Source organism: Engystomops pustulosus, chromosome 7 (genome assembly GCF_040894005.1).
Source record: "Engystomops pustulosus chromosome 7, aEngPut4.maternal, whole genome shotgun sequence".
Classification (NCBI taxonomy): Eukaryota; Metazoa; Chordata; class Amphibia; order Anura; family Leptodactylidae; genus Engystomops; species Engystomops pustulosus.
Window position 1 is genome coordinate 122,415,988 of NC_092417.1, and position 144,179 is coordinate 122,560,166.

General features: G+C 42.0%; 1 protein-coding gene across 1 annotated transcript; it reads right to left on the reverse strand.

The window, feature by feature from the left end:
* Positions 1–11,861: 11,861 nt before the first annotated feature.
* On the reverse strand, positions 11,862–117,209 carry ATP6V0D1 (ATPase H+ transporting V0 subunit d1). The gene is made up of 8 exons (XM_072117720.1): positions 116,932–117,209; positions 73,280–73,451; positions 41,681–41,859; positions 39,345–39,424; positions 38,466–38,543; positions 37,695–37,871; positions 37,004–37,081; positions 11,862–14,940 (listed from the first exon to the last, which is right to left on the reverse strand). The coding sequence occupies exons 1-8, from the start codon at positions 117,059–117,061 to the stop codon at positions 14,779–14,781; spliced, it is 1,056 nt and encodes a 351-aa protein (XP_071973821.1). The 5' UTR covers positions 117,062–117,209; the 3' UTR covers positions 11,862–14,778.
* Between the last annotated feature and the right edge of the window lie 26,970 nt (positions 117,210–144,179).

Genomic DNA, 144,179 nt, shown 5'->3' on the forward strand with positions numbered 1-144,179 from the left:
AACCTGTATATAATTGATCTACCTCGAAGTGCCGGGATCATTTCTTCTACTGGATACCTTTACCCTTATCCACGAGCACGAGGAAAGAATCTCCGGGTGCCGACCGAACCAGACAACAATTTGACCACACCATATAGCTGTAGAGGCCATTGACCATCATATAAAGAAACACAGTGCTTTCAGTCAAAATTTGCAAAACTTCATGAGAGAAGCACTGTGGTATCTTATGACGCACAATTTTTTTCTCTTTGACAACACATTTTACCTTCAACTCACAGGAGTCCCGATGGGAGCCAAATATTCTCCCTCCTTGGCGAACTTAGTTATGGCATACTGGGAGGAATGTCATTTGTATGACGACAGTAATCCATTTCTTGACTCGGTTTTCTGGTATGGCAGATACATCGACGACCTGCTGTTTATATGGTCGGGCGATGTGTCTGCCATACCAGAATTCGTGGGTTACATGAATAATAATCAATTCAACATACAGTTCACCCACTCTTATCATAACTCATATATGGTGTTCCTAGACCTAAATATATATATCACTAACAATCAAATACAAACTAAGACGTACCGCAAACCGATCTCAGGAAACACCATCCTACACGCCAACAGCTCACATCCAAATCATACAAAAAAAGCGATACCAGTAGGAGAATTCACCCGTGCAAAAAGGAACTGTAGTTCACAAGATGAATACAATAGGGAAATCAATGACATCAAAAATAGGTTACACAAAAGAGGCTATACCACATGGCAATTGAAAAGGGCAGAACTAATCACAAGGAACAAAGATAGAAATGTATTGCTACACAATACCAAACTTAAAAAAGCTAACCCCAAGAGGGACAACAAGTCCACAATTTGATCAAATCAAAAAAATTGTTAATAACTGTCTCCCAATTTTGTTCCAAGATAGTAAGGTGGCAGAAATTCTGAAAAGTGGATGTAACATAGTATCTCGAAAGGCCACGTCCATAGGTAACCTCATAGCCCCCAGTTTCCCCAAAAGCGATAACAAGAAGAATTGGCTACATCATAAGGGCTTTTTCAAATGTGGCACCAATCCATGTAAGACATGCAATTACGCGCTACCCACAAAAACATTCTATAATCAAGACAATACACAACAGCACAACATAATGTCATACATGAATTGTAACAGTGAGGGTCTAATTTACATCATTGAATGTACACAATGCAATAAGAAATATGTTGGAGCCACAACAAGGAAACTAAAAGTGAGATTCCTGGAACACCTAAGAGATATGGGAAATACTACGCAACAAAAACAAATAATATCAGGGGCATCAAAACACTTTAATCAATTCCATGATGGACAAACACAAAATTGTAGGGTATATGGAATAGAAAAGATAACATTAGGAAAAAGAGGAGGCGACATACAAAGGCGCCTATTTAACAGAGAGGCGTTTTGGATGTTCCATTTACAAACCAGATACCCTCAGGGTTTAAATTACAGAAACGAATTGATGTTCCACTATTAGGAACATAATGGGGACAACACAATAGAATAAATAACAATTCCCCTTAAAATTGCGATTTACTCCCCTCCTTTAAGTTTCTTTGTGCACCATAAATGTTTACAAGAATGTTTACAATGATGTTTACACGGATGTTTACACGGATGTTTACACGGATGTTTACACGGATGTTTACAAAACGTTTACAGTATAATACCTTAGACCCCAATATTATATAAACGCCCTCCTTGCCCTCCCATAATCATAGCATGTAACCCCACATTAAGATATTCTCATCTTGGGTCGTTCAAATGATAGTTAAAGCTAATATAACAGATTAGAACTGATTAATAATAGAGATGAGCGAACATGCTCGTCCGAGCTTGATGCTCGTTCGAGCATTAGCGTACTCGAAACTGCTCGTTGCTCGGACGAATACTTCGCCCGCTCGAGAAAATGGCAGCTCCCGCCGTTTTGCTTTTTGGCGGCCAGAAACAGAGCCAATCACAAGCCAGGAGACTGCACTCCACCCAGCATGACGTGGTACCCTTACACGTCGATAGCAGTGGTTGGCTGGCCAGATCAGGTGACCCTGGGATAGACTAGCCGCTGCCCGCGCTGCTCGGATCATTCTGTGTCTGGATGCCGCTAGGGAGAGAGCTGCTGCTGGTCAGGGAAAGCGTTAGGGTGTTCTATTAGCTTACTGTTAGGCAGGAGTGATTCTCCAAGAACCCAACAGCCCTTCTTAGGGCTACAATAACGTTCTACTTTTTTTTTTTTTTATTTGCATCTAGTACCATTTTGTGAGGAATTAGCAGGGGGACTTGCTACCGTTGTGTTTAGCTCTTAGTGGCACACATATCCACCTCAAACACCAAAGTGGGAAAATTTAGTAGGGGTTGGATTTCAATTAGGCACAGTCTGCCATTTTTCCTTTTTTATTTTACGTTTATTTTGTTTAATAACTCAGTGTCATCTCATCTGGCATAGTAGTGTGCTTTCATACTTGGCTAGAAAATAGCCATAGGAGAATCCAAACGGCTTACGCCTACAGTAGCGTTATATATTTGATTTCTGGTTGATCTGCTGGTGGCTGTACTTGCTGCAGTGCATCTACTAGCCAATTGTGAGCAATTTGTAGTGAGACTTGCGACCGCTGTGTTTTGCGCTTAGTGACGCACATATCCATTGCAAAGACCGAAGTGGGAAAATTTAGTAGGGGTTGGATTTCAATTAGGCACAGTCTGCCATTTGTCCTTTTTTATTTTACGTTTATTTTGTTTAATAACTCAGCGTCATCTCATCTGGCATAGTAGTGTGCTTTCATACTTGGCTAGAAAATAGCCATAGGAGAAACCAAACGGCTTACGCCTACAGTAGCGTTATATATTTGATTTCTGGTTGATCTGCTGGTGGCTGTACTTGCTGCAGTGCATCTACTAGCCAATTGTGAGCAATTTGTAGTGAGACTTGCGACCGCTGTGTTTTGCGCTTAGTGACGCACATATCCATTGCAAAGACCGAAGTGGGAAAATTTAGTAGGGGTTGGATTTCAATTAGGCACAGTCTGCCATTTGTCCTTTTTTATTTTACGTTTATTTTGTTTAATAACTCAGCGTCATCTCATCTGGCATAGTAGTGTGCTTTCATACTTGGCTAGAAAATAGCCATAGGAGAATCCAAACGGCTTACGCCTACAGTAGCGTTATATATTTGATTTCTGGTTGATCTGCTGGTGGCTGTACTTGCTGCAGTGCATCTACTAGCCAATTGTCAGCAATTTGTAGTGAGACTTGCGACCGCTGTGTTTTGCGCTTAGTGACGCACATATCCATTGCAAAGACCGAAGTGGGAAAATTTAGTAGGGGTTGGATTTCAATTAGGCACAGTCTGCCATTTGTCCTTTTTTATTTTACGTTTATTTTGTTTAATAACTCGGTGTCATCTCATCTGGCATAGTAGTGTGCTTTCATACTTGGCTAGAAAATAGCCATAGCAATAGGATAGCATTGTTTGGTTTTAAAAACTCAAAAAAAAAAAAAAAACACAAAAAAAAGTAAAAAAAAAATTAAAGCTATAACTCTCATTTTAAAAATGTTTAACCCGAGGGCTAGGGGTAGAGGACGAGGGCGGGGACGTGGGCGTCCAACTACTGCAGGGGTCAGAGGCCGTGGTCCTGGCCGGGGTGAGACACCACCTGCTTATGAGGGAGCAGGGGAACGCCGCAGAGCTACACTCCCTAGGTTCATGTCTGAAGTTACTGGGACTCGTGGTAGAGCACTGTTGAGGCCAGAACAGTGCGAACAGGTGATGTCGTGGATTGCTGACAATGCTTCGAGCAATTTGTCCACCAGTCAGTCTTCCACGCAGTCCACCCATGTCACCGAAATCGCCACTCCTCCAGCTCCTGCACCTCAGCCTCCTCCCCCCCAGTCTGCCCCCTCCCAGGAAAATTTGGCATTTGAACCGGCATACTCTGAGGAACTGTTTTCTGGACCCTTCCCACAGTCACAAACCACTTGTCCGGTTGCTGCTGAGCAATTTTCCGATGCCCAGGTTTTCCACCAGTCACAGTCTGTGGGTGATGATGACCTTCTTGACGTAGTGGAAGTGTGTAAAGAGGTGTCCGACGATGAGGAGACACGGTTGTCAGACAGTGGGGAAGTTGTTGTCAGGGCAGGAAGTCCGAGGGGGGAGCAGACTGAGGGATCGGAGGATGATGAGGTGACAGACCCAAGCTGGGTTGAGAGGCCGGGTGAACACAGTGCTTCTGAGACGGAGAAGAGTCCTCGACCAGAACAGGTTGGAAGAGGCAGTGGTGGGGCCAGACGGAGAGGCAGGGCCAGAGCTGGTGCATCAGCGCCAAATGTGTCAACTAGTGAAGCTCCCGTGGCGAGGGCTCTTGCGGCGAGGGCTAGATCTTCAGAAGTCTGGAGGTTCTTTAAGGAAACACCGGATGACCGACGGACTGTGGTGTGCAACATTTGCCAAACCAGGCTCAGCAGGGGTTCCACCACTACTAGCTTAACTACCACCAGTATGCGCAGGCATATGAATGCTAAACACCCCACTCAGTGGCAACAAGCCCGTTCACCTCCGGCCGTGCACACCACTGCTCCTTCCCCTGTGTCAGCTGATAGTCAGCCCCCTGCCCAGGACCCTGCCACAAAAACCCCATCGTCGCCTCCACGATCCTCCACAGCATCCACCAGCGTTCAGCTCTCCATACCCCAGACGCTGGAGCGGAAACGCAAATATAGTGCAACCCACCCGCACGCCCAAGCCCTTAATGTGCACATCTCCAGATTGCTTAGCCTGGAGATGCTGCCCTATAGGCTAGTAGAGACCGAGGCCTTTCGCAACCTCATGGCGGCGGCCGCCCCTCGGTATTCGGTCCCCAGCCGCCACTACTTTTCCCAATGTGCCGTCCCAGCCCTGCACCAGCACGTGTCAGACAACATCACCCGTGCCCTGACCAACGCCGTTTCTGACAAGGTCCACCTGACCACGGACATGTGGACGAGTGCTGCCGGGCAGGGCCACTATATATCGCTGACGGCACATTGGGTTAACTTGGTGGAGGCTGGGACCAAGTCTGACCCTGGGGCTGGTCATATACTGCCGACGCCGAGGATTGCGGGGCCTACCTCGGTCCAGGTGTTTCAGGCCTACTATGCCTCCTCCTCCTCCCACCCCTCCTCCACCTCCTCCTCCGAACTACCATCCGTGGGCACGGCGCCATCAGTCGGTAGCTCTAGGCACAGCAGCAGTGCCGTTGCTAAGCGACAGCAGGCGGTGCTCAAACTGCTGAGCCTAGGCGATAAAAGGCACACCGCCCAAGAGCTATTACAGGGCATCACGGCGCAGACTGATCTGTGGCTGGCACCGCTGAACCTGAAGCCAGGCATGGTTGTGTGTGACAACGGCCGTAACCTGGTGGCGGCTCTGCAACTCGGCAGACTGACACATGTGCCATGCCTGGCCCATGTGTTAAATCTGATAGTTCAGCGTTTCCTCAAGACATACCCCAATCTGTCAGATTTGCTCACGAAGGTGCGCCGCATCTGTGCGCATTTCAGGAAGTCCAGCACAGATGCTGCCACTCTCAGGGCAGCGCAGCGCCGCCTCCAACTGCCCGCTCACCGACTGTTGTGCGACATGCCCACGAGGTGGAATTCAACATTAACCATGTTATCCAGAGTTTACCAGCAGCGCCGAGCCATTGTAGACTGCCAGATGTCAACTTCCACCAGAACTGGTAGTCAGGTCAGTCAGCTTCCTCAAGTCTACAATGAGGAGTGGACGTGGATGTCTGATATCTGTCAGGTGCTGAGTAACTTTGAGGAGTCAACACAGATGGTCAGTGGCGATGCCGCCATCAGCCTCACCATCCCGCTGCTTGGCCTGTTGAAAAACTCTCTGATCAGCATGAAGTCGGAAGCTTTGCGCTCGTCACAAGAGACGGGGGAAGAAGATTCCCTTGTTGATAGCCAAAGCACCCTTAGGTCTGTTTCTCAGCGCATATCGGAGGAGGTGGAGGTGGAGGAGGATGAGGAGGAAGAGGAGGAGAATGTTGGCGAGACACAAGAGGGGACCATTGTTGAGTCCTTTACTGTTCAGCGTGTATGGGCAGAAGAAGAGGAGTTGGAGGAGTTGGAGGAGGAGGAAATGGACAGTCAGGCCAGTGAGGGGAGTGAATTCTTACGCGTTGGTACTCTGGCGCATATGGCAGATTTCATGCTAGGCTGCCTATCCCGTGACCCTCGCGTTCAAAGAATTTATTCCAGCACCGATTACTGGGTGTTCACTCTCCTGGACCCACGGTACAAGCAAAATCTTTCCACTCTCATCCCTGCAGAGGAAAGGAGTGTGAGAATGCATGAATACCAGCAGGCCCTGGTGCACAAGCTGAAACAGTATTTCCCTTCTGACAGCGCTAGCGGCAGAGTGCGTAGTTCTGCGGGACAAGTAGCGAGGGAGAGTAGGCGAGCAGGCAGCTTGTCCAGCACTGGCAAGGGTACGCTTTACAAGGCTTTTGCCAGCTTTATGTCACCCCAGCAAGACACTGTCACCTGTCCCCAGTCTCGGCAGAGTAGGGCTGATCTTTACAGAAAGATGGTGAGGGAGTACGTAGCTGACCATACCATCGTCCTAAATGATCACACAGCTCCCTACAACTACTGGGTTTCAAAGCTGGACATGTGGCACGAACTGGCGCTGTACGCCTTGGAGGTTCTTGCCTGCCCTGCCGCTAGCGTCTTGTCCGAGCGGGTTTTCAGTGCAGCTGGTGGCATCATCACCGATAAGCGTACACGCCTGTCGACTGACAGCGCTGACAGGCTGACGCTTATTAAGATGAATAAAGCCTGGATTTCTCATAATTTCCAATCTCCACCAGGTGAAGGAAGCTCAACCTGAATAATTGATCCACTCCTCCTCCTCCTCATTTTCCTCCTTCTCCTCCTCTTTGTACAGTAAAGCAGAGGAAACTGGCTATTTTTTGACAGGGCCCACTGGCTCTTGCTATAGTACTTTATGCATTTAATTGTTCTGGAGGGCCACCGACCCGGTCCTCTGTTTTAAACAATTTTTGGGAGTGCCACATACAGGCACTCAATCTATTCAATTTTTCTGGAGGGCCACCGACCCGTTCCTCTGTTTTAAACAATTTTTGGGAGTGCCACATACAGGCACTCAATCTATTCTATTTTTCTGGAGGGCCACCTACCTGCTCCTCTGGTTTGAAAACTTTTTGGGACTGCCACAATCAGGCACTCAATCTATTCTATTTTTCTGGAGGGCCACCTACCTGCTCCTCTGGTTTGAAAAATTTTTGGGACTGCCACATACAGGCACTATCCAAATTAAATTGTCTCCATAGCAGCCTCCACACGTTGTCTCCATTGCTACCTCCAAAAGTCGTCCATATAGCTGCCTCCATACATTGTCCCTTTATCAAACGAGGTGTGTCAGGCAGAAATTTGGGTTGTTTTCATGGATTCCACATCAAAGTTGTTAACTTTGTCGCCACCCAGCTGTGTTATCCACAAAATATACTAATAAACTTTTATCATTTACCAATATTATTTCAGCGCTTCTTGCGCATCTGTTTACATTCCCCTCACCCGCCATATCCTAAACTTATAAGAACGCTACTACACTTGATCTTATACAAAAGGTTCTTAGAAGTGCTGTTTGGGGAGTAGCCTAGAGACAGGGGCTTGGATTGGCGAAAGCTCGCCTGGCAGCGGAGCGCCAACTCCATGCCAAGATCCAACTAACATAGTTTTAACTGCAGAACCTTTAATCTACTACTAGTTCACTGCCTCCATACATGGTCCCCTTATCAAACGAGCTGTGTCAGGCAGAATTTTGGGTTGTTTTCATGGCTTCCATGTTAACTTTGTCGCCACCCTGCTGTGTAATCCACAAAATATACTGGCAAACTTTTATCATGTACCGATATTATTTGAGCGCTTCTTGCTCACCTCCTTTGGTTCCTCTCTGCCACCCATTGGTTTGAAGCCTGAGTCCATTTAGGGTATGTCGCCATGCCACTCTCTAGCCTGCTGCCGCTGCCTCTGCATGCCGTCCCCTATAGTGTCAGGGTCAATTATTGCATGTTTTAGATGCTATCTAGCTTCATTCTGTCACTCTGTCATGGCCATGCTGTTGCCCATAATTTTGGCATAATGGTGCGATTAAGCAGCCTCAGAGGCATCCATGCATGCTGCCCCTGCTGTTTCCTGTCCATTTCCGTGGTGTTTCCATCCTTTTCTGAGGTTCCCAGGTGTTTGGCCAAGCTTCCCTGTGCAGAGCCTTGGTCCCCTTGAAAAATGCTCGAGTCTCCCATTGACTTCAATGGGGTTCGTTATTCGAGACGAGCACTCGAGCATCGGGAAAAGTTCGTCTCGAATAACGAGTACCCGAGCATTTTAGTGCTCGCTCATCTCTAATTAATAACCATCACCACATTGTGCTGAACCATAGAATAAACTTACCCAAACGGAGTTGATAATAAGTAGAACACAAGTTATAGAGGTAATGTCTCCCTGTTTAAAAACGAATAGCACCGAAGCGGTGCCGTTTTGAAAACATAGTAACCTGCACTTGTTTTTAATTGTCTGTTTCCTGCACGCACCCGCCAAAGAATAGTTTATATATGGCATCACACTTAATTATAGGTGCTTTCATTTTTAGAACCATACAAATCGGACAATATTTAGCACCACGCATGCCAAGGAATCCATGTCGGATTTTCTCTTTCTTTGCAAGGAATCCATGCCAGATTCTCTTTCTCTCTCTGTTGTTTCAGAGAGAGGTTTCTGGTTCACTTGCATTAATTGCCTCCTTGGCGTCCGTGACACTAGCCATGAATAAGAGTGTCTGCGGACACTAGAAACGCGTAGGCGAAGCCAGGTTACCACCATCTGTCATAGCTCGCTGATGACTCAAGATACAGGCGGTTCGTGCATTTTAAGCTGTATTACCACAAGCATTTTTTCAATAAAAGAAGAAGTTTTACTACTTACCTGGGTCAAGCGCTGGATTCATTTCCTGTTTTACAAGTGAGATTACCCAAGCACCTGGTCCGTGCGGAATCCGAGGACGCCGAGACTTCCAGGACAACGTGGGGTGAGCTACAACTAAGAAACTTGATGTAATTTGGGGCACACAGTGAAAGGCGTTATATCCAAGCCCACAAGAAAACGGCGCAAATGTGTTTTTTCACCATTTTTTTGGATTTTTTTTCCCGCTTTCCAGTACATGGCATAGAATATTCAATACCATCACTATGAAGTAAAATTTGTTACACAGAAAACAAGCCGTCACACAGCTCTTTACCAGTAAAAATAAAAAAAAGTTATAGATTTTTGAAGGTGGGGAGTGAAAAATGGAAATGAAAAAACAGGAAAGGGCCTTAACCGGTTAAGGATGCAGGTTTTTTTTGCTCATTTCTCGCTCTCCACCTTCAAAAATCCATAACTTTTTCATTTCCGTGTGAGGGCTTATTTGTGCGTAACAAATTTTACTTTTCCGTGATGTTATTTATTATAACATGCCATGTACTGGGAAGCAGGAAAAAAATTCCAAATGTGGAAAAATTGAAAAAAAAAAACGCATGTGTGCCGACACCCCAGTGTAACACCCAAGGTCGGAGTGGGCTCTGATCACAGGTGTTTAACTCGTTAAATGCTGCGGTCAACACGACCGCAGCATTTAACTTGCCTTTGGCCCACGATCTCCCCCCTGCGCCATCTTCGGGGGCCACTGATCGATGCCATGGCAGCCCTAGGGTCTGATTAAGACCCAGAACTGCCTTTAGGCACTGCCTAAAAGATGGTGTCAATGACATCATCTTAAAGGCACAGTTTCAGCCTATGCATGTAGAATAAAATTATATCATTATTGAACCCACACGATGAACGATGTAAAAAAAAAAAAACTTTAAAAATCTGCCAAAAATTCTGATTTTTACCTATTGAATCCCACGAAAAAGGCAATAAAAAAACATATCTACTCCAGAATGATACTGTTGCAAAGTACATGTCCCGCAAAAAACAAGCCATCAACCACCTCCGTAGCCAAAAAAGTAAAAATGTTATGCCACTTGAAAGATGGCAATGCACAAGATGATAGATTTTTCTCCACAATAGGGCTTTATTTGGCAAATTTAGTAAAACAAAAGAAAAAATATTAAAATCTGGTATCCCCGTAATCGTATCGACCCATAGAATAAAGATTACAAGATGATTAAGGTGAACACGAAAAAAAAAAAAAGTAAAAAAATCCAATACAGAATTGATGCTTTTCAAATTTTTCCTAAATTTTCAACAATAGGGGATAAGAACCCCAAAATGGTAACACTGGAAAAAGCATCTCATTCCGCAAAAAATTAAATGCCGTCACATGGCCCCAATAACGAAAAAGCTAAAATTTTACAGCCTACAAAAGAGGCCAATGCGGAAACTAAAATCCTGGCAGCTGCAGGTGGGTTTCCTCTTTTTATATTTTGGAAATGTGCAAATTTTAGGGCTAAATGAACGTATAACCGACAAAATTGTACCATTCTAAATTTTACCTCCATTTTGATGTAATTACTATGAACAATCTTCCTAAAAGTTGTTTGATTGTTTGAGGGGTGCAGATTTGAAAATAGGTCGATTATAAAGGTTTTTTTTTGGATGTTCAAAACAGTATTTATCCCCAAAATAGTGAATTCTGAAAATACAGAAAACCTATGTTTGATTTGTAAGCTGTGTGACATCAAAATAAATTATCCAGACATTTCAAAAATTATGAAAATGTAAAGAAAACACATGGGAAATGTTATTCAACAACTTATTTAAGTGGTAAATCTATCTGCCTGAAAATGCAATGATTTTGAATTTCAAAAATGGCAAATTGTTCAAAAATTATCAGCCACAATTTACCACTAAAATGAAGTACAACATGTGAAGAGAAAACACTCTCAGAATCGCTTTGATAAGTAACAGTGTTCAAAAGTTAGAACCATATAAAGCGACACAAGTCAGAATCCAAAAAACGTGGCTGAGCCTTAAGCTAAAAAATGGCTGTGTCCTTGAGGGGTTAAAGACAATATGCAACGTTAGCAAATGTGTCCATTGTCAAGTTTTGCAGTTTGTGGGGATGTAACTTGATATGTCACAAGTTGCCTGCTGTGGTCATGTACCAGTGGAGGGAACATAATGCCAATTTGATTTTCTTGATTTTAGTTCCTGGTATTGATATAAAAATAGGTAGACACAACCTGCTTTAATATCCTAGCTGTTATTTCAAGTTATTTGCACAATTCTTCTCCCTCTGCTCTGCTGCAGTGATCTCATGCAAGTGCTGAGGGAGTTGTGAATTAGCCAGTTTAGCTGGAGCACAGAATGGCTCTGGCAACACCCGCAAAGCACTTCTGTTTATATTTTATAAACCAAGGAGCTCAGAGAATATCTAGTTGAAGATATGGCTACAATGTTGGTAGAGCGCCAAGAGTGAAAATACAGGATAGATTTCCTTTAAAGTAACATTCTATCCACTGCTAGACAGGTGGGATCCACACACTGCCACTCATTTATAATCTATAGGCTTGCTAAACAAAGTTGAAAACAAAGCTATAACCCTGGAAGCAAACATGTAAAAGGAAATAAATGTTAATTTTACTTTTATTACTATAAATTGCATCAATTGAAGACTGGTTCCCAAGAGTAATCTGCCTAACAATTACAAAAGATGTTATCGGATGATTATTTTGAGAGAATCCGTCCTAACGAGATTAAAGAGGGAATGAAATATAGAAGATAAGTGGTCAGGATTAGCAGAAGCGTATAAAAAGTAGGAAGAAGACAAAAATAACACTAATTAGACATCAAGGTAAACCCTTTATTACCATATACATATAGATATATAATTATTTATATATTGATGTAATCTTAGAGATCATCCATTCACTAATATAAAGGGAACTGTAAAAGAAGTTCATTGCACAGCAGGAAGGAATCATACAATTCTTGGAAAGATCTACTCCTTAACACTGTAATATTGGGAGTTTAAAAATGTCACCAGGTCTCCAGCATGGAAATAGGAGTTGATAAAAGGCCAAATGAGATCATGACTACATGCTGCAAGAAAATTCAAGAATAGTACTTAATAAAAAAAGAACACCAGATGGGCAATGAAACAAAAAGAAACTGGATGGAGCCAGTGCTTAATAAAACAAGCATTATTGGCTATGGTAAGAGTCATGTAATAAACGGGTTTAATATTTTATGATTATACCCGTATATAAAACAACATTTTCTTCTTGAATTCTTTTGCAACACTATTTATTAAGCAAGCCACATTGACATAAACACATGGATTTGCCAAATACAGATAAATAATAATTTTAATATAATGCTCAGTGTAAGGTGTATTACAGTTAGTTCATCATGATCACATTACAAAAATTAATCTTTGAAAAATTTGTTGGAAGCATCCTTTAAATAGGATTAAAAAGCAGTATTCTAGGGCACAGGGGGCAGATCAGCTTTGCTTATAGTCAGTCACAAGCTTCTGATTCTTCACCGTGATTGCCACCCCATTAGCCATGATTGACATTTTTAGCCTATGCCTACTTCACAGCTCTCTCCTACCATCTAGTTTACATATTTCTAACGAACTTTGGATTAGATTTGTGGCCACAAATAAATATTTAACCTCCATTTTCAGCAGGTGTCATTTTAAAAAGACTAGAAGTTCAGCAAAGCCTAAACATCAAGTTGGCCACCCCACCCTTTTAAAATCTAAAAAAATTAGTGTCAAACGTTTGTGCAGCAGAAATTTTCATTTGTGCCGCTATCGTTTTTAGGATATTAATAAAAGTTTCCAGAGGTCATTAGAGGTCAACCAGCCACCCCCACATTACACAAATCAAACAAAACTGGTGCCAATCAATTCTGCTATGTTTGTGCTGCTCAATTTTTTGTTTGTGCTCCTCTTGTTTTGAAGATATTGACTAAATTGTAAAGTTCAAAAGGTTAGCCAGCCCTACCCACATTAACCGAATCAAACAAAAGTGGTGTCAAGCTTTTAATGTATGATTAGGGGTTTACATAAGTTAAGGAGTTTAGGATAAACTGCTAGTGACACATCTCTGGTTTGATCGTCAGAGGGAGCTAGCAAACACATTGTACTTTGGAATGAATGAACTGTGATGACCTCTGGAAAAAATGATCAACACATTAAAAACAATAGCAGCACAAAAAATGTTTTTGCTGCACAACTGTTTGACACCACTTTAGTTAATATCTTCACAACATAAGCAGTACAAACAAAAATGTGAGAAGTACAAACCAGTACAAACCAGCACAAACGTAGCAGAATTTATTGGCACCAGTTTTGTTTTATTTGGGTAATGTGGGGGGGATGGTTGACCTCTGGAAACTTTTATTGATATTTTAAAAACGATAGTTGCACAAACGAAAATTTCTGCTGCACAAACCAGCACAATTGTTGACACCAATTTTGTTAGATTTGAACAAGATGGGAGGCCAACTTCACTCAGGTCATCAAGTACATTGTGGTTCAGATTTCAGGGTCAATTACCAGGTGGAGATGGCACAGACTACAGAACCATCCATTAAGCCACTAGTAATACAAATCAAATGGGTTTCATCATGAATTCATGTAGAAAGAGCTTAGGGTCAAGGAGAGCAAAAATAGGTTTTTAAAGAAGAAAAACTCACACTCCTTGGCCATTATGCTGCCTCGACAAGGTATCAATCCTCCCGCTATTTCTTATGGACATCTCTATTAATTTATCCAGTACAGGCTCTATTCCTATGCACAGTGGTAGAAACATACCGAGGAACCTTCTGACAGCCAAAAATGATACTGCACACGTTCCATACAGCTGTACAATGACTGAGTACAGGTTCAGTAAAACGAGCAAGCATGTACAACATTTGGTCCCCCATATTTTTGTGATACACATGCTTACTTTGGAACGATTATACGGTTTTTGGTTTACCGAAAAGTAAAAAGTAAAGCAAAGAAAAATAAAGTAAAAATAATCTGTTATAGATGTCATAGTTTATATAGCTGGTTGAGTGACATTTTTATTATTGTAAACACCTATTCTAATACAGTGATAGTGGTACAACATAATACAATACTACACATATAGTCCTATTCTACAAGGACTACAATAATAACATGCTGCATCACACTGAAGACCAGCTCTGTCACCACTCACAACTTGCAAGTCTTTACAATGCTAATATGCCATACCTTGACAAGCTTGAGATTCACTGTGTACATCTAGATCAGCTCTCATCACTTCACTGCTTATCAGTAAGTGTTGTATGAGCCAAAAAAGAAGGAGCAGATACAAAAACTTCTTGAGAGTCACAACAAACCAAGGTTGGAGGGAAATGACAATGTAAATTTTGATAATAGAAGTTAACCAAGACATTGATACAGCACCCATAGCATCTTGGAACACACACTCACATCTACAACTTTTCATAAGGGGGGTTTCGAAATGTTTCACTGATCTTTAATTCTGTCACAGCCCGAGGGAAGGCAGGCCTTGATGGCTGTTTAGGAATTAAATAAAACCCTCAGTAGTTACAGTATCTGCCATAAATATAGCAAAACCAGCTGCTGATCAGTAAAATAAACTTTGCTGAATCTTAAAATGTTATGTCACACCCTCTCCATGGACTGGTTCAGACAGTAAGGCAGAGAAAGAGTCTGCAGAAGGACCAGTAGGAGAAGAGGTGTGCAGGAAATGTCTTTAGAAGATAGGAATGTAGTTATCAATCTTGGCCCGGTGTCTCTGGGCGATGCACTCTGCAATCCACACAATGTTCCGGCATTCCTGCTCCTTTAGCTTCACAAAGGCATAAAACACACCAAAGTGGAACTGGTTCAAAAAGGCCAATTTATTCAACTTCACCTGAAATTGGAAAGAAAAATTAAAAAGTTATTTAAGGGTAACCAAACCTTTGAAGCAATTTTTTTATTGCAAAAATGAATAGAACAGGTTATAAGTATACTTCAATGTTTACAATAGAGTAAAACTGCTCCTCTGTGACTTGACAAGCTAAATATCATTGGTCTGTATCAGTGGACTGACACATTTCTACATCAATGGTAAATATCAAAGGGTCATCAGAGGTTTTGAATAGTAGGTGTAGCTGATCACATAGTAGCACACAAGCAGCACTATGTAATGTTCAAACTGGGTCTCTGTGCTCACCCTCATTTGGCCGTTGGCACAAGCTACATTTGTGTTATTGATCAATAAAACACAAGGCTAGCTCTTAACAAATGTCGTTGGCTATTTAGCCCTGCCTTTACCTTAAATTAAGGGCAGAATGTGAAAAGTCCAGTGTCATGGACTAACAATGCTGCTGGGCATGGAACTTCTTGCATCATATATTCAAATGATGCACAGAGTTCTAACTTCAACAGACATGCAGCAGAGCTGACACTCTAAAATGACACCACACCAGCCTGATGAGCAATTCCAGGTAACGTCCTCCCTACACACTGTAGGGAGACGGAAGCAGAAAGGCTCTGTATTTTATGTAGTGGCTATGCCAAGGTATTGAAGCGCAACTCCTGTTTAAGCTAACATATGACTAGACAGCAATCAAGTAAAAGAATGTCTAAACCCATACCATAGGTTTACCACCACTGCCTTAGCTACAATGGGGGAATATAAGTATTTGATACAGAATCTAAAAAAAAATAAAAAAAAATAAAAATAATGAATTTGCATTTTATTGCATGAAATAAAAATCCCCTACCACGCAGCAAGAACTTTGGCGCCATCAGACCTCTCTAATAAGCTCCTCCTACTCTGAACCATTATCCTTATTAACTGCACCTGTTTGAACTTTCTGACATCTATCCAAAACAATCACGCTCCTTTATGATGGCCAAGACCAAAGACCTGTCTAAGGACAACAGGGACAAAAATTTTAGACCTGATAAGCAAGCAGCTGGGTGAAAAGGTAACAACTGTTGGTGCAACACAAGAGGACTGTCAACCTTCCTCAATCAGAAGCTCCATGTCCAGTGAGGGAAGGTAAGCATTTAGCAAAGAACTACATGGGAGTACCTGGTCAATGACATGAAGCTTTCTGGACCATAGTCTCAAAGATTACCATTAGTAACACACACAAAATATAACTTTTTACAATTAACTCCAATCCAACAGTGAAGCATAGGGTGGACTGGGCCATGTATTGCAATATTTTGTCCAACAATGCTCTTCCTTCAGTAAGAGCAGATGACAACGAAGGAGTGGTTATGTAAGAAGCATTTCAATGTCTCGGAGTGGCCTTGCCAGACTCCAGACCTGAACCCGCTCAAAAATCTTTGGAGGAAATTGAAACTCATTGATGCTCAGTGGCAGTCCTGAAACCTGAAAAGATCTATGTAGTGGAATAGGCCAAAAACCTTGCTGCAGGGTCTGCAAACTTCTGACCTCTGGAATTGCAAACAAAGGTTTCAGTGCCATAGGTCAGTTCAGTTTTTTTGTATCAAATACTTATTTAACGCAATAAAATCTAAAATAATTATTTAAGAAACGTGCATGTTATTTGTTTTTTTAGAATCTGTTTCTTACTGTTGGAGTGAACCAGCGAGGCAGTGTATAGAATACTTATTTTCCCCACTGCTCTCTTAACTACGGCATTGCTGTGTTATCTTTAAATCGCATTACCCAAGGCATCTATGTAAAGTTGATACAAAACATGCATGACAGTCTTGTTTTTCAGCTCATAAAGCTGAATAGTTTAATTATACTGAAATCTGGCATGGACTCCCAAGACCTTATCAACCTGTAAATGTTTTATACACAGAGATTGAACTCTTTCTTTTAATTAAATGGAAAGACACAATATCAACATACTAGCAAAAACCGGTCAAAGCCACTAAAAACTTGGCAAGTAAACTTGCCCTTTGGCTTAAAATAGTGTTATTCTATTGTGCATAAGGAAATTGGCACTGGATCAAATTCATAAAGTAGCTCTCTGGTATGTAACTGAAATGCTTCATTCATTGCTTGATGTAAAGATTCCTTAATACGACTCATAATGTAGATGGGGTAGGAAGTTCTTTTTCTTTTCACTCGCTTCACATTTAATTTGTAATTTCATATCACCAGATGATAAAATTTATCAAACCACATTATTAGGGGCTAACCCGGTTCTAAGAAGATATTGTGTGTTGTATCTGAATGAACTGACAGTGAGGCATGAAAAACTCCTCCCGCAATTGATCAAATTACTTTATAGTGGCCTCTTCCAAAATATGAGCCAAAGCAGTAATACCCCTAGATGTCCACTGAACAAATTTAGGCACTTTAACTCGGGATATAGAATATTGAGCCAGATGGTAATTATGCTAAGCCTGAAACTAGGGGATGTTACCAGAGCCTATCCGTGCAGCAGTTTAACAGTTTCATGAGTAAGTTTTCCTGGTTTATCCTACTTGATTTTGATGGTATATTTCCTTCAAATAGTAAAAACAATATAATACACATCTATATGACACAGACAAGACACACAGAAAGAAAATACATGTGGGATGGGAATTTGTGAAAGTAATGATGTGGGCATAATATATTTATAACAATTGGGACTCTTCCCAGAACCTGCAAAAAACAGTAACTACTTGTATTTAATGTATAATACTTGATTCAGAAACAATGTTATCAACATCTAAAGGATTTTTTTTGTAAGTGGTATACCATGCCACTAGAATAATGTTACAAATGACCAAAAGGAAAAATCAACATAAAACCTTTAATTTGCAAAACAAACATAAAACATAATTAGAGAATAGCAATGAGTGTAGCACGGATAAAGATAAGAATTACATATTCTGAAGGTTACAACAGTCACCTATCAGTATGAAGTCTACAGGACTTTGCTTTGAATGACTTCAACACTTCTGTGACCACAGCATATCAGTAGTCTCTCACACTGCTCTGGTGAGATTTTGGTCCATTCTTCTACCAGTCTCTTCCAGAGTGTTTTTTTTTTTTAACATAACTTTGTCTTCTAGGATTTTCCAGAGGTTTTATATGGGGTTTAGATCAAAATTCTGGGCTGGCCATTTCTTGTTTCAATGTTTTTGGTTTCAAGAATCTGCTTTACCCGTTTTGCTGTGTGACAGGCAATGCCCCTGCCAACGCGTCCTGCATGAAATTGCTGAGTGATGAAGGCAAGGAAGGAATCCCAAGTTCTTGAAGAAGGTTCTGTTAAACACTCTGCCATATAGTTGTACAATCAAACACTCAACAAACATAATGGCCTAGATATATTATAGTGCTTGCCACAGTTTTCTGTCAGGCCATATTTACCTGCACATGAGTGAGTGATATTTTACTGCACAAAGGCAATTTGCACCACTTTTGATATATTTGGGCCAATGTTTCCCATTCGATCCAAATAAAATAGCGAGAATTAGACTCACCTGAAACAGGTTTGAATCTTTTTTTCAACTATCTGTTGATTATAGTACTATAATGTAGTACTACCCTCCTCACATCTAGGGTATTGCAGTTGGTTTCCCTTGGAGTCTTTGGATTCTAGCAAAAGGAGGTGAGCATAATTTCCTGACTACAATGAAAGTCTGTAGTCTAAGGGCAGCATGGTGGCTGAGTGGGTAGCACTTCTGCCTTGCAGCGCTGGTGTCCTAGGTACGAGTCCCACCCATGCCAACAACTGTAAAGAGTTTGTATGTTCTCTCCGTGTTTGCGTGGGTTTCCTCCCACACACCAAAACATACTGGTAGGTTGTTTAGATTGTGAGCCCCATGGGGACAGGGAACAATTTGACATGCATTGTGCAGTGCTGCGTAATTTGTAGGAGCTATATAAATAAAGAATTATTATTATTATTGTTGGGACCAAAACTTGTATTAACAAGCATTAGAGAGATCCTGTCATCAGAAATTTTGAGACAATGTTCATTTATACAAAGTGCTTGAATTTCACCTAATCTCCTAGCTGTTGTTACAGCAACAAGGAAGGCAATTTTTAATGTAATATTCCTAACACTTGAGTTCGAAGGGGTTTTGCACAAGACCATTCAAGACCATCGATAATTCCCATGAGGGTGTTTTGATGGGAACGTTTTGTTCAGCCAAAGAGATGTCACTGAAGGCTGAGACATGAACTTTTAATGTGCTGGTCTTTAGGCCTTTGTATAGACCTGCTTGCAGAAATTCCAGGATCTGCTGTATGTTAGAAGATAGATTAGGAATTTCAGGATGGCAAAAGGAAGAAAATCTTTTCCAAATTTTTAAGTAGATAGCAGAGGTCACGGGCTTCTTACTTGCCTGTAACGTGGTAATAACTTTGTCTGAGAGACCTTTAGCTCTTAGCATCTGTTTCAGTATCCATGCTGGTAGCTGGAATGTTTCTTGGCTGGGATGATATACCACCCCTTGATACAGGAGATCTCTCTTCCAAGGAAGAAGAATTGGACCATCCAATGCCATGCTTTTCAGTGCTGGAAACCAGCTCTTTCTTGGCCAGAGGGGCACTATTAGAATGATCTTGAGATTTTCTTGTCTGATCTTTTGTACTGTGCTTGAGATTAATGGAAATGTAGGGAAGGCATAAGCCAGCTTTACTTGCCAACTGTGACTGAAGGCATCTAGAAGATAGTCCAGACTGTTCTTCTGTAGAGAAAAATAGTGGTCCACTTTCCTGTTCTCCCTGGTGGCGAATAAGTCTAATAGAGGGGTTTCCCATTTTGAATCTTTTTTGAAAGATTGAGAAGGGTTGGAGAGCATGTACCCCCTTGACATCTGAGATAGACCACCATGGTCGTATTATCTTGAGGTTTTGGTCCTGTAGTTGGTTTGAGAACATCTTTAAGGTTTCCCAGACTGCCTTTAACTCCTTGTAGTTTGAGGATCTGTCTTTTTCTGCTTGGGACTATTGGCCTTGAACCAGCTTCTCTGGTATTTTTGCTCCCCAACCCGTCTTGCTCGCATCTGTCAAGATGGTTGTTATTGGCCAATTGTTCCATTTAAGCCTTTGGCTAAATTCTCCACTGCATTCCACCAGTTCAGAGATTTCTTCACATAAAGGGGAATCTTTATTTTCTTTTCCAGCAGTTTTAGATCTCTGTTCTAAGATAGAAGGATCCAGTTCTGTAGATCCCTTGTGTGGTTCTGGGACCAAGGAACACAGGCTATACAGGCTGTGAGAAGTCCTAGAAGTTTCATGGCTTCTCTGACTGAAAAGTATTTGCGTTGAAAATTTGTTACCTGGGTCATGAGGTTTAGAACTTTTTCTTCTGGGTGCAGTGAGCATTGATGCACTGATTCCAGTAGAATACCCAGGAATTTTAATATGGTGCTGGGTTGAATGTTTGATTTTTTGTAATTTATTATCCAACCCAGTTGTTCTATGACTTCTATAGTTGTATCTCTCTGAGATATCAGCTTTTTTCTGAGCTAGCTACTAGTAGAAGGACATCCAATTAAGGAAATAATAGAATATCCTTCAGTCTTGGAATAGCTACTACCTCTGCCATTACCTTTTTAAATAGCCTGAGCGCTGAGGAGATCTGGAGGTAAGACTGCGAATCTCTGTATTTTTGAGAGTTGGGGTGGATTGGGACGTGGTAATACGTATCTTTGAAGTGTATGGTGCAAAGGACTGCGCTCTGCAGAATAAAAGGTGTTGTAGAGACTTTATCTTGAACTTTTTGTATTTGAAGTGTCTGTTCAGGTTTTTTTAGGTTTATAATCATCCTGTAGGATCAGTTCGGTTTCTGGAGTAAAAAGAGGAGGGAGTAGAACCCTTTCCTCACTTGATGGGATGGTACAGGAGATATAACCATCCTTGGTCAGTAGAGATTGTACTTCTTCCCACATGAGATGATGAAGTTGTGGAGAAGAGACTCTTGTTGCTACAAATGTTTGAGGAGGCAGTGAGTTTAGCTCAACCTTGTAACCTTCCTCCACTACACCTAGAATCCATGCATTCTTTATGTTTTGGTTCCACTGGAAGTAGAAAAGAACTAGTTTTACCCCCACCCTGGCGTAATTGTTTCTTGATAGGGTCGGGCTGTTTACTCTTTGGGGTAACTCCACCGTTCTAGTTTGCCTTCACCTCGGCAAGATGGAAATTTTTCCCAGGAATTATGAAAGGAGGGTTTTCTTTCTTTCTGGTTCTGGGAAACCCTTCTTTTTGTCTGCTGCTTTCTCCAAGATAGTGTCTAGCTCCAGACCAAATAGGAATTCACAGATGAAGGGTATGCCACATAGGTTTGACCTCGATCTGAAATCCCCTGACCATTGTTTGAGCCAAAGGGCTCTACGGGGTACGTTGGAAAGAGCTCCTACTTTAGCCGAAAACCTGACTCATTCACCAGAGGCATCTGCAATGAAAGTGATGATTTTATAATGATTAAATGTATGAATTGTCTAGATAAAGGCTGGGATGGGATCCTTGTGAGCTGCTCCAACAGGTAGTGGTGACAGAAAAAGTGACAGAGACCTGTTGACAGGTGTCCTTTAAGTCAAGTTGCGTCCTCGAAAGGGAGGTCAGTCTTCTTGACTACCTTGGTGACCTGAACTTTTGGAATCGAATCCCAAATCTTTGATTTTTCTTTTTCACAGTCTTTGGCTACCGAGAGTCTCTTTTCTGGCTCTTTCCACTCTTTACGAATAAGGTCCTCCAGCAAACTATTGACTGGAAAGACTCTCTATTTCTTTGCTTTTAGACAACCAAAGAGCTCATCCTGCACACATTTTGTTTCCACAGGAACTTCAATATAGAGTCTCTCTAACTGCCTTTAGTAATGTGTCTAAGTCTTCTAGAGAGAACAGAGATCTAGATTCAGACTTTTTCTCCTGGATTTCTAGAACTTGTTCCTCCTCACCCTCTTGGTAGAAACAGAAAGTAACATCTTGATTCGAGACTTGAAAGGCTCAGGGGCTTTGAATTTTTTTAAGAAGTGGTCCTTTTGGAAAGAGGGATGCAACTGTGTTTTTTACTTCGTACTGGAACATAGATCTTAGCTCATCTATGAAGGATGTTTCTTCACGCATAATATTATCAACACAATACTTGCACACAGTTTTTTTTCTTAGAGACAGCTAGCAGGTAAAGCACATGTTACATCTCTGGGATTATGGAATCTTGGGCTTAGACTGATCATCCTTTCTTTCCTAAGATCAAGAAGAACTATAGTATAGAAGAAGGGGTTGTATGGGATTCAGAGCCCCCCTCACGCCTCCCCCGAACCCTAACAGGACTCACAGAAGTCCATTCTTGCCTCCACCACTTAATTACATGGAGACAAGAGAGGAGGGTGAGCTGTAAGTGACCTGTTAGCGCTGTACAAAACAAATAAATCAGATATCCTGTGACAGTCTAGGTAGAAGTAAATACCTCTAGCAGACACTTCCTGACTTTTTAAACTTACCTTGAACTCCCAAACACTATTAGCTGAAGGCTGACATTTCCGGTGAGATGAGCCAGAAGTCATCTGTGGACTGTGGAAGTCATGATGCTTCCCCCTGCTGGAGCTGGAACACATTGTATCGCCGTAGATTGCCGAGGGACCGCAGGGTTGGCACCATATACCTCTCCATGTGGTAGCCAGGAAGTGTACTGATCGAGGCTCAGAGAGGGGAGGACTTATTATCAGTTACCGCGCCTCTATGGCACCGCTCCTTACACTCCCATCCCCCTCTCTTCCTCCTGACCTGTGTAGTGACAGGAAGAACACTGGAGAGGGATGCAGGGGGAGGGACATTTCACCTCTCTTCTTCCTGCCCCTGTAGAGGTCAAGGGGTAATGTCATGGGGGATGTCATGGAAAAACTTGCTTTCATCACTAAAATGAACTATGGACCACTTCTCCCCAGTTTACAGGCTACTTTACAGCCTTTTTATTTTATTTCTGCTAATGAGAGATTTGGTCACTGCAGAGTGGGCTTTCAGTCCAAATGCTCTTAAACTTCAAGACACTGTATGATGAGACAGATCCTTAGCTATACAGTAATAAACTGGTAAGCAATTCCAGCTGCAGTGTTGAAACAACGACCCATGGAGATTCTCTGCATCGTGCTGTCCTCTGCCGTCTTGCTTTTGTCTTCCTAGTGTGACCAGCCTTTTTGGGGGAACTTGAAGGAGTTTGTGATGTTAAAAAATGCTATATTTTAGATATAACAGACTTGGAACAACCAAATTCTCTTGCTTTTCATCTGGAAAACCTGCTGCCGGAGGGATTCAGTGACTTTGGAATGGCACGCCATTTCAGCAATGTCAGTGAAAACTAAAATGTTAGGCTGCCAGTTAAGTAAGGTTTGTCAGATAAAGGAAATTAGCATCAGGTGCTGAATTAATTCCAATAGCTTGCAAATACCTGAAAGTGTTCTCTCATTTTCATCAGTGTTCTTTTTTGAATTTCATTTACATTATTATTCTGTGCTTTACAGTATATGCAATGTATGAAATAAGCTTAAGATACTGCTATTTCAGTCATGTTAACCCCTTACCAACATTTGACGTAATAGTACTGCATGGTAGGAGGTGCGTTCCCGCATTTTGCAGTACTATTACGTCAAGCTTCCGTTAAGGAGCCGGCGCCAGAAGTTGTGGATATTGGCTGTATATTATAGCCGACACCCGCCTCTAACACCCGCACAACCATGGCGCATGTTGCATGTCGCAACCGTGGCATGTAAGGGGCGTTTAATCCGAATCTATCCCCCCTGCAGTGCATACCAAGGGGTCCACTGCTCCGATCGCAGCCCCGGGGTTGCACAGCTTCTTCCGGAAGCCGGGTCCTGCCAGAAGGATCCAGCATGCTCAGTGTGTTACATTACACATCTGTATTATACTGTGTAAGGTGAAGAAGAGCTTGAACAAGCGATCAGTATGCATAAAAAACTATGGAGGCATAAAGTAGACATTCGGTGAATGTTAGTTATTTAGTTTCTTTGCGGTTATGACTATGTTTGGAAAAAGTAGAACATTTTGAAGTTCGAAAATCAAGGATTTTTCAAATATCTGATTTTCTCATAAATAAATGCAACATACCACCAAAATTTTTCAACTAGCATGAAGTACAAAATGTCACGAGAAAACAATTTCAAAATCACTTGGATATGTTAAAGCGTACCAAAGTTATAACCATTTATAGTGACACAGGGCAGATGTGAAAAAAATGGGCTGTATCAGGAAGGTGAAAAGTGGCTTCGGCATTAAGGGGTTAATATATATTCACATAAGATACAATGGCCAACATTTATTAAAGCGTTTGCACTGAAAAGAATGTGCAAACTGCTTGAACATGTATTAAGCACTTGTAAAGTGCTTTTAATCTTGAAGAAAGTAAGCCCTTACATGTCCAAATTGCCCCCCAAAAATAAAGATTGTATAGACATTAAAAGAGATAATGCAAATCTGCTCTGAATGGTGCAATCTCCCTTTGGGTATTGGAGTAGTCGGGGGAAATTGGGTATCAAACTTTGTGGAGTGTTACGATATTTTATCCACTGAAAATGTGTACTTTTTTTTGAAAAACACATTCTAATAGCCAAAAAAATTTGAGGGGTATAGTTTCTATAATGCAGTAATTTATGGGGTTTTACCATTATTTGGGCATCTCAAAGTGATTTGAAAGCTGAGCAGGTCCCTCAAAACCATGATTTAGCATTTTTTAAGAAAACGCGAAAAAAAAAAAAAAAACAACTAAAGTTCTACAAAGAGAGGATGAATAAAAAACATGTCAACATAAAGCAGACATTCGGTAAATCAAGATTTTGCCCCTTCCGTGTTGTTTCCACATGATTGGATCACCATGGCAACGTTGTTAAGACGTGATGAACTAGGGTACACGCCCCTGTGTGGGTGTGACGTAGCCTTCACATGTTATTTGCAATTGAATTTAAATAGAATGTTTTACTGTTTAAAGTTAGGCATAATGAAGAACACATGTAGTGTCTGAAACGCGTTGGACAATTTAGATGTATATGACCATGTTTTAAGATGCTGACAATAAAAGAAGAATTTTAACAAATACTATGCCTTGGCGGATTGGAGCTGGACCATGTGCAGTTTGTGTTTAGTTGTGCTCAGGTGGAGTGAGGATGCGTGCTCTCATTTCAAGGCGTTTCGCGTGTTGGAAGCTGAACACCTTCCATTTGTACCATAGTCAGTGCTGGACTGGCAAGGATTTTTGTTTTGTTAATGTCTTTTATATATTTTCTTGTAACCTTCTACAATAAACCTGACCTTGAATAAGTGTATACCTACCTGCTGCTGTTTGCCTGGTATTGATGGAAAAGACGTGTGACTTTTGTTTTGAAACTTTCTTTATTAATTTTCCGTGAGAGAACAAGTAACAACATAACCATAGTAATTTTAGGACTATACATCACAAGTGGTAGTATACATACGTTTCTTTTCTTTTTAAAGACATAGGTGTTTCAGGGTGCAGCCCTACAGTTGCATGTACAGATTATTGACATATAAATTTATTTGTACAGAAATTTCTATAGAGAATACTATCTGTGCTTAGCATTGTGTTTCCCAAGTAGCATTTAGACTAATGGTGGTGTCCCTATCGTGTACATGCTCAGGGCATAAATAAGCCTATGTCGTGCGATATGAATCCGTAGTCTTTTATAGTCTTATTTTACAGAGTATCGCCCAATCATGGTCTATGATTGGAGCCGTCTCCATCTTAAACTGAACCTTTAGCTGCTTTATGATTAATCACCATATATCCATGTTTTTTAATAAAGGTTTATAATTCCAAAAACTGGTCTCTAGATGACTCTATAAATTCTTGTGCCCTCCTGGGAAAGGGGTGGGGGTGGGGGGGCGGGTTGTAGGGGAGAAAGAGGAGACGAAGTGGGGGGAGGGGGTATCCATCCTTCAACTCATTTTCAAGTATTACTCTCTCATCCTCTTTTTGTCAACTTCTGATAATTCCTCCATTTATCCCAAATCTGTAAGAATCTTTCTCTGTCTCCTTTTGCCCAGGACACAAGTTCCTCTAAACGGAAAATCTCTGTGGGCAGGCAGATCTTCCAAGCTACCAGTGAGGGAGCTCTGTATTGCCTCCAAAACCAGGAGATTAATAATCTAGCCGCCATTAGGAGCTGTGTTGGTAGATTATTTCATTTTGGTTGGAACAGCTCTGTCGGGCGCCAGAGAAGGATTAGACCTTGATCTCTAGGAATGCAAATGCTACAAATGTTTTCTATTTCCTGCAATATTTTATCCCATGAGGGCTTTATGATCGGACACTCCCATCAGATATGTAGATAAGAGCCTTCTTTCCGTCCACACCTCCAACAAGTCGGTAGGATTTCGGGGTTAACTTTATGTAAGAGGTTCGGCGTTTTGGACCATCTAGATAATAATTTAAACAAATTCTCTTGAATTCTGATGCATCTGGAGAACCCTATGGAATTTCCCAATATACTTTTCGTTTCTACTTCCGATAACTTTTAAGTAAGGTAAGGTATTGTGGTTTCTTCATGTGGGTCAGAGGTCATTGTGCGTTATATCAAAGCTACCCTCCCTTTAATAGGCATATCTCATTCAACTCATCGGTTGGAGGGGCTAGAACAGTGATGGCGAACCTTTTCGTGAGCGAGTGCCCAAACTACAAAACCCAAAATCCACATATTTACCGTGAAGTGTCAACATTGCATTTTAAGCAGTAACTTATTGCTACCTGTTCTTCAACATCTATCAATCGTATCGGCCCCTTGAGGCCACTAATATAGTTGAAAGAAGGAGGGCACATTCAGACTATCATTGCAGCTTCGTACCAGGGTCTCTCTATTCAGTTAGAATGAAGGGTCCAGTAGGATTACCTACAAAAATAATGTAGTTCTATCAACATCTTCTCACATTTCCTTCAGTTCCAAACAGCCAATGAAGTGTCGTTTTAAAGTAGCGCTGAGAGCAGCATCTCCTAAATTGTCTGGGTCTGCAGGAAGATTTGGTTAATTTGGTCCTGTTTGGTGAGCTCTGTCTTGGGGTCAATGGCCTGAGTGCCCACAGAAAGGGCTCTGAATGCCAGCTCTGGCACCCGTGCCATAGGTTCGCCATCACTGGGCTAGAAGATATCCCTAAGAGCTGTCACTACTTTCTTTATGGAGTGTTTCTGTAGGAAATCTGAAATTTTACATTCTCTACTTATATGTGCAACAATTTCTATAGTGGGCCTATATAGCAGCACAATATGTCCAGGTGAGAGTCCTCTTAACCTGTCCCAATATGAGGGTTCTGAATATAAGATTCGATGGAGTGAGAGTAGAGAGGTTATTGAGTAGCGGTCTTGCATGTAGCATTTTTTGCATTACCTCGATGGGGCCCTGAACCAATATGTTTGCCTTCTCTAGCTTTTGTGTTATCTATAGCAGCTGGTTGGTAACCGTGAGTTGTGACCTTTCTATGTCGAGATACAGATTCTTACACATTGGGGAAAGGAGTCTGGCCCATCTATTTAGTTGAACTGCCATATAGTACTGTAGTGTGTTTGGCAGATCAATCCCTCCCTCAGATTTCTTCTGGGAAAGGATATTATAGTTTATGCACGGTTTACCTCTATCCAAGAGGAATCTCGTGAAAAGCCTTTGCAGTGTAGTGTAATAGGCCACCTTGACTTTGATCGGAGCAACCTGAAGGAGAAAGGTAATCCTTGGCATGACATAAGTTTGCAATAGGTTCTTCCTTCCAAACCAGGATAGGAATGGGATCTGAAGATTTACTAGCTGACTTTCAAATGAGGTCAGAAGGGGCTGGAAGTTTAGCTTATAAATGTCAGCGGGGTTTGCTGGGAGCTTCATTCCCAGATATTTTATGGAGTCTTTTGGCCAGACGTGTGACTTCTGACTCCAGCAAAGGCAATCCCTAACCAATCTACTACAAGTGGTGGAGGATGCAAGCAACATGCAAAGGTGTCCTTAAAAGATGGAGGAAGTGGTAAAGGTTTTCTTACAGTCTGCTGCAGTCCAGCAGGATGTCACCAGAGAACAACAGCGGACAAATGCAAACCAGCAGGTGAGGCTTTGGCTTGCTACCTCACAAAATATCCCTCTCCACAATCTGCTCTGCACAGGTGTCACAGTATTTCTACTATGAGACAGGTGTATAGAGGAAATTTATTTTAGTCTCTATTTATATAAATACCTGAGCAATATATAAGGAAAAAGGTGCATAAAAACCTTAACATGCCTTATTATTTCTCTTCTCTTAAGGGCTGAGTTTGAGCAGAATATAGGGAACCTAAACACATTAGGTTACCATTCCTGCCAACATTCATGTTCTTTATTTTTAAAGTCTACCTAAATTATACAATAACAATCCTCAATGTGGGTCTGCTAACCACTTTCTCAAATCAAAGAAGGAGGTAACATATCGGAGACTGCAATATGCTAAATTACATTCTCCAAGACAACATATTGTTCTGCACTGTGACAGATTGAAAAGTGTGTTGCCCTAGTAAATCCTCCACTAACAGCAGATGTCTGGCCTTCGATGTCCACTTTACTGGAGCAAGCATTCCCCTCTTTGAGTATGAAAATCAGGAATTCCTGAAAACTGATTGGTTTTGATGCATCACTCAACAGCCATAAAAATTTAGTTAAGCTGCAGTCACAACCACATCAAGCCTCTTTTCTCATCAACGTTGACTTAATTTGAGTACAGCAGTGATCAAGCATCTGCTCACTAACCACATTGGTGGAAAGTTTGTTTGGTATAATTGTTGAATACTTTCAGAGGTGTGGGAAGTGTAGTACAGTCATGGCCATAAGTTTTGAGAATGATACAAATGTTAATTTTTACAAAGTCTAGTGCATCAGGTTTTCCAGTATGTTATAAAGAGTGATCAGCTTAACAGCAATTAATTGCAAAGTCCATATTTGCCTAGAAAATGAACTTTTTCCCCCAAAACACATTTCAACTTCATTGCACAACTGTTCTGTTAACCATGGTTATCTCTAAAGAACGACGTGCAGTCATCATTGTACTGCGTAAAACTGGCCTAATAGGGAAGAGTATCGCAGCTAGAAACATTGCACCTCAGTCAACGATCTATCACATCATCAAGGAATACAAGGAGAGTGGTTCCATTGTTGCCAAAAAGGTTCCAGGGCGCCCAAGAAGGACCAGCAAGCGCCAGGACCGTCTCTTAAAAGTGTTTCAGCTTCGGGATCGGGCTACCAGCTGAGGACTGGGGTGAAGTTATTTTCTCTGATGAATCCCCTTTCCGATTGTTTGGAACATCTGGAAAACAGCTTGTTCGGAGAAGACAAGGTGAGCAATACCACCAGTCTTGTCTCATGCCAACTGTAAAGCATCCTGCAACCATTCATGTGTTGGATTGCTTCTCAGCCAAGGGAATCTTCTCTCTCAAAGTCTTGCCTAAAAACACATCCATGAATAAAGAATACCAGAATGTCCTCCAAGAGCAACTTCTCCCAACCACCCAAGAGCAGTTTGGTGATCAACAATGCCTTTTCCAGCATGATGGAGCACCTTGCCATAATACCCTAATTCTAAACCATGGGTTACTAAAGAGCTTCAAGTTCTTTTGAAGAGGAAACATAAAGCATTCCAGGTAAAGGATGGGGACCTGTATAGGGAATTATTGAAGGAGGTTAAAGTTATGATCCGTGAATGTAAAAATAGATATAAGGAGAAACTGGAAGGCAAATTGGCTGCCAACCAGGTCAGTGAGGTCTGGAAGGGTATGAAATTAATAACGGGGATGCAAGCAAAGATGGATGGTTTTTCAGGGGATAGAGATAATGCGAATGCCTTGAACGCCTTCTTTAATCGGTTTAGTACAGGGGAAGGGAACCCATGTACTGCTTGGGATGGGGACATTAACGAGGAGGATGTTATATTGGGTAGTATGGCCAATAATGATGTTGGTTTCTCAATTTTGGCAGAGGATGTAATATGTGAACTAAAGAAATTAAAGGTTAGGAAGTCGACAGGTCCGGACTACATAAGTGCGAAGATCCTTCGAATGTGCTCTGGGGAACTTGGCCCTGTTTTCTGTGAACTGTTTAATCGTAGTATTTCAGCTGCAGTGGTTCCGTCGCTATGGAAGACGTCGTGCATTATTCCGGTCCAAAAGGTCAGGGCTCCGAGAGAACCAAATGATTACCGCCCGATAGCGTTAACGCCAATAATTATGAAGGTTTTTGAGCGGTTTATTTTGAGACATCTTGCTGAAGTAGTTGAACCGTATCTTGACCCTTTACAATTCGCATACCAACCACGTCTGGGTGTGGAGGATGCGATTCTTTATTTGCTCCACAGGGTATACATGCATCTGGACGAGCCAGGGTCTGAGAACAGGATAATGTTCTTCGACTTTGGGAGTGCTTTTAATAGGATTATCCCGAAACGTTTATGTCAGAAATTGGGTAAAATGGGGGTTGGTTCTGGCCTAATTCAGTGGATCTTTAATTATCTGATATTAAGACCGCAGAAGGTGAAAATTGGAAACACGGTGTCGGATGTGGTTGTGAGTAACATTGGAGCCCCACAGGGGACTGTTCTTGCCCCGTGTTTATTTACCATCTACACCGCAGATTTTCAAAAAAATAGAAGTCAGTGCTTCTTGCAGAAGTATTCGGATGACACTGCGATAATAGGGTGCATAAATACATGGTCTGAATACTGGTCGACCATTGATGTGTTCTCGGAGTGGTGCGACACAAATGGTTTGGAATTGAATCTAAGACCAAGGAAATGGTAATCAGTTTCCGAAAAGAACGGGATAATGATGGTGAGCCTACAAAGATTAGGGGTGTCGCAGTGGAACGCGTCACAAACTATAAGTATCTGGGCGTCTATCTGGATGATAAGTTATTGTGGCATATAAATTCAGAGAAATTGTATAAAAAGGCGTCCGGGAGACTGTACTTTTTAAGATCACTCAGGTCCTTTGATGTGGACCGTAGGATGTTGCTGTCCTTTTACCAGTCTGTAATTGGAAGGGTTTTATTTTATGCGGTGGTATGTTGGGGAAATAATGCTCGCACGACTGACCTGAACAAATTTAAGAAACTGATTAGGAAGGTGAACTCAATTGTTGGTACTAAGACATAGGATTGGGAGTCAGTCTTGTGTGCACGTATGCTCTCCAAATTTAAATCCATTGTATGTAATGAGAAAAACCCACTACATAACACACTGATGGGTCAACGTAGCACATTTAGTGATCGGTTTTTGCACATGAAATGTAGAACGAATCGTTTTAAAAATTCTTTTATACCGAGGGCAATTGCATTAGTTAACATGGGCAAGTAATTAATATGTAACCACAGTGTTATTCTTCTTTTTATATTTTTTATTGATTCTTTTTTAAATAACTGTTATTATCTATATGTAAAGTATTTTTGTATCTTATTCTGTTTGTATATGTATATCTGTGATCATGAATGGAGGTGTTGCTGCTGTCGTTGTGACAAAGTCAATTTCCCCTATGGGGACAATAAAGCATTCTATTCTATTCTATAAAGCAAAGGTAATAACTAAATGGCTCAGGGAACAAAACAGAGATTTTGGGTCCATGGCTTGGAAACTCCCCAAATCTTAATCCCATTGAGAACTTGTGGTCAATCATCAAGAGTCCGATGGACAAACAAAAACCAACAAAGTGTGACAAAATGCAAGCATTGATCGTGCAAGAATGGACTGCTATCAGTCAGGATTTGGTCCAGAAGTTGATTGAGAGTATGCCAGGGAGAATTGCAGAGAAGGGTCAACACTGCAAACTGAAGGAGAAGGGTCAACACTGCAAACATTGACTTGCTGCATTAACTCATTCTAACTGTCAATAAAAGCTTTTGTTACTCATAATATGATTGCACTTGTATTTCTGTATGTGATAAAAACATCTGACAAACACCAGAGGGTAACAGATCATGTGAAGATATAATATTTGTCATTCTTAAAACTTATGGCCATGACTGTAGTAATACTTAAAGATAATGTCAAAGACAGACCCCCATAATAATAAGCAATCTTCAATTCCAGAAATGGAGTTTGAAAAGACTAATGACCCTTCTTCTATATTAGAAACAGCCTGAAATCCTCTGCCATATGGATGATGTACTGGCACCTCTTCAGCTCTTTGCTCTCCCTCATGAATTAAAAAGAGCATTCAGAAACTCACAGCAGCCAACTTATCTTATTGGGAGGGGAATTAGAGAAAGATATAACACACTTACAACATTTAGGGATGGTTCTTCTACAAATATATTGTTCAGGGGGAGCAGAGGAGATTTTATGGTGTAAATGAAGGTAAAAAGGTTCAAGGGCACATGTAGTTTATTTGGAAGCAAATACATAGATCTATAATGCCTCATTCTCAATAAGTAAATTCTTACATTTCACTGACAGTTTTGACCAATCAAATTTAACCCCTTCTGGTCCAAGCCATTTTACGGCCTTAGGACCACGCCTGATTTTTTAAATTTGCACTTTGTCATTATAGCAGGTTATACTTTTGTAAAGCTTTAACATATCCAAGGGATTTTGAGATTGACGTACAATGTGTGACGGGAAAACAAAGTAATAGAAACATTTTGATGATATCTTTTGTGTTTAGTTATGAAACTAAAAATTTAAAGATTATTCATTTTCAAAGTTTAAATTTTTCTGCTTTTAAGGAATATACCATATATACTCCTGTATAAGCAGAGTTTTTCAGCACAAAATATGTGCTGAAAAACCTCCCCTTGGCTTATACACAAGTCAATTAAAAAAAACAAAAACAAAACAACTTACAATACTCACAATACTCACCCTCCAGTGTCCCTGATGTGCGTTGCAGCTCCCGATCCCCATCGCGGCTCTCCGTGTCTCCTCTTCTATCTTCACTAGCCGGCAGATTCACGTCCATGTGATCTGCTGGCCGTTGCACACTAAGATGCGGCGGTGTCGCCGCTGATGACGTCATCAGCTGTGACAGCGTTGCATCATAGTGTGCGACGGACGGCAGATCGCATGGACAACACTCTGCCGGCGAGAGAAGATAGAAGAAGCCGCTGGGAGCCACAACGAACATTGGGGACACCAGAGGGTGAGTATTAACTTTATCGTTTTTTTCTGTTTGGCAAACTGCGGGGGGCTGGCTGGCTGTATGCTACATGGGGGCTGGCTGTATACTACACCCTCGGCTTATACTCAAGTCAATAGGTTTTCCCAGTTTCCTGTGGTAAAATTAGGGGTCTCTGCTTATACTCTGGTCAGCTTATACTCTAGTATATACAGTAGTCATAACACCCAGGTGACATTATAACGAACATTTCCCAAAAGCCTGGGCTTTTTATATATCCCCTCTCTTTTCAAGGTTGTTAGGAGGTTCTGAATTTTGGAAGCATTTTTTCTATTTTTTATGAAAATCACCAAAATCTTTATTTAGAGGCACCTGCTCAGGTTTAAGAGACTTTCAAAACCTAAATAGCAGTAAAAGCCCATAAATTATGCCATTTTAGAAACTAAACCCCTCATTGTGAAGAATCAAGAAGTGTGTTAACCCTTTAGATGCTTCACAGGGGTTAAAATAAAATGGAGGTGTAATTTACAAGCTGTGATTTTTTTAGACAATATATTAATTTTGGCCAAAAATTAAACCGTCACAAAGTATTAAACGCCACAAAGTTTAATACCCAATTTTTTATGATTATGAGGATGTGGTGGTATACTGCTGTATGGGCACACGGCCGGGCATAAAACGGAACAAGGCACCATTCAGGGCAGATCTGCATTGTTACATTTTACAGGTTATAACATTTTTTTGTAATTTGGACATATGGGGGATTATTTTTTTTGTGGATGAGATCCATTTTTCAGGTACATAATTTACGAGGGGTTCAATAGCCAATAATCAGATTTTTATTAACTCTTTTTGGTGGTGGTTACAAAAATCATTAATTCTTGTTTATGGTTTTTAGAATTTTTTTCCTGGATGTTCACCGTACCATAAAAATGTTTTATCTTTATTCTATGGGTCATCACGATTACGGTGATACCCCATTCATATGGCTTTTTTTCATGGTTAACTTGTTTTGCAAAATATAGAACTCATTTTGTGAGAAATTTGCTTGTTTTTGCATCGCCATGTAAGAATGGGCATATCATTTATATTTTTTTGTTTACAGAGTTTTAGAGCTTTCTCTTTTTGCAGGATAAGCTGTACTTAATGTTACTCTTTGATCACCTTTTATGCGTTTTTTATGAGGATGTGAAAATTTCATAATTTTTTACAGTTTTTTGGTGTTCACCGTACAGGTTCAGTGACAATTTTATTTTACGGGTTGTTATGAATGTTGTGATATGGTGTTTTTTAAGGTGATTTTTTTTTTAACTTTTTTATGTTTTATTTGCTTCTTGCATGGGATGGGACTTCAGGGGACTTTTATTCTTTTTTAATAATTTTTTTAATTACACTTTTGTTTACTGTTTTATTTTGTCCCAGGGTGGGACATGAACAAGTGATCATTTGATGCTAATGTACTGCAGCATATTACATAGTCAGCCTATGCATTCTGCATAGGCCGACATCAGCACTGAAAGCAGCCCTTATCGGACCTCATGGTTGCCATGGCAACGATCGGCACCTCCATGCTCTGCACGGAGGGAGCTGAGTGTCGCACCGATGCACTATAGACGTCTGGGTTAAACAGACAGGATCTCTATAGTCGTAATCCCAGCAGTTACTACCACGTTTCTGAGCCCAGGCAATCGCCATGATGAAATTAAACGTGCAGGAATTACCCGCATCCTACATGGAATTATGTCAGGGTGCGGCAAGGGGTTAATTTTGTTAAGCAGTGGTATACAGAAGAGGAAATTATATAATCTTGTATCCTATGAAGTGTAAAACCAGAAAAAAAAGCAAACACTTTTTTTGGGGAACATGAATATTTGTAGCTTCCGACTTTCTACCGTGGCATAGTTAAAAATATCATACATATGACAAATTTCATACACATACATATGACATCTGTAAGGTAAGCCATCTTCTGGCAAGATGGACCTTTGCCATCTGGATCTAAGGAATCAAAATAAATTGAGCCTTAAAGGGGTTTTCCCACGAAAACAAGTTAGGCCCTACCCACAGGATAGGGCCTAACTTGCTGATCAGTGGGGGTCTCAATAATGAGACCCCCACAGATCATGAAACTAGCAGTCTGATGGGGTCCCATGTACCTCCGACCCCTTGTCGCTCCGTCAAGTGTAATGGCGCAGACAGCCACGCATGACTGTTCTGTTACATTAATCTCTATGGAGCTGACTGAAAATGCCAAGCGCCGAGCTCGGTGATCTCCGACAGCAGACATCACTGAGACCCCCACTGATCAGCAAGTTAGGGCCTAATTTGTGTTCTTGGGAAAACCCCTTTAAAAGGAAATCTACAATCAAAATCAAGCATGATAAACCAGGTACACTCATAGATCCAAACTCTGTGGGGGGAATTTATCATTACAATTTGTCCTTGACTTGGTTTTTTATGTTCAATTCCATTTTTGTTTTATCTGAATTCATCAAGTGAGTCTATATATGGTGTTGTATTTTGCTGTATGTTCACTGGCTGCTACACCATCTCACACTCCCCTGTTCTCTGTCAGTGCTCTGAAGTTTGAGCACACTATTTGAAATGGTCGCGCACTATAACAACCTGTAAAGGTACTGCACAGAGGGGCTTTGGTAACACCCCAGGGCCCTTCTGGCTCATTAGCAGAAATTAGAATGTTGAGGAAGTAGGCAACTAATAACAAATATCAGAAGATTACCACAGTCACAGTACCTAGATCTATGAGAAAGTGTTCCAGTATTGTAAGTCCTGCTTCGAGGGGTGTCCAGATTTGCAGGTCCTGTTCTGGGGGGTATGTTTTAAGTAATATTATTATTGTCTGGTTTGAGTACTGTACCTATGGTTTTCTCAGGGGTTTGTATTAGTAATTGTAAAAATGCACTGTTTGGTTTCTATTGTGGCATTTGTGCTGTACTGTGGTTTTTGGCATATCTAGGGTTCTGGTAACTAGTGGTTCCCTTCATGTTTAACACCGAGGGTGTGGTCACACGGTGCATTTTCCTTATTTCTGGAAGTTTAAGCAACTGTATTAACATTTTCACAGCTGCGTGAAGTACCAAAAATGAAAAAAAAAAAAAAAAAAAAAAGATTCAAACCAGCCAAAGGCATGGTAAATATGCACAAGTGCATGCCTTTTAAAAGGTGTGGAGTATGGGGTCTATAATATGGTGGTGGAAGCCATTATGCCATGTATCCAGCACAGTCCATCCCTTAAAGGGAACGTGAGCAGAGTCAAACACAATATTATATTGAAAATAATCAGATCTTAATTCTTCTATGGCTGTTTACATAGTAATCCACTTCAATTCAGAACCATTCATCGGTAAATAAAACAGAAACCTTGCGAGTGTGCCTTAAGTGATTAAACCCAGCTGGAAAGAGGTGTAATAGTCATTCCAAGACAATGTAGCAGTACACAGATTACATTGAAAATGGGGTAATGAGTACATATACTCCTTGAGTACTGAAACTATTGCCAACATTGTGCACGTTCCTGTCCTCGATTTAATGCAGGTGCTAAAGACAGAGTACTTCCAAATAATCAGAATAGTCATCTGATACTTGACTTGAGAAAACACACACTCAGCAAAGTAACAGATGGATCTTTTTATACCATGACAAGGGTAACAAAAAAGCAGTGAGATTTCATAGTGCAAAACCATATGTAATAGAGTAGGACTGAGCGCCAAGTGCTGAACAGAAAGAGCTGGAAGGATAGAAATGTTCATCTGGATCTCATCATTTTCTTTGTGCGACAAATGAAGAACCAGAGAAGTTGTACCATTCCTGCCAAACCTATCTGAAACCTGTCTTAATATAGACATTGCTGCTTTTATTCAGCTGTGAAGGGAAGGCTACACAGAAATAGCCTTCTTCAACATATTGATACCTCGTGTTCGAAGAATCGGTCTTCCAGCGTTTTATCTCCGGGATTGTTTCCTGCACCTTCAAACAGCAGTTTGTACTCCTACAAAGACATCAAGACACATGTAAAGAAAGCTGCAGCAAAATTTTATAGTTTTTACGTAGTCAAGATTATAGTTTTTTGGCTATAGCCTTTGATGGTCATGATTACACTAGGCAAGCAGCTGACAACCGTCTCGAGGATCTGTGATGTTGACGGCGGCCATAGTACTTTTTGTGAGCAGTTGAGATGGTAGCCACCCAAGGTAAATGCAACATATGTCAGAAGTAAATTTATTGTAGGTAGTATATCTGATGTATGATGATTAACATGATCAAAACAACTCAAGGCAGATATTTAGGTAATGTTAGAATAGCAATATTATAAAATATGCATAAAATCCCATAAACCAGAAGCCAATCTGTCCCAAAAGTGACAAAACAAATTGTTTTCTGATCCCAATGCTATATAGTGTTTATGGAAGAAAGATCTCACAAATCTCAGGGCTCCAAGTCCAGCTACAATCCTGGACCAAAATAGTCTTTTTCTCTTCACAAACACAAAATGATCAGTGTCCTTCGCTCTGGTTGTTCAGTAACATGTTTCCTGTCATTTACACTGCATTTTCAAGTTGACAAATTCTATTAAAAATTACCAGAATTTTACATTTACTTACAGGGTAATAGTCAGCTACTGTTTTGACCTGTTCATAGTCATCAGCTCTCGCCAACTGGGCCAACCCTTCTGGGTACAATTTACCACAGTGTGGAAACAACTTGGCACGGTCTTCTTTCGATAACTCTGTGCCAAATGAATTAATTGTGATTATAAACGCCCGGCGGTCAGCTTCAAACTGTAGAAAAAAGTAAGAGTACATTCATGAGACTAAATAATTGCAGAAACTTATTTACATTTATTTCACAATAAATATTTCATAAAACATCTGCATGACAAAGCTAGAATATATGCAATATAGATATGAAAAACAAGCCCAATATGTGAAAGAATTGGACTCTCAACAGGAAATAGGCTTTCTATCAGGGTTGTATTTGCAGTTTAATAACACTACTTATGAGAAGTATATCCAATACAATACACAAAGAACCAAGATAATGGTTGACAGCAAGGATAATTGTAGTGCAATTTTAGGCCATGTACAGCCGAGGAATCGAGTAAAGCAGTTTATTAACAAACAACTAATGAACATAAAATGATAAAATATAAAAGAAGTGTGCAATTAACTGGTTTTGGTCTGTAACACTGGAGAAGATAAAGGGAACCGGTCATCAGCTTTTCCCCACTAAAATACCAGCCCCCTGAAGTAGGGTTCATACATTTCTACCAATATCCTTTCCAGCTTTCCATATTATATGTCATAAAAGTCACTTTTGATGTACTTTTATGGATTAAAGACTTGTGATACTTTGAGAATAAGTTTTTTTTTTACCTCAAGAATAGGACACATGGCATCTGCTGTTGTACCTCCAAGGCTTTTACAGAATTTGTAGAAGGACTCCAAGTAAGCCTGGAAATCAAACACCAATTTATAAATGCATGTAATACAAGTTCGATTGCTCATCCATTAGCCTTATAGTTTGAAGACTTCTGAAAACCTCTTTATATAGAATAGAACACCCCCACCACGAATAATATGTGTAAAATATACAACATGGAAGGCATTTATCATGATCCAGTCATGACATCGCTCCCACAGGTGCACAGTGCAGATGATACATGCTTAAAGAGGACCTGTCTCCCCCGAAAATACCCCCACCAAATTAGTTCCCCCTAATCCTGTCCCCAGCCCCTTTATATTTATTGAATTTTTATTAAAATGTGTCTGTGCATACTTAGTTTTAAACAATCCGACCTCTTATCAAATAATAATAACCATACAGGTCCCGGCAGTCGGCCGGATCCATGAGGGGGCTGGTCGACCCCCCCCTCCTGGGGACAGGATTCAGGGGAACTAATTTGGTGGGGGTATTTTTCGGGGGTGAGAGGTCCTCTTTAAATAGATTTTTTGTTTTCAGGTATGGTATATTGGTTGTACAAACTATTATACAACTATTATACAACTCTGCTATGGTTTGCACCAGCATCCTAGAGCAAGCTACAGAAAATGTCCTCGCTTCGGCCGAGTCCCGGCCCACGTGATGTGGAGGTGGCAAAAGTGGGAAAGGTCAAAATTCCAGGCTGTGCGCCAGAAATTTGTAGTTTCATAGAAAACCCCTCGTGGTTTTATTTCTGCACTTGCGACTTGGCTTTTATTGTCTACAGCTATGGTAAAACTTTAGTCTTTAAAATGGACTACATTTGCACGCACCTTGTAAAGTGTGTTTCTGATTATTTCAATGTTCATTTCATCGAGATCTTGCTCCGATATGCAATCCTGAAAAAATGCAGCTTAAAAAAAAACAGTGATAAGATAACTAAAGCAGTTAATCTTCTGTTATGAAATATTTGTTATTATAGATTATATCGACAGCTCTCCAAGACCTTCACTTCTATAAAAACACTGAGAACTTCTGAGAACTGGATAGATGCAGTCTAAGGACCAGTAGTTCACATCTTTGTTCCCAGTCTCCTAGGTTTGCCCGAAAAATAACTAATAGAACAGGTCCAAATCTGTCATTATAACCAATCCCAAAGTCATTCTGCAAGTGAATTCAATGTAAAGGGCATTGTAAAATTAAACAGGTGAGAGAGTTATCAGCTTCTACAGCAGTTTTCTGGTGTAGAAGCACTGAAATAATCATAATGTCTATGGGGAGTGAAGGGGTGCAGCTGCCATCAGGGTGACTGCAGACTTAAGGAAAAAAAAAAAAAATCTGAACATTCACTGCTAAACGTTCGCAGGTTTTTACTCAAAACAAGGCCAGACCTGGTGTCGATTGGCCGCCAGCATGGAATGGCCGGCGGATATATCATGAGGTCTGAGCCTCGTGGTGTCTGGGTTTTACCATATGCCGGGGAATAAAACTTCCCCAATGTCTCCAGTCATGGTGGAAAATGCATCTATATGTCCATATTTGCATAAAAATTTTAACTAGACTTTTCTCATTAAAAGATTACTACCGTAGGAAAGAGGAAAGGTATGTCTGGGAATATGTACACAAAAGGTCATCCAGGAGTTGGTAGATTCAGTTTAATGGCAGCAAATGATGTACTTCAATGCCATAGATTTTCTTTAGGGATCTTCTTTTCTTAAAGGATATCTTCCACAAGGATGAAGGATTGTAACCAAGCACACCGACATACTGGTCTGAGTCCCTGTAGGATCTGCTCTTCTTTTAGCTTCTTATCCCTGGATTTTACAAAAAAGACTTTTTAACATTATGCAAATGAGCCTGAGAGACTCAGGGATCCTGGAGCCCCTCAGGGTAATTTACATAATTTCTAAAGCCTTTTATCTAAAAAACAAGGGCATAGGAAGCTTAAAGAAGAGCAGATCCTGCCAGAGGGGCACACACTAGTATGTCAATGTGCTTGATTACAATCCTCAATCCTGGTGGTAGATTTCCTTTAAACCAAGAACATGTAGCCATCAGCAAATATGAGGCATATGGAATGGCCATTTTTAGAAAAGTAAGGAAACTTAAAACAAACCCCAAAGTCAATACCCTATACCAGTGGTGGCGAACCTATGGCATTGGTGCCAGAGGCGGCACTCGGAGCCCTCTTTGTGGGCACCCAGGCCATCACCCCTGCATGAAGTTCACCAGACAGGACTCAAAGAATCTTCCTACAGAATCTTCCTACAATGATAGGCGAAGCTGCCCTCCTCCTTTCAACTGCGTTGGTGTCTTTAGGAGGCTGAACGATTGAAAGTTTTCAAAGAACAAGGAGAAATACATTACTGCTTAAATTACTGCGTTGGCACTTTGCAATAAATAAGTGGTTTTTGGTTGAAGTTTGGGCACTCAGGCTCTAAAAGGTTCGCCATCAAAGCCCTATAACTTCAGTCCATAAGTCCCTTTACAATGAACTCTGGAAACTAACAATGCCTTTCATTAAAGCTTGTACGCCAGATATCTGGTGGACAAGCCTTGATATAATAGGAAGAGACACAGGCGGCGCCCCTAGTGCAATAAGTCACTTGAGAGTATGGTGAAGTGTTAAGGGTATCTGCTCACCTGTAGACACCTTGTGTCTTATGCGTCTAGAGCAGATACTCGTTGTACCATCTGATCTCCAATGTTCGTTGGTGGGGTATGCTGCGTCTTCCCGGAGTCCGGTACAGTGGTAGTGCCGGATAGGGAATCACAAGGATATATAGGTTTGAAAAACCCGGGTTGGTGTAAGACTCTACCTTGAACCCCACTATTTTTGTCAGACTTAGCCTAATTGGGGCAGCGTGTCTTACACCAACCCGGGTTATTCAAACCTATATATCCTTGTGAAGCCTTGATATAGTCAGAATTGCTTTACTATTCAACCTTATGCCACCTCCATGCCAAGTGGGCATGGCGCAGCGTAAAGGGGGCTGTGCACTGCATCTGTGCACTAGCCATAGCCTGCGTCTGTTACTGATGCAGGCTATAGTGCAATTCTATGACTAGTAAGACCTAGCATAGTCTGCCAAAAGGGGTGTATATAATTTGCTGGGAGAAGATGCACTGTGGCTGAAATTATGAAATTAATACATTTTATCAAACTTACCTAAAGGAGTGTCAACAAGTATGGCATTATATAATTCTGCAGGGGTCTGGGCGATGTTCACAGCTTCCATTTGTTCAAAGCTGCCTAGAGGGTGGCACTTGGGCACAAGCTCAGAAATTGAACGTTGATGCAAGGTCCCCGTAATAAGCAGGATTACATTGTCAATCATATAGCTGTACCTGGAGAGAAAAGAAGAAAAGCACCGTAGTGGCTAAATAGCACTTTTTTACGCAAAAAATAAGCAACTTTGCATAACAGATTTAGTAAAAATTACACAGTAGCTTGTGCATACAGCTCTCATACAGGAAACAAAAGATGTGATCAGATGATCTTATGGCTTCCACTTAAGAAAAAAAAAAAAATTTACAAGTTCAAAAAAAATTAATTACGTTTGAAGATCAATACAGTTTTTAAGCAAAGTTGATTTTTAATCAAGTAAATGTACAAATTATCATGAATTTTTGGGTGAATATAAAATACACCTTTGACCATGAAAACACAAGCAACATTTCATACAGGAGATGTACATGGATAAATAGTTTACTGGGAAAAGGTTTTGTTCTTTCTATGCTGTAAAGTTGCAGGGACAGTCCTAACCATGACCGACAGTCCTCCATGTATCAATATGCACACAGAGTTGTTGCTCAACGATAGGAACTTCTACCTGACTTTTGTAGAATAGCAGGTGCAGAGGTTTACACCACGAAACATATTAAGGCAATTTAGTTACCTAGTTAGAATGAAATAAAGACGTATGTCCATCATTTTCAACCAAGGAAGGAAAAGGACAGAGCTTAGGGGGAGGGATGTAAAGAAACAGTTCTATAATATAATGTAACCATTAAGGTTCTTTGGCTGTAAAAAGGCATCTAGGCCCTTTTTAAGCTCCCTGCTGTGACCCATTCCTGAGGTAGAGTAAATGGATGACTTTTGACATGAAAAAGTGAATATTAAAAATAACATTTTATACCCTACTAAAGGTGATGGTAGTGGGAAGGCTTCCATTTAAGAATATAAGTTTGGAATTTTGGAAGGGGAGTAAAAGAAAAAGAAAACACAAAAATTCATAAATGCATCACAGGGAAGGTGTTATGCTCTAATTTTTAGATCAATGCTGAAGGATACAGACAGTTCTATAAGAACTGGTGTTTTTTTTTTTCTTTACCTCATGTAAGTTGCACACATGTGTTCATATGAGTGAGCAATGCTGTTGATTTCTATCTGTGCTGTACGTGGCCATCTCCATCAATCCCATATAATTAAAAAGAGAGGTGTAGAAGCTCACTACCAATAAAAGAGCTACAATGATTGCTGGTGGGTATCAGCAGTCGGACCTCAAGTAATTGTACAAAGATATGTATCCTTTAAAATAAAGGATTTAGAAACCTGTAACAAGGGGAAAGCTTTCCTGGAACAAAGTTAACGAAGGTAATTTTCCATTCAGACATTGGGCCAATATTATGTACGGTATTTTTACTGTGTTATGTAGACTCCAATGCTAAACAATGTATGATGATCAAAATAGTAATTATGTTACATCAGATACAGCTTAATTTTATACACAGTTATAACCTAGATGAGAACAAAAACTACTATGTGTTGGTTGGAGTTCTCAAAGTTCTCAAGTCTACATGTTGTTTCCACCTCTGACCTATGCCCTGCTCTTAGAAAAAAAAACACACTACTGTACACAAAAGGTAAACTCTACACACATGGACTGGAAGCAACTGAAAGAGGTCTATAAAGTGTTATTTTTAGGCACGTTCTTTGCAGGTGGTGAAGATAACCTTAACCTACTGCGGGCCTAGACTCTTAGAACACTCAAAAATGGATCTCCGCTTACACGTTTTGAAAGTCATAGGGAAGAGTAGAAACCAACGAGAAGGATAAGGAAAATCATTACTCAGTCACCCAGATGCATCATCTCCAGAAAATCACCTGGAAACACAGCGTGACTCAGGTGGTTCCTCTCACCCCATCAACCTACTGGATACTGCTATACAGCGCAAAGATGGAACTGCAAACTACTGCAACACTGCCGCAGATGAAGCGGATGAGCTACACTCTGTTTTAAGAGATTGACAATAAGCCTTTTTAATTTGGATTTTTGAGAGTACAATATATGGTTTGAAACTTAGCTGTAATAAACCAGGGTTGTAGCAGTTTGCAGCCCAATGCGCCTTTGAGCTGTACAGCAGCATCCAGCCGAACAACTGGGGAAAAAGACCACCTGAGTCGCGCTACATTTCCGGGGAAACGTCTTGAGAAAATTGATATGGTTTGTGTAAGGAAAATTTACACAATTTTCCAATATACTTTCTATATTAATTCCTGTCCTTCTATAGAAAACTTCTATGTTAACTTCCAGTGGATATACATCTGTCCATGGCGATGTGATGGACACGCAGGTGCACCAGCCATTAGTATCAGAGTAATCAGAGATAATAATGGTGCATGCACCTACGTGTCCATCACATCAACCTGGACAGATTTTTATCCAGTAAAAGTAAACATAGAAGCTTTCTATAGAAAGACAGCAATCAGAGATCCAGAAAACCATGAGGAATTGACACCGAAAAGTGTATAAGAAAATTGTATAACTTTGCTGAAAGTGGAAAGTGGACAGTTCGGCTCCATTAATCTCTATGGTGCTGACAGAAATTGCCCAGCGCCAAAGATCTCCATCAGCTCCATAAAGATTTAATGGTCATGCGCGGCCATCTTCTCCATTAGTCTGACGGAGCGACAAGGGGTCTCGCGATCTGTGGGGGTCTCAGCAGGCAGACCCCCACTGTTAAGCAAGTTAGGCCTATCCACGGGATATTGCCTAACTTAAGTTTGTGGGAAAACCCCTTTAAGACCGCTGTCTGAAGACAGAATTGTAGGATTAGGGGGTTAGTATTTAGTCTTTATTTAGTATTCTTTTTTAGAGTATTATTATTTTAATGATTTGAAAAAAATCCAAGTCTAAAATCTTGGGTAAAGATTGATACTTTACTGGTGACAAATTGGCCCAGATTTATTTAAAAAAATGCAGTTTACACTATTTACCAACACAGGTCAACATGTACCAAGGGCCATGCACTAGTTTAGTTTTCTGTCAGACTTTTCACTTTGTTTTATGTGCAAACTGCTTGCACATGAATTTAGGAAGTACATGCGCCACACCTTTTGTCATAAGTTCACATGAAGGAAAACTGGCAGGTACTATCTTCCATCAGAGCATCATCCTCACTCGACTCACATTAAGCCACAGACCGACCCAGGAACCAGAGATCGTGGTACAGGACCATGCGGTGGTGCTCAGTTAATAAACATTAAAGTCCATAAGCAACATGTAGAAGAAAGTAACGGCACTCACTCACTTGTTAGAAAAGTGCAATGTCCTTTATTCAGGTGAAGAAGCATAAAATCACATGCAGGGAGAAGCAAGCCTTGGCAACGAGGCCGTTTTGCGCTCAGTGGCGCTTTCTCAAGTCAAACTTGGCTTTCTAACAAGTGGGTGAGTGCCGTTACTTTCTTCTACATGTTGCTTACACCTTTTGTCATGGCTGCACTACTCTTCATGCCACACAAAATGGGCACTGCACTGAAATGGGCATTCCAGTGCCCAGTCGGACCATGCGTTACATATATCATGAAAAGTCACAAGCCCTATGTTAAAGGTGCACCAAATAAAAAAAAAAAAGTTGCACTGGGTCAGAACATTGCAGGGAGATCCAGATGCATGGAGAACAGTATTCCTCTGCACACTACACAGGCAAACTGCACCTAGTGTAGTGTGCCCTGTTTTTAGTACATGTGGGCCATAGACTTCAATTATCTAGCACACCCTGCACATCTCTGGATATGTGCCCGATTTTATTTTTGGTGCAAGTTTAATATGCAATGTGGCACAATTTTGTCGAGTCGCTGTGTTACATGTGTCGCAAACTCCGACGAAGCACTACCACCCCCCTTTAGGTGCACTTTTTTTTTTTTTTTTGGATACAGATCAACCGTGAAACAAAACTTATGCAAACTAACCTAAAGACATTCTTTATAGTGCAAAGAAAAAAAAGTAGGTTGTTTAATAGATCTGGGTCATTATCTGAAAAGATGGAATTTGAGCAAAAGAAAGACTTTTGCAGACTTTCCACACCCGCTCAGTTTCTTTTATTGCCCCTGTCCACTGCAGTTTATACTTCTTGGTCTGTTTTTCTATTTGTTATTACAGGGAGCTAAGCAATTATTATTTATTTATTTTTTTAACCCCTTCCGACTTGAGCCATACTAGTACTGCGCAAGCCGGTCTTGGTGTATGGAGAAGGCTCACGGGCCGAGCCCTGTCCATAGCCAGTAAGTCTTTGCTGCACATTGCTAGCGTCGATGCTAGCACTGATCGCGGGCGTTTTCCTGACGAACGCTGTGGGCAACGCTGCCAGCGGCTTAAAAAAGATGGCGGTGCCACTATATATATGTCTAGAAAAGAGATATGCGATTGTGTGGCACTACTCTGTAGGGGCCTCTGGGGAATTTGTTTACCAACCTTTACAATAAAACATCAGATCAACATGTACTAAACCTCAGGTGACGTGAACCAGATTAAGCACCACGAGCGTGAAACAACTGTTTTTTCCCTTGTCGTTTTGTGACGTCCTGCGGTCTTTCCCTCCCCACCATGAATATTCGTTTTTAACATATTTGTGAGTATATAATAATAAATGCTACAAGAAGCCTTCTGGATGCGAGCCCTCCACTTTATTCTACGTTTTGCCAAAACCTATAGAAATTTGGTATTACCGTGATTGTACCGCACCAAAGAATAAAGCAGAGGTATTATTTGCAGTGAAAGTCGTAAAAACAGAGCCCACAAGAAATTTATTCAAATGCTTTTTGCCAATTTCAGGTAAAATTTGATATGCAACGAATAAGCCCTCAGTTATGGATTTTCCAAGTTGGAGAGCAAGAAATGAGAGAAAAACCCTCTACTGGGAAGTACCTTTATTTATTTATAATATCCATACATCTAAGGGTGATATCACACCCATATAACAAATGGTAGATATTTTTGAAGATATCTGATCAGTTTATATGAATGAGGTTGCATCTGCAGCATGTGCATGCTTTTCTACAAGCCCCTTTCAGATTGTTAAGTTTTAATTAAGTTTTACTAGGTTGATTAAGCACAGAGAGGGGAAAAACCAAAACACTCTTGTGACTTCTGCAAAAACTCACTCTTAGCTGACCTTTACTGGCAGGAATACTGTGGAAGAGCAAAGTGATAGTGCAGCCAAAACAGACACAAAAGGAGGATCTTGGATTAAAATCCCCAGGCAAAAAATAAACAAAACTTCATTTTTCTTTTTAAAAAACTTTAACCAATGACACATGGTATGCAAATGTCAGACAATAAAGCAGAGGTTAGAGAAAAGGACAAGGACATGTTGAAGCTAAATAAATCAAATAAACTGAGGGCCAAATGAAGTGTTTATTTTTGTATCCTATGCACGGCAAATATCTCCTTTTAATATCTACTCAGGCTGGCACCATGATCATAACTGCCTACAAATTAGATGAAATAATGGTTTTATTACCATTTCCACTTTTTAGCAGTTTTCTTTTCTGAAGGCTCGAAAGCTACCAAGTGGAGACTTGCTGCTATAATAAAACGCCCGAGAAAACTCTGTAATGATGTGAATAAAGCAGACTGAAAAAGCACAAATGTGCATGAAATTTTCAATACTGCTCTAGGTCCCAGTTAAGTATGCTAGTACTCACTATGTCACTACCTGACACATATGTTATCAACTGAACAAAGCAACTTGGACAAACTAATTAGAAAACATTTTGATGTTGAATGCTTTATTTTTCATTACAAAAAAGTTAAGCAAATCCTTTTACCTCTAAACTGGTAGTTTGGTTAGAAAAAAAGGAAGACATGACACGAACCATTGAAAAGTAGACATTTAGCACTAATTAGCTCCGTTTCCAATCAATATGTCGGGGTTATTGCATTGTGTAATGTTTTGCATTACACACATTGTTAAAAAAAAAATCACTATAAAAAAATACAGGAGCTGTCATAAAGTAATTACAACACAGGAAGTAAATTTTGTCATGTATGGTCAACTCCATGTATATAGAAACATCAGAAGGGACAACTGTCTGTCAAAAGTAATCGCAAATGTCCTAGAGGGCACCCTACATTTGACAATAAAGGGCACCTGTCATATACAATAGTGTACACATTGCCAAAAAGTTTTTATAGCTAAACCATCTTTAAGTTAGATCTAAGTTTACCTTACTGTATGCAGATCTTTGTCCCTAGTCCCAGTGGTTCCCCCCACCCTCAGGAAGCCGCTCCATTATGCACCGAATAAAAAAAAAAATCTCCCATGTTCCCCATATCCCCTTCCCCCTTAAGTTATCATACTTGTCTGCCCTACTGGCTACTCCCATGGGTCTAGGAAAACAGCTCTGCATACAGTTTGATCTTTATTTATTTTTTTTTCAGAAAAATATAGTTTTACTATGAAAACTCGTTGGCATTGTATACACTATTCTCTGTGAGGTTATCGGAAAACCAGAAGAGTTCCTGATGACAGGTTCCATTAAATTAATCAGTATTCTAATCTTTACCAATCAACTGTAATAAACCTGCACAGCCCCTAGGCCCAGGATTATTGCTTAGGAATGACAGAAGCTACCTGAGAGATATGCAGTCCTCTCACTAAAGGAAACATTTCATCATGGTAAAAGCAATAACCTATACAACATATCCTGAGACTTTCCCTACTACTACCACCGAGACTTCTCAAACTCTGACGTGATGGTATAGCAACCTTGTAGCACTCCAACAGGTTTGTCTCTCTCCAAATGACATTTGTCGGAGATAACAATCAGGTACTGGCACATTCAAACCCATTTGGCGCCTAGGCCCTTTTCTAAACAACTTTTGGGCATAAGGGATTCATGCCATGCAATCCATCTGTGACACAGACTTAACTTACACTTGACCTAGTCTTTCTATGGTCCCCCACTGACTAGTTCACCACACACACACAAGAGGGACTTGACTGTATGACTTGAAAGTCGCATAACTCTGTTCCAAGACAATGGCACACTACACCACGACCAGGCTATTATGACATCATGCAAAGAAATTCAAGCAGAAACTCTCAAAAATTTCACAAGTTCAATGAATGCAAGAATTGTAAAGGTGATATCAAACAATGAGTCATATGTTAACATGTAAATTGGTCTGTTAGGTGGTTTTGGATTGAAAAAGCTTTTGATGTCAGTGAATGTAACCTCCTAATGCTGCAATTCAACAAATGACCATTTTAATTTCTTTACAATCTATAAAATATTTTGAAATTCTGCTGTGCATAATGATTTGGAACTTTTGAGTGTTTTTTTAAATAATATTGAACAATATACTGCGATCATTGGGATGTTTTTTAATAAAATTTGATTTATACTGTAACGGGTGATGACTTTTATTATACTAACTGACAGAGAAAAAAAATTCTTTATTTATAATTATGTCTTACAGCCAAGGAAAACAAATTATTAGCTCAGAAAATTAGATTATAATACAAGACTGACTGTATAAAATCTTTTTTGACACAGAAATGTTGGCCAAATGAAAAGTACAGTAAATGCACTCAATACTTGGTCCTGGCTGCTTTTGCATGAATGACTGCATCAATGCAACATGGCATGGAGGCGGTCTGCTGATGGAACTGGAGATGTTTTCTAGAAGCACAGTTCTAGTTTCTCATCTTCCTCTTGACAATTCCCCATAGATCCTCTATGGGGTTAAGGTCAGGAGTATTTGCTGGCCAATGAAGCACAGCGAAATTGCGGTTATTAAACCAGGCAGTACTTTTGGCGGTGTGGACAGGTGTCAAGTCCTGTCGCAAAATGAAAATTCCATCTCAAAAAAACTTGTCGTAAGAGGGAAGCATGGAGTGCTCTACAAGTTCCTGTGCCGACTCTGTCTTGATTAAACACAGTGGACCTACGCCAGCAGATGACATGGCTCCCTACCCATCACTTACTAGACCTAAAGCAGCATGGACCGTGGGCCTCTCCATTCCAGACTCTGGAATGAAATGCAAAATTTACTTTAACCTGCAAACAACACTGAGAAGAAGTCCAGTTATTTTTGCTACTGGCATTGTCTATTGGTCAGGAGTGGCTTGACACCTGGAATGCGACACTTGTAACCCATGACCTTTTCTTAACAATAATTAAGGTTGCGGTTATTCCAGGTGCTTGTGCACCTTTTTCTACCACAGATTTTCCTTCCACTCATGCTTTGATACAGCACTCTGAACAGCGAGCTTCTTCAGCAATGACCTTTACCCTCCTAGTGGAGTGCGTCAATGACTGCCTTCTGACATCTGTCAGCACAATCACAATCTTCCGCCCAGATTGTGTGGCCTACTAAACCAGACTAAGGGACCATTTAAAAAGCCTTCATTTGAATTTTCTGAGATAATAATAAAACACTTGTAAAAGCTCACTCTAATTTTTTAAATTGCATAACTTGGAAAAAAAATAACTTTTTGCTGATATTCTAATTTATTGAAAATCACTTGTATATTCTGGGCATGTGCTAGTCATTGCTTCAGATGCTAGAACATGTCTGGTTTCCACAGCCATTTGCATGAGACGACTGCCCTAGCAGCATATTAAAGAGCAGGTCCGCCCCTTTCGCAGTTTTAAGCTGAGGCAGTCTTTTCCCATTGCCATGTAAGCTCACTGTTGGCTACACATGAAAAACATGTTCATGAGCAGCTAGCCTTAACTAAAGATTGTCTTCCATTTTATAGTCAACTCATGTATGACATTTAGTAAATTTCCTTTTAATTGTTATCTAGGTTCTTTATTAAAATAACCAAACTGTACCGACTTTAACACACAATGAATTTATTAACTGAAAATAACCTTAAAAAAGGTAGTCGACCTATTGCTCAAATAACAGATTATTCTTGATAAATCTTTTCCCTGACATTTTACAAGCACCATTAAAAGGCAAATCATAAAACACTTAGGTTATTTCTACAAGATGGGATTGCCTCTTTAATCTTTTCCCTTTGAAGCACTATATAAAGGGTGTTATGCTGACAGTTTTACGGAGCAGCATGACCAGATATCTGTGAAAGAGTCACCATGTTCTATCAGAGCGGTAACATCTAAAAGGAAATTAAGTGTCTTAATTAAAGTATATGTATCAGGGGAACTTGGTTATCAAATATCTTTTCTATGCCCAGCTGCTTGGATTTGGTGAACCGATAGAACCATTGCAGAGTACTATACAATAATTATGTGCTTCATATGTTTTTAGAGTGACTGTAAAAAGATATACAGGCAGTCCCCGGGTTACGTACAAGAGAGGGTCCGAAGGTTTGTTCTTAAGTTGAATTTGTATGCAAGTCGAAACTGTATATTTTATAATTGTAGATCCAGACAAAAGAAAACTTGGCCCCAGTGACAATTGGAGTTTAAACATTTTTTGGTGTAATGGGACCAAGGATTATCAATAAAGCTTAATTACAAACACCTTACAGCTGATTATTGCAGTCTGGGACTAAAGTAAAGCATTCAGAGAGCTTCATCAGAGGTCAGAGGGGTATGTCTGTAACTATGGCTGGTCTGTAAGTCGGGTGTCCTTAAGTAGGGGACCGCCTGTACTAGGGTGAGCAGAGGATTTTAGATTTCTTAACCCCTTACTGATTCATGCCATACCATTACAGCAAAACTTTGTTATGGAAGTGTGTTAAGTGATCCAAAGGTTGGATAGTCTCTATGAAAGGTCTCCATTTAAGCAACACCTTGTCCAGAAAAATATAACACCTTACTCAACTATCTAAAATATGATAAAATGATTTGCCACAAAATAAGGCAATCCAGCAAATTTGTCTCAGATAAAATGCACTCAAGAGGCCTTGGGAAGCAGAAGAGTAAATAACGGAAATACAAAAATAGCGGTGTTAAATAGTAGCTTGACATTTTAAACATTAACATTTAAAGCAATTCATAAATTAAAGGAGATAAATAAAGGGAACACTCAAATTACATATCCGATGTATGAATGAATGAATGAAATATTCTCATTAAATACTTTGTTCTGTACAAAGTTGAATGTGCCGACAACAAAATCACAGAAAAAAAATCATCGAAAAATTACATTTCTTAAACCAATAGAGTCCTGGATTTGGAATCACCCACAAAATTGAAGCTGATCCAACTTTGAGGAAATGTCCTTAAAACATGTAAAAATGAGGCTCATTATTGTGTGTGGCAACCACATGCCTGTATGACCTCCATACAATGCCTCAGCATGCTCCTGATGAGGTTGTGGATGGTCTCAAGAGGGATCTCTTGCCAGACCTGGACTAAAGCACCCGCCAACTCCTGGACAGTCTGTGGTGTGGCGTTGGTGGATGGAAAGAGACATGAAGTCCCAGATGTGCTCAATCGGATTCAGGTCTGTCATATATGCTCAGTGTGAACCTGCGTTCATCTGTGAAGCGCACAGGGCACCAGTGGCGAATATGCCAACCCTGGTGTTCTCTGGCAAAATTCCTGCATGGTGCTGTGATCTGTATGTGTCGGGCCCTCATACCACCCTCATGGATTCGGGTTCTAACCATTTGTGTGGACACATACACATTTGTGGCCTGCTGGAGGTCATTTTGCAGGGCTCTGGCAGTGCTCCTCCTGTTCCTCCTTGCAAAAAGTCAGAGGTAGTGATCCTGCTGCTGGGTTGAGGGATCGTGTTACTGGCCCTTGAGCCCTCTCCATACTACCACTGCCGGTATGTGATGTAGTAGTAAGTAGTAAAAGGACATCTACAACCAGGATCAACACACGGGCATACTGGTGTGTGTCCCCCTGGTAGGAACTGCTCTTTTTAAGCTTCCCATGTCCTGGTTTTCTAAAAAAATATCTATATATGCAAATGAGCTTTAAGGGGTTGTCCGGGTGTTAAAAATGACTTATGACCAATGTAATCAAACCGGCACACAGAGGAGATGGGCCACCGCGCGGGACATCAGCAGTGCCGGACGAGGCAAGTAGATGTTTATTATTTTTTAAATAGCCCTCCCCAGTATGGTCATAAGTAATTTTTAACACCCGGATAAACCCTTTAAGGGGCTGCAGGCTCCATTAACAACTATGAAACCCTGAACCCCTCAGGTGCATTTGCATAACTTTAAAAAACCTTTTTCTTCCTAGAAGGAAGAGCTTCTAGGAAGATATTAGAAATATATACAATCATTAAAAAGTTTAAGTACATAAAGTGAAAGATTCCGAAAGAGCACATAATAGTAGGTAATTTGTATGAGGCTATAGCAGCATATGAATTTACTGTGATGGTTTGGGAAAAGGTTCATGTTGTCATATTAAAGCTATCATAGAACAGGTTGATTTCAGTACCTCAGAACCCTTGCTTTGGGCCAATTAACATAAAAGTCCTAATCCCTAATCCTAATAAAAGAGACCTTTACTTGAAACATAACCAATGCCGCTTTATCCTTTCAGTGGTCTGGAACAATTTAATCCTATGGGCTTTGAAATAGAGACCATTAATTAATTATCTTACTTGGCAGCTTATACAAGAAACCTGGGTAAAGGAGAAGTTGTTAGATAGATGAGGTGTTAAAACTGAACTGAGAAAACTATTTGTGCGATTGTTTTCATATGCAATGGAGGGAGTAAATAAACATGCAATCCTCTTCTCCTAATGTGGCTTCATATTAACATATCGACACAGAACCTGTACAAAAAGTTGCATGTGACCCAAAAACAAACACACATTGCTGAATAAAGTTTTTATTTCACACCATCCCTCCATTATTTATACAGACATTACTGCTTATACAATATTACACCAATCTAAAAGTGAACTTTGTTATCTCATTATCTGGGTTTATGGATATATAGTATTTCATTTGGGTTACCGTTGTGTAAGGGAGTGTCCAATAATACATCAGTGTGAAGCAAAGTGCAATATTCAGCAAAAATACTTGTGTACATGGTAGGCTGTGTTTTCTGGACCCAAAAAAATTAATTTACTTTGCGTGTCATACCGTATATACTCGAGTATAAGCAGATTTTTTTCAGCACAAAAAATTTGCTGAAAAATTCAAACTCGGCTTGGAAAAAAAAAAAAAAAGTCAATACACACCTTTCCGGCTCCCCCCACAGGTTTTCTCTTCTTCTGTTGGCAGCGGCAGGTCTAGCCAGCTATACACAGCAGGGGGCTGGCCGGCTATTCCTCTGGGAGGCAATGACCAATGCATTTTCCACCCTTTGCTTAAACTCGAGTCAATAGGTTTTGGTTTTTGGTGGTAAAATTCGGTGCCTTGGCTTATACTCAAGTATATACAGTATATTTTTAAACACAACAATATATATAGTGAGACACTGGAGTGGTTAACTGTGGTATGTTTCCCCTTGGTAGGGCCTTAATGCAGAGGTTGTGTTTGTCCACTTGCAAATACTGTAAATCCTGAAAGTATGGCTCAAACAAGTTGTTGGAGCAGTTATTTAAAAAACTCTCCTGGGATAAGGGGCTAAGGCAAACGCCAGAGCACCCCAAAGTAGTAGAAGCGCTAGGGGAAAAGGAACAAATCGCAATCCTCAGGTAATACCATACGTACAAGGTGTAAAGTGAACTTTATAAACCAGAACTCTCACCTGAGAACGAAAGGTAGGGAAGTTTCTAGAATTTTAGGAGTCCAGCTGCCAATCCTTAGTAGCCATGTACAGTCAGGGACCAGGATCCCGAAACAATGTGGAGAAAATGTACAAAGCCCGAAAGTAATATCAGGAAGGCACGGTTTGAGACTCACTCACTCACTCGAACACCAGAGATGAATCTGATCGTTCTATTATGAAAGCAGCAACGCGTTTCAGCTCCAGACTGGAGCCTTCATCAGGCAAAACATGAAACAAAAACATACTGGGAATATATACAGTTTTTTAAAAAAAATGAAAGACCGAAGTCCGAGATAGGCCACGTACTGTTTATCGCCTGCACCTAATAGTTTCCACAAAAAATATACCAGTCCAAAAAAGAATTATCAATTATTTCATTCTGCTAGATACACCCCCTCAAAAAACAAAAAGAAGAAGAGGTTCAGAGGATGCAGAGGAGGGAGGAAAAATAGAAAAAGACAAGAAAAAAAGGAAGTCAGAAACAACAAAAATTCCCCGAATTCCAATCGGGAACAAAAAGAAAAATATAAATGTAAGTGAGATGGTTAAGATTTTTAACCTCTCGAATCACCTTTCTAATGATGAAAAAGCAGCATTGTACAGGGGACTGAATTTTTGCCCAGACAAAACGACCGATGATTTCCAAATGTTCATAGACCTGAATATTTTAATAAAAAAAATAAAACACAGGTACGTCCAGAATAAGAAAACCAAGAATACACAAGGTGCAGATGAATCAGGCCCCTATACACACCAAAACGTTAGTAAAAAAAAAAATAAAAATCTACGTTTAATCCTATATCACAGAGGTCACTACATTGAGTCATTTTTTTTGTAGCAAATGATTTTAAGAAAATCAAATCCTCCCAGGGCCCAGGAGATAATCTGACCAAAGGTGAATTATGTGCCCTGGAGTTCTAACGATCAGGTCAGCTAATAAAGGGGGAGGAAGAGTAATCCAACATCGAAAGGATTATTTAACAGAGGCCCTTAAAATATTGGGAGCACCCATTTACCGACCCCTAAAGAAAAATCCTACACCCTCGTTTTTAGACTAATATAATACATTCATCAAAGAAGCCTTTGAGACATAAATAATCAACAAAGAAAAAAAAAAAAAAGAGAAAAGGTTTTTTAACCATAACAGACCCGCCGTTACCAATCTTCTACCATCTTCCATAAGTCAATGAGGATGAAAAAAACCCTCCAGGTCGCCCCATAATATTGGGCATAAGGTCCCCGACTTGTAATCTTTCACATAACATAGATCTATTCTTGCAGCCCCTAGTTACTGGATTACCATCATACCTACGGGACTCAGGTAGTCAGATAATGGATTTGGAAGAGTTTAAATGGGACAGAAATGAGCTTTTCCTTACACTTGACATCTCATCCCTCTACTCGAATTTCCCCCATGATCTTGGACTACAATCCATGCACTGGTATTTATCTGAATATACTAGCTTACCCACTGTACAAACTGAATTCCTATCTAAGTGTATGGAATTTGTTCTCAAACACAACACCTTTGAGTTCCAAGAATAGATTTATCATCAAGTCTGCGGGACAGCTATGGGGGCTCGAGCCACCCCCAGTTATGCCAATCTCTTCATGGGGCAGTTAGAGTCCCTATTTATCTATAATTCTACCTTTTGGTCAAAAAATATAGTCCATTTTAACGCTATATATAGACGACCTGTTTTTCATCTAGCAGGGCAGTGAACAAGAGGCTGAGAATTTCGTTGAAACGCTGAACAGTAACGATTGGGGTCTGAGGTTCACTATGAACCTCGTCAGAGACTAAATAATCTTTCTGGACCTTGAACTAACGAATACAAAAGAAAAAAAAGGGTCACTACTACCCACTTAACCTTAGTGGCTGAAGAATGTCCCCTTCAGCCAATTTCATCGAATAAGGAAAAATTGCACTTACCAAGAGGACTATGTGAAGCAATCGTCTGTTTTAAAGAAAAGGTTCCACGAAAAAATATCCCAGAGAACTACTTAAGAGGGCATATAAAAAATATGGTGACAAAACACAGAATGAATGTTTAATACCAGTAGATAAATCAGACAAAGACAGGGAAGAACAGAAACGTTCAATCAATTTTGTCACCACGTATGACGGGGGCAATGCGAGCATCAGAACAACACTTTGTAAACATTGGAATGTTTTGAGGAGAGACCCTGTTTTACGGGGCATACTTCCCAGGCAGCCTAATATTACATTTATGAAAGCCACTACAATTAGAAACATGATAGCACCAAGCAGTCTTCGAACAAAAAAAAAAAAAAAAAAAAACGCACAAAAAAGTCATAATGATACACTTGGGATTAGCAAATGTGGACACAAACTATGCCTATGCTGCGACACCATCAATAAGGGTGCAAAAACTTTGAGAGAACCTTTAAAGGAAACCTACCATTTCAAATGGTAGGTTTAAGCTGTAAACACCGAGCACCAGCTCAGGGTGAGCTGGTGCCGGTGCTTAGTTTCGTTAGTGTTAAAACCGCGGTATCGCGGTTTTAACACTTTTTAAACTTTATAGCATAAACTGCTTCGGCGCTGCGTGCGCACATAGGCGCTGCGTGCCTACATAGGAAATGCCGCAGGCGTTGCGCGCGCACGGTCGCGTGCAGCGCCGAAGCGGCTTCTGCTATAAAGTTTAAAAAGTGTTAAAACCGCGATACCGCGGTTTTAACACTAACGAAACTAAGCACCGGCACCAGCTCACCCTGAGCTGGTGCTCGGTGTTTACAGCTTAAACCTACCATTTGAAATGGTAGGTTTCCTTTAAAGGAGAAACCTTTAAAATCAAAAATAGCCTATACAGGCGGTCCCCTACTTAAGAACACTCGACTTACATACGACCCATAGTTACAAACGGACCTCTGGATATTGGTAATTTATTGTACTTTAGTCCTAGGCTACAATGATCAGCTGTAACAGTTATCAAAGGTGTCTGCAATGGAGCTTTAGTGTTAATATTGATTCTTATGACAACCCAACATTTTTAAAATCCAATTGTCACAGAGACCAAAAAAGTTCTGGCTGGGATTACAATGATAAAATATACAGTTCCGACTTACATACAAACTCAACTTAAGAACAAACCTACATACCCTATCTTGTATGTAACCCGGGGACTGCCTGTATTGTGCATCAAACTTTGTAATTTATCCGATTGACTGTTCATGCGGCCAGCAATATGTTGGTCGCACGTTACAGTCCCTTAGAATGAGACTCAATGGTCAACGGCATAAATATAGGGTTTCTTAAGCAAAGCCTCTCAAAACACATTTCCCTCAAACATGAGAGGAATTTTGATTGTATACAGGTTGCACCTATCGAACAAATATCAGTATCTAATAGAGTTAAAATACTTAACCGTAGAGAATCCTATTGGATATACAAGCTGAACGAAGTGATCAAGTCTATAGAACTTATATATACAGAATTGGGATCTGTACTGTTGAAAAACACCCAATCATTGGGCTACACACATGCAAAAATGGGCTACATTAAATGAGAACAAAACAACATGTGTAAAGTAGCAAATAAATGAAAAGTAACTTTATTGAAGTTTGGACACAAGACAAACATAAACAGGACAAGAGTATCATAAAATCATTTAAAAAGGAATGCACCCTGGTGCACCCATATATACAAGATCCACTGGAGCCCGACACCTGATAATGTCGGGTTTAACCAGACCTGGGCCTCACATAAACCATCCCACTAAAAAATAATAATAAATGTGTGAACCAAGCATGCGTCTGTGGGAAAAAGGTGTTGGCAAAATAGCTGTCAGACAGTCCAGCCCGAGGATGTGTAGGAATAAGAGCACGAAAGTGCATGTGAATCCTCTGCGCTGGAGTGGCTGAAAGTGGATAGCATGCCCACTAGACACCCATCTAGCCTGCAATATTTACCAGGGATGTGAGGTGGAGATGTGGACCCAGGACAAGTCGCCCCACGTGTTCCGCCGCGTATCGCGGCTTCCTCAGGGGTGCCCTGCTAACGGAGTACCCAAGTATATATACCTGTGCCAGATGCTGTTAGTGTACGGCCGGTGTGTGTCGGGACTGCGCCCGGGTCGGCGTCACCGGAAACGGGGAGGAGCACGCCGCGGGGCGGCGTCACTTCCGCTGACGCGGCTCGCCAACCACGCACGCGCACCTCCCGTCTCCAGGCAACGCCGAGGATGCGGATGGAGAGATGATGGTGAGTACGAACATGTTAATCTAAGTGAAGGGAGCGAGGTGGATTGCTATCAATGAGTGAACATGATGAGTGGAAGTGTGTACATCAGATAAAATATAATACAAATGCTTTTATGCGTGTCCAGAACAATGATAATGATAGTTATTATAGACATTGTGGACAATATCATATCATAGATAATATTATGGACAACATTATAGACAATATCATAGATAATAATAATAATGTATAGGTAACAATAATTCTAATAAAGACAATAATAATAATGATTGTTAAAGTGCAAGAGTGCATATGTGATTCATACAAAGTGCAGCGTACACATGAACAAAGAACCAAATTTGTCTCAAATACATCTTAAATCTTAATCGTCAGTTGTTATGGACACACTCAGACCAACATGTGTACTGCATGGGCCCATGCGCATTCACCCATTCGCCCGACACTCATACCGGAACATGCAATCAGCCATGATGATCGCATCACAAGAATGTTACATCATGGTTGCATCAAAAGGCTAAAAATGGTGTAATATGTGCACAAAAGTGCAAAATTGGAGGATACTAGGTTTATCAAGAAAAAGATTTGTTTGGGTTTTCTTGATAAACCTAGTATCCTCCAATCTTGTGTCCAAACTTCAATAAAGTTACTTTTCATTTATTTGCTACTTTACACATGTTGTTTTGTTCTCATTTAATGAAGTCTATAGAACTATCACTCTGTTTCACAATCATACCTTGGTTCCCCTTCTTCTTTCAAGAGAGGAATAATGTTGCCATCTTGGAATATGTTTCCCGTACATTCAAACCAGTGGCCCCGTCCATTCTTAGTTATCCAGCAATCTGGTTATACCCTCCTTTGTCCCTTGCGAGTACTTGTAGTCTTGGAGACCTACAGTGCACTAAATACATCGGGTCCTTTCGGCAATCACCACTTTTTGTCCCTCGGTGCCATCCGTAGTCAATTCCATTTACTTGATGTAGTCCTACTTCTTGCATCTACATTAGTTTGTCTACCATATATAGAGATGTATATATGTGTTTTTTCTTTTTCTACTATGGCACAACATGCATCATGTCCTTGGATTTAATTACCCCGGCACTTGGAACACATTAATGTGTGGTTTTATTCTTCATGGAATTTCAGACCTTATTTGTATGTGTATTTATGTTTTTTGTATGTTTTATTCCAAGTTTAGATACTTCTAAGTCTATAACATCCGATGCACAAACGGAACTCCATTAGACTCCTGACCCCCGGTAACTCACATGACCTATCACGGACATCCGGTCTTCCGGATATATTTAATATATTCCCTGAATGTTTATGTGTCATGTCTGATGAAGGCTCCAGTCTGCAGCTGAAACATGTCGCTGCTTTCATAAGAAAACAATCAGATTCATCTCTGATGTTCAAGTGAGAAACTCAAACGGTGCCATCCTGATATTACCTTCGGGTTTTGCACATTAAAACTCTCCTGGGCCGGGTTTGTATGGAATGGATCTGTAGGTTGGTAGTGGGGCGGTCCATTCCACCTCCCTATTGAGCTAGGTCAGGTTTTGTGTTGTTCAGCACTTTGGACACAGGTGGTGGTAGCAGCCTAATCAGGCTGCATAAAGCTGCTGAGCAGAGCTGACAGAACTCTCTTTGAAAGGAGAGAGTGCACTACAGCCCTCACTTCCAAGCCTGGAACATCAATGTCCTTTCAGGTGACTTTGCTTTAGTGTTGTGTTAGGGAAACTCTCTTGTTTAGCTAGCACCCAGACAGGGAAGGATGTTGTTTATGTTTGATGTCTGAATGTGAATGCTATTGTTTTGTACCTGCTGCTTGAATAAATGCAGGCGAGCAGGGGGCAACAATCTCAGCCACGATGGCAGCGCCTATGCACCACTGTACAGCTTGTAAATGGTTAACACCTTTGCTATCGTTAATGACTCGTTCCGTATGGAGAGGGCTAAGCCTGTGAGACCTGTCCATATACCCTTTGCTGGACACCAACGTATTATTACTTTGATTAAAAATAGATAATACACCAGAGATGTCTTAGTAATATAAATGATAGTTAACGTAGTAAACTTCTCCTGGACACGTCTCAAAAGTCACTGCTTTCTTCGGCTTCCTACCGCTTTCTATTACTATCGAAGAAAACCGTTTTGAAGCGCTTCAAAGTGCGCCACTCACCTCATCTATATGCCAATTTCTTGGATGCAGAAACCTCTTTGGATCATTCAGGTAAATGACAGCAATGTGGACTGGATACAATTATCGTCCAGGACTCTTCACACTCCATCACAGGTACTACGTTAACTATCATTTACTAGGACAGCGCAGGTGTATTATGTATTTTTAATGACCTTCCTCCGCCATCAAAGTCCAACCACACTCTAAATTGTCCATTTTTTTTTTTTTTGCAAAATTTAAAATTGTATTGTATTGTGTTATTACATCGGTTTGCGGCAAAGGCTTAACAAAGGCAAATACAATCCCCCGATTGTCTGCCTTCACAAAATATAAAATGTACTAGGGGTTCCTTTACATTTTAATCCGTTTAATCGCTATATTTTGCAGTTTATTATAGTCTTAGAATCTGAAAGTTATATTTGTGGTTATTTCAATTTTAGTGATTTTGTGATGATTTGTTCATGTGAATATATGACCATGATGTATCGACTAAATTGCATGAAAATGCCTATGTCTATATACGCCTTAAAGAGGACCTATCAGGTCGATTTGAGACCCTAAACCAACTATAGGTCCTTATGGAAATGCTGTTTAGGGTTCCAAAGTGAGCTTTACGAAGGCTGTATGCGGTAAAAAATAATTATAAAAAAAAAAAAAAAAGACGCAGTGAAGCCGGGGTGTACAAGCTGCAATGTGCAGGTGCCGAAGGAACGAGGCAAGTATAAAGTTTTAAAATAATACAGTGCGATTTGGGAAACTATACCACTAGACCATAAAAACCTATGGGTGCTTTAGTGTCCCAAATCTTCCCCACAGGTTCTCTTTAATGCAATTTATTCTTCTGTCAGGATCTGTAGGTAGTAACCATCTCGGGACAGCAGGGAGAGGGAGAGAACAGTGCGGAGGCTTCGCTCTCTCAGATCAGGTGTCAGCGATTCACACAATCTCCGTTAAAGCGGTTGGAAGTCATGGATCCTGACATTTGAATGTTATTATGCAAGTATTTTTTAGCAAGATTTTTTGTGCTAAAAAGCGCGTCATACAGTCTGCGATATATGGCAAGTTGTTTTTCCTCATTTCATGCAAAAAATACTGTAGCTCTGTAAAAACATTTGTGTAAAAATGTCTCTGTAAACACTAAAAATCGTATTATAGCATTTCCTGGTTTTGGTTTAAAAGCACGAAGGCAAAATACTGATAAAGATATTGTGAAAGCCACTTTAGACTAGGAATATACTGCAAAAGAATTTTCTACAATTTTAACTTTCAGTTAAGATTTCAGTAAGTCTTCAAAATTTTCTGTAGCAAAAAACTGCAAAGAACTAAGATTCTAAACAATTTATTTTGAATGGATTTATTTAGGGAGCTCCTGGACCCAAGAACAGAGTATTCTTCAGAGCGCATCCCGAATTACCCTGTATCATTGTCCGCACCTTTAACTTTGCACCCAGAAGCTTTCATAATGTTTGCCTACGCTATAAATGTCTCTGTAGTCATAGCACAGATAGCTACGTGTCTACACTAAAACAGCAGTTGGCAGAATGCTCACTACTCAGGACGCTCTCTGCAGCCCGGCAGCCGGGAGCAGAGCGGTATAACTGTGGCTAATTATGAACCACAGCTATTACTTTTGTCAGTGAATAACTTGTTGTTCTGCCAGCTGGAAAGGTCCTGCTAAACTGTGTTAAACGCAACTTACTTACTAGTCCTTCACCAGAGCAGTTAGCTTTGACTCTCTTGGGATTTCAGGCATCCAAATTATATTTTTACTTGGGTAACAAAATATAAGGACAAGACAGTTCTACACAGACACTTAACCCTTTCAGGACCTGGCCCTTTTTTGTTTTTTCATTTTCATTTTTTACTCCCCATGATCAAAAATCCATAACTTTTTTATTTTTCCATGTACAGAGCTGTGTGACGGCTTATTTTCTGCGTAACAAATTGCACTTCATAGAGATGGTATTGAATATTCCATGCCGTGTACTAGGAAGCAGGAAAAAAATTCCAAATGCAGTGAAATTGGTAAAAAAACACATGTGTGCCGTCTTCTTGTGGGCTTGGATCTTACGGATTTCACTGTGCGCCCCAAATGACATGTCTACTTTATTCTTTGGGTCTGTGCGATTACGGGGATACCAAATTTGTATAGGTTTTATAATGTTTTCATTAGAGATGAGCGAGCACTAAAATGCTCGGGTACTCGTTATTCGAGACGAACTTTTCCCGATGCTCGAGTGCTCGTCTCGAATAACGAGCCCCATTGAAGTCAATGGGAGACTCGAGCATTTTTCAAGGGGACCAAGGCTCTGCACAGGGAAGCTTGGCCAAACACCTGGGAACCTCAGAAAAGGATGGAAACACCACGGAAATGGACAGGAAACAGCAGGGGCAGCATGCATGGATGCCTCTGAGGCTGCTTAATCGCACCATTATGCCAAAATTATGGGCAACAGCATGGCCATGACAGAGTGACAGAATGAAGCTAGATAGCATCTAAAACATCCAATAATTGACCCTGACACTATAGGGGACGGCATGCAGAGGCAGCGGCAGCAGGCTAGAGAGTGTCATGGCGACATACCCTAAATGGACTCAGGCTTCAAACCAATGGGTGGCAGAGAGGAACCAAAGGAGGTGAGCAAGAAGCGCTCAAATAATATCGGTACATGATAAAAGTTTGCCAGTATATTTTGTGGATTACACAGCAGGGTGGCGACAAAGTTAACAAGTTTGTTGTGGAAGCCATGAAAACAACCCAAAATTCTGCCTGACACAGCTCGTTTGATAAGGGGACCATGTATGCTTACAGTTCATGCCAGTCGCTGCACTGGCTGCCAGCCTCCTTTCGAATAGTTTAAAATAATAACCCTCATCCATAAAGCTCTGTATAATGCTGCACCCCCCTACCTCTCCTCTCTTATCGGAGTCTATCGCCCAACCCGTGCTCTTAGATCCGCCAGTGATCTTAGATTAACCTCTACCCTAGTGCGGACCTCCCACTCGCGTCTCCAAGACTTCTCTAGAGCTGCACCAATTCTATGGAATGCTCTGCCCTGGACTATCAGACTAATACCTAACCTCCAAAGTTTCAAACGTGCTCTTAAAACCCATTTCTTTAGGCAAGCCTATAACACTCATTAACTGCATGAAGTTTTAACTCTTCTACTAACCCGTCCTGTGTCGTCCTCCCATCTGTTATCCAGCAACCAACAGGCACCAGACTTCTCTACAGTCCCATTCACCCTGGACCTGGTATATAAGATGACGGCTGAGTGGTTCAAGCGACAGCAATTCCATTTATTATATTTTGTTCTATTCCCTAAGAAGAATGGCTTGACCATTAAATATTCTTTTACCTCGTGTTACCCCATCATCTTCATAAACCGTAAGCTCTGGCGAGCAGGGACCTCACTCCTGTTGTTCCATACAAATGTTGTGCTCTGTTACATTACATTTGTATTTGTTTCCTATGATTTGTAAAGCGCTACGGAATATGATGGCGCTATATAAATAAAGATTATTATTATTATTATGGAGGCAGTGAACTAGTAGTAGATTAAAGGTGCTGCAGTTAAAACTATGTTAGTTGGATCTTGGGATGGAGCTGGCGCTCCGCAGCCAGGCGAGCTTTCGCCAATCCAAGCCCCTGTCTCTAGGCTACTCCCCAAACAGCACTTCTAAGAACCTTTTGTATAAGATCAAGTGTAGTAGCGTTCTTATAAGTTTGGGATATAGCGGGTGAGGGGAATGTAAACCGATGCGCAAGAAGCGCTGAAAAAATATTGGTAAATGATAAAAGTTTATTTGTATATTTTGTGGATAACACAGCTGGGTGGCGACAAAGTTAACAACTTTGATGTGGAATCCATGAAAACAACCCAAATTTCTGCCTGACACACCTCGTTTGATAAAGGGACGATGTATGGAGGCAGCTATATGGACGACTTTTGGAGGTAGCAATGGAGACAACGTGTGGAGGCTGCTATGGAGACAATTTAATTTGGATAGTGCCTGTATGTGGCAGTCCCAAAAATTTTTCAAACCAGAGGAGCAGGTAGGTGGCCCTCCAGAAAAATTGAATACATTGAGTGCCTGTATGTGGCAGTCCCAAAAAGTTTTCAAACCAGAGGAGCAGGTAGGTGGCCCTCCAGAAAAATGGAATCGATTGAGTGCCTGTATGTGGCACTCCCAAAAATTGTTTAAAACAGAGGACCGGGTCGGTGGCCCTCCAGAAAAATTAAATGCATAAAGTACTATAGCTAGAGCCAGTGGGCCCTGTCAAAAAATAGCCAGTTTCCTCTGCTTTACTGTACAAAGAGGAGGAGAAGGAGGAAAATGAGGAGGAGGAGGAGTGGATCAATTATTCAGGTTGAGCTTCCTTCACCTGGTGGAGATTGGAAATTATGAGAAATCCAGGCTTTATTCATCTTAATAAGCGTCAGCCTGTCAGCGCTGTCAGTCGACAGGCGTGTACGCTTATCGGTGATGATGCCACCAGCTGCACTGAAAACCCGCTCGGACAAGACGCTAGCGGCAGGGCAGGCAAGAACCTCCAAGGCGTACAGCGCCAGTTCGTGCCACATGTCCAGCTTTGAAACCCAGTAGTTGTAGGGAGCTGTGTGATCATTTAGGACGATGGTATGGTCAGCTACGTACTCCCTCACCATCTTTCTGTAAAGATCAGCCCTACTCTGCCGAGACTGGGGACAGGGGACAGGTGACAGTGTCTTGCTGGGGTGACATAAAGCTGGCAAAAGCCTTGTAAAGCGTACCCTTGCCAGTGCTGGACAAGCTGCCTGCTCGCCTACTCTCCCTCGCTACTTGTCACGCAGAACTACGCACTCTGCCGCTAGCGCTGTCAGAAGGGAAATACGGTTTCAGCTTGTGCACCAGGGCCTGCTGGTATTCATGCATTCTCACACTCCTTTCCTCTGCAGGGATGAGAGTGGAAAGATTTTGCTTGTACCGTGGGTCCAGGAGAGTGAACACCCAGTAATCGGTGCTGGAATAAATTCTTTGAACGCGAGGGTCACGGGATAGGCAGCCTAGCATGAAATCTGCCATATGCGCCAGAGTACCAACGCGTAAGAATTCACTCCCCTCACTGGCCTGACTGTCCATTTCCTCCTCCTCCAACTCCTCTTCTTCTGCCCATACACGCTGAACAGTGAAGGACTCAACAATGGTCCCCTCTTGTGTCTCGCCAACATTCTCCTCCTCTTCCTCCTCATCCTCCTCCACCTCCTCCGATATGCGCTGAGAAACAGACCTGAGGGTGCTTTGGCTATCAACAAGGGAATCTTCTTCCCCCGTCTCTTGTGACGAGCGCAAAGCTTCCGACTTCATGCTGATCAGAGAGTTTTTCAACAGGCCAAGCAGCGGGATGGTGAGGCTGATGATGGCGGCATCGCCACTGACCATCTGTGTTGACTCCTCAAAGTTACTCAGCACCTGACAGATATCAGACATCCACGTCCACTCCTCATTGTAGACTTGAGGAAGCTGACTGACCTGACTACCAGTTCTGGTGGAAGTTGACATCTGGCAGTCTACAATGGCTCGGCGCTGCTGGTAAACTCTGGATAACATGGTCAGTGTTGAATTCCACCTCGTGGGCACGTCGCACAACAGTCGGTGAGCGGGCAGTTGGAGGCGGCGCTGCGCTGCCCTGAGAGTGGCAGCATCTGTGCTGGACTTCCTGAAATGTGCACAGATGCGGCGCACCTTCGTGAGCAAATCTGACAGATTGGTGTATGTCTTGAGGAAACGCTGAACTATCAGATTTAACACATGGGCCAGGCATGGCACATGTGTCAGTCTGCCGAGTTGCAGAGCCGCCACCAGGTTACGGCCGTTGTCACACACAACCATGCCTGGCTTCAGGTTCAGCGGTGCTAGCACAGATCAGTCTGCGCCGTGATGCCCTGTAATAGCTCTTGGGCGGTGTGCCTTTTATCGCCTAGGCTCAGCAGTTTGAGCACCGCCTGCTGTCGCTTAGAGACGGCACTGCTGCTGTGCCTAGAGCTACCGACTGATGGCGCCGTGCCCACGGATGGTAGTTCGGAGGAGGAGGAGGGGTGGGAGGAGGAGGAGGCATAGTAGGCCTGAAACACCTGGACCGAGGTAGGCCCCGCAATCCTCGGCGTCGGCAGTATATGACCAGCCCCAGGGTCAGACTCGGTCCCAGCCTCCACCAAGTTAACCCAATGTGCCGTCAGCGATATATAGTGGCCCTGCCCGGCAGCACTCGTCCACGTGTCCGTGGTCAGGTGGACCTTGTCAGAAACGGCGTTGGTCAGGGCACGGATGATGTTGTCTGACACGTGCTGGTGCAGGGCTGGGACGGCACACCGGGAAAAGTAGTGGCGGCTGGGGACCGAATACCGAGGGGCGGCCGCCGCCATGAGGTTGCGAAAGGCCTCGGTCTCTACTAGCCTATAGGGCAGCATCTCCAGGCTAAGCAATCTGGAGATGTGGACATTAAGGGCTTGGGCGTGCGGGTGGGTTGCACTATATTTGCGTTTCCGCTCCAGCGTCTGGGGTATGGAGAGCTGAACGCTGGTGGATGCTGTGGAGGATCGTGGAGGCGACGATGGGGTTTTTGTGGCAGGGTCCTGGGCAGGGGGCTGACTATCAGCTGACACAGGGGAAGGAGCAGTGGTGTGCACGGCCGGAGGTGAACGGGCTTGTTGCCACTGAGTGGGGTGTTTAGCATTCATATGCCTGCGCATACTGGTGGTAGTTAAGCTAGTAGTGGTGGAACCCCTGCTGATCCTGGTTTGGCAAATGTTGCACACCACAGTCCGTCGGTCATCCGGTGTTTCCTTAAAGAACCTCCAGACTTCTGAAAATCTAGCCCTCGCCGCAAGAGCCCTCGCCACGGGAGCTTCACTAGTTGACACATTTGGCGCTGATGCACCAGCTCTGGCCCTGCCTCTCCGTCTGGCCCCACCACTGCCTCTTCCAACCTGTTCTGGTCGAGGACTCTCCTCCGTCTCAGAAGCACTGTGTTCACCCGGCCTATCAACCCAGCTTGGGTCTGTCACCTCATCATCCTCCGATCCCTCAGTCTGCTCCCCCCTCGGACTTCCTGCCCTGACAACAACTTCCCCACTGTCTGACAACCGTGTCTCCTCATCGTCGGACACCTCTTTACACACTTCCACTACGTCAAGAAGGTCATCATCACCCACAGACTGTGACTGGTGGAAAACCTGGGCATCGGAAAATTGCTCAGCAGCAACCGGACAAGTGGTTTGTGACTGTGGGAAGGGTCCAGAAAACAGTTCCTCAGAGTATGCCGGTTCAAATGCCAAATTTTCCTGGGAGGGGGCAGACTGGGGGGGAGGAGGCTGAGGTGCGAGTGGCGATTTCGGTGACATGGGTGGACTGCGTGGAAGACTGACTGGTGGACAAATTGCTCGAAGCATTGTCGGCAATCCACGACATCACCTGTTCGCACGGTTCTGGCCTCAACAGTGCTCTACCACGAGTCCCAGTAACTTCAGACATGAACCTAGGGAGTGTAGCTCTGCGGCGTTCCCCTGCTCCCTCATAAGCAGGTGGTGTCTCACCCCGGCCAGGACCACGGCCTCTGACCCCTGCAGTAGTTGGACGCCCACGTCCCCGCCCTCGTCCTCTACCCCTAGCCCTCGGGTTAAACATTTTTAAAATGAGAGTTATAGCTTTAATTTTTTTTTTACTTTTTTTTGTGTTTTTTTTTTTTTTTTGTGTTTTTGAGTTTTTAAAACCAAACGATGCTATCCTATTGCTATGGCTATTTTCTAGCCAAGTATGAAAGCACACTACTATGCCAGATGAGATGACGCAGAGTTATGAAACAAAATAAACGTAAAATAAAAAAGGAAAAATGGCAGACTGTGCCTAATTGAAATCCAACCCCTACTAAATTTTCCCACTTCGGTCTTTGCAATGGATATGTGCGTCACTAAGCGCAAAACACAGCGGTCGCAAGTCTCACTACAAATTGCTCACAATTGGCTAGTAGATGCACTGCAGCAAGTACAGCCACCAGCAGATCAACCAGAAATCAAATATATATAAATGCTACTGTAGGCGTAAGTAAGCCGTTTAGATTCTCCTATGGCTATTTTCTAGCCAAGTATGAAAGCACAATACTATGCCAGATGAGATGACACAGAGTTATTAAAAAAATAAACGTAAAATAAAAAGTAAATGGCAGACTGTGCCTAATTGAAATCAAACCCCTAATAAATTTTCCCACTTTGGTGTTTGAGGTGGATATGTGTGTCACTAAGAGCTAAACACAACGGTAGCAAGTCCCCCTGCAAATTCCTCACAATATGGTACTAGCTGCAAATAAAAAAAAAAAAGTAGAACGTTATTGTAGCCCTAAGAAGGGCTGTTGGGTTCTTGGAGAATCACTCCTGCCTAACAGTAAGCTAATAGAACACCCTAACGCTTTCCCTGACCAGCAGCAGCTCTCTCCCTAGCGGCATCCAGACACAGAATGATCCGAGCAGCGCGGGCAGCGGCTAGTCTATCCCAGGGTCACCTGATCTGGCCAGCCAACCACTGCTATCGACGTGTAAGGGTACCACGTCATGCTGGGTGGAGTGCAGAGTCTCCTGGCTTGTGATTGGCTCTGTTTCTGGCCGCCAAAAAGCAAAACGGCGGGAGCTGCCATTTTCTCGAGCGGGCGAAGTATTCGTCCGAGCAACGAGCAGTTTCGAGTACGCTAATGCTCGACCGAGCATCAAGCTCGGACGAGCATGTTCGCTCATCTCTAGTTTTCATACATTTAAAAAAATTAAAACCTCCTGATGTTGTTTACAATGATTTTGATGACGTTTACAATGTTATCAATTTTAGGACTGTTCGACCTTGTGATCACTTTTTATAGAATTTTTTAATTTTTTTTTAAATGACAAAAAAAGTGCCATTTTCGACTTTGGGCGAGATTTTCCGTTACGGGATTAAACGCAGTGAAAAACCATTATCATATTTTCATAGATTGGGCATTTTCGGACGCGGCGATACCTAATGTGTTTGATTTTTACTGTTTATTTATATTTATATCAGTTCTAGGGAAAGGGGGGTGATTTGAGTTTTTAGGGTTTTTTTATTGTAATTTTTTTTTTTAACTTTTTTTTATTTTTAGTACTTTTCAGTCTCCCTAGGGTACTTTAACCCTAGGGTGTCTGCACGATCCTATCATATACTGCCATACTACAGTATGGCAGTATATGGGGATTTTACTACTCATACATTACAATGTGCTGATAGCACATTGTAATGCATGGGTTAACCCGAAGTAGCCTCGGGTCTTCGTGAGACCCGAGGTTACCATGGCGACGGATCACCGCTCCCGGATGACGTCACGGGGAGCGGCGATCCTCGAAAAGATGGCGGCGCCCACGCGCCGCCATCCTTTTGAAGCCGCCGGCAGCTTTGCCGGCGGCGATCGAGGTGAAAACACCCGCGATCGGTGCTAGCACCGATCGCGGGTGTTACCGGTAAGCCTTTGCTGCAATATGCACCAAAGACTTACCGGCTATGGAGAGGGCTCAGCGCGTGAGCCCTCTCCATGCACCCGCGGCCGGCCCCGTGACGTGCTATTACGTCACGGGTCGTGAATGGGTTAAAGGGGTTTGCCCATCAAAGAAAATTCTCAAAATGTCAACGCCATAGTGATGTTAACACAATAAAGATCATGGGGGAGATTTATCATCAAGTTTGAGGTAAAACCGTTCTAGTTGCCCATGGAAACCAATAAGATGTAAACAGATGTGGTAAAGAGAAAGCTGGGCTCTAATTGGTTGCCATAGGCAACTAGAACAGTTCTGCTCTGAGACTTATAATAAATCTCCCACCATGTGTCAATGTCACGTGTCGGCTGTGGGCCCCCTGTAGAGCCGGTAAGTCTTTGCTGCATATTGCAGAAAACACTTACCGGTTTCACCCACGATTGGTGCTAACCCATTGATCACCGCCGACAGGGATAGCAAATGACGGGAAGATCGTCGCTCCCTGTGACGTCATCGTGAGTAGCGATCAGTTGCCATGACAGCCTTTGGTCTTCCAAAGACCCGAGACCGTCTTATTTTAACCTATTCATTACAATGTGCGATTCACACATTGTAATGTATGAGGTGGAAAATCAGGACATACTGCCATACTGTAGTATGGCAGTATATTGTAGGGTCAATCAGACAATCTAGGATTAAAGTACCCTAGGGGTCTGAAAGATAAAAAGAGGAGGAGGATTTATTTACTAATACCAGTTTTACCTTATTTTATGTAGCTTTCTCAATTTTGAGTCTGTATTAATAAATGTTAATTTAAATTTATCACACTGGAGTTGAGTCAGTATATACTGCCGTAGATACTCCTACAGTGGTGGTCAGCGCCCGTTTTTGTCTAGCCTACCTACCCCTACATGCTTTCTACTGCTGGTTTACCCCTTTTAGAACCGGTGAGTTTCGTTTTTGGCTAGTGGAGCAGCAGACCGTGACCGCATCTGGACTCTTCAAATTACCCTGAAGCAGGGCTTGACGCATACTAGCCAAGGTGGCTGATGGTGAGCACCCCATTGTGGACTGTTGTTTACGATTCACTCTTTTCCTTAAGTTATTACCCGAGGCGCCACCCTTCCTTAGAAGTCATAATATAAATAAACTGTAAATATTATAAACACATTGGGCATTTTCGGACACGGAGATACCCAATCTGTAAAAATATAATAACGATTTTTCTCTGCATTTAACCCAGTGACAAAAAATAGTGCCCAAAATCAAAAATGACACTTTGCCATTTTGAAAAACATATATAAAAAAAAAAAAAAAAAAAAAAAAATCAATAAAAAGGGATTAAAAAGGCTGTACAGTCCTTAAAATGGTAGCATTGAAAACGTAATTAAAAGTACCAAAAAAAAAAAAAAAAAAGTACACCACCCACAGGTATGAAAAGTTATTAGCACAAGATGGCTAATATGGCCAATACATATTTGGGATCCCCATGATCGTAGTGATCAAAGAATAAAAGTTTTCCACCAATTTCACTGTATTTGGAATTTTTTTTCCCCGCTCCTCAGTAAACGGCATAGAATATTAAATACTGTCACTATAAAGTGCAGTTTATTACACAGAAAACAAGCCCTCACACAGCTCTTTACATGGAAAAATAAAAAAGTTTGATTTTTGAAAGTGGGGAGTGAAAATTGATAACGCAAAAACAAAAAAGTGCCTTGGCGTTAAGGGGTTAATAACATTGAATTAGAGTGTGTTATTTTATTATCCTGAGTGCATTTAACAATCTTGTCTTGGGAATAACCCTTTAAAAATATTCTGTTCATAACCCCATTCATTGTGATTTGTGTAGAATACACATGGCCAGATTATTGGCGTCGCAATCTGGATTTTAACTTTCTAGTTGCACAAAATAATCATCCAAGAAGAATCTTGTGACCTGTCAGGTCAATTTGGGACCCCAAACCAACTATAGGCCCTTATGGACAGGTTTAGGGTCCAAATCGGACTCACATCTTAGGATCCCATGCCGGCTTAACTGCACATGCAGTCACTGAAGGAACGTGACAAATATAAAAAGTTGGGTTATTTTTAAAAAAAATAAGCGGCTATTTGGGACACTAAACCACCAATCCATAAGGTCCTGTGGGTGGTTTAGTGTCCCAAATACCCTTGACAGGTTCCATTTGAAGGTGCAAGTTAACTTGGACTTTTCTTATGAAAATTATGACTCCCCTACTAAACACCCGTGGCACCTGTTGGAAAGTGATTCCCCAAGTAGGCATGTCCTTGCTAGAAAAAGTGTTATGACCTACTACTGTTATGGCCTAGTGCTAGCTTATCAGCTGCCAACTACTTCACACGTGCTGTTTACACTACGTTTTAAATCACAATACAAAAGCTATGGAAAAGAGATTTAGCTAATTACTTTGCATTAACATTTGTGTTTACAAACCGCAATATTAATGCAATGCATTTACACTTGTGTTAACACAAATGGTAACCGCAATGTAAATAGGTAAATGTACTCTTCTCAGATGTTGTATCCCCTTTTGCTGCATATTACTCTCACCAAATAGTAGCCATCATGTTTTATTTTGAGTAAACACTGCTCCTGGTTAATATACTATTATTTCAGGCAATGTTTATAATAAAAAGACAGACAGGAAGTGAACTCGGGACCCATTGTGTCATACGGACCAACAAGCTTATTTGTCATAAGAATACTATACTGGTATATGGATATTTAGCTTAATACAGATATTCTGCTGACAGCAGAAGAGAGAGCGCATTTCCTGCTGGTTGGAAATAAGCTTTCTGACAAAGTTTTCTGTGGTAGTTTGGACCAGGTATTTTTTTTAATTTGTTAGGGTATTATTTAACATTTTTTCACACACTGGATAACAAAGAGAATGTAAAAGTGGAAACATAAAAGACAATCTTGGAATAAAAATCCAAAAACTTACGTGATAAAATCTAGGAAACTGGCAAGTGGCTCATATGACTGATTTCTCATGTGCCTGAACTCCACCACCATCTTTTCCTTGAGCTTGTCATCAATGACCGAAACAGCAAGAGGAGAGGCTTCGTTAGCCAGGAATGTTCCATAGTCTGTACTCTGAAGATGTAGCTTTAGATCTGCAGGACATAAGAAAGAAGAGTGAAAATGATCTCTCATCTAAAGCTAAAGTGTATTATATAAAAGTGTTACCTACTTAAAATGCCTGAGAGTTCTATACAAAATATTTTAATATATTGTATCAACATCTAGTAAGTTCTACTAACAAGGCACATTTTATTCACTTTCCTTCAATACCCTTTTCTTATTCCTTCCTATGTTTTGTTTTAGTTTATTGGCCAATATGTTTTATACTGGATTCACTCGATTTATGGTATGAACACGCAGTCTGCCCCACTATGGATAACCTATGATCTTTAATGCCAATGCCTATTTACACAATTGTGTAGACAGGTATTGGAAATAATTCAAAAGGAAGAAATTTACTCCTCCAGCACACAAAAAATTATGCAAAAAAACTCTTGGTTCCTTTATTTAATCCATATTGGTTCAAAAAAAATTTCAATAATAGCGTAAAAAGAAGGCAACAATTGAAAGTTTCGACACACATGGTTCGATTTTCAATTCACTGAACCATGAAAATTGACCCAGTTATCATAAGGACATTTTAAAGTCAACAGACTCCATCAATACATGCTGCAATAACTTATGTAATCTGTGCCAAATTTATTAAACAGTATATTGAGATGCCATTCCACATTCAATGTCACATTCTTTAAAAAACTTCTTCACTTTGCCACTCTATACATAAAATGAGGCACAGGTACAAAGCTTTAATGTCATATTCTCATCTTTATTCCACCAGTTTCAGACATGTATGTATGCTGCATGAAAAGAATTTTGTAAGAATATTATTATTAGGTAGGCGTGACATGGACACTTGAACTGTAAATGTTAAATATAAATCATTGTTCTAAAAGACTTCAATACTACTTCAAATATAGTAAAAATGGGGGCAGAGCTACGGTGGCGATGTGAGCAAACGTGCCGCAAGTGAGCTCCCGCCGCTACCCACACACACATTGCCAAACCCTGCTTGAATCCCCGCGCCCACAAGCCACACACTTGTACCCCTGACAGGGGAGACCTTCCTGCACGTACCGGAGCCGCGAAACTCTGCTTCTACAAGCCGCAATGCTTGGTGGCAGGTTCGGTAAGGGGATGAGGAGAGGCTCCCAACATGGCGTCGCCGAGGCCATGCCTGCCCGCTCCATGCGCCATGCTGTTTAGCCAGAGGTGCCGCAGAGCAGCTAGGACAGTTTGCACGCAATAGGCCTATAGAAGGTGGGGATCGCTGGGCTGGTCCTAGCTACTATTCCCCTGGGAGGGCAGCCACAGCCAGGAGCCATTTTAGAGACTACTACTCCATGATGTATCCAGCCTGCCCGCGTGTTGTTGCTCTGGGCGCCACCCATTTTTTTTTCGATTCCCCCCAAGAGGTGCTTGGATGGCTTGAGCAGCAAATAAGAGATGACAACAATGGCGCAGATCACCATAAGCAACGAGCCCGATTTTCACTACTGTTCTTCATGGTTCGTGGCATGAGTCAGACTTACTGCTGCGGTCCCACCCTGGACACTCTGTTATGTAACACAGGGTTTTACTCTGTTAACAGTGCTATTATGGGTATGCGATGCGGTTTGCTCACTTCTATATCGGTATTTTTCTTTCTTTTCCATTCTACCAGTATAATTATTAGTTTTTTTTAATTGTAACCGATTCAACTTTATTGTGTTATATGCTTTCAGTTCACTTTGTCTGGGTAGCCCTGGGGGTTGAGGAGAGATTTCACGGTCACGTGATCACTCCCTTCGTCACGTGTCCCGCAACATTGCGATCACATGCGTATCACACAGTATCGGAATCTCATTGGCCCGATGTCTCCATATTACATGAACCCTGACCAGGATGACGCCACCCCCAGAAGAAGGCTCATCTTGAGCTGAAAAGTGCGTCGGGCACGCAGTCATCCCAGATAGTGGAGCACACCACTTTCATCATTTTAGTAAGGACTGGTACCCACCATCTGGAGTGCTTTTTATGGTTTCGTACAGGATAGACTCTCTCTATGCTTTTTCTATGTAATATAGGTGTTCTCTCCAGATGGTACCTAATAGGTCCCTATGCTACTTTGTATCCAGTCTCTTCTGCACTTTTTATATATGCATAGTCTCCACGATGTCCGGGTTTGACTGCATTTCTTCTGTGTTTCTTAGCATAGCACTAATAAAGATTTATTCATTTTTTATCGCAATTGTCTCACAAGTATAGTTTTGCACTCCCTCCCCTCGTTCTGTGGGGTACATTTGGTTTATCGGTTGAGGAGAGTTGCAGTGTGGTTCTTCTCATCTTGTACCATAGTGATATCTACATAATCCTCCCCCGGTAACACCGCAATTGTCGATACTTCTGCCGGGGGGGGGGGGGGGGGGTCCTCTTCCACCGGGACCTATATCTCATTAGGCGACTGCGGTTTACACACTGTGTGTGTAGATGTGGGATGTTATTGTTTCTTTTCTGTTGCGGAGTTGGGGGAGTGGGAAAGAGGGGTTCAGGTAAATGCTTGGTGGGGGCCAGGACATGTTACAAGTACCTGTATGCACATCTGAGAGTATTGGGTCCTGCAGTTGGGGCACTACAGCCCTCCTGTGGCGATGGCGGGTATGACAGAGTCAATGGGATGTATTTTACTTAACACCTATGGCACTCCCTATAGCAACCGTTACTTGGAATATACAAGGGGTTGGAGAGCCGAGAAAGAGACAGGCAGTTCTGGACACGCTTAAACAACTTAGGAATCTTACAGCCCATGAGTGGGAGACTAAGGAGCATTTGAATTGGGCACTAAGGGCAGACACTTCTACTTTTAGAGTGGCTGGTTTTAACCCCTTCTCTGAACCTGCAAAGCAATGCCCATAAACTGACAAAACAGAAAAACACTTTCCAGATCCCAAAATATATTTTTGTCGTTACTAACGTTTTACACTTTTTAAAAGTAGATAACGTTGTTTGAGAGACTTTTCCTGGAAAGGATTAACATCTCAAATTTTAGGCTGTCAAATGAAGAGATCTGATCTCTGGATGACAGACTGGGCCATAGTACAGAAAATGAAGAATCTCCAGAAGGATCCAAGGAGCAGAGATTGATATTTCTCTCAAGGTTGAAAACCAAGCTCGTTTGGTCCAGAATGAGGCTCTTACAATGACAATAACTGGACACGTCTCTTGTCTGCTTATAAATTCTCTTTCCCTTTTATATGCACTGCCGACAAGGAGTTTAGAGGTTTCTCCACCAAAAAAATATTGTAGGCTATCTACATGAGCGAAGGCCCTCTTGTGCCCCCTTGTCAATTTACAAAGGCCATTGCTGTTTTGTTGTCGGACATAACTTTTAGATCTGCACCCTCGATCACTAACACCGATCTCTTTATAGCTTCTTGAATTGCTTTTAATTCTCTGAAATTTGATGGCCTTTTCGAGTCAGCCTACTCCCAAGGATTCTGAAGAAGCTTGGCTCCCAACTGAGCACCCCAACCCAATGTGCTTGCATCGGTCACTAGTGTTAGAAGCTTTGCTTGTCTACAGGCGACTCCCTTTGAAGATTCTCTGGTGCCAGTCACCATGTTAGCGAGCTCAGTACACCCTTAGGGAGGATACCTTGGTCCAGACTGGATTAAGTCCCATTCCAATTTTTCAACATATGGAGCTATAAAGGGCAGGTGCTCCATCGCTCCTTCGATTTGACGAGAGCAAGCAAATTCAGCTTAGAACGGCAGAGGACTCCTATTAAAAAAAAAAAAAAAAAAAAAAAAAGAGAGAAAGTATGCCCCCCACTAGGCTCCTGGCGTCAATGTTGATTCTGTCTCTCAGCGGAGTCTAGAAGGGAGTTGAACATGAAACCTTTTGATCTTTTAGAGCTTCTCCAACCTGCATCTTTTCTGTCCTTTTGCCTTTGGATAGGGTTGAAACGTATAGATGAAAAAACCTTGATTGATAGCTCTGTCTAGGGAACCCTTTCTTCATGTTCGAAGCTTTTTCTAGGATTTTATCTAAATGGGATTCCAAATACGACATTTCCTTTTCAGGGGATGCTACACGGGTGATATTTGGAGAAAATATCTCCACCCCAACTCTTAAGCCATAAGGGACCGAGGACCTTGTGGACAATCTTAATGCATCGACTAAAGCATCAGCTAGGAAGGATGACATCCCATAAAAGCTTTTCACTAGGGCTTCCATATTATATATTTTATCCTCCAACTGAGTAATGCACATTAAAAGTGAACAGGATACGCATGTGGCGGCAATATTCAATTTGAATGCCGCAGTTGACGAGTTCAAAGTCCTGCTTAGAAAGCTATCCATGGGGTTTTTTAGGAACCGTGTGTCTTCAACTGGTAATGCTGATTTCCTGGAGACCTTTGATACAGCAATATCAATCTTGCGGGCTTTGTTCCACTATTCGGTCTCATTCTCTGCAAAAGGATTTCCTTTTTGCCACCTGGGGAAAAAATATCTTCTTCTCTGGTCTACTCCACTTGTTTATAATTAGTGATTCAAATTCATGTAAATATTTAAAGACCTTCTTTTTCCTTAATAATTAAATAATAATAATAATTATACTTTCAACTAAACCCTGAAACATGACATCATGAATACCTTTGAATCCCCAAAATCTGAACTGCCAGAATCTCTAAATCTTCATGGTAAATTAGAAGAAAGTGACGCCTATTAAGAAGTGGCTTTGACTGCATTTTGCACCGCTTGTCTAATAAAAGATGCATAGAGTCAAAGAAACTAGCCTGCTCCTTGGCCAACATCTGTTGTAAGCAAGATTCAGATGAAAGCTTCTCATAGGATGGTAGCCTGACACTGCACACCTTACAACCCCAATTCTTAGACTTCCTAGCAGATTTTCTACAATACAACATAAGACCTTGTAAGAAGCAGTTTTTAAGGAGCCCCGTATGCATACCGCATCAGTGTCCTTAGGTTCAGTAACCTCTCTACTTGCATTATCCAAACATGGCAGCAGGGGTGATGTCTTTAGTCAATGGAATCACCAGCCAGCAGAATCGCTACTGGAAACCGCCAGTAGAATTGACAGCAGTCAGCAGATTCATCCTGTGGCCGGCTCTATTTGCAGAAAACACAGCGACTTTGTTGAGCCGCTTCTCTTTTGAAACTTGCCGCCTTACGACGTCATGGTCACATGGGGCACGTTGCTTGGAAACCCACAGGAATGGGCCGCCGGATCATAAACTCAGCCTTAGACGCGCCCACCCTACATTAGCATGGAATGCAGGAGGCAGCACCACCTATAACAGTGACACATCCGCACAGTCAGGCACCACCGCTAACTAGCGGCTTCCAGTAACCACGAGATAACCCAGTAATATGGTAAGCCTCCAATGGTGGGGGGACTGTGGCCACTCGGGCAAAGCCAGAGACTGCAGCCCCCTTCAATGAGCAAAAAACGTCCAGAGAACCTCACTGAGGTCCTCACAAGTCTCCCGTCAGGGACAAGAAAATCACTGAGGATTAGAAGGAGGGGCTAGAATTTATGGTCTGGATCTTCCTGTCTGTGGGGGGCGGCACTCTGATGGGTGCTGTCGTTGTGAAGGGAGGAAATGTTTATCTATTGTCCACAAAAACCATTAGGTTGCACCACATTTTTAAGGCCCTACCTAATATAGAGCCTAAAGCAGTGATGGCCAACCTATGACACGCGTGTCAGCACTGACACACGTAGCCATTTTCAGTGACACACGGCTGCTGGAGAAAAATTGCTGTAGTGCAGTTTCCTGGGGCCGGTCAGGCCGTCGGTCGGTGATGTGGTCTGCAGCGAGCGGCTGCATCTCAGTCAGAGAGATCGCAGCTGCTGCTCCTGTCCTCCAGCCCTGCTCTGTGGAGGCCGCGCAATGACTCCAGAGTGGAGCAGTCCCAGCTTGCAAAGACAAAACTTATGCTGTGCCTCCGCGGGAACATCTACACAGGAGCTGAAGCGGCCTGAAGAGGAGTAACGGAGGTCCGTGGTGTCGTTGGAGTCTGTGCCAGTTAGGTAAGTTAATTTATTGAGTTGAGCTCTGCCGGGCTGGGCTGTGATGTACACTGCTTTGGGGGGCACTTCTCAGGACACAAATGTCCTTAAAACTAGCTGTTGCTGGACTGCCACAGGTTCGCCATAACTGGAATAATTCCCCCTCACCCTCACTTATCTTAGTTCATGGCACCCCACACAAGTTAAATAACAGCAAGACCAACAAAAGAAACCAACTGACCAATTAACAAAGAAGTCACTAAGCAGGTAAGTTAAATAACTATACATATTTGTTATTTAAACTCTAAATATCACAAAATAAGTTTTTTTTTCTAAAGGTGACACACCACCCGAGTTATGGATGGTTTTTTGGCGAATTTTGACACACCAAGTTCAAAAGGTTGTCCATCACTGGCCTAAAGGCATCCAATGACATGTGGATAGGCTTGGCACTGGCCACAGTGCTGTACTTGTGGCCATGTACTTACAGGAAGTCTATATTGAAACTGTTTTTTCTCATGTTTATAATGGTATCACTCAAATTTGCTTATGAGATTTCATCAATCACAAATGACATAGTGGACAGATCCTATAGATATCATCAAGTGGACATGTCTGGAGGGATTCATTACATGGTATAACAATTATTAACATGGTTGGAGTTCTAGAAAAAACTTAATATAAAACCAACTGTCACGCTTCTAAGCACAAGTTTACGAGAAAATTAAATTGTTTTCGAGTCTTACAGTCCAGGATTTATATATTTCTCAATGGACCATTAAAAGTAATCACAAGGAGATTTCATTGCCATGTTGATCTTTACAAGTTAATGACGCGGGTATTGGCGGCTTTATACACAGGGAGCTGTAAACTGCATTCCTCTCAGATACTCATCTACAAACTGATATGTTATATGTAAACACAAAATTACCTTAGAGTACCTATACATGGAAAATTACTGAAAATAGTGACCTGAACCAATCAAATTTCAATTAATATCTTCAGAGGTTTGAATTTAAAACACAATATTTAATACCTTACCACAGGTTTAGGCATTAACCCTTCTGCACAAAGCCAAGTTGCCAGCCAGAATGCTTGCCACCATACCTACAGGAGATTGTTCTTAGTTTCCCTATTGTTATTCTCTTCTTCACTGAATTTGTTTTTTTAAATTATTTATATGAGAACCCATATGTAAAAGAGATGGTCTTCCTGACACAACTTCCTGAAAGACTTGTCCTGTTTGTATAAAAGGCCTAACGATGATGAATGAAATGTAACTGAAATCTTGAAGTCATTCATTTCATAAATCCAAAGCACAGATAATAGAAAACACTGTTGTAAACTGTATAAGCCCCTTGACGCTTGATGACATACATGTACATCTTAAAGAAAATCAGAATCAAAATCCTTCCTACTAAATTATTATTATTTTTTTTTAATATACTAATAAGCCAGAAGGGCTATAGGCTTGTTATCAGAAGTTATCTGTGTTGTAGATACATTCTGAAGGAGCAATCCCCCCACCACCACTGCTGCTGAGAAGAAAAAAAAAAAGACTGTGACCTTGCCAGCAGACTCACCGAGTCCTAAGGGGCTTGTTTTCTTTTCAGTCTCACTCTGCTACGCAGGGGGGAATAGGAGCAGAGGGAGACATTGAGAAGAAGAAAAAAATAAAAAAAATGGAGGGGATAGTGAGGGAACTGAAGACTTAAAGGAAACCTACCATTTGATTTGCATGAAGCAAACATACCTTCAGAATGGTATAGATTGCAGGATCATATCTTGATTAATCCCTGTGCCGAGTGGTTTTGCTGATAAAACAGATATAACATGATAATAATGAAGCCGTTTCACTTCTATGGCTCCTTCAGCCCTTGTCCTAGCACGTGATGATGTAATCCATGGCTTGTGCCGGAAGGCAGAATAATCAATTGCTACACCATCCCCCCGCTGCTTTGTATGAGTGATCCAGCTCAGGTTGATTAGTCATGCTTGACTAACCTCCATTTGTAATTATAAGCTCAGTGTCTAATGTATTGATCTAGGCAGCCAGCCTGACCCAGCTTTTCCAAGGTCCTGAATGTTATAATTGTTTTTTCAGCAAAACCACTCAGCTCATGGATTCACCAAGATATGATCCTGCATCAGTGTAGCTACAGCATTCTCAAGGTATGTTTGTTTCATAATGCATCAAATCAAATGGTAGGTTTCCTTTAAGAGAAAACAAACATCTTGTTACCTGGGAGTCTGCTGGCAAGGCTGAGCACCCTTCATAAACCGCAAATGTTGGTGTCTGCATTCTGCAGCAAACACCCATCCATAACAAAGGTTATTTGTGGTAGTACTGATTGTGGGTGTTGAATGTGCAGCAATCAAACAAAGCACTTAAATGACATCATCAACATGCACTCCCCCATATTGATTTGGATTAACTGATGCAAACTGGCAAATAATACTAATTCAATATATCACAAAAAAAAAAAAAATCTTTATTGGGCATTAAAAACACAAAAGCGCTGTATACAATTTTAAGATATGTAAAAATAACCACAATACCCATCCCTCCCCACAGACTATGAATAAGCAGCCTATGTCAGAATTCTTTAAACATTCCCCATGTTGTTCAAATAAATCTAAACTAAATACCACAACAAATGCTGGAGTCCATGCATGACATGGTATATGAAAAATATCAGAGGGGCAACATCTTCTCTGCAGCAGACAACTGCAACTAGACGATCATTGACCTATGCTGGGTTTAGAGGGTTAGCTTCATAATAGAGTCACAATGTTTCATCCCTTTGATGGAGCAATTCTCAATCTGTATTAAAGGGGCTAAAACGTTGTATCTTTTACCATGGGTAATGAAAAAAAAATTCTCCAACGGTTTTGTTGGAGTGCTGCATCTGTGGAGTTGGTCTGCATTATGTAAACTGATTTTTGGGTTGGATCTGTTGAGGTTTTCACCCCTAATAGGACTGAATCATTTAAAGTGAACCTGTCACCAGGGTTCTCATTTTCACCAAAGACAGGTTGTAAAAGCCCATTACGGCTGCATTGCAAATCTGCCTTACTGCTTTCTCTAAGCATTTACATTACAATAAAATTGTGTGTTATAACTTACCTGGCATCCTGACTGAATCCTATGGGTAGTCCCAGGGGTTGGGCTTTGGTTTGGATGCATTTCGAAAAAAAAAAACATGTGACTTGTCTGTTCTGCAGACTGCCCAGCTCCTGGCCCCCACCGTTGTGCTCCTGTACAGCTCCTGTGTGAGTTTTTTTTTTTTTTTAGGCTAAACAGGGGGCTTCTGGCTATATACTGGGGGGCAGGCACAGGCTATATACTGGGGGGGGGGGAGGCAGAGACTATATACTAGGGTGCACTGGCTAGCTATATACAAGCAGGCAGGGGGCTACTGGCTATATACAAGGGGGCTACTGTATAAATACTAGGAGACAGGAGCTGCCTATATATTGGGGGAGGCTGTGACAAATGCATTTCCCACCCTGGGCTTCTACTTGAGTCAATTGGTTTTTCCAGTTTTTGGTTTTAAAATTAATGGCCTTGCCTTATACTCCAGTATATATGGTAATTGTTTTTCATGAAAACAAGAACAAACAAAATCACACCCAAAGTTCAAAGACTCATAATATCATAAATGAGAGGATGCTTTAAAAACCATACTTACATAATGCAGCCATTAGGTAAATGTTCGTTATTAAAAGAGGTTGTCGACTTTCAGCAAATAATTTATATTGTTTAAGCTAAAGTTGTACAATTTTCCAATATACTTTCTGTATCAATTTCTCACCGTTTTCTAGATTTCTGCTTGCTGTCCTTCTATAGAAAGCTTCTATGTTTACTTACAGTGGATAGAATCTGTCCACGTGAGGTGATGGACATACAGGAGCATGAGCTGTTAGTATCACAGAAATCTTATTACTCTATGTTATAATAACAGCTCATGCACCTGCATGTCCATCACATCACATGGACAGATTCTATCCACTGTAAGTAAACATAGAAGCTTTCTATAGAAGGACAGCAAGCAGAAATCTAGAAAATGGTAAGGAATTGATACAGAATGTATATTGGAAAATTTTTAACTTTTTATTTAACGTTTTTTGCACACACAGGGTTTTGGACGGACTACTTAAAAACGGACCAAAAACGGGTTCAAGACTCCATGTGTGGCATCACCTATGTTCCGTGCATCTTAATAACCACTGCTGAAGGAATTGGGTATAAGAAATCCCATAAAGCCTCAGTAGGAGGCCCGTGTTGAGGAGAACTGTGGTTGTAGACTACCTTTCAATTTTTCTTGTCATTTCAGAAAGGACATTGAGAGATTGGACAGAAGAGTTACTGAGAAGCAATAAAATCAGACAAGCGTTCACTTGGAATAACATGTTAACGCTGTAATGAATTTGGACAAAGCAACCTAAGAAAAAAAGTGTTTACCTGGAAAAGGAAACCAACCATCACAATATATTGTACATAAAAGACACATCTGCATGTTACTAAGCAATCTAAACCATATCTTATCTCCCAGAAGCCATGCATGAGAGGTAGCTTAAAAAAAATGCCTGGAACAAAATGTTCTCATCTTCAACAGGCTTCCACGGCCCAAGGGAAAGTGAAGAAAAGACGAGTTCAGCTATATGCTATAAGTTACTCCAGATGTCAGGAGGTAACTGTCAGTAGGTACTTCAGAAAACTAGTGCTAGTCCTGGAAAGGAGAAATAATGCATTGCTGACATATCATTTTTTACCTGCACCTGTGGATTTGATTAACCCTTTAAATACTTGCCTGGTTTGGTCCACAAAGCACATCTAATCTTTTGGATAATTTTTCTGCATTATAGGCCAAATGTTCTGAATGTATCAAACATTGTGCTACATTTCAACGTTGAATTTGGCGTACAGTTAAACAGATATAGTAAAAAGCAGCTATAGTAAAAAGATTATATTTACTAATCAAAGTTAATAAATCTGAGCTCCAATTTGAAAACAAATAAGAGAAGAAGCATGGACACTTTCAAACTACTGGACCAGAGGGAATCTAGTCACAGCACTGGATAGAGAAGCCAGGTATCAACAGAAAGATGCAGTTCAGAAATATATACAAGGAAGGTAACAGTACTCATCAGTCTTTCTGCAGAGACTTTATTACACAAAGAAAAGCACAGGGAAGTACATTCCATTTCGTGCCAAGAAGCACTTTCTCAAGCCAACTATGTCACCTGCACGCAATAGGCCAGTTAAGTACGCAACGGCGGACGGGAGTGGTCAATGTTACATCAATCAAGTCCACCTATAGTTTAAAAACATTGAAGTGGTCATACGGGCACAGAGATACCAAGGCGAGTTTAAAAAAGCAGAGGTAATAGGACTTTAATGTTATACTCTGGATGTTGCAAAAAAAATGACAGTACTTTGCATATAATTAAAAGAAGCTCAAAAAATGTAGTTTTACGCTGTTCCGTCATTACAATACTGCAAACAGGCCTACATACACCATCCGGGGAGGGGAGATTTGACAATCTGTTTAAAAGAATACACCTAGATCATTACAATCCATGCTCCACAGAGAGGAGAATCCACCCTGCACAAGGCAGTTCCTAAGTGTTGTGCACTTTCTGAAAAAGACAAATAATTTGTGGCCTGGTCCCGCCCAACGGCGTGATGTCACAACTGATGGGTGGGACCAGTAAGGAGCGGGGCGGAGCTGAGGCTAATAATTAGTGACAAGCAGGTAAGTTTTGACATCGACCATCAGTAAACCTGACAATCGATGTCCTTTAAAGTACAACTGTAAAGTATAATAACTTTTGTCTAGCTTTGCACCAAGCCAAAATAAGCAATTCTCTAATTTACACTCATTTTCCATCCGCAGCCGTTTGACAACTAGCTGTTACCTTGTCTCTCCGACTGCCTTTGGTTGGTTGTCATGGGAAATCGTAAATAAAGGAGAGGTAACTAGCACATGCGGGCTCATGATCAGTGCAGGAGAATATCAGTCCTGGCAGCATGTAAAAAGCTCCAAAACCTGAAGTGATGTCATAAGCATGTGATTGATCAAATGGCTTAGGTCATCCAATTACATACCAGAAATGGTATGTAGCAGAGCTCTTTGTGTTTGAAAGTTTGAATATTGTAGAAATGTGTATGTATGAAAGTGTATAGGCACAAATAAAGAGAGCTCAGGCTCCCCATCAGTTCTAATCAATGGAACAGATCCTGCTCACACAGCAAAGCGCAACCTCTTTGAGCAAAGCTCTTTGTACAGGAAAGGCGTGGTCTGCAGTTATGACACAGCTTCCATAGAGTATAATGGCACAAAAATAAATCAGTGATTGAATATATAAAAAAACAACAACAAAAAAAAAAACTGATAGGTTTGGGGTCCTCTCAGAGAGGTGTTCTGGAGAGGTTTCAGGGTACGTTCCCACGTGGTAGTAACGCTTGCGTTTTCAAACTTATCAGAAAAGCTGAGAAGATTTGAAATAATTTGCCTCATCCTGCTGTTAACATTGTGGTTACAAAGCAAATGTGCTAACACAATATTAACACATACATTTAACACTAAGTTAACAAATGCACGTGTTAACATTGGGTTTACAAAACCCATGCTTTAACACATGCGTTCACACAAGTGTTTGGTAACACAGTGTAAATGCATGCGTTAACATTGCATTAATGCATGTGTTTCGTAAACATAATGTCAACTTGTAGATTCAGCTGCCATGACTTCCCTTCTGCCTTCACAAGCTGTTGTTACACAAGTAGAGCAAATATAAGTCTCATCCTTTCCCATGCACTTCCTTTAAAGTAGTTTTTAGAAAGAAGGAGATCATGGATAACAAATAAAAAGAAGTCCATGGTTTACCATGCTTGATTTTGATATTTATTTAAACAGTTTTTGTCAAGGTACTGACAATGATTTGTCTACGGCACTGACAGAGGTACCCTTTTGTTCCTCGGCTTGTATTAGGTTCTGATCCACCTTCCCTCTACTACTCACACCTTGACATCCACACCACAACCTTCAGATTTGCGACATATGGGTTGTCCAAGGAAAACTCGAGGGGAAATGTTAGCAGTATTGTGTAAACCTTTCAGAAAGTGTCCTAGATTAAATGTCTATAATAGTATTTACCTCTGTGGTAAAAGGGGAATGTATAATAAATGTATATGGTAATTAATTGTAGAGAGGAACATATTCTACTAGGACATTAATAGGGAATGAGATAAGAAGACAAGATTTCAGCTACTCTGGAGGACTGTGCTGAACATACAAAAGAACAAGATCAGCAAACTGTTCCAGGCTACCTTTTTAAATCCAATTCCTAATCTCCACTAATAGAAAACATGTGTTCCCCTCAAACTCAGTGCATTACCTAATCCTACTATAAATACAGAACACTGCAAAAAAGACAATCGTACATTGTTGTTACAATCAATTACAGCAACAGTCACAAAAGAGACATGTTCTCAAAAAAATAGTTCAAGTTTATCAAGGTCCTTGCATCATATTTAGGTTATGCAAACTATTATTTAACTGAAGTTAAAAAAAACTGAAGTTAAAAGGAAATCTATCATTAGGTGTAATTACACTGAAAGTACTCACCTACTCTCCTCTTCATCTTCATGTCCAAGAGCCACTTCTTAGGTCTCTTTTTTTGGTGATCCCAGCATGTTAAGATGATCGAAGACCACCGCCGGGATCAAGATAAAGAGGAAAGTAGGCATTTTCTGTGTAATTTACTTTACACCAAGCAAAAAGGCTTTCTTGTCAGTCTATAAGTCAGGTGAAGCCTAGACTGCACAGCCCTGTACAACACCAAACACTAATAAATTAATTCAACACTCCCTACACTCAGAAAAATGATTGCACAAAAGTACTTGCCCAACGCGTTTCCTCCATGCTTCCATAGGATTCATCAAGGGCTATTAGATCAACATTCACTGTGCACAATGCAGTATCTAGATAGAAGATAGTGCGCAGTGGTCCTCACTATCTACATGACGCGGCAGATCAATGCTGCTGGTAACATTCGGCGTGCGTGCCATAATGCTGCGCATACGCCAGATAAAGCAGCAGTCAGTCGCGTTACCAGGTCCGGAGTCCCGAGACCCTCCCCCTCTAGCGCATCATAGATGTGGGCGTGAGGAAGGTGGTAGGTTGGTAGGAGTTTGAGGAGGGCTTGAGGAATGGCCCGTTTCTGTGTTTCCCTGGCATTATTGGTTTGAACTTTTTTATCTTGAAGAAATGCAAGTTGGCAAACATGTCAAAAATACATAGCCTTTAACAACACTGCACTTTAAAAGAAAATTTACCATCAAAATCCATAATGAAAAACCAGGGACACCTATTCAGATCCAGGCCCCACGACTGTCATCACCTTATATTTGTTATCCATGACTTCTATCCCCCCAAAATAAACTTTTAAAATTATGCTAATGAGTCTGAGGAGCTCTGGTGGGTGTTCCCAGAGCTCCTCCGTGATGTCTTTTCAGTCATTTCACAGTGAGCAGAGCTGGTCTCCCCTAAGCCTAAACTTCTTTCTGCTGCTAGATAACACAGGCAGAGGAGGGAGGGTAGGATAGACCACAATGTTTAAAAAGACATCACAGTGCCTGGTTCTATGAGTAAGTGTCCAAGGTTTTTCATGCTTCATTTTAATGTAAGATTTTCTTTAACTTCTTCATGACTGGCATATGACTATATATGTCTTATTTGCACATGCCCCATGCAGATAGCACAAATATATAAACATCATGATAGTGACAAATTTTAAAAGATTTGCACCAATTTGTTTACAATACGTCTCCTCATATTCTTATTTCCTTTGCTTAATATCATAGTCTGTCATTTGTGATCTAGGGATAGCTATCCTATCTCAACTACACTCACCCAGATACAATCCGACGCTCACCTGAATCGATGATGACTCTCGGGCACCAGCGCCGTAATGTTTGTCCTAGCTAAAGTAACACACATGCGCGGTCCTCCCCAGGAGCAGCGCGCATATACGAACAGCCCACATCGGCATTTAAACCTGTGTGTCACCCATTGCGGACACTTCTGGCTCTTCAACCACACGCTGCTGTTCCGTCAAGTACTATCAAGTCCCACAGCTTTATACACCTCTGTGAATATGAAATAGACCTAACGGAATGTATATCGATGTTTTCATATAATCAGTAATACACAGCCCAATTCAGTCCCAGTCTCCATTATCACCCTCCTTTATTTCTCATGTTACCCCAATCTTTACAGTGAAAAAAAAAAAAAATTAAATAAACCGAACAAACATAAGGCCAACAGTATCGACCAAGTGATAGGCAAACCGCTCCCCTAAGTATGTATATCCCATAAATGAGTTTCCACAAAATATTCTACGATCATTATTCTCATGCACCCCAGATATTAGTAATATGTACTAACTAAGCTGAGAACTAATATGTATATATGAATTTTATGATATTTTTACTTGGCTTATATGAATTGATTATAAAAAAAATTTTATATTATGTATATGAAATGAATGTGATATAATAGAGGGGATTAATTGTAATCAAGTTATAAGTCTATTAGGGCAAAACATGATTTTATTCTGGTCTTATTTCATGTGTAGGCCAACAATAATACTAGTAAACTTCATTGTTTTTTAACACAGTAATAACTGGACATTATGAAGAGTATTATTCTTCCCCAAAACGAGTTGCCCATGTATAACATTGTTCTATCTATATATCATTTATTGTATGTATTATTATAACATATTACTCAGAGCCGCGTGTATGCCAAAACTTGATGTTCTGCCTTTCCCTTTTATAATTTTGCCAATACAGGATAAACTTTATATTAAAGAAGAGAATCTCTACAAGGGTAGAATATATGATATTAGGATTGTTTTTCTAAGTAAAACAGAACCATAGATATCCACTGTTAAAGTTAAAGTAAAAAAATGTTAATTTTAAATGGACAACTTGCTACCCAATTATAACTTCAGGAGTGGATCTCTGGTTTGGTTTCACATAGAAACATAATCCAGACACTATATTAAGGGGAGGGTCCTATTTAATAGGACCTAGAAAATGAAAGTCTTACATGTAATGAAAAAAAAAAACAAAACTTAAATGAGATGCAATAATTGACCTGGACTTTCAGACAACAATGACACTCATGAATGTCATGAAGGGGTTAATGTGACATATCCTAAAATGGTCAAAACACACAGTGAACATACAAGTAACACTCCTATTGTATGATCTGAGAGAATGTGTCATTTTGCTTCCCGAGTTGTTTCATAAAGGGGCCTATATGTTATATTTATGTCCTAGGCTTTCAATTGTAACTAGAATGTAAGTGAAACAGTATCCCCAAGATCCCATGGCTTCCTTTTACCTAGCCAAACCACTACAAGTACTCTATTCTGCACCCTCAAACAGCTTTCGACAGATAGGTGAATCCTACAGGCTAAGCCAAACCAAGGATATATCTAAAAGAGGAGAAAATCATGCATCCGAATCCTGATCTGATAAATCAAAGGAACAGAATAGTGAAAAGTAAGTAAAACTCCAGCCTCCAGCCATTTGTCATATGATAACCGTATTTTCTCCTTTCCCTAGGCTCTTGTCACCTCCCTTTGGTTGCCTTTGTACCTACCCAGGTTGTGATCCATGTGCATGGTTTTGACCATATTATTGTTTGTTTGATATCCTACCCTAGGGATACTGCTGGTGACTCACATAGGGACTACTGCAGGAGTCTCTGTCTTTCCTAGGGCATGTAGACACAAGATATTAATCCTAGTTGTGGGGATTTATTACGAGATACTTATGGCTGAATGTGGATCGACCCACCTTGTCTTGATCCACTTGTTGTTTCTGAATGTGTGCTTTCACACTTTTTAATTGTTATTAAGGCTTTCTTGATGTATGTTATTTGAATAATGATTTTTCAATAAAATGTATACATTTCATGCCGATGCATACTAGCTTTTCTTTTTTGTTATACATTGCATTCTCTGTATGTAGGCAAATTTGTGATCATTTTTGGATATTTGCACACCTCCTCCACTCATTCAGTATAAAAGTAAGTAAAACTACTCAAAAAGCTTGATAATTAACATTTACGGAATATCTGCTTTATGTCGAGATGATATTTTATGCACCCTCTTATTTTTCTAGGATGTTATGAGGCACAGAACAGGTGGCATTTTCTCATTTTCATGAAAATGAACTCACATTTTGAGGGACTCCGGGGGCTGAGGCAGGAGGGATCGGATCTCCCGTTTAGCAAACTGGGGGGGGGGGGGGGGGGTTTGATCCACAGCGGGGACACTTACATGCTGCGGTCATGCTTGACCGCAGCGTGTAAGGGGTTAAACACCCAGGATCAGAGGTTTTCTGATCCCGGGGATGTTAGTGCCGGGTCTGAAATCACAGCCCGACACCGGCACAATACTGACCCAATGTCCCGAAATCTCCTTCTGACGCGCCACTGTAGAAAGGCGTACCATTAACAACCGCTGTAAAAAGCCAATAGGGTTGTCATTAAGGAGGTTTGCTCAATAAAGAAAGTTCTCAAATTTTATTCCCCTTGTGATGTTTACACAATAAAGATCATTTTTACCCCCTCCCCCAGACTTTACAATTTTACTCAGTTTTATTGCGGTTTTAGCTCCTATAACTCAGTGATGTTCATTGTAAAATTCCAGAGTGTGAGCAGGGACGCTCTAAGAAGACAGTGTGATTCTTCTGTGCTAGGATGCTGTGTACTGACAATGTGCTTAGATTATTAGGGTTTATATACACATTCATTTATCTTCTGAACATTCGACTAGTATCTGACACATAAAAAGAGAGGCGACAGATCAGAGATGACGAGATCCAAGAGATGGATATAAAACACAATTACACTCATCTCTGTTAACTCACCTATAACACACAGAGGCAGCTCTGCTATAAAGAACTTATCTGTCTGTAAGCTTGCTGAGCAAGTTCCAGTTTCTGATCTGGTCTTGTAATGCAGATAAAGTCATTCATGCAGAAGAACCTGACCATAATCAGAAGATTTACAGTCGGATCCAGGGGAAACCAAAACAGTAAACACCAGGACTGATAGAGACAGGTTACAATTATATCTTGGAAATGCTGTATTTTTTTTTTTGTTAATAACCTTGAATCACAGAATGTGTTATTATGTTACCTTGAGTTTATTTAAGAAACTTGTCCTCATGGGAATACCCCTTTAAGTTAACTTTATAAAGTTATCGAAAACTGGTGCAAGCCCAAATAGTTAATCATCACTGTAATCCTTCATATCCCGTCTAGTAAATGTTGAAAGGGATTTTAAATATAAGAGCAAAAGAAAAATCCTTGCAACCTTAAAAATGTCACAAGGGGAATGGGCCTTTTATGCCACAATAGTGAAGCAGAAGTGAGTTTTATATGGCATTAAAATTCACCAGATTTATCAAAGTGGCTAGATCAATTAGCGTATTCTGTGATAAGTGGAGGGCCGTTAATAAACCATGGGACCACCCCCGGACTAGAGGACTGCTACTAAGGGGGGAAAAAAAAGGGCCAACATTTATGAATGAATAAGTGTCACGTTCTCCAAAATATCAGATTTCAGTCTGCGCAACCTCTTATGATAATGCTGCATTTTCTGGTCTAGTTTAGACATTAAAAAACATGCTTCATTACAAACAGATTGCTCAATGTGGACTCTGGCAACTTGTTCACAGGACTATGAGTGATGCATAGCCTGATTAAGGCACCTCCATAATGACTCTTATACTACCGTATTTCTTTGTACTGCACTATATAACCTGGAAGAATCAGCATTAATGTACAGCCATTAATTAAAGAGGACCTGTCGCCCTGAAAATGACCCCCACCAAATGTCTCTCCCCAGCCCCTTTCTCCCCAGCCAGCAGCTATTATGCAGTATATGCAATGCTGCCGGCTACTCCTACAGGTTTCCTCTGACAGGGGCATGCTGGGGGTATGTCGGCCGGCTCCCTTATGAATAAGGCCGCATTGCCGGATACAAGAATCCGACCTCTTATTTAGTAAGAGGTCGGTTTGGTTTAAATCAACTTACCACACATACATATTTTTAAAAACTGGTGGGGAGAGGATTATGGGGGGGGGGCACATTTGGTGGGGGTCATTTCCGAGGTGACAGGTCCTCTTTAATATTAAAACTGGACTCACCCATGTATAGTACAAACAAGCCTCAAAACACACAAGTGTCATCTGTTTGGTGTGTTTTGTATGTTAACTCTAAGGGTGCATGCACATGAATGTGTGCCCACACAGCTATGGCCGGGCGGGCACACCTCAGGTGCACTGGAGAGGAGAAGAGAGCGCTGCTCTACCCTCTCCTCTCCTCCATAAAAAAAAAAGAGTCGCACGTGGCACATTTTATTTTGTGGCCACGGCATGGTGAGCACATTGTCATAGACAACTATAGGGAACGTATATGCAGCTGTATATGTCCATTGTATGTTGGAGAAAGTCACATAGATATATTTGTATATTTAACCATATAAATAGTTATTGATCCAAATGATACTATGATAAAAATATTCCATACATACACAACATGATGATGCAGCAGCACATATCAGGCAAGTATATACGTATCATTGTATTATTTGGATTAATAACGATTTATAAAGTTTATCATATTAATACGTCCATGTGACTTTCTCCTTGTATAGTGCTCATATGTATGCTTGAGGAGAAAGATTGGCTCAGGAGAGTGCTCAAAGTCTCGTCTTCTGTATATAAATGTTTGATGTATGAATATGTTAATAAGGCAATAGAATTAAAGAATTATTAAATAATGGAAACTTTTAGTAGCCTCTCTATCTACTCACTCAATCTCCTTTTAAATGTCCAGCTTGATACCCATATTCCTTATACAGACGAAAGGATACATTAAAAGGTTTTCTCTACTGGCAACAAGTTAGCCCCTATCCAGTCTCCAGGAGATTCTCTACTGCCTTTACATTTAATATGTGCCCTCGATGGAACAGCTGGAGATTATATTTCCAGGGCATACATGAGAAAACTGCATATCTGCTGAGAGTAGATGAAAAAAAAAACCCCAAAAAACCTTTGACCAAAGACCATAAAATCACAGCTATAAAAATAAGACTTTGATCCACTGTTTTCATAAGTGCAATAGAGGATGGATCTACCCATTTAAACATTTGTACACATTCACAGTGAATAAAATACTAGACCACTAAGAAAATCCAAAGCATCTCATCACTAGGGACATCGCATATCTCTAGTGTAGGAGTCATACAAAAACCCCTTTGACAGCAGTATGACCTGCACGTGGCCATAAGCCATATGGCTCTCAAACGAACAAGAGAGAAGATCCCTCCTCCCCCTCCCCGAAAGAATAATCCAGCATATACTCAAAGCGACCAGAAAGACCATGACAGAGGTCCATGGATTTACTTTATATCATACACATGGAATATTTCGGCAAACTAGAGGCTGAAATATTATGGAAATATCCATAATTTTCTAAGCCCATGTTTCATAAATAAGTAGCCAAAAGTATTAATACACAATCACAACCCACAAATACAACCATTACCTATAAATACAATGTAACCAGATTTACCCCGTTGTTCAACTGTCGTTAATCTTAGCTAAAATAAAATAGGAAAAAATGTCAGCAAACAGGGGTGTTACATCTAGTCGCACCCCTAGTTCACAAAGCCTTTACCCACTGCCAAGTCGTGAACATCTAGTGCAGGTATGAAAACGCATTGAAACAAAGTACTCTGCTGCCACCTTGTGCTCAAAAGGGGATACATCAAAGCTAGAACGAAGCAGAATATATGGATGATCCTACCATCTAGTGTCCAAAAATAGGCATAAGCCAAAGCAGAGGCTATACTTTTAGGTTAGGAGTTAGGAATGGTTTCAATAGATAAAAGACAACATAAAAGTTGCATTATATTTGATTACCAAAATATTCGCAAAGTTAGCAGAACCTTAATGCCTAATAATGCCTGAAAAACTATGCACTATGTATAGTACTTGTGAGCATGAAACTTCATTCGATTCAATAAGAAATTTCATGGTGGATATATGCTACTATTCCTCCAATTCACATTGTTCAGCTGCACACTATCCTGTTGTTCTTACTTACCCTCTGGAAATGTTGTAGCTTACTTAGGTGTAATTAATTAGGTCTCTGTGAATAGGGCAAAACTTTTGGTACTCCCCTGAGGACAGAGAAGCCCCTCTGAGGGGTATTTTAAGCCGAGGAGGAGTATGAAATTTTCACTTATAGAAACAAATAACTCATAGGCAGAGTCATACACATATAACCAGCACAAAAGCATCAAAGACCCAAAGACCTCAGACTTGCAGCATGGCCGATGCCTTAGGCCCCAAACGAGAGCGGGTCTGCTTTTGATTAAAATTTTGTTTTTATTTTTCATGCGGTATATAACTTCTTTTTTTACCTTTTTATTTTTTCTTTTCTTTTATTTATTTGACTTTATTTATTTGACTTTTTACCTGGGGTAGCAGGGAGCACATCTTTGCTGATGGAATCCCTGCAGCGTCATCAGTAACATCACAGAAACCCCATGCAGGGACAGTGCTCAGCATGAACAATATTCTGCTAAGAGCTGCTTTAACATAAGAAAGTATCAGGTATAGGATCAAGCTATGAGCTTCTATCTGGGCAGCAGGCTGGAATAATGAAGAAACAACAACAAGTGGCTATAGCTCCTGGCCCCAACAGAGGGAGAGAAAAGTCACACATTGATTTAGATGCATGAGACTTTTTGGAAGGAGTAAAACTGCATGTGCAAACATTTATGATACTTCTATAGGCTTTAATGTAACCTCTGGGTGCAAGGGACAGTCACCTTTAAAACTGGAGTGCACTGAAGAAATTGGGGCTTATTTACTAAGGGTCCCACGGACGCATTTCCGTCGGGTTTTCCAACGTTTTAGGGGACAGACATTGTGGGGATTGTGTTGCACTCGATCGGATTTTGGCGCATCGGCGCAGCTTTCATACAACAGAAATCGGGGGGCAATCCGACTGATTTGGACTGAGCGCGGGATTTAACATTTAAATTGTGTCGCAAGATCAAGCACTTACATGCACCAAGAAGAACTCCCGCTGAGCAGGGAAGCGACACATGCAAGATATCGGGCGCACAATCTTATTGCATCACGCCAGAAACCATGATCGTCAGAACAATGCACTTTGGATGAACTCCTTGGATGGGTAAGTAAATGTGGCCCATTAGGTCTAGGAAATTTTTAAAGGGTTTTATAATAAAAGTAATAGCACCCTCTGCTTAAACTTACACACAACCACCAACACTTGTTTTCAGCTTAGTGACCAGACTCCATTTTTAGAATGTGACATCTGAGAATCTCTTGATCACTTGTTCAAGCCATTAACACTGCAAAACAATCATATTGTTTTCAGTCTACTACATAAAAATAAATATTATACCAGACTAGTGTTACAAAGACTACAGAGAGGTAGATGAGGTGATAACATGAGAAAATGTTAAAAACAAATATTGTTAAGGACTCTTATGACAAAATTAGTAATAAAGCCCTGGGCTGCCACCTTCTGTGAAAGATTGGTAGTACAAAGAATCTATATTTCCGAGTTGGCCACAATATTGCCTAGCTGTTATTCAGTAGTGATGTATTTCTTCATCTCCAAAAACAAATAGCTTGTTCCCAGCATAAATGCTCATAACATAACTGATGAAATTGACAAGCCATGTATAGTTTGTACTTACTAGCAATATAGCATTTAACAGCAGAGCTACTATTTACTTGTGGTAAGCACATGATATACAGTACAGAACTGTGCTCACCACACTGATAACCTATAATGGTTTGGCTGCAAGACAGCAACAACAAAAAATAAAATTACTACTTACTACCACTACCTTACCACTTAACATCCTACGTAATAAAACCCCACTTAACTCCTTAATGACCGCCTTTTTAAGGCGGTCATTAAGGGTACTTCTTCTGACGCGAGACCTTTCTACGGTGGCGTGTCAGAAGAAGATTTAGGGACATTGGGAAAAACTCTGATCCCAGGTGTTTAACCCCTTACACACCGCGATCGAGCATGACCGCGGCGTCCCCACTGTGGATCGAACCCGCCGGTGTGCTTACTGGGGAATCCGATCCCTCCTGGCTCAGTCCCAGGGTCTGGCGAGTGCCCCGAGTCTGCCAGCTTCTCTACCCGCCGGGTTCCGCCTCCTGGCAGGACCTGGCTGTATGTAACTGAGCATGCACAGTATACACTGTACACTGCAATACAAGTGTATTGCAGTGTAAAGGCTTGAACAACACAAAAAAAACATACATATCTGGTATCACCGCGTCTGTTTTAATCTGTACAATAAATCTAAATCAATGAACTCACTTGGTGAACAACGTTAAAAAAAAAAAAAACATGAAAAACTTCTGTAATATACAAGTTTCCATCAAACACCATCACAAAAAATGTTCTAAAAAGTGATCAAAAAAAGAACAACGCAAAAAATAAGCCCTCAACCAGATCTGACAACAGAAAAATACAGAAGTTATGGCCCTGAAAAGTTGTCGATAGTAAAAACAATTTCTCCAATATTGGTTTTGCTCAGTAAAATTGAGCAAAGATAAGAAAAACTATATAAATGAGGGGTCACCATAATCGCAGTGAACCAGGGAATAAAGATAAAATATTATTTTTACGTTACAGTGAGCGGGGAAAAAAGTGCCAAAAATCCAACATAAAAATTGATGATTTTGTTTAATCCTATGCTCGGCTGTGCGCCCATACAGCAGTTTACCACCACATATGGGGTATCAGTACACTTGGGAGAAATTGGGCATCAAACGTTGCAGAGCGTTTGATCATTTCAACTGTCAATTTTGGTTCAGGTAGGGCCCCGGGGAGGAGCATGGAGCGCACAGCGTGCCACGTAAGCAGGCGACGAAATTCGCACGGTACTGGAGTGATCGTGCCGATGCCGGAGTCCGACGCTCTCCCCCCCCCCCCCGCTATCGAGGTGTGAGGGTTGAACGGAGGTGCATAACCAGCGGAGGATTGGTGGAGCTCGTGGCGCTGCATCTCTGAAATGCCCCCCGTGTAGTGCAGCGCGGATCCAAGCGATGGCAACACATCTCTTTTTCCTGGAGCTTTAATCGACGGTGTATCCCCTAAAGAACGCCGGTGTGATAAGGACCGTGGATATTCTGTGTCTGGGACGGCCCGCCTGTGAGTGAACCTCGCCAATGTGGTTTTCCCAGCTGAGGATAATATCTTCATCCCGGATGGTTATATGGAGAACACCTGCATGTGAAATACTGCTCCAGTGTTGAATGCTGTGGGGAAATATGTCTCCACGTAGGATGCTGCATTAACGTCTACTGTTACATGGATACAGATTGCACGTGTAACACTACCTTCGTTCCCTCTGCCGTTTGGATAAATCCTGTTGGAAAATTTGTTCCAGCATCTACTGTCCTACCTCAATGTGGGACGTCCAGGAGTGGTGAGATATATGTCCCGTGCTTGTGCTTCTGCCTTACATTCCGCTAATTATGCTATCTAACTTTGTTTAATGAACTACTTGACTCTCAGCTAACTGACTAACCAAATTGTGAACCCCTTCAGGGAACTTAACATTTCCCCCCCTTCCTGGAAACTAATAGTAACTCATTACTAATTCTGCAAAATAACACTCTCTGCGTATTATATGCTACCCGCCTGGCCACGAAGTGTGCTATATATGTGCTGCATATCCATTCTACCTGTCGTGCTACTAACTGTACCATTAACTGCGCTACCGAATGCTAAATGGACTTCTTTTGGGACCTTTAGTATTAAGATAACTATATATAGTACTGTGGGAAACATTAAGCTAGTATATCTGCTAAATTGTATGTTTTCTGTATGTTTTCTAGTAGGTTCATAGGGGTGTTGATAATATTTTCTTGTTGGTATAGGTAATTGTTTAATGCCAGTTAATTATTACTAACTGTCAGTTTAATACCGCGACTACTGAATATCTCCTTCTCATCTTGTGTACATCTTATACCTGTAATACTGTAAGTATAGAATCCTCAAGTGTTTGACCATAAATAACAAGATGGCAAGTAAGAGACAGACCAAAAATAATAATCCCAAATCCAGACTCTGAGGGGGGGCGCTCCCCTGGAGAGAAAAGGAAAAAGATGGTAAAATGGCTAGCGTCCTCCAGTCGCCAGGGCCTCCACAGAACAGAATATCTTCTCAACTAACCCAATGTCTCAATGCGGTTGATAATGTCCTAAAAGAGATTGGGTTTTTAAAAAAAGATAACTATCCAAATGTATTTCAATAAGAAGTACTAGGTAAAAAAGGTTTAACCCACTATGAAATATACAAAAAGAATACAAATCGTGGTTAAAACTTAGCTTTTACTGAAATTGTTTAAAAGTGAACAAACAGTAGTCTAGCTTCAAAGGAATTGTATGAACGCACGGTGCCCATCTGCAAAAAATTGGAAGAAACAGAGCAAGTGTGAGCCTGGTGGCCTCCTTGTACAGTTCAAGGGTATTGATGCAACTTATAATGAAAAAAGGAGGCTCACCTCTGTGGGCTGCACATCTTGATATGTGAAAGGTTAGTATCTACACTCAGGTTTCCGAATGTTCCTCCGTGGAGGTGCCACAAACAATGGGTCAATAAGGTGATTGCGGGCACCCTATGTCCATAAAGAGTGTAGAAAGAGAAAAGAGGAAGAAACAGGGTGCTGTGACTAGAGGCATAGGAGATAAGGGTCAGACATGACTAACACTCTCCCTGTTAATGCCCTAGATCCAGGTTCTAAAACACCCTGATGACCTAACCTTGGGGTTGTGGCCCTAATTGACCACGAACCCCGACCGGAACCTTACCCTAGATACCTAGCCCTGTTGATGGACCTAGTCTAGAGGTATCGTCCCAGTCAGTTGTACGTATGTACGAGAGGTATATTAGATGGTCTTTATAGACAAAAAGCAAAGAGTATGTCCTAAGGGTAATTGCACAACCAAATCCCGACAGGGCCTGTTTCACCCTTTTGGGCTCATCAGGGGATAATTAGGTCCGCGTTGGGAAAACCCTAATGGAAAAAATATGACAAACAATGTGACTTATATATGTTCGGGTATCTTCAAACAATAAAGGTGATATCATGTAGTATAGAAAGTATTTTCTTACCTTACACTACACTGATAAATGGTGCTGGGGTAGTGAAGATCTCCCTTACACTATAAAAATAGCGTGTAGGGATAATGCTGATTTCCTTAGTGAGGGAAAAGATAGGTAGGTAAGACTCAAACCAAACATCCATCCGGAGGACCGGAGTGTCTGTATAATGACCCAGATAGGTAACAGTCTTACCTGAAGGAGAAGGCTAATTGAACGATGCAGTGCTGCGGGGATGCAAATGCACACAGCCCCGTTCGCAGTGAGTGACCAGTGGGTACTGTCAGATCTGGCGCGTGACTCACATATAAGCGCAGCGTGTGTCAATGATACCGCCCCCAACGCTCCACCCCTACCTGTGCGTCACACTCTAAGTTTGAGAAGTGCGGCCAGCAGCGGGTGCGGTGTGCGCATGCGCCAAAAAGCGAGGAGGGCAGGGAAAACGCCCTCACGCTAATGCCCGCCCGAAGGCTCCAGCGCGCATGTCAAAAGACATTGCCCGCAGGACCTCCGAGGCAAGCCGACGCGCATGCGCAGAGGCGTTCACTGTGGTCAAATGGGAAGGGCAGGGGATGCCCTCACCGGACATGAAGTGGACAAGGTACCCGGCGGATAAGGTAAGTAATACTAGAGTGCGCTAGAGACCCATATGTGAATATGGAAATCTAAAGAAGATGGACAAGTGTATTGTGAAATTACAATTATTCACTTGTCCCTATGGTTAGTAGATAGGGATTTAAAGTGGGGCCATAATACAAAAGTGGAATATAGATGCTAGTGAAATTAGATGCTAGTGAAATTGGAATTCTCAACAATGATAGAGTATATAAGGTAAATGCAGTCATAAAAAGCAGGCAAAGCTCTGTTGTTCATTGAGTCCTAATGGAGACTCTGTCTTAAGTCTAAAGATCCATTGTGACTCTTTTTGCCTTAAAATACGGTCCCAATCTCGTCCTCTGTCTGGGGGTTTCACAAGGTCAATACCCACAAAAGTGAGTCCTTTGGTGCTGCCTCTATGTCTTTCTTGTACGTGCCTGGCAAGGGGTTTGTCACGGTTGTGTCTAATATCCCCTAGGTGTTCCCCTACTCTGCGCCGAAATTCACGGTATGTCTTACCTACATATTGTAGACCACACTCACAAGTGGCTAGGTAGATTACGCCTTTGGTTTTACAGTTAATATAATGTTGGATGGTGTAGCTCCTGTTGGTAACAGAGCAATAGAATGTTTTGCAGCTCTGTATTACCTTACATGCGATACAACCACTACAACGGTAACAGCCTTTGATGTCAGAATGTAGCCAAGTCCTAGTGGGTACTGGTCTAGTAAAGTGACTGTGGACAAGCCTGTCTCTTATGTTACGTCCTTTTCTAAATGTTATCGTAGGGTGATCCTGTAAGACGGCAGAAATGTCCGGATCCATTTTGAGTATATGCCAAAATTTGGTAAGAACTTGGCGAACCTGTTGAGATCCCTCATCAAATGTACCTATCAATCTGATTATAGGTGTAGAGGGCGGGTTATTGCGTGGGGTAAGTAGGTCCAGTCTGTTAGTTCTTAATGCTCTCTGGTAAGCCGATTTAAGGGTCTGCTCTGGGTATCCACGGGCCAGGAATCTGAGTTTAAGGTCCTTGGCTTGGCATTTGAACTCTTCTAAAGAGGAACAGTTACGGCGTATCCTAAGGTATTGCCCGTACGGTATACCCCTCTTTAGAGCTGGTGGATGGTAGGATTCCCAGCGTAGAAGTGAGTTAGTCGAGGTGGGTTTCCTGTATAGAGTGGTGTCTATTTCTCCATTGTGTTTCTTTTTTATCCGGATGTCTAAAAATGGTATACTGGAGTGGTGTATCTCGTGTGTAAATCTGAGCCCTAGGGAGTTGAGATTGAGATCCTCTAGGGGGGCTCTAAATTGACTCTCTGATCCCTCTCACGTGATGAAGATATCATCGATATAGCGAGCCCATAGGCTCGCCATATCAATGTGGGGGGGGGGGGGAGACCCTTCGCAGAAGACGTGGTAGTGTTCCCACCAGCCCAGGAACAAATTGGCGTAGGTGGGGGCGCATGAGCTCCCCATAGCCGTGCCCCTGAGCTGGTGGTACACAAACCCGTCAAATAAGAAATAGTTGTGTGTGAGCGAAAATTCCAGCAGCTGGAGAATGAAGTTGTTATGTGCACCGCACTGGTTGCCTCAAGTGCTCAAATAGAATTGGACAGCTTGTAGTCCTAGATGGTTGGGGAATAGAAGAGTAAAGTGACTCCACGTCAATACTCGCTAGGTAAGTATCAGGTCCTATTGAAAGTCCGTCTAATCTTTTGAGAAGATCGGTAGTGTCCCTAGTGTAAGAGGGAAGAGCTACGACAAAGGGAACCAGGATTTTGTCTATGTAAATACCTACATTTTGACAGAGTGACCCGACACCTGACACAATCCGATGAGCCGATTGTTCCTCAGTGGGTACAATGGGCCTGCTGTTAAAAAAAGCCGATGAGGAGGAAGAGGACGCAGAGGGGGGTGGAGGGGCATAGGAAGGGATGGTAGAAGGAGAAAAGGTGAAAAGGTGAAAAAGGAGGATAGAAGATGGTATGCCCCTCCACCTCCCTCTGCGTCCTCTTCCTCCTCATCGGCTTTTTTAACAGCAGGCCCATTTTACCCACTGAGGAACCGGAATCGCAGGGGAAGAAACTAGACACTTTTATCATAAACCTCTCCAACCGGGTCCTCACTAATGCAGAAATATCAATTTTGAGTAAGGGGCTATCCTTTGTGCCAACGAGTAGATTTGATGATTTTAACTGGCACAAGGACATTCATCTTTTTCTACGTAAACTGAGATGGCACAAATTCTTCAAAATGAAAGAAAGAAAAGACTGTCATGACCTAGGTGTCCCACAAGACCTTCTTGTTGACATACGATTATTAGAGAGTCTAGCTAGTCCACCAGCAGCCACTTCAGGTAAAGGCCCCTTCACCGACCTGAAACGGAAGAGTACAAGCATCCCACCAGTAGGCGATATCTCTAGTATAGATATTTTCTCTAAACTCGGTAAAGGTATGGAAGTGGAAAAATTAAGGGTAAAGTGGTTTACAAGAGCTCACATGAATTAAAAGCATTTAATAAAAAAAAAAATAAATAAATAAAAATATGATACCTAGATGATATTTGGGAGTATTAAATACTTTTTATTTGTTGCAGACATTTACAGGAATAGATATAAGAGGTCGTCAATCACCAAGGGTGGGGAGGGGAGGGAACATATAGATAATTAAAATGGAAACTGTAAATTGTTATATATTTTTTTAATGTAAGCAAGAACTGTTGATAACCATTCTCATTTTTAAATTATTGTACTTTTTGCATATTGATTAAAAAAAATAATTAAAAAAAAAAACTGTCAATTTTGGCCTAAATGAATGTTTTTTCCAAAAAAATTCAAAAGGTTTCTAAATCACAGGTCCATATTGTTTTAACCCATGTGAAACACTTAAAGGGTTAATACACTTAATAGAAGTTGTTTTACATACGTTGAGGGGTGAACTTTTTATAATCATAATTTATAGGGTTTTACTATTATTTAGGCCTTTCAAAGTCACTTGGAAGCGGAGTTGTCCCTCAAAATGTGAGTTTTGGCAATTTTCATGAAAATGAGAAAAATCGCACTTAAAGTTCTGCACCTCAAAACATCCTAGAAAAATGAGAGGATGCATAAAATATAATTTCAACATGAAGCAGACGTTCAGTAAATGTTAATTATCAATCTTTTTGGGTAGTTTTTTTAACCCCTTCCCGACGGGTCCCGGTGCATGGAGAGGGCTCGCGGGCCGAGCCCTCTGCATAGCCGGTAAGTCTTTGCTGCATATTGCAGCAAAGGCTTACCGGTGACACCCGCGATCGGTGCTAGCACCGATCGCGGATGCTTTCACGGCAATCGCCGCCGGCAATGCTCCGCCATCTTGCCGCGGATCGCCGCTCCCCGATGACGTCACGGGGAGCGGTGATCCGTTGCCATGACAGTTTCGGGTCTCACGAAGGCCCGAAGCAGTCTCGTTTTAACCCATTCATTACAATGTGCTATCAGCACATTGTAATGAATGAGAAGTAAAATCCCCCATATACTGCCATATTGCAGTATGGCAGTATATGATAGGATGAATCAGACTTCCTAGGGTTATAGTACCCTAGGGAGTCTGAAAAATAGTAAAAGTAAAAAAAAAGTTAAAAAAAAAATTATAATAAAAAAACCTAAAAATTTAAATCAACCCCCCTTTCCCTAAAACTGATATTAATAAACAGTAAAAATCATAAACACATTAGGTATCGCCGCGTCCGAAAATGTCCGATCAAAATATAATAACGGTTTTTCGCTGCGTTTAACCCCGTAACGGAAAATAGCGTCCAAAGTCAAAAATGAAATTTTTTTGCCATTTTGGAAAATATAAAAATTTATAAAAAGTGATCAAAAGGTCGCACAGTCCTAAAAATGATAGCAATGAAAACGCCATCAAAAGTCGCAAAAAATGAGACCACCCACAGCTCCGTACACCAAAGTATGAAAAAGTTATTGCCACCAGAAGATGACAAAATAAAAAAAAAAACATTTTTGTACAGGAGGTTTTAATTTTTTTTTAAATGTATGAAAACATTATAAAACCTGTACAAATTTGGTATCCACATAATCGTAGCAACCCAAAGAATAAAATAGACATGTCATTTGGGGCACACAGTGAAAGCTGTAAAATCCAAGCCCACAAGAAAACGTCGCAAATGTTTTTTTTTTTTTTACCATTTTCACTGCATTTGGAATTTTTTTCCCGCTTCCCAGTACGCACCATGGAATATTAAATACCGTCACTACGAAGTGCAATTTGTTACGCAGAAAATAAGCCATAACAGAGCTCTTTATGTGGAAAAATAAAAAAAGTTAGATTTTTGAAGGTGGGGACTGATAAATGGAAGTGAAAAAACTAAAAAAGGCCAAGTCGTTAAGGGGTTAAGTTTTTTTTAAAAAAACTTGAAAAATTTTCACTTTTTTTCAGAACGAAACGCAAAACTTATCACTTAAATTTTACAACTAACATGAAGTACAATGTGTCACGGGGAAACAGTCTCAAAATCACTCGGATATGTTAAAGCATTCCGAAGTTATAAAAATCGAGTCTGGTCGTTGAGATGAAAACTAGTGTCTGTGAGAAGGGGTTAATAACCACTACTTAACACCTTAACTCTATTTCTTTAGGGAATGGCTGCCCCAGGCTTATTGAACACATAAGGACACACCACTCCAATGATATGGTTCCACTTTGCTTCGCTGGCATTGAAAGAGCGGATAGGAACCCTAGAGGCGGTGACTGCCAGAGGGATCTATTACGCAGCGAACCCAAGTTGATCCCATGTGATGCTAGTTATTAAAGGGAACCTACCACCACGAATCTACCTATAAAAGGTAGATTGGGTGGTAGGTGGATCAATAGGACGTGAGGATAGCCCTTTTAAGGGCTAATCCTCACGTCCCCTCGCTTTTTTGATAACTTTTATCAAAAAAAGCGAGGGGACGAGAGGCTTAGTATTTAAAAGGGCTATCCTCACGTCCTATTGATCCACCTACCACCCGATCTACCTTTTGGCTGAAAACCTAAAAATTCAAATCACCCCCCTTTCTCTATAACTGATATAAATAAATAAACAGTAAAAATAATAAATACATTAGCTATCACTGCGTCCAAAAATGTCCGATCAAAATATAATAGCGGCTTTTCACTCCGTAACAAAAAATAGCACCCAAAGTCAAAAATGTTTGTCATTTTGAAAACTATAAAAAAAAATTCAATAAAAAGTCATCAAAAGATCATACAGCATTTAAAATGATAGCAGTAAAAACGTCATCATAATTCGCAAAAAAATGACACCACCCACAGCTCCATACACCAAAATATAAAAAAAGTTATTAATACCAGAAATTTTTGGAAATGTATGAAAACATTATAAAACCTATACAAATTTGGGGACACTACCGCCATACAGTGAGGGACACTTCCTTCTTCCCAGTGTTCTCTGGCCCATGTAACACGTTGTGCTTGTGGTCATTTTACTAATAAAGGAAATTTAAAAAAATAAAAATGTGGAATTAGACTCACCGGTAATTCAGTTTCCATCTAGTCCTCCATGACGGCCCACTTGGAGGATGCCCTTTGACCTCTGTAGGGACAGGAAGCAGAGAGGTTAAAAGCCTCCCACCCGCATCCTCCCGCCAGTGTCTGCCAAATAACTACACCGATGGAAGGTACAACAAAATTTTATTTTGCATGTTAGATATTCACATACAAATACAGCAAGAACCTAGGGAGGGAAAATATATAGGCCGTCATGGAGGACTAGATGAAAACTGAATTACCGGTGAGTCTAATTCCACATTTCCAATACGTCCCCCATGACGGCCCACTTGGACATCTACCAGATAAGTAGAATACTCTTAGGGTGGGATGACTGCTTGTAGAACCTTCCTGCCAAAGGAAAGATCCTGAGAACAAGGTAAGTCTAGTCAGTAATGTTTAATAAAGATTATTATATGGTGAGGCCCAGGTAGCGGCCTTGCAAATCTGTTCTAGTGATGCGCCTCTTTTCTCAGCCCAGGAAGTGGACATAGCCCTGGTGAAATGCGCCTTCAGATTTGTAGGAACTTCCTTCCCTTGCTTCGTATAGCAGGTGGAGATGGCCAATTTTAGCCATCTTGCTATCAATGTTTTCGAGGCCCTCTTCCCTTTATTTTTCCCATCCAGAAGATGCCACGGGGGGTTTTCGCAGAAGGATGGAAGGGTGATTTCTTGATTCCTGTGGAATTTGGATGCCACCTTGGGAGTAAAGCCTGGATCTAGAGTAAGGATTATACGATCAGACAAAATACGCATATAAGGCTCTCTGATAGAAATAGCCTGAAGTTCACCCAATCTTCTTGCTGTAGTAACAGCGATAAGAAGGGTAGTTTGGCAATTGAAGGAAGATTTCCTGATTGATGCACCACTCGTTGGGGACAATTTCTCTCCTGCTGAGGTATTCCGCCTCCTTGTTCAGGACTCCTCTTAGGTGAGTTGCAGAGAGGGAAAGTATATTTTCCTATGCCCAGGAAAAGATGGTACGCGCTAGGGATGAAAGAGCTGTCGATTTCGTCCTTGTCTTCTTAGATAAGACACCGCCGTAGTGTTGTCTGATAACATGTGGACATGGTGATGTATTTAATCTTAGGGCTTCCCAGACAGCCCATAATTCCCGGTAATTGGATGGCTTCCTTGATTGGGAAGGTGTTCATGGTCCCTGGGCGTAGTGGGAAGGGAAGACTGCTCCCCAGCCCACACTGCTTGCATCAGTCGTGATAGTAAGACACGGAAGGCAGTGCCATTGGACCCCGTTTTCCAGATTCTTCCTCTGTAACCACCACTGTAAGTCTCTTTTTACTGAGGCCGGAATGTAGACTTTTTTGTCCAACCCTGGTTCCAACTGCTGAGAATCCAACTCTGTAGAATACGGGAATGATTTTGGCTCCAGGCCACCGATGGGAGGCAGGCCGCAAGGAGACCTAGAACCTTCATTGCTCCTCGGATTGAGATGGTAATCTTCCTTCTGAAGGAGCGAACCTGATGTCTCAGATCTTCTGCTTTTTCCTGAGGAAGAAAGGACATCAGGTAAGTAGAATTCAACATTACACCAAGGAACTTCTTGTAAGTAGAGGGAGAAAGATCTGACTTCCGGGTGTTGATTAACCACCCCAGATCTGAGAGTTTGTTCATAGTAAGATCTCTTGCTGTAATAAGATCTGATCTGTCTTTCCCCACAATTAGCAGATCGTCTAAATAAGGGATGATAGATACTCCCTGTAGCCTCAGGAATGCAACCACCTCCACCATGATCTTTGTAAACACTCTCGGAGCTGAGGAGATCCCAAAAGGAAGAGCCCGAAACTCAAAGTGGATGATAGAGCCCTCTGGAGAAAAGACAGAGAATCTGAGGAATCTCTGAGATGAGGAGTGAATTGGGATGTAATAATAGGAGTCTTGAAGATCTATTGTGCACATACAATAATCGGTGTAAATGAGCTGGGTAGCAGATCTTACCGATTCCATATGAAATCTCCTGTAGGTGATGAAGTTGTTCAAGGCCTTTAAGTTTATTATCAGCCGGTTTGACCCGTTGGGTTTTTTGACCAGGAAGAGGGGGGAATAGAAGCCCGTCTTTACTTGATCTTGAGGAACTGGGATGACCACTCCCGAGACTATGAGAGATGAAACCTCCTGCCAGATGAGAGAATGGGTAGAGGAAGAAGTAGAAGAGAAGGGTGGCATAAATCTTGATGGAGGGGGGGCACTGAATTCTATCCTGTACCCAGATGTGATGATATTCAGGACCCAAGGGAGAATAGGAAACCCCTGCCTCTGCCCCCTTTAGGATAACTCCAGCGTCCCTGTCTACCTTTCCCACAAAAGGAATCCTTGGTGTTCCTGAAGGGACGAAATGAAGGTTTCTTGGAAGATGCTTTATTTTCCGAAAACCCCTTCTTATCGGAGACTTTTTCTAGAATGTTGTCCAATTCTGGACCGAAGACGAAATCTCCTGAAAATGGGATACTGCACAGCTTCGATTTTGAGCGGATATCACCGCCCCACTGTTTTAACCACAAAGCTCTCCCCGTAGCATTTGTTAGTGCCCCTTCCTTGGCCGCGAACCGGACACCTTCAGCTGAAGCATCAGCCAAGAAGGCCGTAGCAGATTTTAAGAGTGGAATACTTTCTAACAGAGAAGCCCTGGGAGTGCCTTCTCTGATATGAGATTCTAGCTGGTTCAGCCAGAAGAAGAGGGTTCTGGCAACTGAGGTAGCCGATAGGTTGGATTTAAGGCTGATCATGGAGGTTTCCCAGGCCCTTTTAAGAAGAGTGTCGGCCTTCCGGTCCATAGGATCCTTGAGTTGTGCAGAGTCTTCAAACGGTAGGTCTGTCTTTTTGACAACCTTCGTCACCTGCACATCCATTTTAGGAACAGAGTCCCAAACTTTTAAAACTTCTTGATCGAAGACAAGACGTTTCCTAAACCCCTTGGAAGTGATGATCTTCTTTTCTGGGTCCTTCCATTCTTCTGTAATCAACCCTAAGGTATCATTAACCGGAAAAACGTGTTGTTTTTTGGCTCTCAGCCCTCCAAACAAGTCGTCCTCACGGGACATGCAGGGAACTTCTTCAATATTAAGAGTTTCACGTATAGCCTTTAGTAAGTTATCCAGCTCATCCAATTGGAAAAGGTGACGCGGATCAGTCTTTTGACCTATATCCTGAGAATCATGTTCCTCTGTGTCAATTAGAGAACAGGACGGGACTTCTGAATCATAATTCTCTTCCTCAGAGGAAGAGATGTCCGCCACTGAAGCTACCACTTTCTCCTCAATAAAGGATTTTAACTCGTCCATAAAAGAGGTTTTCTCTTCTCACATGAACTCTTGGATACAAGTTCTGCAAATAGGCTTTGAATATGCATCAAGCATAGTGTGAAGACACATATTGCATTTCTTAGCAGTGTTTCTGCTCTTCGCAGGCTTGCTAACTTTCTCAGACCTTTCTGATCTGTCCTCTTTGCCTTTCCCCCTTAGACCTTTGATCTTTATCCTAAGGGAGGAAGGTGAGGAATATAACTAACTTGGGTTCTAATATATAGTAACTACTACTAGAACATGCCATACAGCACCACTTACATAACCAGGAGGGTGGAGTAGGCCCAAGTCTGCCTCATCAGCCATGTCAAGAAATGTCTGGGACAGCAAAGCCACCGAACGGTATATGCACCAGTACGAGACAACGCTACTGGCCCCCATGACAGCGCTAGTTTAAATACCTTATCGGGGAGCCCATCCCCCAAGCAGGTGGCTGATTTGCGGCCCTTCCGGTGCTCCAGGACGCTCTGACCTCACTTCCGGTCGCAGCCGGAAGTCGTCATCGGGCGCAAAGGACTCCTGGGAACGGAGCTCCTGGATGTGTCGCGCGTCCTCGTGTAGGCCGCCGTCAGCCACTGGAGAGGACTGAGCTCCGGATCACCTAGGACCAGGGAGGGAGGACCCAGCCGCGGACCCGATCCGGAGGGGAACTACGGCCTGCAATAGACCGGCGTAACCCCGGTAAGACAGAAAAACGTCCCCCCCCTCCCCACTTGGAGGAGAGGGAGAGCCTCTCTGACCTATCCCCTGTAGGGACAGGAAGACACTAGCAGGAGGATGCGGGTGGGAGGCTTTTAACCTCTCTGCTTCCTGTCCCTACAGAGGTCAAAGGGCATCCTCCAAGTGGGCCATCATGGGGGACGTATTGGAAAATCATAATTCAATCCCACTAATCACTGTAAACTACGGATTTGTGACGTATCTAATTTTTCGTGAAATTCTAAACTAATTTAGAATCATTAGAATCAATTCGCCCATCTCTAGACGCAACCTTACTTTTTTTTCAGCTATCCTGTGAATTTGTCTAATGAATACCTGAACTGAGTATAATGAAATTGAACAAGGCTATATATTCACGTAACAAATCTGACAACAAAAAAACAGAGCAGTAAAAGGGGAGTAGGAGCTTTAGGAGCAAGAACTCTGTAATGATGTTTTAAAATATCCATGTGAAGTCTTCAACTGCACTAAGGTCTGAAGGCCGTCCCGGCTGTCAGTGAAGGCCTTTGTGGAAATCACTGGTGCCAAGTAAATACAGCAATTTTTGAGTCTGATGAAAACCAAATAAGGACTGCACAGAAGCCTGTATTCTACATGTATGTAATTGGGACCTATATGTCCCAGACAAATACAAAAATAAAATATTGATAATAATATTGATAAAAATAGTGTAATAATGCCAGTCATGGTCCCCTGCTCTGTCCGCTTCTCTTCTCCCTCCTTGGTTACTGCCAGGAGAAATAGATTATTTTTTTTACATGAAGGCAAGGTAGTAACAGATTCACAGCATCTCCTCAGTGTTTCATGATGGAACTACTCTTCTGGATGTGCAAGAAGTTTCTGTAAATACACTAGGAAGTAAGTGCCCAGTCCGACCACAGCAATATGACAGAGAAATGGCAAGTGTGTAACACGACTTCACCACATCCAAAAAGCATCACGGATGATTAAACAAAAAAATTATATTGTTCCCATGGTACCATGTTGTTTTCATTGCAGAATTTCATTACAGCTTGGTCAGTGAAAGATTGAGAGACTTTTTTTTCAGTTTGGAATTTTTTCATGAGCTTGTTTCATCAGTCAAAAAGAAAAAAAACCTGATCGCTGCATTTTGTTTTCTATAGCAACGGATCAGTGAAAAACATGTTGCAATTACATTTTTGATGTGTAGTAAAACTTATATAGGACATTTTTTATAGGCGTCACAAGCAAAAGTAGAGAATGCTGCAAGTCCAATTCAGGGAAATCCACTCCTCAGAATCTTTGACTACACACCACACTCTGTACCCCCTACTGCTTAGGGTGATGCCACACATTGCTTTTGGACCACTTTAAAGCATGCGTTTTCGGTCCGTTTAAAAATGCATGCATTTTAAAACATGTGTTTTTGAATGTTTGCCATCTATTTGGCTTCTTTGAACCAGTTTATTTTTAGAAGTGTAGGCAGTAAGCTGTGAACCAAATTAAGAGCATCCAAACACATGGTAAACATTCAAAAACGCATGTGTTTTTAAACAGACTGAAAATGCATGCTTTAAAACGGTCCAAAAACGCAACGTGTGACATCACCCTCACGTGTCTATGGAATGTGACTGAAAGAGCCATTATGCTGAACAATACATTCACACACTTTTTCATCCCCCCCCCCCCCCATTGACTACAGACTTAGGCAATTTGAATGCGCTTTTTGCCCGATTTTAAACAGTCCGTCAAAAAAGTCATGCGTTTTTTGATAGGTTTCACCAATTATCTTAATTCAATCAGAAACGTATGCGTTTAACGGACTGCTTAAAAACGGGCCAAAAATGCGCTCAAAACACCACTTGTGGCATCGTCCTTAGGGTGAAGACACACATGGCGTTTTTGGGCCGTTTTTACTAAGTGCGTTTTCAGATTGGTAAAAAACGCATGTGTTAAAAAATGCATCCGTTTTTTGAAAACGCATGCGTTTTTGTCCGTTTTTCATTGCGCAATTTCGGAAAAACTGATCTGAAAACGCACTTAGTAAAAACGGCCCAAAAACGGCCCAAAAACGCCATGTGTGTCTTCACCCTTAGGGTGCAGCCACACATTCAGTATTTCAGATGCAGTTTTTGGAGCCAAAAGCAGGTGTGGATCATAATGTGTGAGGATTATCATTAAAGCGTAACTTTGAAGCTATAGTGATTTTACCAAATTATTATATGTGATTCCCCCTTTGAAAACAAATAGAATGATGCCTACTTTGTGCTGCTCGTCCTTTTCTTTCCAAAGTTATGACATTTTCTGTTCTGAAAGCGTTTGGTGAGAAAGATTTTTGTCAGAGGGGAAGTAAGCTGAGACTGTCTGTCAGTCTATGCCCTCAGGCTGAGGCCAGCTAGCTTGCCCACAGATCCCATGATGCCTTGTATTCGCTCTCAAAGTAATTTAGCATTAAATCCATTAGTTTCCCACAAGTAAATCTACTGAACACTGCGCAGTTCACATACAGGATGTATATGGTGACAGCCTGGCAGCTTCCATCACAAGGAGGAGCAAGAGACATGTAATAAGTGAAAAAAATCATAAGTAACCCGGTTATGCAGTCTATAGCCTGTGCTGTGTGAGCACTAAGGGTTAATAGCTTATCTGGACAGAGTTGATACTGCCGATGACAAAGTGGAGATAGTGAGCAACATGAAGAGCAGAGACAGACAGAGAAACTTCTGTAGAATCACAGATGGAGGGACTGATAGGGAACAGGGAGATCTTGTCCCTCACAATTCTGTGCAGGAGACATCTGCATATACAACCAGCTCTTCTGCATTCACTGTTTAGCATACTTCCAACTCTGTTACATTCACTGTTACCTGACCTCCTTCCCTGTGAGCAGCAGCTCCTCCCCTTCTATGAAACCATAGTGTAAACAAGATACAGGTTCACATGTCTTACAGCAGAAAACAGCTACTGCTAACACTCACAGGGTAAGGGTGATGTCACACATGCCGTTACTAAGCAGTTTAAGTTAGTTTAAAAACGCATCAGTTTTTATCCGTTTTTCCCAGTTATCTTAATAGATAAACAGGTTGTAAGCAGCCAAACGCATGTTAAAATGGTCAAAAACAGACTGAAAACGAATGCTTAAAAACTGACCAAAACCACCATGTGTGGCATCAGCCTAAGGTGATGTGTTTCTAAGGGTGGTGTCACAAGTGGCGTTTTGAACCTGTTTTTAGGCCGTTTTAAGCAGTCCTTTAAAAACACATGCGTTTTTGAAAACTCATCCATTTTTTTTTACCGTTTTTGGCCGTTTTCCAATTATCTTAAATAAGATAATTGGGGAAAAATGGTCTAAAAATGTACAAATCCAGAAAAATTACTTTCCTAAAAACAGTAAGATCTTCATACATACCCCACATACCTTAAACATGCATACCATTTGTGCTGAAAAAACCTAACTCGGCTTATACTCAAGAAAAAAAAAAAAAAAAGTTAACACTGTAGTCACCTTTCCAAATCCCCCATCCCCCCCCCCCCCCCCCCCCGCAGGTCCTCTTTTGCTTCTGATGCTCCATTGCCTCGGGTCCCCTCGCGGATGCTGGCAGCTCACAAACAATGACGTCATCAAACGGCTCACATCATCGTGTGCGCCAGCCGAGTGCAAAGACTTGAAGAGGAGCCGAACAACCCAAAAGAGGCAACGGAGCATCCGAAGCAGGAAGTTCTGCGTAGAAAAAGTTACTAACATTTTGCTACATATATGTCAATATTTACTTTATCTGTGACCTGTGATAATCTCCTCTGTGCAACCTCCTTCAGCTTCTCACTGATGGCCAAGAAGCTGAAGGCGGGCATTGCCAGGCACATTATCGCACATGTAGTACTCTTGCCCCAGCTTTAAACTATACTGAAATACTATCCATATGTTCCACAGAATATAGCTGCCAAACTCTATAGTCCCAACAATGAGAAGATCACAATCCACCCATTACAAATACAATTACAGTACTGTTATCAGAGATGAGTACGTTAAAACTATTAAAATAAAACTGCTACCCAGGTATAAGGCTTGTCCTTAGGGAAGAAGAAGCTATTAACAGACTGCACAGAACGTAAAAACCATATTTAGAGGCACGTGCGTTTACTGAAACACTCCTTTCCATCACATTGTGAAACCTCGGGCTTCACTCAATGACAGGAATGCAGCTCATATGATTCTTAGCAAGCAGGAAAGACATGATGAGAAGAACCATTGTGTAATGCTGCGACAAAAAACTCTTCAAATTTAACACCAAGATAAAAAGGGAAAAGAAACTAGTAACCCCTGTAACAAACTGACTATGTTCTCATGCATATCACTGCTATTTGAATATCACAACATGCCAGGCTGAAGTCTCAGAATTAGTGTCTTGGTTAATCTTAACCCCTTACCAAAGTGTGACGTCAGTTGCGGGTGTATGGAGAGGGTTCACAGGCTGAGCCCTTTCAATATAAGGTGCTTGCTGCATATTGCAGTGAACACCCAACAGAAACACCCGGGATCACTGCTGTCAACAATCGCAGATGTTAACCCTTCGCATTGACGCTGTGTTGGGTTAGATCGTTGCTCGCTGTGACGTCATAGGAGAGCGACAAACTCCATGAACTCCATGTGCCACTAACAGTAAAATCCCCATATACTGCCATATTGGAGTATGGAAGTATATGGTAGAATCAGACAACCTAGGGTTAAAGTCCATTAGGGAGTCTGCAAAATAGTAAAAAAAATTAAATAAATAAATTAAAATCATTCCCCTTTCCCAAGAACTGATATAAATAAACAGTAAAAATCATAAACATGTTAGGTATTGCCAAGTCCCAAAATGTCTGATATATCAAAATAAATTTTTTTTTAGTACAGAGGTTTTAATTTATGTAACGGTATGAAAGCCTATATAAATGTAGCACCCCCGTGATTGTACAAACCCAATTAATATAGGAAACTTGTTATTTGGGGCGCACATTGAGAGCCATAAAAACCAAGCCAACAAGAAAATGGTGCAAATGCGTTTTTCCACCAAGTTCACTGCATCTGGAATTTTTTTTTCTCGCTTCCCACTACAGGGCATGGAATATTAAATCCTGTCACTATGAAAATCAATTTGTTACGCAGAAAACAAGACCCAACACAGCTTTTTATATTAGAAATGTTATAGATTTTTGATGGCGGGGAGTGAAAAATACAAAAAACAAAAAAGGGCCTGGTTATTAAGGGGTTGTTGTTAAGAAAAAATAATTACTTAAAGGGGTTTTCCCACAAAAGAAAATTCTTACATTTCAATCCCCTAGTGATGTTAACACAATACAGATCATTTAAACCCCTTACTTTACAATTTACTCAGTTTTATTGCTGTTTTAATCGCTCCCTATGCTGCTCAGTGTAAAAATCCAGGGTGTGGGCGGGGCCTCACTAAGCAGATACATTTTTGTGGGGTGACAACGTGGTAAAATTATCAGGGTACAAGGTGTATATGCACTTTCATCTGGCTTCTGACATTGTACTAACACACCGACACATAGAGAGAGAGATGAGACAGATCAGAGATGCACAAGATGATTACACTTACACTGTGAGCTCTGCTACATCTCACAAAAATCCAAGATGGCTGCTGACCTGTCAGAAGTTACAGGTTGTGTCTAGGGGCATCTGAAATTGAGTACAGCAGGACTGATAGAGACAGGTTGAAATTATGTCTGTGAGACTTATGCGGCATTTTTGTTAATAGCAGTGAATTAGAGAATGTGTTATTTTGTTATGCTGACATATAACTTGTCTTTGTGGAAATACCCCTTTAAGGAAATAAAGAAAAAGGGAAAAGTACGCTGATCGCTGATGATCAGACAGAACTGAATAGAGTGGCATGGAGGTGGCATATGCGTTGTAAAAATTGTAAATTATTGCACTATGCAAGAATTTTCTTTCAAAGCTCCTAGCCCAGAAAACTGGCATTGAAGTAGTGATAAATTTCTCCCATAGACCAGATACAACCACAGAGCCAAAGGTGCTCAATACTGTGGCAAGTATACAATGTACAGGTCCAAAGGCAATCAGGATCTCTCTGTTTTTACAATTTCTTAATAGAAACAATGTATCTCTCTGCTAAAAATAAATAAAGAGCACTCAAAAATCAGACACACAGACCGAGTCTCTGTACCACTTTGAGTAAGACTGCACAACATGAAACTCATTTTTTTTTCCAGTCAGAGATGGATAGAAACAATAGAAACAAATTACCATGAAACTAGCTACTATCAGAGAACATTTTAAGGGGTTGTCCAGGGTGTGTAAAACACGCCCATCATTGCTAGTAGATAAAATGTGTGAATTTGTAGGATTGGCTGTTCGTCCACCAATCTAGCAATTTGGCCAAATCCAAGCTGAAACTATGGGTCTGCCCATTTCTAATTAAAACCAATATCTGGGGTGCCCCGATAGTACAGAGGTACACTACAACAGACCATCTACCCATTTGCATTTACCGTGCTGGAGTGGCCTAGCCACCTTACAAAAGCCAGTGTGGCCGGAACATCACGTTGATGAATATTGGAGCCATATTAACATTGTTTCTTAACTGCATCATCCAAAAAGTGCTTCATTTATGTTTTCTAAGTTTACAGTAATGTAAGAAATATGCTGACACAAGGATACAGTGATGCAAAAAGTGTATAGTGCTGTAAAAGGTGACAGGAGGATGAAGTGATGTAATAAGTGTGCAGTGATGTAAGAAAAATTATGACATGGGGATTTAGTGATGCATTATGAGTGATGCATTGTGATGTAAGAAATAAGATGTAAGAAATCTGATGACAAAAGAATAAAGTGATGTCATTGTGCAGTGATGTAAGAAGCATAGTAAGGCTACTGTGATCCTTAACAATCCCTGGGGCTTATATATCCAGCTGTAGGGTGCGGGGCACACAACAGATGAGAAGGATGGAGGAGAGGTCACCTTTAAGAGAGACCACCTCCCCGGCCGATCTGTCTCTAGATCACAGCCCCTGCTAACGTAAAGAGGAAAACCTAATCCATTAAGATAGATCACTCACCCTCCAGGGTCTCACACTGCACCAGGTTCAAATAATCTCCTTGCGTCAGAATGCCGGCCTTGAAGCCGCGGACAAGCCCTTCCAAGTAACCACTGTCCACATTGAAGTAGAGCTCAGAGAAGGACGTCATGATGGTGATGGCACCGGAGCAGCAGCTCTCGATCTCCGTTCAGAGGCAGCTGAAGGATGGTTGACGTCACTATCGCGGCTAAGACGGGTGGAGTCACGTGAACACGGCGCCACCTGTCACATGACGGCCTGCTGTCAGGTAGGAGGAAGGGAAATTACAAAGCGCCTATCAGCTTTTTCTCTACGGAATGACGTAAGTAGACACGACCAATCCCCGTCACTGACTATAAAGAGACTTGAAACGCAGGGAAAAAGACTGACGATGTCGCAAGGAATTGTGGGTGTCTATATAGGGCAGTGACCAGTTACCGGAAGATAGCGGAAAATAGCTTATAGGGCAGTGATGGCTAACCTATGGCACTGGTGCCAGAGGTGGCACTCAGAGCCTTTTCTGTGGGCACTCAGGCCATCACCAGAGATGACTCCAGGTGTCCCAGACAGCCCAGGACTTGCTGTGCACAGAGCTATTTTAAAGTGTCAGCTGTACCTGGGACTATTTTCTGCTTTATTGGTGTCCTCAGGGTGCTGGTATCAATGAAAACTGTGAGAAAGGAGTATAAATCACAAATTAAATTTCTGTTTTGGCACTTTGCGATAAATAAGCGGGTCTTTGTTGTAGTTTGGGCACTCGGTCTCTAAAAGGTTTGCCATCACTGTTATAGGGTTACATCTTTCATGTAGACTAGAGAGTAGTTGTGCCGCACGTCTTGGTGGTCACGCAGCGTTACGTAACTCATCAATAGCCTATTGTTGATAATGATGATTTAGACCCACTGCCAAGATACTGAAAGAATCACAATGTTGAAAAATAACAAGAAAATGACATTTCAGCTCACTCTGCAGTATTTATTTCCCATTAGATTAGTGCACGGAATAAAGACTGGCCCACTTCCAGTCAAACAATTGTAAAACCAAAAAAAGTGCTGAACTTTCATATTACGGGAGAAAACAGCTTACTAGATAATAATATATAATAATTCTTTTATTTATATAGTGCACACAGAGCTTACCAGATCAGTCCTCGATCAGGACTACACAGATCCATCCCTAGATGTAGTAAGATGTCACTATTGTTACACATTAAAGGAAATCTACCATCAAAATCAAGCATAATAATCCAAGGACACTTGGGGCTGTGCAACCTGTGTAAACGTTCCGTATGCTGGTATAAACCCACGTGCTGCACATAGTGCAGTATACGGGAGTTCCTGCATTATATAGAAATATAGTGCAAGATTGTTCCCTTTACCGGCCAGTAGATGGCACCTTCTTGCATTATATTTCTATATAATGCAAGGACTCCCATCCACTGTACTATATGCAGTCTGTCGAATCAGGCCACCATACGACCTGTTTCCAGGAGCTGCAAATGTTCGTGTGCATATGCCCTTAAGGGGAACCAAATATATAAAGAAAAGGAATGTGTACAGTATTTAATAAAATATTTAAAACCATATTTATGGTTTAATCTTTTAGGATGTGTGGTGTCCTGTATGAAAATCCAGAAAGAATGGACCAATTTGATGATCTCTAAAATGTTTCTGAGCAACAGAAAAAATTAAGTGTTGCGTTGGCTCCCGCTATATATGACCATTAATATGGACTTTTATTTTTAACACTGCATGACAAAGGTAACAGATAAAGTATTTTTTAATTAAAAAATAATGAAAATTATTTTTTATGGCCTGGCCTGAGTGGATGGAATTGTGGTGGTTTTATGTATGGGTATTCCCATCTGGGCATGCACATTTTAAGCATTTAACCAAGGGTATAAAACCCATTGGTTGCCAGGTTTACAAAAAATAACCATGTGCAACATCCCCCACCAGGGCCTAGCCTTTTCTTCGGGGATTGAGGGAAACAGGGCCCAGAATACCAGAGTGGCTGGCGGTTGCGGCCTAGGGCACACTGATGTCACGGTGCTTGGTATGGGGATCGGGGGGCTGTCCTACAGTCTAGTAGGTCTCCAGCAGGTGGTGTGTGCAAGAAATATGAAGGGAGAGGCTGATGTACTGGTTCTCCCTGGGGCAACCCCAGAATGTCTGTAAGATAAGTCCAAACTGTGGAAGCTGCAGCTCTGGATTTGAGTCTCCTGACTGGTCCTGGGATTAGGTTAAGTGTCAGCACTGTAGATGTACTTCAGTGTTCACACTGTCTCTCTTTCTTCACTCTGTCTCTGTAGACAGACCATGCAATCTAGAGTCCGTAGTCTAAGAGGCCTGTGCTTCCACTGCCCAGGGGTTTTATCCTCCTGGTCAGGTGGTAGCACCTCTCCAATCACACTCCAGTTTACAATGCAGCAACATCATTGGTTAATAACTGACACCCACTTAACTATCGCCTGTTCAGGTAGAATATACAGCTACTAACTACCTGGGATCTTCCTGCATCATCCCTTGGGTGAGTTGCACAGGCTCACCAGATGGATCCTGACAGTTAGAGGGCCCTATTCACAACTACTCCCTTGCCTATACATTGGTAGGGGGGTTGCACATGTACTTACCTCTCAGAGCCCTCCTGGCCTCCAGTGCTGGGATCTCTTCAGTCCGTGCCCCATGTAAACAAACAGGGGCATGGAAACCACGTTGCGCTCAGCTTCCAGCCTGCCACACCAACCTGTCCTGTATGATTCAACGCTGGAAATAAGGGCAGGTGGGTAGGTGTGGCCGACCACCTCAGCCTGCTGGGAAGCCGAGCACAGCGCGGCTTCCATGCCCCTGTTTGTTTACATGGACCACAGACCATACAGATCACAGAGCTGGAGGCCAGGAGGTAGATACATGTTGTTTTTCTTTAACCCGCCCTATCCCTGCCACCAATGGGTTTTTGTATACCCTCAGATAGCCCCTTTAATTTAATCTACCATAATAAATAATAATAATAATATAATAAATTATGGGTTAGGAGGCACCTTCTTTTCAAGAGGAGGTCATAGCTTAATTAGCATCTGGTCCTTAGACCATCTGCCCCCTTCCCCTCTATGATGTTCCTGTCCCATCAATAGAAATATTGATTGGTTTCCTCCTTGAAAAGAATGTTAATCGACCCAGCCATATGACTCCAGCTTGCATGAGTCTTTGACGTGTCTTAAAATGGCTACTAAAGTTTTTAGCAAAATAATACTGCAAAGAAAACTTGATCATAAATCAAATATTGATTCAGGTAGAGCCAGGCCCCTCTCACATGACCCAGGGAGCAGATTAGGTGGTTAGTCAAAAGTAACATGTCAGCATTCAAATATTGTCAATTCGGGAGATGCAATTAAGGGTGCATACACACGGCGGTATGCCCACCGGACGCTGAAGTCACCTTCCCTTTTGTTTGCTTTAAAGAGGACCTGTCACCCTCAATTCTCAACATTTGGGGGAGGCTGATCTAATCTGATACATAAGGCATTGGTGTGTTGAAATCTTGAGAAAGGTCAGTCTCTCCATATTACGGGTGTAACGATGGCCTCCGCCTCACTGAACACCCGCTCTGATGCCACACTACCGGTCGGGCAGGACACTTCGCTACTGCAAACTCCACAAGTTGCGGCCAAACATGATGTAGAGAAGTCCAGCGGATCCTCTACCTGGGGTGGTAGAGTGCTGTACAAGTAGGCCACCACCTGCTGTTGCAGGGTCTGCTCCATGTCCTGCTGCCAATGGCGCTACCCTCCTCACTAGGCGGGTGAAGGAAGCTGCTCATTAAGGACTCCAGACTTAAGCTACTGCTAAAGCAGCTGATACTGCTTCTACCCCCACCCCCATCTTGTCTTCTACCTCCTCCGGATGCTCCTGTTCCTCCTCCGTTGTCACCTAAGTAGAAAAACCACTAATTTCACCAGACTCTGCTTGTGCGAAGCGGGGTTTGTACCCCGCGGCCCGTTTGTCTCCCGTCCTCACACTGCTGCCACCTACTGATCGGCTCCATCATCATTGATTTGTGTTTCCCTATCACTGCTATCCTCCACGGTCTCAGTATGCACAACCTGACTACCTGCAAGTACAACATAACCTCCCATGCCACTCTCCACATCTCTACTTTCCCGCCTACTGCACAAAGCAGCAGATGTCTGCTCCACCTCTTCACTGCCTTGCATCTTCTGACTGTCCTAAAAGAGTTGTATAGTTGCGCTGAGCTCAGACAACCTGGTAGATCTCTGGCTGAGGGAAATGAACAGGACAGAGGCCAGAGGACAGGTGAGGGCCGCTGACCTGCTCCTGGGCCATAAGCCTGTGACATCACATAAGACTGCTGGTCACTGATTGGCTTACATGTCTGCACATGTGATCAAAGGTGTTCCTTTCTTCTTCCCAGAGTTCTCTGCCCCATGTAACCCATTGTGTTCACATCCATTTTGCTAATGAAGGGGGGAAAAAATTTTTTTCCACAAATCACCCTAAACTTCAGATTTGTGCCGAACCGAAGTTTTCCTGAAATTCGAAACGAATTCCACTTCGATCGAATTGATTCGCCCATCACTAATAGAAACCCTGTACAACAGCATTCCACACTCCCTATTGCTCTATCCTACCATCAGGATAAGCGTTCCAAGTATTCCGCCCGATTTAAAAACGTATGCTACAAGTGACCCATTACCTTCTTATTTCTAGTTCTTTTTCAATCTGATGGTACTTTCTTTTGGTGCATCTGGTGTAGCGATGGTGGCTAAATTTTCCCCATCGCTCAACAATCTCTTTGTAGCATGATTGGAAGAGGTCTACTTATTTACAAATTGTAATCCTTTCATGCCTCGGGTGAGCGATTATGGTCGCTACATCGATGATATCATTATCATCTGAATACAGATGTGTTGGCTATATCATTTTGTTTTTCACATATCAATATCATAAAAATGTTATTACATTTTTGGATCTTAGTCTCAGTTTAGATGATAACCTAGGAGTAATGCATACATCTTTGTATCGTAAAACCACAGCCAGAAATACCATTTTACATGGAACCTCCACTTTATCCAACCCACACATTAAAGGGTATCCCGGTAGGGGAAATTATGAGAGTGAGACGGAGCTAGTCCCTGGACACCGTGTGTGATAAGTAAATAAATTCTTTTGAACAAAGGCTTTCATGCTGCTGTTAGCCTAAATGGAGCCTAACTAGAGCTGGAAACAGCAAAGGCTTACCGGTAACAGCCGATATCGGTGCTAGCACCAATCGCGGGTGCATTCACCTCGATCGCCGCCTGCAATGCTGCCGGCGGCTTCAAAAAGATGGCGACGCATAGGCGCCGCCATCTTGCCGCGGATCGTCGCTCCCCGATGACGTCACAGGGAGCGGCGATCCATCGCCATGGGTGTTCTGAATACCCAAGGCTACTTCGTTTTAACCCATGCATTACAATGTGCTAGGTGTAATGAATCGGGAGTAAAAACCACATATACTGCCATACTACAGTAGTATGGCAGTATATGATAGGACGAATCAGACTTCCTAGTGTTAGAGTACCCTAGGGCAGTGGTGGCGAACCTATGGCACGGGTGCCAGAGGTGGCACTCTGAGCCATTTCTGTGGGCACTCAGACCATTGCTCCAGGACAGAGTTCACTAAACAGGACCAAATCCACCTGCAGTCCCAGGCAACTTAAGAGATACTGTTTTAAAGCGACATTTCATTTGCTGTTTGGAACTGCAGGAAAAGTGAGAAGGTGTTGACAGAAGTGCAATGTCTTAGTAGGTCCTCCTGCTAGACCCACTATTCTTTCTCTACAGCGGTACCCTGGAGAGAAGCTACAACAAGGGTCTGCATCTGTGTTCCTTCTTTCAACTGTACTGGTGGCCTCTGGGGGTCAATACGATTGAAACATGAGGAAGAACAGAGGCAACAAGTTCCTTTTTAAAATGTCGTGTTGGCACTTCACGGTAAATAAGTGGATTTTGGTTGTAGTTTGGGCACTCAGTCTCTAGAAGGTTCGCCATCACTGCCCTAGGGAGTCTGAAAAATAGTAAAAGTAAAAATAAAAAAAAGTTAAAAAAAAAATTATAATAAAAAAACCTAAAAATTCAAATCACTCCCCCTTTCCCTAGAACTGATATAAATAAACAGTAAAAATCATAAACACATTAAGTATCGCCGCGTCCGAAAATGTTCGATCTATCAAAATATAATAACGGTTTTTCACTGTGTTTAACCCCGTAACGGAAAATAGCGTCCAAAGTCGAAAATGGCATTTTTTTGCCATTTTGAAAAATATAAAAAAATTAATAAAAAGCGATCAAAAGGTCGCACAGTCCCAAAAATTCAAACAATGAAAACGCCATCAAAATTCGCAAAAAATGACACTACCGACAGCCCCGTACACCAAAGTATAAAAAAGTTATTTGTGCCAGAAGATGGCAAAAAAAAAAAAATTATTTTGTACAGGAGGTTTTAATTTTTTTAAATGTATGAAAACATTATAAAACCTATACAAATTTGGTATCCACGTGATCGTACCGACCCAAAGAATAAAGTAGACATGTCATTTGGGACGCAGAGTGAAAGCTGTAAAATCCAAGCCCACAAGAAAACGTCGCAAATGTGGTTTTTCACCATTTTCACTGCATTTGGAATTTTTTTCCCGCTTCCCAGTACACGCCATGGAATAAATACCGTCACTATGAAATGCAATTTGTTATGCAGAAAATAAGGCATCACACAGCTCTTTATGTGGAAAAATAATAAAGTTATAGATTTTTGAAGTTGGTGATTGAAAAATGGAAGTGAAAAAACTAAAAAAGGCCAAGTCGTTAAGGGGTTAAACATTCTATAAAAGAGTTTATTAATTGTAAAACGAAAAATGGTGCATACTGCATTTCATGTGTAAATTGCCACTTGTAAAAGTTGCATGTTAAAAGAAAGGATACTGGAACATTTAAATACCTTTGCCAAACTGGAGGTAAAAAAATCAGTCTAATGTAGCCATGCATTTTGTCTCCCAACACAATCGAGATTTCAGTGGATTTTGCTTTTGAGGGTTAGAAAGAGTTAAAGCATACAAAAGGGAAGGTGATTTCAGAAGAAAGTTATTGAATTGTGAATGATTCTAGATCCTCACGATGGATTGCATCTACCTGAAAGGTCTTTATGTCAGAAATTATTTGATTTTAAATGATTGATGTGTTCATTCATGTTTTTAATTGTATTTGTCTTTCTTCTAGTGATCTGTATATTTGTATTTTTGTATTTTGAGTAAGTGAGAGGTGTCGTTTGGGAGAACCGCTATCTGTCCTATAGGCAGATAAAAAGTACAAGGGTTAATGCAGACATGTGGTGGTGTTGAGATGGATTTATGTACCTTGGGTAGTAGGTAGAATGTAGGTACAATAATGCCAAAAGACCACCCCCCCAATTTTTTTTCACCATAAATATAGTTTTTTGGTTATACCATCAACAATACACATTTAAAATCATATACAATACTAATAAAAACAATAGTCCAACCATATTCTAGAACATCCATCCAATACTTCCTTCAACCTCATGAGATCTTTACAGATTATCCAAATTTCAAAATACATCCTTATTTTTTATACCATTGTTGAAAGGAAAACTTATAACCATATTTACATTCTAATTACCTTTTTCCATAATACTGATGTCCATCAAAATCCCAGCAACCCCTACCCTCCCCCACCTCAGAGCCCGAAGGGCAAGAGTATGGGAGAAACAAAAAAAAAATTCCTTTTCGCCACTAACCCTCATTGCATACTCCAGAATACTTGAGCCATCTGTTCCATTTATTACAAAATTGCTCCTCCTGCCCTTTTGCCCTACCCCAACCCATTTCTGATTCCACTACCACTTTAACTACTTTTACCCACATATTAACCATTGACACAGATTCGGAAATCCACATATTAAGTATTGTTTTCCTTGCCAAAAACAATAATTGTGACAATACCTTTCTTTCTTTTTTAGATGTCCATAGTTTCTTAGTGCAACCCAAATTACCCACCCATGCATCTTCTTGTAACTTAATTCCAAGCAATTTACCCAAGTTTTCAAAAACCCCTTCCAAATACCTAGTCTGCACCTTCCTCCCTACACTTTAAACATTTGTCGTCCTTGCGAATCGTAACCGCCACTACCAATACAGACCGCGGCGCTTGGATGTTTATATAAAGTTTTACCCATGTAATAAACTGCTCCCCAAATTCATTTTCTCCATCACCATCCAGAGAAGTTCCCATTCTACACAGCATCGCCCCTCCGTCCTGGTCCAGTCCAGGCACCTCCATGCATGCATACAGCCGTCTTAGATTACACAAGGTGTACAGGGTGGTTTTACCCGCCATATATCCACACTGATCATCCGACCCACAACTTCTCTTATAACTCTCAATAGTCTCCTAGCCAACACTTGTGCCAAAGTTTTTGCATCTACATTCGAGAGAGAAATAGGCCTGTATGCATCAGGATGTGTATTTTCTTTCCCCTGTTTAGGAATTATTATAATATCAGCCTCATACATTGATGCGGTTAGTTCTTCCCGATTGAACAACTGTTCATACACTCCCAATAACTCCTTCACGAGTGTTTCTTCATACTTATGATATATCTCCCGCAATCCGTCAGGTCCTGGTGCTTTATCACTCCCGACGGCAGTTTAACAGTTAATATCTCCGTTTTCCTGACACTTAGAAACACAAATTTAGATTCATATAAAAGAGGAGACTCTCTTCTTCCATAAGAACCTCACATAAGAAGTGAGGTTCTATGTGTCACATAGCCAGAGGTATAGCCCCCTGAATTGTAGCCCTCTCCAGATTCTTAGCCGGCAGCTACAGGGAGAATTTGCTGGACGCGGGAGCTGCTGCACATCACACATAATGGAAATATTCACTTTACATGTCACTACATTTTGAGAAGGGATGATATCAACTAATATTCATGTTTTTAACCCTTCTCTATGCAGAACTATCTAAGAACACACTCTCTCTTATTGCCTTTTATTTTGTGATAGTTTTTTTGCGAAAAATGACTTATATGATGAACATTCGATCCTCTTCGCCTAATGTCGCTACATTTTAACACCGCGACCCAGAACATGTCCATAAAGTTATATGTAACACCAAAAACACACGCATGTTTTGGAATAAAGTTTTTATTTCACACCGTCCTCCATAATTTACACTTATGTTATGACGTTCTCACTCAAATTCTTATGAAGTGCGGAGGGTTCTGTTATTGTGCGGCTAATACAATGGCGCACATCAAACAGTGACTTTTGTTATGTCATCAGCTTGGTTTATAGATATTTAGTTATTTATATGTATTACCATTGTGTTAGGTATATTTTCTTTTTATAAATATTCTGGATTTGTACATTTAGTAGATGTGAAAGTAAATATTTTCTGTTTGGAGCACATTTTTTGCCTTCAAAGTCAAATTTTTGTCTGTTTGAATCAAAATTGCATGAAGACGCCTATGTCTATAAACTCTTTAATGCAATTTTGAAAATGGGGTAAGTGTCTGCTTTCAGAAAATGGTTTCTTGGGTTTGCTTTAATTCTTTTTGCTGTAATTTAATTTTTAAACATCAAAATTGTAAAAATTGTTCTGGTCAATAACGCGACAAAATATCCAGAAATGCCGGGTGGTAAAAGGGTTAATACCCCTTGGTTGAATTTCCGGGTGAAGATGCTTATCATCTATCTCCTATCTACATATCTATCTGTCTAGTTATCTATCTCCTATAATCTGACCATTTAAAGATTTCGCTTTTTCTCTATTTTTCAATCAATCTTCTATTTTTCTTCTACTGTATTTATCTCTCATATCCATCTACTGTATATATCATCTACTTTATAGTTCTGCATATACAAATCTCTATCATCTTTCATATTTATCTTCTATCATAATAATTATAATTAATAATTCTTTATTTATGTTGAATCAGTTTTATTGAACAATATATAAACACAAAACACATTACAATAAAAACTTATAAACTTATAAAAATAAGCTTAACAAATTACATACGGTATGTGTCAGTCCACATCAGTCCTCTATCACACCGCGAGAACCCCTTTGGGGTAGAGAAGCCTCTTGTATAGAGAGAAATGGGAGGGCTGGAACTGATCCTGGAGGGGCCATTACTATATGGTAACATAACCAGACCCTCGCTCTTCTTAGCGAGATCTATCACTGCTCGTGTTGGGTCATCATATAATGGTAAAGACTAATAATGGACTAAACACCCGAAATGAACAAGCGAATAACATGAATGTACATGAAAATAGAAAGGAAAATCAAACAATACACAAGACGATACGCAGGAACACATGGGGGATATCACCCGGGAAGGGGGGGGGGCCATAATGGGATCCTCACTTGGGTTGGGATGGGGGATAAAGAAATAGCCATAGGAGTTGAGAATTCCCATCCTCCTATGCAGGACAACTCTTATCACCAGAGGGGGGCCAGAGGGACCTCAGGTGGCCTGAGCCTCAAAGAGAACCTTAAAATCCTGTGATTCTCTAAAGCTCAGCCATGGAGACCATATATGCAAGAATCTCTCGTGAGCCTCCGGGGTAATTACAGCCAGTTCCTCCATGCGAAAGAGATGAGACATTTCCAGGGCCCATTCAGCCATAGAGGGGCATGTGGTGGATCGCCAGTGGCGAGGGATGACCGCCCTGGCTGCAATTAGACAAAAGCGCAGTATATCTTTCTTTTGAGCTCCAATTTGGCCTGGAAGTACTGAAAGGAGCGCTACATCTGGGCAGGCGGTTACCTGTTTGCCCGAGATTCGTCGATACATGTCAAACACCTGGTTCCAAAAAGGCTTAAGGGTCTCGCAACTCCACCACATATGTAACATATCGCCTCTGCTTGATCCACAGCGCCAACAGGTATCAGAGACAGAGGGGAAGGCCAAGTGCAGCACCATCGGAACCCGGTACCATCGTGACACAATCTTGTAACCTTTTTCCTGCGCAGCGCAGGCGGAGGACATCTTATAAGTGAATAGGAAGGACTTATCCCAATCTTCCTGCGTCAGGGGGGCCCCGAGCTCGCGTTCCCAGCTTCGCATGAATGGGAGGTCAGAAGTCTTGGAGTCGTCTGTTAACATGGAGTATATTTGGGAGATGGCGTGGGGGGGAGCAGAGTCCAGTCGAAATAATCCCTCAAAGGCTGTAAGGGAACTAGCAAAGGCCGCTCCATCACCGGCTCTTACTATGAAAGATCGCAGTTGGGAGAACTCGATCCAAGAGCTACCTGTGCGACCCTGACGTGGAGTGAAGTCCCCATGGCAGAGGGGAGCCCTGTAACAGATCGTACATTCGTGGGTCTTCAAGAACCTCCCAGCCCAAGAAAGACAACTTAGCCATTCCCGTCGGAAACCTGGGTTTCGAAAAATCGGAGTGAGAGGACTAAGTTCTCGGGACAGGGATTTCCTTGCGACCAAAGACCTCCAGAGGCGCAGAGCGTCCTTAAGAAGGATCGCCTGGGGGGCTGGGGCAGGGAAAGTTCCTGTTGGAACCCACGGCAGTAATTTGAGAAGAGCCGAGGAGCAGGACTGCTCCAACGCCACCCATTGTTTGGATACTACATTGTATGTCCAGTCTAGGAGTCTGAGGAGTATAGAAGCCTGATGGTATAATCGAAGATCGGGAGATCGCCCCCCCATCATCTTTGGTCTGATCAATGTCTTCCAACCTATCCTAGGGCGCTTGGAACCCCATATGAATCTTAACATGGCGGATCTTAGAGTCCGAAAAAAGCTCAGGGGGGGTAGAACCGGCACACCCTGGAAGATATATAAGAAGCGAGGGAGCACATCCATTTTCAAGACATTTATCCTACCGAACCAGGAGAGTTTCCAACGATCGTATGTCTGGAGATCTTTTAGTGTCCATTCCAGTAATGGTGTGTAATTGAGAGCGAAAAGTTTAGACAGATCAGTTGGGATCACTACTCCCAGGTATCCAAGAGAAGTCTGCCGCCAGTGAAAGGGAAAGTTATCCTTGATATGCTGAACCTCGGAATTGGGTAGAGATATATTAAGGGCTTCAGTTTTAGTAAAATTGATTTTAAAGTCACTGACCGCACTATATTTCCTAAACTCCTGAATAAGGGAGGGAAAGGAAATCCTAGGTTGTGAAACATACATTAGCAGATCATCCGCATACAATGCCGCCTTACAGTGTCTGGAACCCATCGAAATCCCATGAATGTTAGGATTATTCCGGATAGCTGTAGCTAAGTGTTCCATCACTATGACATACAGGAGGGGCGAGAGCGGGCACCCCTGTCTAGTGCCATTTTTAATTGGAAATGACGAGGAAAGGTTTCCATTAACCCTTACCCTTGCTACAGGACCCGTGTACAATGCCAAGACCTTTCCCAGGAATCCAGGCCCCAACCCTATCTGTCTAAGGGCAGCCTCCATAAAGCCCCAATGGACCCGGTCGAAGGCCTTTTCCGCGTCTATGGACAGAAGACATGATGGGATAGATCGCGCTTGCGCGTGGGACATCAGGAGAATGGTCTTGTTTAGGTTATCACGAGCCTCACGACCTGAGACAAAACCGACTTGATCCGTATGTATCACCGACGGGATATGGGGGGGCCAACCTTTCTGCCAATATCTTAGAGAATAACTTAACATCGACGTTTATGAGGGAGATGGGTCTATAGCTGGCTGGCAATGAAGGGTCTTTGCCCTGTTTGGGCAGTACACTGATGTGTGCCTCTAGACCACTGGTAGGGAAGCCGGATTCCGCGGATATAGCGCTATAGACCTTGGCAAGCAATTGGGACAGGAGTTCTCTAAATTGTTTAAAGAAGGCCGGGGTGAACCCGTCAGGCCCGGGACTTTTGCCAGCCGGCGTATCTTTAATCACTGCAGAGACCTCCGTGGCCTCTATCTCAAGTTCCAGAGAGTCAGTGACCTCTGGAGGCAGGGCCGGAAGACTTGTTTCAGACACATATGAGTCAATTTGAGCAATCTGGGATGGAGTTAAAGCTGGCTCTGTGGCGCCCCTGATATCATACAGGGAGGTATAAAAAGATGCGAAACTCTCACAGATCTCATCTGGGTGGAAAACTTCATTACCCTTAGGGCCCTTGATTTTAGGTATATAGGAAGTCTGGGCTCTGGGATGTAATAATCTAGCCAGTGGTCTGCCGCATTTGTCTGCATGTTCGTACAGGTAGCTCTGGAACCGAGATCTATGCTGCAAGTATTTTTGGTCTAGAAGAGACCGCAAGGATTCCCTGGCCCCAGACAACTCAGCCAAGTCAGCTGGCATTAAAGAGGATTTGTGTCGCGATTCCAGCGAGGGCAACGATCCGTGCGCTGTTCTCTGACTTAAGGCGAGTGCCATGGCGGACAAAGATATCCCGCAGGTGGCCCTTGAGTTGCTCCCATAGCGTTGGAAAATTAGCCGATCCCTCCCACTCCAGGCCGCTAGTGACGGAGGCTAGGCGTTCCCTGATCTCCCCCGCGCAAATAGAGTCCCTAAGGAGATTGTCATTCAATCTCCACCTCCAAGGACGAAGGTGGGGACGCTGTAGGGACAGGGTCAGAAAAATGGGAGCGTGGCCAGAAAAAAGAATATTTCCGATCGAAGCCGTGGGTTCCCACTTGAGAGCATTGTGACTCATAAGGAAAAAATCAATCCTACTATATGATCCATGTGCTGGGGAAAAATAGGAATAGTCCCGGTCGTGTGGGTGTAGCATCCGCCAGACGTCTTCCAGCTGTAGGGAATGGAGATCTTTCCTAAGACTACGGATATGATTAAGTGATACACTGCTCCGTCCCCCCGATGTGTCAATTGATGGGTCTAAAGGGAAATTAAAGTCGCCCCCCACTATAAGATGTCCTTCCATAAAGTCAGAGAGAACGCCCAACATCTCCCTGCAAGCAGGAATTGGGCCAGTGTTAGGGAGGTACCAGGTGGCGAGGGTAAGCACCTGCCCAGAGACCCTTACCTTTGCAAAGATATACCTGCCTTCCTTGTCTATACTGGTAGAAAGAATCTCGATCGGTAGTGATTTATGGAAGGCGATCGACACCCCCTTCGACTTGGCCTCAGGGTTGGCGCTGTGGATCCATTGAGTATAATAACGGTCCCGTATGTTCGGTACATTGGTGGATCTGAAATGAGTCTCTTGTAAGAAAAGGATGTTAATTCTTCGTTTATGCATATCGTACAAAATTTGTGTCCTTTTCTGTGGGACATTCAATCCCCTAGCGTTTAGGGATGCCAGATGTAAAGTATCCATCCTGGCACCAGGGCCCTCTGGGCTCCCTGTTAATCCAATCAACAGGCAACGGGCTAGACCTGCCCAATCAGGTACTACGATGGGAGGGTTGGGTCAAAACACAAGGACTAGACATAACAAGACAAAACTAGTAACAGTACAAACAAACCACAGAAAAGGTGACAATCACACAAACACAGAACGGTGGGGAGTCAACAAGTACTATACCGCGGACAGACCAGCCGGCTGCGGATTCCCCGGTGGGTAGTGAACTGATTACAGATAACTCCCCCTCCCCCCACCCCGCACCCGTAAATGTCGCAGTAAGATTATAACAAAGCATATGACCTAATCCAGTAGTTAGAGAAAGGAACCAAGAAATAATGCAGCATAATGCGGTTAGACAACGTAAAACCTTTTGAATCGAAAAGAAAAACAGGAGTTTGACTTTGAACTGGTGATGAGCCCCAGGAGCCCTATCGCTGACATGGACCGCTGGTAACTTTCAACAGCCTTCGGGCTCGCCCAACCGGGGCCTCATCTGTGCACCAAGTCCATCTCCGAAAAGGCTCGCCCCCCCTAGCATAAAGACAAACCCGGAGGGGACCCCACTTCACGTATCCTGGAGGCAGACAGCTATCCCTGGAGTGGCAATTCCTGGTCACGGCCCACCCGAGCTCCTCCCCTGCCCGGGCCTCTCCGAGCGCGACGCCTGGGGGGCCCACCCGGAGGGGGAGCAGCCCCTCGTTGTGAAGGCACCGGGAGGCTCGGCCAATCTAAGATAGCAGGAGCTGGAATGTTCAAAGCTGCGGCCACAGCCGGGACCTCTCCCGGATGCCTAATGACAAAACGGTGCTCAGCCTGTCTTATCTGGAGGCGAAATGGGAATCCCCAAGAGTAGAGTATGTTTCGTTGCCGTAGTTCCTCCAGCAATGGCTTCAAGGCCCTACGTTTCATCAGAGTAAGCCTTGAGAGATCGGGTAAGAGTTGTATACGTGACCTTTGGAACGTGATGTCCCCTGCTGATCTCGCCCTGGACATGATTGCCTCTTTGAGTTGATATCGGTGTACCCTGCAGATTACATCTCTCGGTTGTTCTGATGCTGAGGGTTTGGGTTGAAGTGAGCGATGGGCCCTATCAAGTTCCACCGGCGTATCCGCCGGTACCTCCAAAACAGAATTGAACAGCTGGCGTAGGGTGTCATGGAGTGCAGGGGGTTCTACCGTTTCGGGCAATCCGCGGACTCTGATGTTGTTGCGTCTCCCCCTATTCTCTGCATCATCCATTTGGTCAGCTAGGAATTGTAGTTGGAAGGAGTGGGAGGCGATGGTATCAGCTTGAGCGGCTAGGCGAGCACTAAGATCATTCTGGGTGACTTCAGTAGATGTTACTCGGGACTCTAGTTGTTGAACTTCCTCCCGCACCGCACGCAGTATAAGACTGCTCCAGCCTAGCAACATAGCTTTCCATATCATCCCTCGTGGGAATAGTGCGAAGGTGGGAACTAAGGGCACGTAGTTCAGCTAAGGCACCAAATTCTTGTGACATCAAGACTCGTTGGGATTCAAATGCTCCCTCCTGAGAAAAGACAGCATTGGGTGCAGGACATACAGTATGGGTTTTAACGCATCCGTGTCCATCTTGAGAGCATTGCTGGGCAGACGACATGAAGGAAGGGCTTGGGGTGTGCGCCACAGGCGTTGAAGGCCTTTCTTCCCCTGTATCAGGCCACAGGGCTGGGGAGTGGGGTGCAGATGTCAGTGCCCCCCCTCTCTCTCTCCATCCATGGTGGGCTCCCCTGGGCCTCCTCGCTCTCCTGCTGCCTCTCAACCTCCTCACCCCAAGAAATTCCAGCCATGGAAGGGTGGGACCGGAACGGTGACCCTCCTTGTGGTAACACAGCAGGGTTATGGGTTGTTGTCGGGGCCGCTGTTAGCCGTGGGGACTGCCCCAAGGGAGAGGAACCGGGGGCCTCCCTGTGCCCGTATGCAGCGCCCACAGCAAGTGGCTCTGCAGGGGGTGATGGTGGGGCCGGGTGCACCTGGACCTCCACTAATCTCTAGCTGCCACCGTACCTTTAAATGGTAGCCCGGCAGCGATCCCAGCCTCCCGCTGCAACTCCTGCCTGCTGGTGTTGGCAATGAAGTCCTCCTGTGCGGGGCCCTCTTCACAGGCCGCTGTCAGGTGCCAGATAGGCGCTTTGCCAGTTGATGCTCCTTCAGCAGTTTCGGCGCCTTCCTCCTGAAGCATCGAGCTGTCGGCCCGCACTGTGTCGCACGCTGTGTCGCGGCCATCCGCCATCTTGGCCGCGTGGAGCAGCAAATGCCCGGGCCTCTCCAGCGCTCCGAGCTCGGGCCCGCCGGCTTGAGGTAGCGGGGCCAGGTCCGCTCCCGCGGAGGAATCCGTTTTCGCCCCTGCAGTATGATCCTGTGGCTCTGTCCGCATGCCCGGTGGAGCACAGGCTACGGCCGCAGGCCGGGAGGCAGAGGCCGCCGCCATGTCGGTAAGGTACTTGCCGATTCCGCGAGCCGAGGCACGGCTTAGGGGTACTGCCGGTGTCCGGGCGCCCCCCTTTCTCTTAGCACCCATGTACGGGGTACTGGGGTGATGGATTAGGGTGTAAAAACGGGGCTTTAGTGGGGTTCGGGCAGGAGAAGCGCTAGTGTGCGACCGTCTCCATCTGCAGTCAGGCCACGCCCCCTCATAATTCTTTATTTATATAGCGCACACATATTCCGGAGGAAACCCACACAAACCCTTTGCATATGTTGACCAGTGCTGCAAGGCTGTAGTGCTAACCACTGAGCCACCGTGCTGCCCATCAATCTCCCTATCATCTATCTCCTATAAAATTCTACCATACAGTTTGTTTTACCATACTAAAGGCAGCCTCTTGCTGACTGTGACTGGTCATAAAATTTTATTTTGGGGCCCCACTTTTAGTTTTGCCCAGGGCCCCACTTTGTCTAGAACCGGCCCTGGGCGTATATCTACCTAAAATACTCCTGAAAAAAACACAAGATTTCATCTTCTCCATTTATCAGTCTCCCGTGTTTATTTTTAATAGCAGTAATCGTTTGACTCGTGCCCTTTTCCTTAGCCTTCCTTAGCCTTGCTAAAAGCTTACTTGGCTCGCTCTCCATTGTGGCTAGATCCAAATACTCACTTTCCCTTTTTCCACTTCTCTTTTCAAGCTCACACTCCTTTGACCAAATTTATTTTTGATCAAGACAACTTCTTTGAGGGCGCTGTCCCACGTTGCGTTTGCAAACGCAGACGCAGACAAAACCGCGCCCACCGTGGCGGTTCGATCGCATCGGCGTTTCTATGGAAACGCCTGCGATCGGGAACGAGCCACCGGTGTTTTGCATTACACTCTGACCCATTGTAATGGGCTTTACCAGACTTGCATTTTTTTCACGAAAACACACGCTTTTTCTTTTTAATCACGTTTAAATCTCAGCATACTCTACTTTTGCAAGTCACGAAAAATCGCACCATACAAGTCTATGGAGATGCATCAAAAATGCATTGCACTCTGAGCGCTTGCAAGTGCAAGGCGTTTTTCATGCATCCATTGAAAAGATAGAGCTCAGTCCTGAGTCCTTTCACGCCCATTATCTGAAAAACGCATTGAAATTGCATTGAAAATGTGCGTGAAAAACTGAGACACTGAATAAACTCTGACTGAAAACTGATTGAACTCTGATGAAAAATGTCAGTTTTTGATCGCACCCTGATCAAACTCTGACGTGATCTGCAACGCAAGTGTGGAAGGCGCCTAAGATATACCGAGTAACCTGACAAATAGATCTCCTCAATCCATCTCCTTTTAAGCCAACTCTCCCCTTCCACCAGAATATGGGTCTCTTAAAGACATATAATATCTGGATTATAGCAGGCAAGAGCACTAAATACTGCCAATCTCTTAAACCCCTCACTTCCAAGACACAATTTTAACCATTTACATCAAGAGAGAAGAAGAGGAAAGAGGGCAAAAAAGAGAGGGACAAAAAGGGAACCCCCCCCCTATACTCTTACACTTTCACCCCCAACCACCAACCCTACCCCATAGACCTAAAAGGGCCCACGCATGCAGTCCTAAAGGGGAAAGTTCATCAGTAGAGTATACTTTCTAGCTTTTCCATTTTATGAATACCGTCCAAACATAGTCCTTCTAATCGATATACCCACAGCACTAATTCACCCACAAGATATTTTTGCCAAGGCCACAAAGAATTACTTGTCACACAAAGTCGCCACCTAATGTGACCACCGGCGACTCCCACAGAGCCGAGGAACTATGCCACTTCCCCGCGGCCACAAATGACCGCCCGTGGTATCTCCAGTGGAGGCTTCAACTTACAGTAAGTCACAGTTGTAGGGAGCTCCCCCAACCTTAAATACACTCACGTGACCTGGCAAGTAATAGGCATCCTTCGTCTCCGCTAGTGGCTATGCCAAAACTCCTCTCTGGAATCAGGCAGGTTCCTAAACCTCAGCAAGTGTGCAGAACTTTGTTGCCGTCTTCCAACTCTTTAGGCCAGGGCGACAACGTCCACTTCTTTCACTCCTCGAGCACTCCGGGGCACACTATCCTCCAGCACCAATCGCCTCTACAACCCGAAACGCGGTCCTTCTCTCATATCAGGTATCATAGTCCTCTCACAACTCCTGCGGTGCCTGTGCCTTGCTCCCTCACTCTCAGCACTGTTCTCTCACACTCGGCACTGCTCTCTCACACTCAGCACTGCTCTCTCACACTCAGCGCTTCAGCTGCTGCTGCTGCCCGCACATCCTGAGCTCCAAACACGCCAGCCAACACTTCCACTACGCCGCTCTCATGCTTCCCCTATGACCACCCCCCACAACATTGTAAAAGACCATATCGCAGATATGCAGGACTGGGTGGAGGCCTTCATGCCCATAGTAAAATAGCTTATGGAGGAGGCACAAAGAACTCAAAGCCGGGTTAATCCTGGTGATCGGGTACTTGTGCTAGTCCCCACTGTAGAGAGTAAATTACTCGCCAAATGGCAAGCACTGTATGAGTTTCTAAAGAAAATAGGAGAGGAACTACAGGATACATCAGCCCGTCCAGAGAAAACCCAAGCAGACATATCATGTAAATCTGTAAAAGGCCTGGAAAGACAGAGTCTGCTTACAGCCTGCAATACCCTCTCAGTTGCAGTGGTGTGAATAGCAGATACCCTTACTAAAGGACAACAGCATTAGGCTGGAGAGTTTTTAGAAAGAAATACAGATGTGTTCCCAGAGTTGCCTGGATACACATCTGAGATTAAACATGATATTGTCTCTGAGCCAAGGGTAAAGGTAAGATCAAGACTGTACCAAGTCCCTGAGGCTAGAGGAGGTTCAGAAGATGCTGAACCTATGGGGGTTATTAAGGAGTCCAAAAGTGAGTGGGCCAGTCCAATTGTTTTAATTCCCAAACTTGATGGAATGTTGTGATTTTGCAACAATTTTAGAAAATTGAGTTGTCAATTTGATGCTAATCCCTTGCCACGGGTTGACAAGCTTATTGAGATATTAGGGGGAGCTTGGTACTTCCCCACACTGGACCTAACCAAAGGATATTGGCAAGTACGTCTGTTGAGTTACTGTTCAGGCTTCATGGGGCCCCCGCCATCTTCCAACGGTTAATGGGTATAGTGTTATAGCCACATAAGAGATAATCCTCAGCCTATCTGGATGATATCATCATCTTCAGCCAAGACTGGGAGAGTTACTTGACCAAGTTACAGGCCGTAGTAAACTCTCTAAGAGCAGCCGGCCTGACCACAAACCCCAAGAAATATGCGTTGGGAATAGAGACAAACAAACCCTAAAAAATATACCTTGGGTGGGTGATTTTCAGGTATTGAAATCTTATGTGTTATATGTATCTTCAAGGGAGAGTTTATTGTGCAGTCAGATGTAGGGCTGGGAGCTGAATGGAGAGGAACACCCCATTACCTTTCTGAGCAGGAAACTCATGCCAGCAGAGAAAAATTACAGTATAGTAGAAAAGGAATGTGTGGCGATAAAATGGGCATTGGAGTCCCTAAGGTACTACTTGCTGGGACAACAGTTCTGTCTCATGGACGGGGAATGGGGATGCCTTGTCACGGACGCATTGTTTAATGCCAGGAGTTCACCCCAGTGGGTCTGAATTAAGAGGAGGGTATGTGATAAAGGGGGGTTGGGGAGTTGGGTTTCTGTTCGGTTCCTCTAGGCTGCAGTGGTTCTGTCCAGCCCCTTAGTCTGTGCTATTTACCATAAGCACCCACTCCAGTCCTTCATATATCACAGGAATAACATACAACCCTCGCAGATACTTATATACAAAAAGACTTTACTAACAACATACATGTGACAAAGTAACTACATAAAATACAATACAAAATACATAGAGACAAACCTTCTCCTGACCCCTCCCGGACACAGTAATGTGTATGTATATACAATATATAGTTAACACTACAGAAGCTCCTGGATATACCCCGACGCAGGAGTCACATCCAGTACCTGACCATATACATGTACATATAGAGACTCATGCACAATAGCATCTATATATCAACTCCAATACACGTGCAGGGCAGAGATCCACGTGTGAATGGGATACGGCTATAGGTTATACATGTAGTTACACTAATATATACACACTCACTGTAAACACTTAGCTATGTATATATATGGTAAAACACATAACACCTGGAATATCTATAGGTACACGTATAAAGTCTACTATATTATAATAAGTACTATGTTATAATTACTCTTATAAAGTTATATACATACACAGAAAGCACACACAATATATGACCTGGTTCCTAAGGTAAGTGCTGTACGTCCGGGGAGGTCAGGAGCAAGAGACAAAAGAGAGCGATTTCTGTTTTTACCATGCTTAAATATCCTTGTGTGTAATCCCTTCCCACCACCTATAACTCCACCCTAAGACCTTCTTAGGATAGACCCCAGTGTGTGCAGGGAATCTCACACCTGGTTCATGGTGGCTTCTTACTGTTCAAAGCCTTTTGATATGTTAATGACCCAATGGCTTCAGTACACACTGACATCTCACCACAGAATATTAGTGCCTGTGGTCAGTATATACTGTATCCATTTACACTATATGTAATATATATAATAATAGAGCAGAGGGTCCAGTTATGAATAATATCCCCTGTAACAGTATGTGAGAAGGTGAGAGTTGTCATTTTGGAGAAGCACTGTGAGGATTTGGGATGAGTGGTTCCACTGGACCACCACGGGAGGTGGTACTAGCCGATACCTGGGACCAGAATCTAAGTGGCACCTGGTCTTCACCAGAGCCTGCCGCAAAGCGGGATGGTCTTGCTGGGGCAAGATACCACCAGGTCATTCCACAGGTGCGACTAGTCCGCGGTGGCAGCCAAGGTGGAGGTACATTAGCAGGAGACTGTCTTGTGATCAGGTTCAGGCACAGGTTCACGGCAGGCGGCAGAGATGCAAGGTCAAGTCCAATCCGAAGTCAACAACAGGAGCTCCAGGCAGATGGGAACGGATACACAGGCACTTGGGGCAGAGGAACGCAGGAACACACAGGAACGCGGGAACACAGGAGCAGGAACACACAGGAACGCAAGAATACAGAAACATGGGAACACAGGAGCAGGAACACACAGGAATATCGCTGGGGAGCTTTCTCTAAGCCGTAGGCACAAAGATCTGGCAGGGTGTGATGAGAGAGGCAAGTTTAAATGGCCTTCTTGGAAAATGGCCAGCGGCAATTAATGGTGCGCTGGTCCTTTAAATCTCCTGAAGCCAGTGCGCGCGCCCTAGGACACGGGCGCGCACGGAGCGAGGACAGGAATCATGAGTGGGGACAGGTGAGTGGCGCTGGTGCTGCGCCTGTGGGCAGTGAGGGGCATGGGTGAGCCCATGATATGGGTCACGGGAACAGTCGTGACAACTGTTATCTGTCTTCCAGGCAGTTAAAAGGTACATGGTAAAAGCCAGTGAAAATTGCAAAGTTTGGCTGCCATTAAATAGGGTGACATAAGCTTAAAATACTGCAGTTTTACTCACTTTAGGATATATTCATATAAGGTTATACAATGATCTCGACATTTAGGAGATTCCATATTCTATAATTTTGACCTTCTTGCAGATGTTTCTCTGTTAATCTACGGAGTAGGAGATGCAGTCTATAAACAGAGGGATCACAGAAGGCTGACACATCCATCATGGCAGTTAGTGTGTATAGTAGTCATAAGGCTGGATTATTTTATAGTTTTATCTGTATAACAGTGCATTGCTGTATATGCAGGGCCAGATTAAGGGTCCTAGCAGTATGGAGCACCTCATTTAGGATGGGGCCCCTCCCGCAACAATATTTGTGAAAAAAGATACCACATAGTTATAGTGTTTTCAAATATCAGCCCAAGCTCTAAAAAATTAGAAACATTGGTATCTTTAGTTTCAGTTGGTTCATTAATACCTACCTTTACTAAACTAATTTAAATTTTGGTCCATGACAAATCAAAAAATACTACTGCCACACTATTACCAAATAATGATACCACCATACTGTAACCAGTTAAAACTACCATAAGATCTATATTCCAAACAATAGCGCTACAATTTCCAAATGATCCTGATAATGAACATAAGAGTTTATACAGATCAGTATTACCAATAATTTACCACAAATAAACTCCACTTACTGATGATCTTTACCGCCATATTGTTATTGTACAACACCACTGAACAAAGGACAATATCACAAATGAAAACTCTGTACAAGGCCCAAATAATAACACTAAATCATGACTATTAAAACAACATAATAACTGAATAATACTGCAATACTAAATAATAACCTACATACACAAACCAATATTTGCAACCATATAGTAACTATATAGTAGTAGACACCAGTTCTGCACAGAGGCCGCAGTGTAATCCAGTGACTTACAGGTGACATCCCTGATGTTGTCTCTTCCCTTCTTTCTGATCTTCCAGGAGACTTCTTGCAGCCACAATTCATCTCTGTGGGTTTATAAAACATACAGGGTCAGCATCACCCTATATAATCCTCACACCTGACCCTCACATACAAAACTGACACACTGTACCCCAAATATATATCATATATACCCCTCACACCCCAACCGACCACACTTTGGTCCCACATATATCATATATGTCCCACACACCACAACTGACCACACTGTGCCCCCCACATATATCATATATATACCCCACACACCACAACTGACCACACTGTGCACCCCACATATATCATATATACCCCTCACACCACAACTGATCACACTGTGCCCTACACATATATCATATATACCCCTTACATCACAACTGACCACACTGTGCCTCCACATATATCATATATACTCCTCACACCACAACTGACCACACTGTGCCCTACACATATATCATATATACCCCTCACACCACAACTGACCACACTGTGCCCCCTACATATATCATATATACCCCTCACACCACAACTGATGACACTGTGCCCTACACATATATCATATATACCCCTTACACCACAACTGACCGCACTTTTCCCCCAACATATATCATATATGCCCCACACACCACACCTGTCCTCACTGTACCTCCAAATATATCATATATACTCCTCACACCAAAACTGACCATACTGTTCCCCCTACATTTATCATACATACCCCTCACAACACAACTGGCCACACTCTACTCACATATATACTCACCGGCCACTTTATTAGGTACACCTGTCCAACTGCTCGTTAACACTTAATTTCTAATCAGCCAATCACATGGCGGCAACTCCGTGCATTTAGGCATGTAGACATGGTCAAGACAATCTCCTGCAGTTCAAACCGAGCATCAGTATGGGGAAGAAAGGTGATTTGAGTGCCTGTGAACGTGGCATGGTTGTTGGTGCCAGAAGGGCTGGTCTGACTCAACAGTGACTCAAATCGCCACCCGTTACAGCCAAGGTAGGCAGAAGAGCATCTCTGAACGCACAGTACGTCGAACTTTGAGGCAGATGGGCTACAGCAGCAGAAGACCACACCGGGTGCCACTCCTTTCAGCTAAGAACAGTAAACTCAGGCTACAATTTGCACAAGCTCATCGAAATTGGACAGTAGAAGATTGGAAAAATGTTGCCTGGTCTGATGAGTCTCGATTTCTGCTGCGACATTTGGATGGTAGGGTCAGAATTTGGCGTCAACAACATGAAAGCATGGATCCATCCTGCCTTGTATCAATGGTTCAGGCTGGTGGTGGTGGTGTCATGGTGTGGGGAATATTTTCTTGGCACTCTTTGATCCCCTTGGTACCAATTGAGCATTGTTGCAACGACCACAGCCTACCTGAGTATTGTTGCTGGTCATGTCCATCCCTTTATGACCACAATGTACCCAACATCTGATGGCTACTTTCAGCAGGATAATGCGCCATGTCATAAAGCTGGAATCATCTCAGACTGGTTTCTTGAACATGACAATGAGTTCACTGTACTCAAATGGCCTCCACAGTCACCAGATCTCAATCCAATAGAGCATCTTTGGGATGCGGTTGAACGGGAGATTCTCATCATGGATGTGCAGCCGACAAATCTGCGGCAACTATGTGATGCCATCATGTCAATATGGACCAAAATCTCTGAGGAATGCTTCCATCACCTTGTTGAATCTATGCCACGAAGAATTGAGGCAGTTCTGAAGGCAAAAGGGGGTCCAATCCGTTACTAGCATGGTTTACCTAATAAAATGGCCGGTGAGTGTATATACACCTCACACCACAACTGACTACACTGTGCCCCCAACATATATCATATATACACCTCACAACACAACTGACTACCGTACACTATGCCGCCACATATATCATATATACCCCTCACAACACAACTGACTACACTGTGCCCCCCACATACATGATATATACCCCTCATCACACCACAACTAAACACACTGTGCACCACCACGTATATCATATATATGAGATGCCGTTTGTTCGCAATGTATTCTGTGCAACAAAATGTGTTCAGTTTTGTCACACAGCATAGTATTTTGTCAAACAGAATGGTATTTTGTAGTACAGAAGTACAATTTTGTCACACTGAATGGTATTTTGTCTCACAAAATTGATTTTGTTGCACAGAATAAGAGTTTTGTCTCACAGAATGGCATTTTGTAGTACAGAAATTTAGTTTTGAAAAGACTCTTATACAAAAGTTTTGTGTCCACAAAAGTTAATTCTGTGTCACAAAATATGATCCTGAAAAGACAAAATAATTTTTTTGTTCACATAATCTATTATGTAAGCACAGAATAAATTTGGTGTCCACTAAAAGTAGATCTGTAGTTTTGTGTAAATGTAATGTATTTTGTCTGCAAGCTGAATATTTTGTGAGCACAAAATTATTCTGTGCTTACAAAATGGATTCTATTACAAAATGCACAGTGAACACACGGTGCCCCATATGTTTTAGCTCCGAGAGGGTTAAAGTTAAGAGTGCAGCACTACACCCAAAGAGTTAACAAAATAAATTTGGTGTTCACTAAAAGTAGATGTGTAGTTTTGTGCAAGTGTAATGTATTTTGTCTTCAAGCAGAATATTTTGTGAACACAAAATTATTCTGTGCTTACAAAATAGATTCTGTGTCACAAAATGCACTATGAACAAAAGGCGCCCCATAGTGATGAGCAGTGGACCTGAGTGACATCACATGATCAGGGTATATGACGAGCCTTGCACCTGTGTGACAGCACATGACCAGCGACATAACTACCAATGCACCTGTGTGACATCATATGATCAGGGATATAACAAGCCGAACACCTGTGTGACATCACATGATCAGGGATATAACAAGCTTGGCACCTGTGTGACATCACATAACCGGGGATGTAACACATATAGAATGACAGCAAGCAGAGATTTTGTAAACAGTCATGAATTGATACTGAAAAAATATTGGAAAATTCTAGAACTTATTACACAAACTACATCAATTATTTGATAAAAGTGGACAACCCCTTTAAGCAGCTAATAGTTAATACCCAGCTTTCCTAAAGAGTGACAGCAAAGTAAGAATATACATATATAGCCCATAAATGTCTCTTTTTCTTCACAGGTCTTGGTGGAAACCCTCCATGTGTCTGTACAGGTGAGCACTGAGAACTCTGTCTTAAGGCTTAAGGTTTCTACACTGTCATATTTGGTATGGGAACGCAATCTATCTTCTATGCAATGGCTTCCCAGAAACAGGCTTTTAAAGGTGTTGTCCAAGACTATAAAGACATGGCTTATTTTACCAAAAACAGCTCCACACCTGAGCATGGCCAGTGCTGGTATTGCAGCTCAGCTTCATAGAAATGAATGGAGCTTAGTTGCAACCACTACGCATGGTCCATTGGGAAGCTGGTTGTGAAACAAAGCTGCCATGTTTTTCAAACCCTTTTAAAGGAACCTGTCAGCAGAAATTGACCTAGTATTCGGTGTACAGTATGTTGTCAAACAGGTAGTGTGTTATTAGGTCAGTTTCTGCTGACAGGTTCCCTCTTAGTAGTCCCTATACAGCAAAAACTAACTCTCGTAAAATGTTTGTGCAGTTTCTTGAGGTTTATCTTGAAGGTCATGTCATATCTATAACATGGCCTTCGAGTAACAGAACTGAATACCTACAGGGCCCAAAACTGGAACCTTTACCCCCTTAGGGTTGCTGGAAGGGCAAGTATTTGTAATAGAATTCCCTGTGACTACTTCACTACTTGCAGTTCCATCCGGGTAATGTGGTAGTCACCCAGACAGGAAGCCATGTGATCGCTAGGCAACCTGACAACCAGATGGCAAAATCCAGTATGAATTATGGGAAGGGATGGGAACATGAAAGGGCATAAAGATAAAT

What these genes read in the sequence shown, in the direction of transcription:
- ATP6V0D1 (XM_072117720.1), bottom strand. Translation starts at nt 117,061, where the DNA reads ATGACGTCCTTCTCTGAGCTCTACTTCAATGTGGACAGTGGTTACTTG. An exon ending in CCATGTGTCCTATTCTTGAG is followed by an intron (nt 37,872 to 38,465) that starts GTAAAAAAAAAA and finishes TTTTTTCTACAG; the next exon opens with TTTGAAGCTGACCGCCGGGC. An exon ending in CAGTAGCTGACTATTACCCT is followed by an intron (nt 37,082 to 37,694) that starts GTAAGTAAATGT and finishes ATGTCTTTGTAG; the next exon opens with GAGTACAAACTGCTGTTTGA.